The following is a 138,804-nucleotide window of genomic DNA, read 5'->3' as shown; positions in this document are numbered from 1 at the left end:
CGTCCTGCCGGCAAGGCCCAAACCCCAGCTCTGTCCCTTATGGCCACCCTACTTCTCAGGGCCTCGGTTTCCCTTCCTGTAATGATAATCCTTTTGCCTCCCGGGGTACTACAGAGTTTGACTGTAACAGGCAGTCAGAAATAATTTTACATTATAAGGCAGTACATTCACACATATTCACAGGCATACTCCCTGCTATTCTCTATTCTGTCATTAAAAAAAAAAAGTTGGCCAGGGATTTCCCTGATAGTCCAGTGGCTAAGACTCTGTGCTCCCAATGCAAGGGGCCCAGGTTCAATCCCTGGCCAGGGAACTAGATCTCACATGCTCCAACTAAGATCCTGTGTGCTGTAACTAAGACCCAGTGCAGCCAAATAAGTATTTTTTTAAATTGTTTTTAAAATTGGCCAGGACCCTTGAGGGTCAAGAAGGGAGAGGGACCTTCAGCATCCAGCTCAGAGCCCAACATCTAGTGAACAGGTGACCAAACAACCCACCAGGCAGCTGGGATGTGCCCACAAGGAGAGGGCAAACTATGAACCCTTTCAGACACGGGTAAACTGAGGCTGGCAGGAGGTGCAGTAAGTAACAAGCCAGTGATGGGTGTGGGGCCAACCAGTGGGCTTTGCCCAGGGCCTAGCCCTTGGACCCAGAATGCCTTTCAGGGTCTGTGAGGCCAGGGTGGGCACTCAAAAGTATCTGTTGTCTAGGGGGGTCGAGTAGGGATGGCCCTTACCTTCATGGGCAGGCTTGAGCCCAAGTAGACGGTGAAGATGGCCACAGCCTGCCACCAGTGATAGATGGTGAAGATGAAGTCTTGCCTCTCCTTGTCCTCATACAGGATTCCCAGGAGTGCTGCAGACAGGGCAGGGCAGAGAGGGGAGAGGGGCCAGGTGGGGCCCAGAGCTGCGGATCTCCCTCTGGGGACCCCCAGACGCCCTGCGCTGGTCCTAACCCTTGGCAAGAGCGCTTAGAAAGCTGTTGTAAACCGGTCCTGGCTTGCCCCCTAGTGGTTCGTTGTTGTTCAGTTGCTCAGTCGGCTCCAACGCTGCGATCCCATTGACTGCAGCACTCCAGGCTTCCCTGTCCTTCACTATCTCCCGGAGTTTGCTGAAACTCATGTCCATTGAGCCAGTGATGCTAACTAACCATTTCATCCTCTGTTGACCCCTTTTCCTTTTGCCTTCAATCTTTCCAAGCATCAGGGACTTTTCCGGTGAGCCCCCTAATGGACACATCCTGGTTATTTTTCTGGGATGCAATGGACCTGCTCTGGGGCACAGACCTTGATATGTTTCCAGTGTTTTGGATACTATGCCAAGGTGGACCCTGCCCCCTAGTATGAAATAAGGCCTCCCCCGTGTTTTTTTTACATGGTCTCTAAGAGGTGTCCAATACTTTGGCCACCTGATGCGAAGAACTGACTCATTGGAAAAGATCCTGATGCTGGGAAAGATTGAAGGTGGGAGGAGAAGGGGATGGCAGAGGATGAGATGGTTGGATGGCATCACCAACTCAACGGACATGAGTTTGAGTAAACTCCGGGAGTTGGTGATGGACAGGGAAGCCTGGCGTGCTGCAGTTCATGGAGTTACAGAGTCAGACACGACTGAGCAACTGAACTGAACTGAACTGAAGAGGTGTCCATAGAGCCCCATACTCAGCTCATGGAACCACACAATGTCACCCTGAATCCCATGCCTGCCCTGGAAATCGACAGGATGTCCATGCAGGTGACTCAGTACCTGCTTTGAGGGTGTCCACAGCCCCCATCTGTCCCTGCAGTGTCCATGGACTTCCCCCCCGCAACACAGGGATCCCCACCTGCCCTCAGCAAGTGCACAGGCCCCATGACAGCCCTCCAGGGTGTCCATCGCCCCTAAGTTTGTCCCTGGGATGTCTGTGCTTCCCACAACTGCCCCAAGGAGCCCCTGGATCCCCTGTCCAGCTACCCAGAGCCCACGGCTATACTCACTGCTGATCCCAGTCTTGTTGAGGGCACTGCCCACACCCCAGAGCACGGCTACTGTGTAGAGGATCCAGATGTGCTGCAGGGTCCGGGGCTTGGGAGCCCAGAAGAAGAGGCTGAGAGTGAGCAGCAGGTGCAGTCCAGCCCCGGCCACCAGGGGCACCGGGCGTGGCAGCCACAGCCCCAGCAGGCCCAGGGCCGAGGAGGCCGAGGCGCCCAGGCTATAAGCCACGAGGAGGTATGCCAGGCGTTCCAGCCCCACCGAGCACACGCCGTAGCCCTAGGGGGAAAGGGGTGAGGTTGGTGGTCAGCTGGCCCAGGCTCTTTGACTCACATCACGCCACATCCTACCCTCTCAACGGCCACCACAGGGCCAACTTCCTCCAAAGCTCTTGGGAAGATTCCTTAGTGACAGACCATGAGAAAATGCTTGGACAGTGGCCCCGGACACCAAGGTTGGAACCCACGTGGAACCAAACACTTTCTGAGCACGGTTCTGTCTCAACTGGAAGTGAGTCATTAGACACTTCACAAATGAGGAAGCAGGTTGGGAGAGGTGAAAGTAACTTTCCCAAGGTACAGGGGGATTGAGGGAGAGAGGCAAAAGGAGAGGGGGGGAAATATCTGGGCCTACAATTGTCCCTCGGTGTCTGCAGGGGGTTGGTCCAGGACTCTGCAGACACCCTCTGTGGATGCTTAAATCCCTTCTATAAAATGGGGCAGTGCTGTGGGCCCTCTGGATTTGTGAATGCGGAGGGCCAACTGTGTTTTTATTACACATACTTATAAATTCGAAATTTGAAAAGACCCTGATGCTGGGAAAGATTGAAGGCAGGAGGAGAAGGGGACGACAGCGGATGAAATGGTTGGATGGCATCACCGACTCAATGGACATGAGTTTGGGTAAACTCCAGGAGTTGGCGATGGACAGGGAGGCCTGGCGTGCTGCAGTCCATGGGGTCACAAAGAGCGGACACGGCTGAGCAACTGAACTGAACTGAACTGATAAATTCGAAACCTATTTGTTGTTGTTTATCCGAAACTCAAATTTAACGGGATGTCGTGGACTTTATCTGGCTTTACCCTCTGCAGGCTGCACTTACCAGCGCGAGACCAGTGCAGGCAAAGAGCACCTCGAAGCCGCTGTAGATGAAAAAGGGCACGAGGTGGCGCAGGCGGAAGTCGCGCACGTGCTTGAAGGGCAGCTGGAAGATGTTGCCCCAGCCCACGCTGCGCAGGTCGATCTCCTCCGTGGGCCGGTATGCGGCTCCGCACAGGCCCAGCACCTGCGGGCCAGGAGGTGAGGGAGGGGCGGGCCGCCGGGAGCCTTGGCTCCGCCCCTTGAACTCGGCCCCGCCCCTCAGCCCCGCCCCGCCCCCGGCAAATCCCAGGACGGGCCTTCTGGCCCCGCCCCCAGGTTGAAGCCACACCTCGGGCCCTCGCCCCGCCCCCCATTCCCCCCACCTCTGGTTCCGCCCGGTGTCACAACCAGTCCTCCAGGACCCTGTCTCCAGCTCGACCCCGGATCTGGCCTGGACCCTCTCTCACTGGCCTCTGGCATTCCAACTCCTCTCTCAGTCCACAGGCATCGGCCACGCCTCCGAGCCTCAAGCCCAGCGCATAGGCTCAGGTCCCCTCCCAAGGACTTAGCCCTGACTCCAGACCAGACGAAGCCGCCTCTCTCCCCGCCAAGGGCCCCAGACCTGACCCTGCCACACCCCCACCCCGGGCCGCACCAGCAGCATGGCCAGGAAGGCCACCGCCATGAGCACGCTCTCCACCACAATGAGGTTTCGGCTCCGCGGTAGCGTTCGCAGAACCGTCTTGTTGAAGCCGAGGAGGATGCCCTGGCTGTTAGTGCCTGAGAAAGGGGAAGGGGGCGGGGGGGGGGGGGGCGATGCATCGTGAGGCAGGGAGCAGGGCACACTGGCAACTCAGCCATAAAGAAATGAGACCAAGCAGATGGGTGAGGGGAGGATTAGAGGGGTGGCTGAGGATCCGTGCCTGCAAAGGCAGAGTTCCTCGGGAAAGCCCTTTGGAGGTGAGGGCCAAGGGGGCTGAAAGTACCTCTCCCCAGGTTGCCAGCCCACCTCCCACCTCCATACATCTCCCTGCATTGAGGGTATACTTGATCCTGAGATTCCACAGGCAGCCTCAGCCCAGATGGACCTCCTCTAGGCAGCCTTCCCGGATGCACCCTACCCTGACCCCAGGTTGAGTCAGATGTCCTAAGAACAAGGCCCTTTGCTTTTCCCAATCACCAGAGCTGTGATGGCAGGCTCTCAGCTCTGGTTCCTGTGAGCAAGGGCATCCTTTCTGCCCTTGAGGGCCCAGTGTCTGCCGGGTGACTCAGCAGGGGAGGCAAGCAGACCTTAGGGAACCCACCCCCCTGAGCACTAACCACAGTTCTGCACGTTGAACAGCGTGTGGTTCAGGTCATAAAGGTAGTGGTTCAGGAAGTAGATCATGGGCAGCTGGGCGCAGGCGAAGCTCAGCTGTGGGCAGGAGAGTGGTGTGGGTCAGGTGCGGGGCATGGAACCAGGGGGAGAGGACAGGCACCATCTGGGAGGGGTCTGGGCACAGTCTTGGGAGGACACGGGCCCTCCCATCTCTGGGGGGCAGTCCAATGGTGGGGGTGCCCGATGCAGGAGGACTTCCTCCTCGTCAGCACCATGGACAGTGAGGTGATGAGGTCTCTGTCACTAGAGGTAAGCAAGCAAGGGTTGGCCTAAGAAAGGCCAGTGGACTAGAGGGCTGGAAAGACTGGGATGGGCTGCAATATGTGATTCTGGGCCTGTAATAGCCTGCCTCCAGGGTCCCCATGCATGGCACTCACGTGGAAGAAGCTGTAGAAGATGGCTTGGAAGACCAGGAGGTAGGGTGCATGGGAGCCCCGTGGTGGGCGCTGCTGGGGGCCCTGCTCATCCTGCTCCTTGTAGTGGGAGTACTCGTAGTATTTCTGGGCCATCCTGGACCACAAAGGAGAGAAGGCTCTCCCCAGCCCTACGTCAGCCAGCCGGGTAGCACCCAGGCATATGTGCTACCCGGCCTGTGTCCCACCAATGGGGAAACTGAGGCCCAGAGGGCAAATAAGGCTGGCCTAAGGTCCCCCAGCTGAGGTGGACAATACAACTCTGTTGGGTCCCCGGTCTTTTACCCTGCTGTCCACCAGACTCACCTGGTGATGTAGTTGCCCATGGAGGCCCAAAGAGGCACAATGGCCATGCCCAGGGCCACAGCTGAGGGCACAAGCGTGTAGTAGCGCTCCCAGTAGTTGGTGGAGACGAAGAGGGCGTAGATGCCCACAGCCAGGAACATCATCCACTTGGTGCCAAAGAACCTGCAAGTGGGAGGAAGGATGCTGGCACCACAGGCTACCCAGAGGGCTTCAGCCCAAAACCACAGGGCCACAACTCTGGGTCTCAGCTCCTGAGGCTGGCTGAGGTGGGGAGAGACCCCTGGCCTTGGAATCGAGGGACCTGAACTAGAGTCTCAGAGATACGGACTTGCTGGTGGCCTCAGGTGAGCCACTGTAACCACACAGATGTAATGTGCGCCGTGCCCCAGCTGCAAGCTTCTCATGGCCACTGCAGGGATGGAGGAGATAAAGCGGGGAGAGGGTGTCAGGAGACAGTGGCCCTTGGACACAAGAAGCCCTCATCTGTGTTCTGGGCTGACTACCGAGGCCCCTCCTCTACCCACATGCAGGACCCAAGCGAATGTCCGAGGAACTTGTCCCAGGAAACTGGGTGGAGGAAACTGAGGACCACGGAGAGAGCCCTGGCGCCCCATCCCCTCTGCACTTTGCCCTTTCAGTCCAGCGTGGTCAGTTGGGAAGTTTCCTCTTCACTGGCTCCTAGAACATCAGCCTCACTGGCTCTTGGAAAATGTCACATCATATTAGGAAGGGGTTGACGAAGGACAGGACAAGGGCCCACTCAGGGCGCGGAGGCTGATCAGGTTAGAAACCACCCTTCTGATCCCGGGATTAGCTTTGTTTTGGTTTTTGTGTGTTTGTTTTGAGTATTTGTGCTCATTATTTCCTTTATCTGAGTTTCCAGCAAGCTCAAAGTTCAGTGACTCTGATTTTCTGATACAGTTGCTTTCTCTTCTACAACAGGGTCTTCCTGGCTCTTTTTTTTTTTTAATTGGAGTATACTTGCTTGTGAAGAGATTAAGAAGAGGTGGCAAGAATACACAGAACTATACAAAAAAGGTCTTAATGACCTAGATAACCATGATAGGGTGGTCACACACCTAGGATCAAACTAGTCCATCCTAAAGGAAATCCACCCTGAATATTCATTGAAAGGACTGATGCTGAAGCTGAAGCTCCAATACTTTTGGCCACCTGATGCGAAAAAGTCGACTCATTGGAAAAGATCCTGATCCTGGGAAACATTGAGGGCAGGAGGAGAAGGGGATGACAGAGGATGAGGTGGTTGGATGGCATCGCTGACCCAATGGACAGGAGTTTGAGTAAGCTTGGAGTTGGTGATGGTCAGGGAGGCCTGGCATGCTGCAGTCCACAGGGTCACAAAGAATCGGACACAACTGAGCGACTGCACTGAACTGAACTGCCATCTAATAAACAGGCAGGCTGCTGCTGCTCCTGCTAAGTCACTTCAGTCGTGTCAGACTCTATACGACCCCATAGATGGCAGCCCACAGGCTCCCCAGTCTCTGGGATTCTCCAGGCAAGAACACTGGAGTGGGTTGCCATTTCCTCTCTAATGCATGGAAGTGAAAAGTGAAAGTGAAGTCGCTCAGTCGTGTCCTACTCTTAGCGACCCCATGGACTGCAGCCCACCAGGCTCCTCTGTCTGTGGGATTTTCCAGGCAAGAGTACTGGAGTGGGGTGCCATTCTCCTCTAATCTATTTGGGGAAGGGCACCGAAACTGCACTATACATTCTGAAACTGAAAAAAAGTAAAAATACTAACACTCATTGCTGATGAGGCTGTGATTTTAAAAATGACAGTCAGTGCTCAGGCAGGTGGCACAGTCCTTTGGAAAGTCCACCTGGGAGTATGGGGGTAGGGAAAGCATGGGGGTTCCGAGTCACTCTGCCTGGGTTCAGACTTTCAGTCTGCACTTCTGCCCGTGGGAATGGGTTCAATCTCTTGGTCTCCCTGTGTCTAAGATTAGAGCATCCACCTTGGCTTGTAGGGAATGCGATATGCTTATAAAGTGCCCAGCACAAAGGAAATGAAAGGAGGTCCCTGTGAATAATAGCGATAGGTTTCAAGAGCCATAAAGCCTTTTATATGCTTCTGACCTAGTCAGGGCAGTTCTGAACGTTTATCCTAGGAGGTTTTCTTCCTTCCTTCCTTCCTTCCTTCCTTCCTTCCTTTCTTTCTCAGCCTCTCTCTCTCCCTCACCACCTCTCTCTTTTTAGTTTTAAGACAAGGAAACAGTCCAGGAGCTGGGGTGGGGCGAGGGTTGCTTTTGTTTTGGAAAGACAGGGGAACAGATCCAGTGTATGCACTGATCTCTGGGTCCCATCTGAACACAGACCTACCACTTGGTGGTTAGGTTCTGGTGGAGGGCCCGGAGACGGCCCTGGATGCCAGTAAGGCGCAGGTCTGGAGTAGATGCCCCCAGGGCACCTGCCCAACCATGCCCTTTGCAGTGAGCGATGTCCTTCAACACTGCCACCCTGATGGGTCCTGGGTTGCGTCCCTGGGCTTTGCTAGCTGATCAGATTCTTTCCAGAAACGCCACAGCCCTGACCTCATAAGGTCATTGTGGCCCCAGGCCACAAAGCAGGGCACAAGAATGATGCCACGTGGGGTACGGGCAAGCTGAGGGAAGGAGCCAGAGCGAATTCCTGTTGCTTGAGACCCACGGTGTCCCGGGGCAAAGCTCCTGTTTCTTCCCCAAACCTGGGTTTCACTCCTTCTCCAGGTCAGCAAGGCCTCTCCCCACCCCCCAGGAACACCAGGGCAGCTGGAGACCCCGGTGTCCAACAGCCCTTGCACCCCTTCAAGGTCGGAGTGGGGGCAGCCGGGCCCTGGCAGGGACGCCACGTTGCACCTGATGAGCACGGGCGTGTAGAGCAGGGCGGCGATGGGCGTCACGTTGATACCCATCAGCATCTTGCTGTCGATGTCGGGCAGCCCCATGTTGCCGTACTTCACCTCACGGTAGGTCTCATCATAGTGCAGGATCAGCTGCATCTGCAGGAGGCCTGGGGGGGCAGGGAGCGGGCATGGAGGGGGCCGCCTGGCTCTGGGGGAAACCAAGCAGAGGCGGGAACGCAAAGCCGGGCAGGGAGCTCCAGGCACCAAAGGGATCTCTAACTCCAATGCCCAGGACAGCGGGGCGGCCCAGACTGGTCGAGCGTGCCACTGCCAGTGGCAACGATGGCAACTTGAATCTAGATCCCCTCCCCTGCGTCGCTTTGCAGGACTTTCGGACCCCAGCGCCCCCATGCCCTGCCGCCCCCCCCACCCAGGATGGCAGCAGACCCGCCCAGGGCTCCCAGCCCGCCGCCCACACACTCTCTTGGGCCGAGGCTGTCCCCGCCCCCCCGCCCGGGGACGCACCCACTGAGGGGGCGCCGCAGCTGCATCTGCGAGGGCGCAGATTGAGAAGTGAAAGAGGAAGGGAGGCCGAGGTTTCTCTTTCCGTGAGAAACCTCAGGTCCGCAGACGGAGCCGGAGGAGGGGAGGTGGGGGGAGCCTTGGGTCCCTGCGCGGAGCCCGCGGGCCGTGCCTCCTCGCCGGGCCCGGGGCCCAGCACGCCGCAGCGGGGCGCACCGCCGGCCACCTACCCAGGTAGACGCCGTAGGTGAGCATGCCGCCCGCGCTGGCCGCCAGCACGTTCTTGAGTACGCCGAGCCGCTTGCGGCGGTAGTAGCGGCGCTCCTCCTCCTCCTCGTTGTAGTTGGGGTACGCGCCCACCAGCTCGTCCAGCTGCGGGGCACCACGGCCGCTCGCAAAGGCGCATCCCGGCCGCTCCCGCGTCCAGCCCCGCCGCCCCCGGCTCCCGGGGCTGCATCCCACTCCCGCCGGGGAGTCCCAGGTCCTCCCGGTGCCCGCGCCCCGACGCCATCCGCGTCCCCGCTCACCGGGGCCTCGGGCCCGTCGGGAACCCCGAGCCGGTCCTCATCGCCCTGCAGCCCCGCGGCCCCCGCCACCGGGTAGAGGGGCGGCTCCGCCTCCATGGCCCGACCCGCGGGAGGACTCGCCCGGGAGTCAGGCAAGGGGCCGGCAGGCACTTCCTCTCGGCGCCGGGACCTGCCGCGCCCCGCCCCCGGGCCACCTCCTGCCCTAGGGGAGGCCCTGCGAGGCTGGAGGCGTGCCCGGCAAGGGTGTGTGTGTGTGTGTGTGTGTGTGTGTGTGTGTGTGTGTGTGAATGTGTCTGTGTGTCTGCGTGTCCGTTGTGTCTATTTCTATGTTTCTGTGCGTGTCTGTGTGTGTAGGGGAGCACTCACGTGTCCCTCAGTGGCCTCAGGGATGGGAGGTGATAGTTCGAATCCCCACTCTGCCACTTCCCTGTGTTGTGACTCTGGAGATTAACTCCACTTCTCTGTGACTCTGTTTCCTCACCTGTAAACCAGGGATTAAAAAGCAGAGACATCACTTTGCTGACAAAGGTCTGTCTAGTCAAAGCTACTGTTTTTTCAGTAGTCCTGAATGGATGTGAGAGTTGGACGTAAAGAAGGCTGAGGAGGGAAGAACTGATGCTTTTGAGCTCTGGTGTTGGAGAAGACTGCTGAGAGTCCCTTGGATTACAAGGAGATCAAACCAGTCCATCCTAAAGGAAATCAGTCCTGAATATTCATTGGAAGGGCTGATGCTGAAGTTGAAACTCCAATACTTTGGCCACCTGATGTGAAAGACCCTGATGCTAGGAAAGATTGAAGGCAGGAGGAGAAGGGGATGACAGAGGATGAGATGGTTGGATGGCATCACCGATGCGATGGACATGAGTTTGAGCAAGTTCTGGGAGTTGGTGAAAGACCAGGAAACCTGGCATGCTGCAATCCATGTGGTTGCAAAGAGTTGGACATGACTGAGCGACAGAACAACAACAAACCAGGGGATACTCAGCTCAAAGGGTTCAAAGGGCTATTTCGGGATTCCTGGCTTAATGCAAAGCCTTAGGAAGGTGCAGGACCATAACAAGCTCCCCTCAGCCTTCCCACTGTCATCCCTATCCCATCTCCAGGCCCCATCTGATGTGTTTGCAGGTCACCAAAGAGCCCCCCAAGGATTCCCTGGTGGCTCAGTTGGTAAAGAATCTTCCTGCAATGCAGGAGACAAGGGTTCAATCCTTGGGTCAGGAAGATCCCCTGGAATCTTGGCAATGCCAAGGAAATGGCAACCCAATCCAGTATTCTTGCCTGGAAAATTCCATGGACAAAGGAGCCTGGTGGGCTACTGTCCATGGGGTCTCAAAGAGTCAGACATGACTGAGCGACTAACACTTCACTTCAAAGAGTCCCCACAGCACCCGGGAGAAGCTCCCAACAGAGGCCTTGGCAGCCCACACCCACCTCCCACTCACCCTGAGCTTCCTTTTGCAGGGTCATTGGGAGACAGAAGGTTGTGGGGGCTGCTGGACTGTAGTAGGGTGACCACCCCCAGCACCACACTGTAGCAGGGTTCAGAGCCTCCTGCCCACTTCTGACTGGACACTGGGTCCGGGGCTTCAGTGAGAGCCCAGGAAATTTCTGCTTTGCTGGAGGTGACACTCCACAGCTCTGGATATCTGCCTGGTTAGAAATATCTGGGAAGCTTTTAAAAATATTGGTTCCAGGATAGTCTCTTCAACAGATGGTGTTGGGAAAACTGGATAACTACATGCTCAAAATGAAATTGGACCTCCCTCTGAAGGTGCTCACAGAAATTAACTTGAAATGGATCAAACACATTATTGTTCAGTTGCTCAGTCACATCTGACTCTTTGCAACCCCATGGACTGCAGCACACCAGGCTTCCCTGTCCACCGCCATCTCCCAGAGTTTGCTCAAACTCATGTCCATTGAGTTGGTGATGCCGTCCGACCATCTCATCCTCTGTCATCCCCTTCTCCTCCTGCCTTCAATCTTGCCCAGGATCAGGGTCTTTTCCAATGAGCCGACTCTTCACATCAGGTGGTCAAAGTATTGGAGTTTCCACTTCAGCTCGGTCCTTCCAATGAATATTCAGGGTTGATTTCCTTTAGGATGGACTGGTTTGATTTCCTTGCTGTCCAAGGGACTCTCAAGAGTCTTCTCCAACACCAAAGTTCAAAGATATCAATTCTTTGGCTCTCAGCCTTTTTTGATTGTCCAGCTCTCACATCCATACACGACTACTAGAAAAAACATAGCTTTGACTATATGGGTGTTTGTAGGCAAAGACACAAAGTATCTAATAACCTAATACCTAATAAAACTCCTAGAAGAAAATGTAGTAGCTCCTGAGAGTCATGTACGCACTTCTATATTCAAAATAGATAACCAACAAGGACCTACTGCATAGCACATGCAACTCTACTTAATGTTATATGCCAGCCTGGATGGGAGTGAGGTTGGGAGAGAAAAGATACTGTGTACGTATGGCTGAGTTGCTTACTTGGTCGCCTGAAACTGCCACAGCATTGTTAATCGGCTATATCCCCAATACAAAACAAAAAGTTTAAAGCTTGAAAAAAAAAACAGTAGCTTCTCAATATGGGTCTTGCAATGATGTCTCAGTTAGGACATCAAAAGCACAAACAACAAAAGAAAAAAAATCAACAGTTTCTACACCTGATGCAAAGAACTGACTCATTAGAAAAGACCTTGATGCTGGGAAAGATTGAAGGCAGGAGGAGAAGGGGATAAGAGAGGATGAGATGGTTGGATGGCATCACCAACTCAATCGACAGGAGTTTTAGTAAGCTCTGGGAGTTGGTAATGGACAGGGAAGCTTGGCGTGCTGCAGTCCATGGGGTCACAAAGAGTCGGACACGACTGAGCGACTGAACTGAACTAAACACTGCAAAAGAAACCATTAAAATAAAAAGGCACCCAAAAGACTACCTTGGTGATCCAATGGTTAAGAATCCTCCTGCCACTGCAGGGGCACAGTCTTGATCTCCGGTCCAGGAAGATTCCATGTGCTGAGGGGGCAGCTAAGCCTGAGCGCCAGCACTACTGAAAACTGCTTGCGTGCTCCAGAGCCCATGCTCCGAAATAAGAGAAGCCACCACAAGGAGAGGGCTTCCCTGGGGGCTCAGCTGGTAAAGAATCTGCCTGCGATGCGGGAGACCTGCGTTCAATCCCTGGTCAGGAAGATCCCCTGGAGAAGGCAAAGGCTACCCACTCCAGTATTCTGGCCTGGAGAATTCCACGGACTGTATAGTCTGTGGGGTCGCAAAGAGTCAGACACGACTGAGCGACTTTCACCATAAGGAGAAGCCTGAGCACCATAACTCGAGAGTAACTCCCGCCCACAGCAACTAGAGAAACATGCACAGCAACAAAGACCCAGTGCAGCCAAAAAAATAAAATAATAAATTAACATGGCAGATAGATGGGGAAACAGCGGAAACAGTGGCTGACTTTATTTTTCTGAGCTCCAAAATCACTGGGGATGGTGATTGCGGCCATGAAATTAAAAGATGCTTGCTCCTTAGAAGGAAAGTTATGACCAACCTAGACAGCAGATTAAAAAGCAGAGACATCACTTTGCCAACAAAGGTCCGTCTAGTCAAGGCTGTGGTTTTTCCAGTAGTCATGTGTGGATGTGAGAGTTGGCCTATAAAGAAAGCTGAGCACCGAAGAATTGATGCTTTTGAACTGTGGTGTTGGAGAAGACTCTTGAGAGTCCCATGGACAGCAAGGAGATCCAACCAGTCCATCCTAAAGGAGATCAGTCCTGGGTGTTCATTGATAGGACTGATGTTGAAGCTGAAACTCCAATACTTTGGCCACCTGATGCGAAGAGCTGACTCATTTGAAAAGACCCTGATGCTGGGAAAGATCGAAGGCAGGAGGAGAAGGGGATGACAGAGGATGAGATGGTTGGATGGCATCACCGACGCAATGGACATGGATTTGGATGGACTCTGGGAGTTGATGATGGACAGGGAGGCCTGGTGTGCTGCAGTTCATGGGGTCGCAAAGAGTCGGACACGACTGAGCGACTGAACTGAACTGAACTGATGGAATGTGGGAGAATTATTTCAAATCGTGCATCTGATAAGGGGTTCATATCCATAATTCATAAAGAACTCATACAACTCAATAACAGCAACAACAAAAACCAATTTAAAAATGGGTAGGGGAGACTTCCCTGGCAGTGATTAAGACTCCGTGCTTCGAATGCAGATGGTGCAGGTCCAATCCGTGTCTGGGGAACTAAAATCCCATATGCTTTGAAGCGCCCCCCCCAAAAAAAAAAAAAACCCAGGAGCTAAATGGACTTTTTTTTTTTTTTTTCTAAAGAAGACATACAAATGGCCAACAGCACAAAAAGTGCTCTGTAGATGCAGAATGTCACCTGCCATATCAGTAAATAAAGGATGCTGCTGCCCTCAGTCACTGCAGCAGCCCCGGACTGTACTCCCCGAGGAGAGTCAGGATGGGGAAAAGAAGGATGCTGGCCCTGGATAGTTCAGGGGCGAATGAAAGGAATGATTTCACCAAGCTTGGATTCTCGCTTCCCATACCTAGAAAAGCACTAAACTCATCAACTTTGGCGTCTGATTTTCTTTCACTATTGTAACAGTAATATTCTGATGTTCCCGCTCCGTGGTTTTTGTCGCATAATCTCCTATATATCGTAGCTCCTCCCTGACCTCTTCAGAGCGTTCCCTCAGAGCTTATTTGAGAGGCTGCTTCCCAGGCTTAAGTCCGCAGCAGGTCTGTTGAATAAAACATACCTTTCAACTTTGAGGTTGTGCATCTTTTCATCAACAGCGTTGCGTCACCAGGGAAATGCAAATCAAAAGCGCAAGGTAAGATATCACCTCACACCTGTAAGAACGGCTATCATCAAGAGATGACTGGTGCTGGAGAGGATGCGGAGAAAAGAGAACCCTCTGGTTCTCTTTGTGCCCTCTTGGTGGCCTAGCCATTGTGGAAAACCATCTGGAGATTCCACAAAAAAATTAAAAACAGAACCACCGTGTGACCCAACAAATCCACTTCTGGATATTTATCCAAAGAAAACGAAACAGAACATCAGAGAGATATCTGCGCTCCCGTGTGATTGCAGCTTTATTCAGAACAGTCGAGATACGGAAGCCACCTGTGTCCATCCATGGATGAGTGTGGATAAAGATGCAATAGACACATACAATGGAATACTGTTCCGTCATGAGAAGAAAAAAGAGAATCTTGCCATTTGTGACAACATGGATGGATTCTGAGCTTATGCTAAGTGAGCTGAGTCAAAGAAGGATAACGTCTCTTCTACGTACAATCTTAAAAAAAAAAAGAAAGAATCTGAAAAAACAGAGTGGGATGGTGATTAGCAAGGGCAGGTGATGGGGTATGGGAGAAATGTTGAAGGAACGCACTCATGCCTAGTAGATAAATAAAGCCTGGGGACCTAATACACTGTACAAGGACTATACACAACAAAACTGTATTATAAATATTAAACCTACTGAGAGAATAGATCTGAGTTATCCCACCACTAGAAGAAATTTTGTTGTTGTTATTCAGTCGCTAAGTCGTGTCCAACTCTTTGCGACCCCATGGACTACAGTGCACCAGGCTTCCCTGTCCTTCACTGTCTCCCGGAGTTTGCTCAGATTCATGTCCATTGAGTCTGTGATGACATCTAACTATCTCATCATCTGTCATCCCCTTCTCCTCCTGCCTTCAATCTTGCCCAGCATCAGGGTCTTTTCCAATGAGTCAGCTCTTTGGATCAGATGGCCAAAATATTGGAGCTCCAGCTTCAGCATCAGTCCTTCTAATGAATATTCAGGGTTGATTTCCTTTAGATTGACTGATTTGATCTCCTTGTAGTCCAATGGACTCTCCAGCGTCTTTTCCAGCACTACAATTCTTCAGCACAGCCTTCTTTATGGTCCAGCTCTCACATCCACACACGACTACTGGAAAAACAATAGCTTTGACTACACGGACCTTTGTTAGCTCCTAGGAGCGCACCCTCCTAAACCCATATCAGAAGGAGGGCCCTTGGACTGGGTGGAGACTAGCATCTGTAGTCTGCTAATAACCTTCCTGTCTGCCACCTTCTGCACTTGAAGCAATTAAGGGAAGAAATCACTCAGCCAAGGGTACCAGACTCCTCCAGTTCCTTGGACAGAGAACTGAAAACCCCAGACGAGCCAGGGCGGAAGGGTGGGAGACAGGCCCTCTCACCATGCAGGGGGATCCCCAGGGTGCCCGGTCTTCTCTGGGTGTTAGTGCGGGAAGTCCCTTTGCCTCATTTCCACTCACCCCCAATATTTCCTCCCTTGGAAAACAGGCATAAGTGAAAAAGGCCTCCGACGACTGAAAACAGGATGGAGGGGGGCTAGCTGGTGGCTGGGGGAGGAGAGGAATTTTAGAGACTGAGCAGAATTTAGGGGTGAGAGCGGAGTGACAGCTGTGGATGAAAATAATCAGTAAACCACCCGCAATAGGAATAGAAAAGGGCTTTATTTGAGCCAAACTAAGGACTATAGCCCCAAAGACAGCCTCTCAGGTTACTCTGAGGAACTGCTTCAGAGAAACAGGGTTTTCAGCACAGTTTTATGTCTTATCAGAACACAGAATATCAAACAAGTCAGGGAGACGTTCCTTCAGGGTTCCTTCACAGAAAACAAATCAGGGTGAATACAGTAAGTCAGTATGGCCTTGGCGCCTGGAAACGGAGTCTTATCACTGAAGGGGTTACCAGCATGGACATCCCAGGAAGAGAGGCGTATCACCTTCATTTTTAACGTGGACGTTCTTCTGGTCAATGCGCCCTTTTGTTTAATGACTGAAGCGAATGCGCAGTGTTTGACAGGCCACGAGCAGGCTGTTCTAGTTAGCACCAAATTCAGGTTAACTCATGGATAAGGCAGAATGAATTCCCTCAACCTCAGTCTGTGAACATTTCTTCTATCACACCCATGGAAAGGGAAGGGCAGTGCCCCAGACCCAGGGGCTCTTAGAGAGAGGCTGGACAGGGGAGATATTTAGTTGTCACTGTGTTGGGAAAAGGACAAACCCAAAGAATTCCTATAAAGGGACAAAGGGAAGATGGGGTGACCTCTGAAGGGGCTGGGAAGCTCTGAGATGCAGTCTCTGGAAGCTCCCTCCGGCCAAGAGCTCACCATTCACATTTTGAGGTTCCAGGTGGCCCGGTATTTACCCAGAGCGGATGTGTGTCCTCTAAGAAAGGGTAAAGGTCACCTGGGTGGGCTTACATGCTCATGGGCAGACACCCCTGGGCTGTGTATCTCTCACCAGGAGGGACCCCCAAAATGTAATCAGATGGAGTGTATTTTACAAATCATCCAGAAAGCAAACAGAAGGTAGGAGGAGATCAAGGACATTGCTCTAGGAAGTGGGTGGTTTGCCTAAACAAGTGGGTCCCCCCGCCTCCTCGTGCTGAGCACCACTGGAAGCTACTTCTTCTTTTATTTATATATTTATTTTTTGGGCCTTGCCACACAGCACGTGGGGTCTCAGTTCCCCAACCAAGGATCACACCCACGCCCTCTGCGTTGGAAGCACAGTCTTAACCACTGGACTGCCAGGAAAGTCCCTGGCATCACTTCTTAGATGCTGGCTTTCGGCAATATTGCTTGTTTTATGTGGGATCTCAGTCCACACCTAAAATATAGGTTACTGTACAGTGTAGGGTCCCAGAAATATTTAATTAAGTCTTGGAGTTCTTGTTACATGTGGACTCCTTCTGTGATTTTGGTAGCTTTTACTTCTGAATTACTTTCTTAAGATCGATTCATTTCAGAACATTTTGGGGAGGGGGGGTCATGGTAGCTCATTTCCAAATCTGACTTTATAGCGCCCAGTGGTTAATGACACTATCCTAATCCTATCAGGCCTCCCTGGTGGCTCAGTGGTAGAGTATCTGCTTGCCAATAAGAGACGCTGGTTCAATCCCTGGTTAGGAAGATCCCCTGGAGAAGGAAATGGCAGCCCACTCCAGGATTCTTACCTGGGAAAACCCATGGACAGAGGAGCCTGGTGGGCTGAGTCCATGGAGTCACAAACAGTCAGACATGACTTAGTGACTGAACAACAACTTAATCCTATTAAAAGTGAAAAGAAAATATATTTACATCTAAATAACAAAACTTTTTTAAAAAACACAGACATAAAGAGTACAAATTCAAATGTCCCAAGTTGTGCATGCGTGCGTGCTAAGTCGCTCGGTCATGCCTGACTCTTTGTGACCCCATGGATTGTAGCCCACCAGTCTCCTCTGTCCATGGGATTCTCCAGGCAAGAATACTGGAGTGGGTTGGCATGCCCTCCTCCAGGGGATCTTCCCGACCCAGGGATTGAACCCTAGTCTCCTGCGGCTCCTGCACTGCAGGTGGATTCTTTACCGTTGAGACACTTGGGAAGGTCCAATTTTTTCTGTACTAGGATCTATTTTTGTTATCATTTGAAAATAATAGATGCTCCTCACAGAAAAGCAAACAGGAGGCATACACATTATTCCTGATTCGAACACCCTGAAACAGCTCCAGAGGTCGCGTGAAGCGTCACCCCTGCACTGAATTCAAAAGAGCACTCAGGGTCCACTGCTGATTCCCCTAACACTGCTTCTGTGGCCTTGAGGCAGATTTTTGCCATTTTTTAAAACTAAAAAGCATGGGAGGACTTCCCTAGGGGTTCAGTGATTAAGACTCCACACTTCCAGTGGAGGGGGGCCGGGTTGGATCCCTGATCAGGGGGCTAGCTCTTACACGCCTCGACAAAGATTGAAGATCTTCGCACGCTGCACCTAAGACCCTGTGCAGCCAACAAAATTGATTAAAATAATTATTTTAACAAATCATAAAAAACACTAAGAACCACGGGGATGACGATTGTCACAAGCTATTGGGAGGCCCCGAGCTGGGATGTGCTAAAGACCCTGCCCAGCGCCTGACACAGCAAGTGTCCAGGATAAACGCTGCTTTCGACTGAGACCCGAAGGCTCCTGGGAGTGGGGGTGACCCCGCTCGGCTCCTAGGCAAGACAGCGGGGCCCCTGGAGACGCCGAGGGCTGGGCACCCTGACCTGGCTGCGTTAGAATCCCTGCTTGTCCGTCTGTGTGGCCCTGGCCCAGCCACTGGCCGTCTCTGAGTCTGTTGTCTCGTCTGTGAAGTTCAGACCACACGTCTGAGAATTATATGAGAGTCTGTGTCATGTGTTAGTGAAGCTTTGCTAAGTGAGCACACAAATGAGCGCCGACTGTATGCTGGGCACTGCACCCCAGTGGCCTGTGACTGCCCCCCAGGGTCACACTGGCCTCCATGGAGGTGGCTGCCGGGGCGTAGACAGGTCCTGCCTTCAAAGCTGGGAGCAGGACCCCAGGGACAAGGCCTGGGGTGGCCACTCCCTTAGGAGTGTGGGGAAAGGGGCAGAAAATCCTTCATATCTACTGAGAACCTGCTGTCTACTGGGGGCTTTCCAGACGTGCTTGGATTTCACCCTCACAGCAGCCCCGTGAGGCAGAGAGCATCAACCCCGTTTTACGGGGAGGAAACAGAGGCCTGGAGAGGGGTTGAGACTTGCTTAAGATCACCTGGGGAGCCTGTATCCGTCAGCAGGCCAGGTGGTCAGATGCTTGGATCTGAGGCTCTGTGAGCCAGGCTCATCAGGTGAGGGACAGAATGAATGAATGAATGAATGAACGTGATGCCTTAGCCCATGACCTGCTCACCTTCCCCCATCTCTCTGCCCAGAGAGGGAGCCCAAAGGTGACGATCACAAGGGCCTTTTCATCCAGATCTGCAATCTGAAACCCAGAGGAGCTGCAGAAGGGCAGGGCCCGGCTGGTCAGATGTGCCCCCCACCGCCAGCCGCTGACCTCTGTGCTCCCCCAAAACCCACTCCACCGGCTGACCTGGGTCCTCAGAAGACCCTGGCACCACCAGACTGGCTCCAAGAATGGCTCCCAGTAGTACCTTGGCAATATCTCCCCATTTATCCCAAGCTCTCTGGGACAAGGGTGTAACCCCAGGTCCCACTGAGCCCCTGGAGCTTTAAGGATCAACACGAGGCATCCAACCCAGAGAGGGGAGGGGGTTGCCCCCATTCCTCCCCAGGGGGCAGTGCCCCTTAGGACTCAGGTAGCTTCACTCCCAGGCCAGGTAAGGACCCTTGTGCCAGGAGGACAGTCCTCTCTGGGGACTTCCCAGGCTGAATTCGTGACAAGTTCAGGGGTAACCCCTGCAGGAGGGATCCCCGGTCAGGGAGGGGCCCCTCAGGATCCTGCAATACCCCTGCCACCCACCAGTGTCTCCCCAGGTGGGTCCCTGATTTGCTGTGTGGCCTTAGATCAGTGACTGCCCCTCTCTGGGCCTGGTTCCAGGCTGACCACTGCCAGGCTCAGCTCCAGCCCTGCCCCGCCTGCCGCTGGCTCTGCCTCTGCCTGGCTCAGCTCCAGGCAGCAGGGCAGGGCTGTCACATGCTGAGCCACGTGACAGGCAGCGGCTGGGGGCTCCATCCCACGCAGAGGACGGGGGCTCCAGCAGCCCCTTACCCCATCCCAGTGGCTGAAGCCTCTGGGGGGCTACCAGATCCTGCAGGAGGGCCCGGAGGCCTCTTCTGCCCTCCCAGGTAGGCAGGGGCCGCGGGGAGGGTGGGGGCCGTGAGGAGCATCTCCCGGGGGCCCAGTTGGCCCAGAGGCCCTGGGCCACGATCCTGGGCAAGACCCAGGGTACCAAGGTGGAGGGGCAGCAGTGAGCCCGGGGCGACAAGCCTGGAGCGATGGTACGGAGGATACACCTGTCCCCACACCTGTAACCTAATCAGCCGCCTGTCTGACACCAGCACCTGTGGGGGGATCTTCCTCCTTTGTGCTGGCTCTGACAGGTGTGCGGGCATGGGGGCTGGGGTGACGCGGAGGAGCGGGCACACAGGAACCTCCACGGCCACACTTGTCACGACGGCGGCTGGAGGGCAGAGGGCGGCGCTCTTTCCCAGGAGGTTAGGAGGGGTTGGCTGGAGACCAGCCCGGGCCGGTACAGAGTGACAGCCTTCTCGTGTGGGTCCCAGCCCGCCGCTGTGCCCTGTAGGGTCAGATCCTCCCCCCGGGCCTCCATCTCCTCCTTGTAAAATGTCACGTTGCAGGGGTGACAGGCGCCGTGAATGGGGTGCTGGGGGAGGCGGTGCTGATGGACACAGACACGTGGCCATCAGGACGAAGCCTGTGGCCCTTCTGGGCCCTGAGGTTGTGTTTCTGGACTCCAGCTGTCTTTGGATCTGAACTCTTCACTTTGCAGATGGGAAACTGAGGCTTAGAGGGGCGGGGGTGGGGGGGTTGTGGGGAGCAGGCTTTCTCTGCCACTCCAGGCCGCAGCCCCCATCCACACCAGAATTCCACTGCCTGGACTCTCCTCCTCCTCCAGCCAGGCCTGGGACCCTTCCCCCTAAGGCCTCGGGATGGACCCTCAGCTCAGAGCTCCCTCGAGGCCTGCTGTGTGCGCTGGTCTGGTGCTGGCCCTCTCTGGGCCCTGGCCCTCTCTCGTGGTCCAGGGAAGGACCTAGAGGCCCCCCCACACCGAGGGAAATGCTGGTGAAATCTCAGCCTGCGGCCTCCAGCTAGCCTGGAGTCAAAGTCAGGCATGAGGCCAGGGTGGCCCCGCCCCAGGGGCCGGCCCAGCCCTGGACATTTCATAACGGCAGGGCGGGCAGCTGGGCAGAGTGCGGCCGACCAGGAAGACGGGCAGCTGGGCAGGGCCTCAGGTATGGTACTCCGTGGTGGCTGGGATGCAGTGGCCAGTGATCAGGGCCGGGGCCTGCTGGCAGGCTGGTGCGGGGACTCTGGGCTGTTGTTGAGACTCTGGGTCAGGGCAGGCCTGACTCCTCACGGTCGCAGGCAAAAGCTAGCTTTGTCTTCTCAGAGCTGCTCTGCCTACCTGGGGAGAAAGAAGAAGGAGGAAGGGACTTCCCTTTGCCCCAACCTCAGAGATGAAAGAGAGAAGCTGAGGGTCCCTGAGGCCAGCCAGCACCCGTACTGAGTCTGAGCTGGGCTGGGGTTACTGAGGGAGCCAGGAGCCCCAGCTCTGGACCAGCTGCCCCAGGAAGGAATACACCCCTGTCCCTGGGGTGAAGGGGGTGCGGTGTCAAGCATCCATCTGACAACACATTTCCTGGGCATTGGCCACACGTATCCGCTGCTGGGGCGGGGTTCACTGTGAGTGGTTTTGAGTGATCACATTCTTGGGAATGGACCCTGCCAACGTCCAGGAAGAAAGGTCAGCTGGGCCCCGCCCTCCCAGCCTCGCAGAGAAGCTGTTGTCAGACGGACCTCGCCAGGATCAGGGAGTCCAGCCTCCGGCACAGCCTCTCCGTGCGGCGGGGCTGGGGTTGGCTCAGCCCACAGCCAAGGGTTGGTCCGCAGCTCCCTACAGCCCCCACGGAAGGGAGGGGGCTGCTGCATAGAGTGCGGGAGACCTTGGGAAAATCCACGTTAAGGCTACACGGCTCCAGGCGTGAGGCCAGATTAGAGACTCTAGAGTACTGGGGCCTGTGGGGCTTTCAAGCCAGGCCTGTGACCTCCACTTATGGTCAAGGGGCTTCCCAGGCCCTCAGACCACCAAGGTCACCTCTGTTGCTCTTGCCAGCTCTGCTTCCCTGCCCCCATGGGGTCCCAAGTTGATGTCCTTGCCTCCCGGGTGTCCACACTGGGCCAAGGTCTCCTTGGTTTCCCACCCCAGGATCTTCTCCCCTCGGCCCCATCAGCACAGCCGTCCTTTGCGGTCTTGTCTGAATAACAATCATCAGGAACCATCCTCATGAGCACTCACGGGGCTCAGCCTAGCACCAACCACTTCCCAGCACCACAGGGTAGACAAAGGCATTGTGCCCATTTCACAGATGGGAAAAGTGAGCCACAGGGAGGCCAAGCCACCTGCCCGAGGCCCGAGCTGATAACTTGGGATTTGGACCCAGGTCCTTGGGCCTCCGACACGGCATACTGGGAGCATGCTTTTGGAGGGACTGTGGTGTAGACAGGGAAACCGAGGCAGAAAGTGCGAGAGGGTGAACAGGGGTGAGGGCTGGGAGGTAGCTCATCGGCAGGACCAGGCAGGGCGCAGGGGCGGGGCCCGGGCAGCAGCGGCTTCCTGATGCTGCTTTGGAGGCAGCAGACCTGAGTGCCCACCCTGCCTGTCAGTGTCTTGATGCCACGGGCCCGGGGCCTCAGCTTCCTTCAGGGACGCCATCTGAACACCGTGCTGTACCCACTGCTGGTGCCCCCGCTGCCGACACAGTACCTGCAGTGTCACCGCCTGGTCGTTCTTATTCTTACTAGTGCACCCCCAGGCCCCTGGCCTTGAGGGAAGGTCCCGGGGCCCCCGGGAAACAAGCCGTCCCTTGTCACATCGACTGACTTAACAGCTCCCAGGGAGGTGGGCCCAGGGCCCCCAGACCCCCTGGTGCAGGAACCCCTGCACGCATGTCCAGAGCAGCTGCTCAGCTCCCATGTGAGGTCGCAGGCCCAGGGTCCCCTCAGGCTCCAGGCCCCGCAGGTAGCCTTGGCTCACCTGCTCCTGTAGCTTGAGTCAAGCTCCCCGCTCCCCAGCAGGCACCCCCGGGGGGAACTCGGTCCTGACCAAATTGCAGGGGGTACTATTGTGTGAGTTGGCCTCAGTGTTGCCTGGAGAGGCTGCTGGAATGTTCCAACCAGACCTCCACCCCCGCAGAGCTCCCCGCCCCTCCCAGCACTGGGAGATGCTCCCTTCAAGCCAGATGCCTCACATTTTTGTGGGTTCTGCCGAGACTCTTAGGAAAGGAACCCTGCGGAGGAGGGAGGGGGCAGGTGTGGTTCGCACTCAGCATCCATCAGCAGGAATCTGAAGGTGAGAGGGGGCCGGGGGAGGGAACAGGGATAAATATTTGTCAAGCACTTGGTAACAATAACCACAGCTGACCATTAACTATGCGGGCAACGGCCACTGCTTCCCGGGGTGATATGTCATTCAATCCTCCGGATGGTAGCAAGTGTTACTGGTGGTGGTGGTTTAGTCGCTCAGTTGTGTCCAGCTCTGTGACTCCACGGACTGTAGCCCGCCAGGCTCCTCTGTCCATGGCATTTCCCAGACAAGAATACTAGAGTGTGTTGCCGTTTCCTTCTCCAGAGCAAGTGCTATCGACATCCCTATTTTACAGATGTGGAAACTGAGGCAGAGAGAAGAGTGACTTGCCCAAGGTCACACAGCCAGAAGAGGCTGGGTCAGGGTTTGAGCTCACAAGGTGGCCCGGGGGGTTCTCAAGGCTCTGGGCTCCTGGGCCTCTGTCCGGTATACCTTCTTCCCAGGAGGAGGGTCAGAGCGGAGGGTGAGCCTGGGCTTGAGGGTAGCCCTGACAATGTCCCCACTCTGGGGCACCGTCACCCTCTCTGGGGGACATGGAACCCGCCCTGTGCCCAGACCACTGCATGCTTTCTCCTGATCGCAGCAGGAGGCCTATGGGCTCAGTCTGGCCTCCATCACGCATGGGGACAGCGCAGGGCTCCCGTCGAGCTCTCGGCAGGGTGTCCATCGGGCCAGGCCATCCTGTCAGCTGGAGCAGCTTGGCCCTAGCGGTCATGGAGCCCTCCAGAAAGCTTAGGGCTGTGGCAGCAGTGGCCACTTAACAGTAGCTGGCAGGCCTGGGGGCACTGATGCCACTCCCTGGGCCCCGAACTGGCAGGCAGGGTCTCATCCTTGATAAAAAAAAAACCCTGTCAGCTGGTAGGTGGAAGGGAGACCCTAACAGATGGGGAGCACAAACCCAAATGACGGGCTAAGAAGGCAAAGCGGGGCCCTGGCTCCCAGTCCAGTGGGAGAGGAGAGGGATGGGGGTGGGGACAGGGAAGTGGACGGAAGGAAACCAGTATTTACCACAAAGTACTACACCGTGTGGGCTTCCCTGGTGGCTCAGACGGTGGAGAATCTGCCCGCAATGCAGGAGACCCGGCTTTGATCCCAGGGTCGGGAAGATCCCCTGGAGAAGGAAATGGCCACCCACTTCAGTTTCTTGCCTGCAACAGTCCATGGAAAGAGGAGTCTGGTGGGCTACAGTCCATGGGAATCACAAAGAGTCGGACATGACTGAGCAACTCACACACATGCAGTGTGGTGGGGAGCACGGTCACGGGCCCACTGTGAGAATGTATAAGGGAGTAATCATGGTGGGCTGCCTGAAGGAGGCATCAGCCAAGCAGAGACCCGAGGGAAGGGAGTCAGAAGAGAAGGAGGAAAGGGTCCCCACGGGTCCTTGGCACCAGGCCGAGGACCGAGTGCGTCAGAGCACTCCTCTTGTGAGCTTCAGGTAAACAGGCAGGGGCCCCGGGGAATGCCAGGGCCCCTACCCAGCCTGCTGGCCCAGGCTGATGCCAGCACGCGGGCCGGGCTGCCCCTCACTGCTTGCCACCCCCACTCCCTGTTCCTCCTGCACCGTGGCCGCGGAGTGGGGGTGGGCCGCGGCACCTGTAGGAGGCGAGCTCTTCCTTCCCCATCTTGCTGCAGAGCTGGGCCACGGGGCAGGGGGGGGTCCTGTCACCCGGCCTCTGAGCCACTGCCCACCAGCCCGGCCTCCCCGGGCAGGGCCCCCTGCCTGGGGACCGGGGGTGGCAGTGCATTCTGCGTCAGGAATGTCCCAACGAAGTGGCTGCAGCGGCCGTTGGTGGCCACACTCCCCCGGTTGCTCCACTCAGGCCTGCTGGGCTCAGGGCTGCCGTCTCTGGGAGGAGTGCGGAGCAGGGCGGGGGCTGTGGCTTAGGGGCTCGTTTCCCTGCGGCAGGAAGACGCGTGGTCCCCCGGCTGCCTGCTCGCCCTTAGGGGTTGTGGAGTAGCAGTTCCCCAGCCCAGGCCTGGGCCCGTGACTGCCCTGGGGTCCAGGGCCCTCCTGTCCACTGGCCGAGGGGCGTGATCTGTAGTTCTGTAGTGGGTGTCTAAGTGTGTCCTGTGTGTGATTGTGTGTGGTGTGTGTGTGTGTAGGTGGGGCAGCCCGGGTCCCTGGGATTACATATGAGTCCCCGAGGTGGTGTCCGTGGGCCCATCTGGGTGCGGGCAGGGGCCAGGGAGGGGGCCACGGAAGTGAGGGCACCCCGACCCACGCTGCCCCCCGCCCGACAGGATGGACCCCTTTGCAGACACCCTGCAGCGGCTGCGGGAGGCCTTCGTCTCGGGGCGCACGCGGCCGGCTGAGTTCCGGGCCGCCCAGCTGAAGGGCCTGAGCCGCTTCCTGCGAGAGAACAAGCAGCTTCTGCAGGAGGCGCTGGCTCAGGACCTGCACAAGGTGGGTGGGGGTGGGGTGGGGGGGAGGGCAGGGGTGTGGGGAGGAGGGCAGGGGTGAGGGGAAGAGGGCAGGGGTGAGGGGAGGGGAATTGCGGGGAGGGGGGCAGGGGTGGGCAGGTGGGCAGCGAAGGTGGAGACAGCTGCATCCTCCACGAAGGGGAACTAAAAGCTGTCACACCCACCTCCTTTCCTGCACCAGAACCCACTCTTCTGCATTCATCCAGTCGTTCATTTCCACCTCCACTCCACTGCTATCTGGGGCTTCCCGGGTGGTGCTAGTGGAAAAGAACCCACCTGCCAACGCAGGAGACTTAAGAGACACAGGTTTGGTCCCTGGGTCGGGAAGACCCCCTGGAGGAGGGTACGGCAACCCACTCCAGTGTATTCTTGCCTGAATAATTCCATAGACAGAGAAGTCTGGTGGGTTGCAAAGAGTTGGACCGCGATTTAGCATGCACGCGCGCACACACACACACACAAACACGCACACGAACAGCTTTTGGGATTTTAGTCCCCCGACGGGAATTCAACCTGCGCCCTCGGCAGTGAAAGCGCCGAGTCCTAACCACTGGACCGCCAGGGAATTCCCCCACTCCACTCTATTTATTGAACACTTACTATGTGCCAGGCCCTGTTCTAGGCTCTGGGGATACAACAAATAAAACCAAGTCCAGGGAGCTGGCCCCCCGGGGACAGACACAATTAGACAGTAAATAAATACAAAGCATGTTGGGTGGTGATAAATACCATGGAGAGACACTCCCAGTGTGAAGGGGTTGAGAGCGGGCCAGGGTCAGGGTGCTGTTTGGTATGTGGGGGTCAGGGAGGTTTCCTGGAGATGGTGATGTGTGAAGGGGGAGGGAGAAGGGTCCCAGGGACAAGGGGGGAAATGGCAGAGGGCCCAACACGCGCCAAGGCCCTGAGGCAGGAGGTGCTTGGTGTGTTTGTGCTGGAGGAGCGGCTCGGAGGCCGGCGTGGCTGGAGGGGAGGGCAAGAGGTGGAGACACACGAGGGGTGAGGTCCGGAGGGGAGGGTCGCACCCCTGAGGCCGCGTGTGTTGGGGGGACTCCGGCTTCACCAGGTACTGTGGGCATCATGGCCTCTGTCCAAATCCTGGACGCCTGGGGCTCAGTCCCTGCTGTTTCCAGCAGTAGCCTTGACGGGACCCCAAGAAATATCCTTCCTTGTAGTCAGTCTCCCACCTTCTCAGCCAGTAGGGCCCCCCCATGTGGCTGCCGCTGCCCCAAGACAGCTGTCCCCGAGTTTCTTCTCTGGACAAAACATCCCTGTGCTTGCCACAAAGCCACAGTGTCCAGACTCACCCTTGGACACTGGTGCCCCCTGCCCTTCACCACCAGTAACCCTCCAAGGCTGTGACTCTTTGCCAGCTGGTCAGGTGCTATTCTGACACTTCACACCAGGACAGGGCCAAGGTGCATGTCGGCCGCTGTCCCCAGGGGCTGCAGCAGTCCCACACTGGCTCATGCTGAGCACCGAGCTCTTCTTCACCCCTCCTGAGCCCACGAGCAGAACCCTCCAGGGAACCCTGGAGTCATCCCTTACTGCCCTCCAGCCATCTTTGCTGTTCTGCTGGGCCTGCTGGCTCCACCCAGTTTGTGGGAGAGATGTCAGCCCTGGCAGACCTGGGGGTGCCTCTGCAGCCTCCTTGGGACCCACCTGATCTGCAGACACCCAGCAGGGTGTCCACCCTGGCTCCAGAGCAGGCCTGGACTCAGAGACTATGGGGTTTCCTGGCATCTGAGGTCATGGGTCAGGGCACCCCCATTCCGTGGGGACAGCAAAAGCTGGGCACAAGGACTTGTCCTCAGGACGTGGCCTTCTGGTGATGCCTAGCCCCTTTCTTAGTGTCCTTGAACCTTCTATTTATCACCATGCTCCGGGACTACAGCTGGGCTCCCTCATCAGCTGTTTCTGGAATCATCTGTTGTCCCATTTATGAAACCATGGGGCCAGAGCATCCTCTCCTTAGCTCTCTGACATCCAAGGGGCCTGGCTCTGCCTCCCTGTGTGGAGTGTCCCTCACTGGACCTGATCCAGGACAGAGGGGACTCTCATCCCCTACCCTGGCTTATTGGGCTCCCCCCACGGAGCCTCTGCCCTGCATACCTGCTGGCCTGGCCTGTCCGCCTCTGTGACACCTGACCCGATGGTCTATCTGGTCCCTCTTCTCCCTACAGCTCAGATTTCACCTCCCGCCTCCAACCCTCAAGGTTTCAGGAACCAGGCCCCATAAAGGTAGCAGCAGCCCAGGAAATCCAATCTGTCCCTCCTTCTGGTCTCGGCCAGCCCTGTTCCCACCCTCCCAGCAGGCAGCAACTGCCCTGTCTGCCCTGCACGAATCCTCCCACTTAACTTCCAGCAGCCCTTCCCGGTACAGGTGGTCACACCCAGTAACCCTCAGAGGTGACTGAGAGAGGGCATGTTCTTGCCTGACGGCACACAGCCCCTGCTGAAAACAACCTACTCTTCCATGGCATTCAATGTGGTCCAGATCATCCCTTGAAAAGAGTGAAAATGTTAGTCGCTCAGTTGTGTCCATCTATTTGCAACCCTATGGACTGTAGCCCACCAGGTTCCTCTGTTTATAGGATTCTCCAGGCAAGAGTACTGAAGTGGGTTGCCATGCCCTCCTCTAGGGGATCTTCCCAACCCAGGGATCGAACCTGGGTCTCCTGCATTGCAGGTGGATTCTTTACCATCTGAGCCACCAGAGAAGCCCCTTAAACAGGCCCAAACCTCACACAGGTCACAGGAGATCTCACTGGGCAGGAGTGTGGCCTGTGAACTCAGACACAGTAGAAGGCATGCCTGAAGCAGGCCGGTGGACAGGGCTTTCTGCTCCAGGGTCCCCACATCCTTCCCACTCAAGACTCAGCTCTGCCACCCCTGGGCCCATTGTCCTCACCTCTGGCAGGAAGGCACTCTCACTGTAACAGCGGAGTCTCATTCATGAGGACAGCCTGGCTCTGGTGTCCCGGGCGATGGCCTCCAGTTTCCTGCAGCCCGCATGCTGGCTCCCTCCCGCCTCGTGGGGGTGGGGCAGGCATGCCAGCTGGCAGAGATCAGGACAGTGTCCCTATTGACTTTTGCCTCTTTCTGCCTCCTGCCCTCGAAATCTGCCCTTGGCCCCTGGGCTATGGGAACTGATGGCAATTATCCAGAGACACCTGTCCTCTGTGTCTGCTGCAGACTGACATCCACAAAGCAGGCCACAGGGACCACACGGACAGTCTTGTTCAAACTTGAGTTAGATCCTGTCCCTGCTCTGCTCAATAGTCCCCACCCCAGTGGCTAGGCCTCATCACCTCACCCACTCTCCTGCTTGCTAACCAGGAAGAGAGCAAAGCTGCACAGCGCCTTTGCACATGCCATACCCTCAGCTTGGAATATCCTGCCTCCAGGTATCCATCTGCTGCCTTCCTTTCTTTCTTCACTGCTCAAATGTCACGCCATCCCAGAGGCTGGTACTGACCATCTTGTGTAAAATAGAGCAAAGAGACATACACACACATGCACAGGCCCTCACACACACACCCTGAAACTCTGTTTCATCCTTCTATTGCACTTGTCACATCTTAATGGAGTAGTCAGTATTCTCATCATCACGTGGACTGTGCCCCCCACCACAGCGTCAGCTCTGTGGGGCAGGTCCTCTGTCTGCTTCATCACCGCTACATCCCCAGCACAGGAATGGGACCCGTACTCTGTAAGCATTCAGTGAACGTGGAGTGAATAAATGAATGAATGAATGAGTCAATAAGGCAGGCTTTGCCCTTCCCAGGGCTCCAGCTCTCTCCAGGGCTCCGGCCACCTGCGGATCCTGGGTCCCTGACCCCAGTCCCGACCCTGCCCTTTCTCCCCCACCCACCCTGCAGTCAGCCTTCGAGGCAGAGGTGTCTGAAATCAGCATCAGCCAGAACGAGATTAACTTGGCCCTTAGGAACCTGAGGGCCTGGATGAAGGATGAGAAAGTGTCCAAGAACCTGGTGAGTGACGCTGGGGTCAGGACACCTCTCTGGGTGGAGGATGGCTGAGGGGCTGGGGTTTCAGCTCCTCACTGTTCTCCATCACGCTGGCCCCGGCCCAGGCCACGCAGCTGGACTCGGCCTTCATCCGGAAGGAGCCCTTTGGCCTGGTGCTCATCCTGTCTCCCTGGAACTATCCTCTGAACCTGAGCCTGGGGCCCCTGGTGGGTGCCCTCGCAGCAGGTGAGAGGGATCCTCTGCCTTCCTGCTCCCTGCCCATCCCCTCCCAGCCTCATGGCTTCACAGCCATCCCCAGAGCCAGGGAGGAGTTGGGGGGGCCTGGCACCAGGTGGCTAAGACAGCCTGGTTTCCATGTGTGTGGCCTTGGGGCTGGCACCGCACCTCTCCTAGCCCAGCTGTATTCTTCACCTGGAGGGGGAGTGAGGTGGGCTCCTGCCCTGCAGGTGTGTGAGGACCAAATAGAGATGGGGCGTGGCTACACACGGCCCCGCCCTCTCCCCGCCCCACCCCGCCCCGCCCCACAGGGAACTGCGTGGTGCTGAAACCCTCGGAGATCAGCAAGAACACTGAGAAGGTCCTGGCCGAGGTGCTGCCCCGATACCTGGACCAGGTGAGCCAGGCCCGGTGCAGACCAGGCAGCCACACTGGGGCCGAGCAGGGCCAGGCCGGCCCTCTGGGCCCGGGGCAGGACCTGAGTTCCGACCTCCTCTGGGTTGTGTGGCCTTGGCCAGGTCACCAGCTTCTCTGTTCCCCTCTGCGTGAAACAGAGGGGTGGGGCCTGTCCCCAGGGGCTCCCTGTCTGTCTCTGGTCATCCTGACCTCAGTCCCCACCCCAACTCTGCCAGACCCCAACCTCACACGTGCTGAGCTGGTACTGCCCCTGTCCAGTGCCCCTGGGGGGCTCCCTGCTCCCCACCCAGCCCAGCTGGAGCCCTGGCATAACTGGGTCAGGCCAGGCAAGGGGGGAGTGGCCCCAGGCAGGCAGGCAGCCCGTTGGGCTCTCAGGCTGGGACCCCAGAGGGAGCCTCCGTTTGTCCATCCCCCTTCACAGAGCTGCTTTGCCGTGGTGCTGGGTGGGCCCCAGGAGACAGGGCGGCTGCTGGAGCACAAGTTTGACTACATATTCTTCACAGGTGAGGGGCCAGCTGCCGGGGGCAGGTTGGGGGGGACCGCGCGGGATGGGAGGAGCGAGAGGCCTGAGGCCAGCTCGGGGCCTTGTCCCCAGCTGCTGGAGAGAGGCTCAGAGGACAGAGGTAGACAGCCAGCCAGGGAGGACACGGGGGTGAGCTCTGGAGGGTGCGCTCGGCTCCAAGACAAGCAGCCTGGAGAGTGGCCCTGGACCCCTGGGACCCTTGGGGAGCTGGGCCCCATCCCAAGGAACAGGCCTCTCCACCAATCACAGTTTCACACGTCACAGCATCCGCCCTTGCTGAGTGAGCTCCGGCTATGCCAGGCACTCCCTCACCACCCCACAGCCCTTCTGGAAGGTTGGACGGATGAGGGTCCGGAGACTTGGGTGACAAAGAGATGCAGTGCCCACCTCACTAGCCAGGGTTGGGGCAGGCTGGATTTTGCCCCCAGAGGTCACCTGCCATCATCCTGGCATGTGCCCATGGGGCCCAGACACCACCTAGCTTCAGGTGACCAGGGCAGAGTTCCCAGAAGAGAAGAAAGGATGGAGGAGGCAGACAGCCATGTCAGTGGGCCAGGCCCTGGAGGAGGGAGGCCAGACCTGCCTCCCCCACAGCACACCTCGTCCCTGGCCGGGGAGGCTGTCTCGGCCTCTCTCCTCCCCAGACCCTGCCGCGAGCCTGGGACAAGGCCTGCCAACCGCCACTGTAACAGACAGGGAAGGAGATGGGGGGAGCGCAGAGGCAGGGTCCTCAGCTGTTCCTCCAGATTCCCAGGGCAGGGGGAATACCAGGAGGAGGCAGCTGGAGGGGCCCACCACCCACCCTCCACTCACCTTCCACTGCCACACCCCGAAGCTCAATGGGCTTTGGGCCCTGGTCCCTTAGGACCGAGGGTGCAGAGGCGAGGCAGGCAGACCCCAGAGGCCAGTGTCCAGGTCAGGCCCCTGAGGCAGTCTGTGCAGGGGCCGACGGACCATCAGAAGGCACTCTGCCACATCTCCTGACTTGCCCAGGCCTCAGTTTCCTTACCAGTGGGACAGGGGCCATCCCCAAGTCACAGGCCTGTCCTAAGGATAAGTGGATGAATGAAAGCCTTTGTCACAGCACGTGGCCTGGGCAGCATCTACTCACTCACTCACTTGCTCGCTCACTGAACGTTTACTAGAGCGCAGACCGTGCCCGGCACAGCCAGGCCTTGGGATGAAGCAGGGTAGGAAGGCAAGGTCTCCTGCGTTGTCATGGGGCCCATTCCAAGTTGATCAGGGCAGAGGTGGGAAGGCACATGGCGGAGTTGGTCAGGATGGCCTCATAGTCGGGGAGGTGTTTGACAAAGACAGGAGGCCCTGAGGGAGGACCGGTGGTCAGGGGAGGGCACCCGGGGGGTGAGGGGGCCTGGATAGAGGGGACCAAGGACAGGGAAGCAGGAGGAAGTGAGACCAGAGAGGTGACTGGGCCTCGGGCTCCCTCGGGCCGTGGTGGCTGGGAGAAAGACCAGGGTCATGGCGACACAAATGGCAGCGTGGGACCCTGGGTCAGGCGTGGGCAGGAGGGTCTCAAGGCCCGGGGGCATCAGGAGTGGTTGGGGTGGCTGAGCGGAGGAGGGGACTGTGAGACCAGGGAGACCAACACAGAGAAGAGGCCGGGACCTGGGCGGGGAGGGTGCCAGGGCTGCCACATCAGGTCAGAGGGAGGGGAGACCCAGATGTTGACCAGCTGGAGTGGGATGCTGACCTTGGGCCACAGGGGTCATTTTCAGAGGCCAGTGGAAAGAAGGGAGGGTGCAGAGGGGCGGGTTAGAAAGAGTCCCTGCAGGTCCCAGCCTGGGGTCAGGAGCCGGGAGACATTGTAGGGGGTGTAGAGGGGGGCGCTGTTCCTGGACGTCTAAGTGGGCAAGTCAGGTGAGGGAGCCGGGACCTTCCACTGTATGGGGCTGGTCAGGGGGTAGGGGGAAGATGATGGGAGGAAGGCCCCAGTGTAGCAGCAACTGACAAGGAAAGGCCAGGTGAGACCCCATTCAAAGGCCTCTCCAGGGAAGTGCAGGGCAGGGAGTGACCCCCCTTGAGAGTGCCCAGCCCTGGGCTGGGGCCGCCCGCCTAGTCAAGTGATGGAGAGCCACTCGGTTTCCTTCCTTGCCCAGGGAACCCTCAAGTTGGCAAGATTGTCATGACTGCCGCCGCCAAGCACCTGACGCCCGTCACGCTGGAGCTGGGAGGCAAGAACCCCTGCTACGTGGACGACAACTGCGACCCCCAGACCGTGGCCAACCGGGTGGCCTTCTTCCGCTGTTTCAACGCGGGCCAGACCTGCGTGGCCCCCGACTATGTCCTGTGCAGTCCCGAGATGCAGGCGCAGCTGGTGCCCGCCCTGCAGAGCGCCATCACCCGTTTCTATGGCGACGACCCCCAGAGCTCCCCAAACCTGGGCCGCATCATCAGCCAGAAGCATTTCCAGCGGCTCCGGGGCCTGCTGAGCTGTGGCCGCGTGGTCATCGGCGGCCAGAGTGACGAATGCGATCTCTACATCGGTGAGCCCCGCCCTCCCTGCCACTGTGCCCCACTCCCACCCCCACCCCAGCGAAGACCCCTACTCGCTGGGGGTCACAGCTGGGCCCCGAGTCTGGGCTCTGAGGCTCCCCCAGCCTGGTGCCATGACTTCGTGACACCGGTGTTTCCTGTTCCTGGGGTCTGAGCCCGCGACCCCACGACTCCACACTCTGGCCAAAGTTCTCCAAGCTCAGACCCCAGAGTTGTAGGCTCAGGTTCCCAACTTCAGCCCCAAGATCAGCTTCTCCACGGGCCACACGACCCCCAGTGCTACACGCCCACGATTCCGGTTCTCAGCTCCCACTGCCCGTCCTGAGCGTCTGCTCTGCTGTCAACAAAGAACCCTGGTCTCCTGGGCTGAAAGACTCGGAGGGTCTAACAGGCTGGGACCTGGAGCCTCAGGCTCTGGGATCTAAGATCGGATCACCCTCTGACTGTGAGACTAAGGCTGAGTGGTTCTCTGAGCCCCACGGGCCCGGTCAGGCTGGGGAGCCCCTCGTGGTCACTTCCCAGGGGCTGCGGGGAGAGTACCGTCCCTGGGACATCCGGGTCCCTGAGCCCTGACAGCCCGCGGCCCCGCCCACCATAGGCCCCGCCCACCACAGGCCCCGCCCGCCACAGGCCCCGCCCGCCAGAGGCCCCGCCCCTGGGCTGAGCCGGCCCCTGTCCCGGGCAGCCCCCACGGTGCTGGTGGACGTGCAGGAGACCGATCCGGTGATGCAGGAGGAAATCTTCGGGCCCATCCTACCTATCGTGAACGTGAGGAGCCTGGGCCAGGCCATCGACTTCATCAACCGTCGGGAGAAGCCCCTGGCCCTGTACGCCTTCTCCAACAGCAGCCAGGTAGGGCTGGACGCAGGTGGGGGCAGGTGGCCGCAGTGGAGACTGGAGTAGGGTCAGCAGAGGGCGATGGCTACAGGACCAGAGTGGACCAATGGGCCTGGCAGGAGGGCAGGGGTTCTTGGTCCCTCGGGGTCACTGACAGGTGGCACGCTTGGCTCTGTCTCTCTCCTTTCTCCTGGGGGCAGCAGGGCCTCCCTTTTGCCTTTCAGTCTAGGCCACGTTCTCCTGGGCCTTTAGTGGGCAGCTCCCCAGGGTCTCCTCTAGGGTCCAGCATCCTCTCTAGGTCAGGCCTGGCCTCTCTTGTTCTGCATCATCTCGGCCTGGTGACCACAGTGTCCCCTTCAGTGCTTGGCTCGTGGAAGGCACACACAACACGGGATGGGATGACTGAGGGGGGATGGATGACCAGAACACGCAGACCCAAGAGTGAGCCCTGGTCCCCTGCCCCTCCCTGGGGGCCCTTTGGGAGGCTCACATGCATGTGGCCAGCCATCTCCAGCTCAGGACACACGTCCCCCACCCCCAGCCCTCCTGAGATGCCTCATAGACTGGGCAATGCTTCCCCCCCCTCACCGGAGTGCCGTGCAGCATGCAGTGTCTTAGTTCCCAATCAGGGCTCAAACTCATGCCCTCTGCAGTGGAAGCGCAGAGTCCTAACCACTGACCCTCCAGGGGATTCCCCTGGACAATGCTTTTCTAAATTTTACTTTTTATTTATATTTATTTATTTAGGCTGTGTCAGGTCTCAGTTGTGGCATGCAAGTTCTTAGTTGCAGCAGGCATGTGGGATCTAGTTCTCTGATCAGGGATGGAACACAGATCTCCTGCACTGGGAGCATGGAGTCTTACGCAGTAGACCACCAGGGAAGTCCTAGAAAGGCTTTTCTAAAACAAACTTCTAATTTTGGAATAATTTTAGATTTACAGAAAAGTTGCAGAGAGTCCAGGGAAGGCCCCTATACTCCAGTTTCTCCCCTTACGTTGGTCAAAACTAAGAAACTGACATTGGCACGTTGCTGTCAACCACACTCTAGACAGATTTTGCCAGTTTTTCTTTCCACCCCAGGATCCAGGCCAGGGTCCCGAGCTGCATTTAGTTGCCATGGCTCCTCTGGTCCCCTTGTGGCCATCTCTCAGCTTAACGGGGTGCTGGCCATCTGTCCTGCAGAATGTCCCCCATCTCAGTGGCCAGCTGTTTCTCTCATGAAAGAAGCCCACAGGGTCAAGGGCCCGTCTCTGCTCATCCTCAGGGGACCATGAGATCCATGCATCACTGGTGAGGTTAACCTTCATCCCTGGCCAAGGTTAGGTCTGGCACAAGGTCTATTCTTCCCTTTCCTTATTCTGTTCTGTGAGAGCAAGTCACTAAGTCTAGCCTACCTTCAATGGAAGGGGGTGAGAGTAAGCTCTACCTGCTGGAGGGGGAACATCTGCATATCCTACCTGGAATCTTGGCTTGGTTCTTTATATCAGTGCCTTTTTTCTGTTTGGCCGCGCCACGTGGCACGTGCAATCTCAGTTCTCTGACCAGGAACTGAACCTGTGCTTCCTGCAGTGGAAGCGCGGAGTCTTAACCACTGGTCCACCAGGGAAGCCTGGTTCTGTGTATCAGCATGGACTCCAGTGCATCTGCTTTATTTTCCGGGTTACAACCCAATACCACCTGTTTCCTTGTTCAACCTGTCCCCAATACCACCTGATTTTCGTTCGACCTGTCCGGCCTTTGGGCACTGGGAGCTGCTCTGTCCCAGACACCTGCCCATCCTTTGGTTTTCCCACCACTTCCTTCCTTTCTGGGTCTACAAGCTGCCTGGCTCTAGAATCAGCTGTTCCTTCAAGGAGCCCTTGTTTATCTGTGTAATGTTAACTTTAGAAAACGCTACACAGGAACTTCCCTGGGTGTCCAGTAGTTAGGGCTCTGTTAAACCTGCTCCCAATGCAGGGGGCACAGGTTTCACTCCCTGGTCGGGGAACCAAGATTCCACATGCTGCACACAGCAGTCAAAAAAGAAAGTGCTGCACAGGTGTTTGGAAGCAGGGAGGCGGGTCATCTGGCCAATCGGCTTTCAAGCTTTTCTGACTGCCTGGCACTGTTCCAGGACACACGGTGACACAAACCCTCATCCCACCCCACGCGGTGACACAAACCCTCATCCCACCCTGCGTGCCCTGCCCTGGGTCCTCACTGAGCACTGGTGGTCCCGGCTCCGCCTTCTGCTGTCCTTACTGCTGGTCTCAACGGGATTTTCTGATCCTGAGGATGGGGTTCCACTCTGCAGGAGGCCCTGATCTAGCTGTGACCTGAGGGTCACACATTGTAACTACAGCCAAGTTTTTATGCAACAACTCTTTAGTGTCTACTCATCTTGGTGATGGACAGGGAAGCTGGGTGGGCTGCAGTCCATGGGGTTGCAAAGAGTTGGACACGACTGAGTGACTAAACTGAATCTTTCTTTATTGTCCATAGACCTAAGAAGGGCCTTCATTAAGTCAAGCAGGGGTCAAGTTCATATTTCCAAAGTACAAATCTCAGTGTCCTCCCGGTGGTGCAGTCCGCAAGGCCTTCCACAGCTTCCCTGCCCCTCGGCCTCCCCACTTGGCCTTCACCCTGGGTGGGTGGGGGTCCCTCCTACTCACCTCTGCCCTCCTGGACACCCAGCAGGCACCTCACATCCCTCCCGGGGTATCTCCCTGATCACCCGCCCCTCCACGTCCCCAGGAGGAAGCTGGGTTTCCCGCCTCCCCTGCCAGCCTGAGTCTGTGTCCGCAGCCGCCTGCGTGGACCACACTCAAGGGAGGCTCAAGACACACGTCTCCAGTGGGGACGTGGGGGTGGCAGGCTACTCTTCAGATCACATGGTGGCCTCAGACCCTGCCATGGGCCCTGGGACCCCGAGGGGGCCAGGTAGAGCCCCGGCAGCTCTCTTACCAGCCTCACCGCTGCTTCCCCGCCAGGTGGTCAAGCGGGTCCTGGCCCAGACCAGCAGCGGGGGCTTCTGCGGGAACGACGGCTTCATGCACTTGACCCTGGCCAGCCTGCCTTTCGGAGGAGTGGGTAGGTGCCGGCTCTCACCTCCCCCCACTCCCCTCCACAGAGCCTGGAGTGGAACCTTCCACGCCGGTCCTGGCACTTCCCTCCGCAGGCAGACCCGCAGACACACAGCTTACGTTGTTTTCAGCATCACCGTGAGGTCCGTCCGCGGTGCTTGCTGCAGCTTTTCTCCCCGGCCGGCCTGGTGGCACACACAGGGCAGCCCAGGTGTGCTCTCTATGCCACATGCGGCTACACGCGGCTCCTTCAAGCCCTCCCGCACCCCCTCGGGTCCATGATGGAGACAGGGGGCTGCTGTCAGCTCCCCACTCCACCAGGCCCTAGCAGCCCCCAGGCCGGCTGCAAGGTCCTGGCCTCTGAGGCTGGCCCCAGCAAGCCCGACGGCTGTATGATGTGGGGCCACCACGGCCCCTCTCTGAGAGACCTCCTCCTCAGGGGAGGAGAGGGCCCACTGGGCACCGGAGTAAATGACCAGCAGGGCCTGGCAGGCTGCCCTGGTCGTCCCAGGCCCTCCCAGGGCTGGGCACAGGCCGGCCCCCTTCTGGAAGCCCCACCCCCAGCCTGCCTGGCTCCCCACCTCCAGTCCCAGTCGCTCCTCTTCAGGGAAGTGAGTGGATCTGTCAGTGGGGGAACCCGGTCCTCTTACTCCCCTGATGAAGCCCCCCATAACTCCCAGCCCCTGATGGAGCCACAGGACCCTGACTCGGCTTCCAGAGGCCTGCCCTGCCTGGCCTGGCCGTGAAATCCTGCTCCAGCCTCCTCTCCTGTTTCCCTAGCTGCTGCCCCAGCCACACGGAGCTTGACCTGAGTCCCAGCACATCCAGGTCACCCACCTCCAACGCTCTCTCGAGTTGTCCCTCAGTCTGGGGCCTTCCTGCCCCCACACTCCCACTTTATCTGGTCAATGCCATATCCCTCAGGCCTCACCCACTCCAGGAAGCCCTCTCAGACTGCCCCTGCTTCCACCAGGCTGCATCCCCGGGACTTCCTACTGCCTGGTCCTTGACTGTCTCCCTACCTAGACACTGTGGACTCAACACAGCACTTGCTGTATCTATGGGGCTGAACACTTGTCCCTGCGACTCTAGAAGGTGGTGCCACTGTTCCCCCATGTCACGAGGATACCAAGGCAAAGTCACTTGCCAGTTCAAAGCTGGGATTCAAACCTAGGGAGTCACCCCAGAATCCACTGCGGGGTTGCTTTCTTTACTTTCCATCTTGTCTCCCTCTTTTTTAACTGAAGTATATTTGATTTACAATAATGTGTTGGTTTCAGCAATTCAGTTTTACACACACACACACACACACACACACACACACACACAGGACTTCCCTGTAGCTCAAATGGTAAAGAATCTGCCTGCAATGCAGGAGACCAGGGTTCCATCCCTGGGTTGGGAAGATCTTCTGGAGAAGGGAATGGCAATCCACTCCAGTATTCTTGTCTGGAGGATTCCATGAACAGAGAAGCCTGGTGGGCTACAGTTCGTGGGGTCTCAAAGAGTTGAACATGACTAAGCAACTAACACATACACACACACACGTTTTCAGATTCTTTTCCATTATAGGTTATTATAAGTATTGTATATAGTTCCCTGTGCTACACAGTAGGTCCCTGTTGTCTAGTTTCTATAGTGTGCAGTTAACCCCAAACCCCCAATCCATCCCTCCCCCCACCCCTGGAACCCACTCACCCACTGTCCACCCATCTTGCCCCAGACCTGGAGTCCTCAACATTTATTTGACTGGGTGCTGATGCCAGGGTGGGGCTAAGCCCTTTACCCATAGCATCTCATGATTAGCCCACTTTACATGTGGGGAAACCAAGGCTCGGGGGATGAAGCGGCCCACTCAGGTCATACCCTGTGACCGGCAGAGCCCAGGTGTGTCTGACGCCCCTTGGCCGGCCACTGGGGGCCTGACTGCCGTGCCCCCTATCCCTCTGCAGGCAGCAGTGGGATGGGCAATTACCACGGCAAGTTCTCCTTCGACACCTTCTCCCACCACCGCGCCTGCCTGCTGCGCCGCCCCGGGCTGGAGAAGATCTACGCCATCCGCTACCCGCCCCACACTCCGCGCAACCTGAGGGTGCTGCTGATGGCCATGGAGACCCGCAGCTGCAGCTGCACCCTGCTGTGAGCCCACCCCAGGCGCGGGGCACTGAGCGTCCCTCCCACCCCACGCCCATGAGTCCTCCGCTGCCGTGGCCACCTGAGGCTGGTGGAGACACGACCTGGGATCCACGATGCAGGGGGAAAGGACCTGCCAAGGCCACAGTCCAGACCAGTGCTTGCCCTCCTCTCACCCAGGGCTTCTCTTTTCAGGCCCTCAGCTGCCCCGCAACCAGGATGGGCCAAGGTGTGGGCACGTGGGAGACTGTGTAACCTGCTCTCTGGCTCCCAGGGTGGCCACCTATGTCCCAGGAGAGTCGGGCAGCTGTGGGCACTTCTCGGGACCTCTCTTTCTGTGGAGGGGTGCAGAAGGGGTCCTTGCATCTGGTCCATGCCCTGCTGTAGACCTGCTGTGACCTGGGTTGTTCCTGCCCTCTCTGAGCTTGTCCCCCTCTCTGGTGTAGAGAGGAGGTGACAAACAATATCTCCTGAGATCACTGTGAGGATTAAAATTTGGAACATAATTGCTGACTCTAAGCTCCAGCGTCCTGTCTCCTCATTCGGGCGGGGGAAGGCTGCCTCCCTTGTCTCTCTCCCCACCTCTCCCTCCAGGCAAGATTGATGAGATGCCCGCAGTAGATTCTCCTTCCCTTCAGCTCGAGCCCTGAGGAGCTCTGAACATGCTCCTGTCCCCCAAGTGGTTGGCCCTGGGCACCTTCCCTTCTCCATGTCCCACCCTGAGCTCATCCTCTTCCTTGTCCTGCTCATCCTCCTGGACTTCAATGCTATGGAGCGGTCCCCAGTCATTCAGCTGCCGAACTCCCAGGCCTCCAGCTGGACCCTCCCTTCTACCTCCCAAGTCCCATCTCTGGGCAATTCCTGATGATTCGATGACGCCACAGGCCTCCCCAATCCACACACTAAAATAAAGGCTGTGCCCAGGGCCATCCATCACCTACCCTCTTCCCCCAGGCCCAGCCCTTCTCAGTGCACCCACGGATCTTCCCAAAGCCCACTGGACCATGCCAGCCCTCAGCCTGAACCCCTTCACGGGCTCCCTCTGGCCCACAAGTCTGGACGGGAAACCTTCCTTGGGAGGCTCTGCCACAGCCCTGCGCAGGCCCCGTGCCGCCATCCTTGTCCTCTTCTGATGCCCTTGATGTGTCCTCCTCCAGGGACCTCCCCACACGCGCTGGGCGCGCCCTCTGGCCCTTCTTGTTCTGCCCAACTCCTCTGTGCTCTCTGCTTGGATGTCAGCTCTTCCAGGAAGACCTCCTTGTCCACCTTCTACTCCCTGCCCCCCCAACCCCCCACCAAGACACGGGCGGCCTTCAAGGGTTTTCTCAGTGTCTGCAGTCTCCCAGTTCCCTCTGCCACACAGTTCACCGGGAGGAAACATGGGTTTATTTGGTGGCTGTTTGGGTTACGGGGCTCCCGAGTCGCATACATCCAGGAGCGGTTGAGGCGGCCGCACTGCGCAGCTCTCAAGGATTGGACCAAGTTCCTGCACAAGCCCGGGTCTCAGTTTGTAAATCGTTCCTCCACACAGGGTTGCAGTGAGGATTAAGTGAAGCTGCCCGTGTGGAGGTTTGGCATAGAGCAAGCACAGCTAGAGCAAGCACAGCTATGATGGCAAAGCGTCTGCCTGCAGTGCGGGAGACCCAGGTTCGATCGCTGGGTCGGGAAGATCCCCTGGAGAAGGCAATGGCAACCCACTCCAGTATTCTTGCCTGGAGAATACCATGGACGGAGGAGCCTGGAGGGCTCCAAAGTGAAAGCGAAAGTCGCTCAGTCGTGTCCGACTCTTTGTGACCCCATGGACTATACAGTCCATGGAATTCTCCAGGCCAGAATACCAGAGTGGGTAGCCTTTTCCTTCTCCAGATCTTTCCAACCCAGGGATTGAACACAGGTCTCCCGCATTGCAGGCGGATTCTGTACTAGCTGAGCCACAAGAGAAGCCCAAAACCCTACCAAAGCCCAGCAATGGTGCGGAATCACCGTTATCGCCGGAACCCCGCTGGGGCGCAGCGTGTCTCCCTCTACCCGGAGGGCCCGGTCAGATGGGAGATGCACCCTGAAACCACGCCTCGGATGTCCCGCCCCTAAGGGTTCGGGAGTCCCGGCTCCTTCGCCCTTTCAGCGCCTGCTCCTTCCTAGCCAATCGGGAAGAAGATTTTTTTTTATCCCGCCTCCTTCGGCTGCATCGCCAGCCAATCAGACCACGCCATGGAGAGTCAGCAAGGAAATGGCGAAGCCAGCCGGCCCAATGGCAGCTTCCCGGGAGGCAGGCCCCGCCTCTCGGCGGACGGGCTGCGCTGCACCGGACGGAGCGGCCGCGCTTCAAGGTGGGTGATGCGCTCTCAGCCCTTAAGGCCGCGTCTAGGCAGCGCGGCGTCTGGGGGCGCGGGTGCGGCCCCCGTGGGCCCTGCCGGCTCCGCGCCCAGGTTTCACCTCAGCCTGCTCAGCACGCGCGGCCGCCGTGTCCTTGGGCGTGCAGCCGGGGGCGGGGGTGACCGATACGCCGGCGGCCTCCAGGGCGCATGCGCTGCCGGCTCCGTGGGGTCAGAGGTCGGGAGGAAAGTCAAGGAAGGAGCCGGGTTGGGCACCTGGCCCTGAAGTCAGCGGTCGAAAGAAATGGGCCCACCAGAGGTCGCAGGTCACGGGAAGGGCACTTTGTGGCTCTGGCCAAGTGCCGGGCTCTGGGCTAAACATGTGGCCTCTTCGAGCCCCCCTCCATCCCCGTGACCCCTTATCACAGATGAGAAAACCCAAGGTCATTCGGCAGGCAGGGAGGCAGTTCCAGAAGGACCTTGATGCGGGGGGCGGGGGAGAGGAATTTGATCTTGAGGGTTATTTAAGCCTTTAAGGGGTTCCAGCAGGGAAAGGCTGGGGGGTGTAAAGGGTGAGGTTTGGCCTGGGTTCACATCAGGAACCCCCCCTTCAGTGTGCGACTTTGGGCAAGTCACTTAACATGACTGAGCATCTCATCTGTGACCCCTAGCACTGTGCCTGGCACGGCGAGCTCTCAATAAATGCTGGTGGCGGTTGGCAGTGTTACCTGGGTCAGGTTGGAGGTTGAGAGGGGTAGCTCCTGGGAACAGGAAGGCCATCTGCGCCTCTGACAGGGATGAGGGTGAGCAGGGGACAAGATGCCACAGTGGCACTGGGGTCAAAGGTCAGGGCACCTGCCGTGCTGGAGTTTCATGTGGGGAGGACCACACCTGTCTGGGACCCACCTGTGCCTGCCTCTTTTCACACCCCACAGATGCGCTGCCTGACCATGCCCATGCTGCTTCGGGCCCTGGCCCAGGCCCAGGCCGCACGTGCAGGTAGGACCAAGGGCACCTTTCCTGGGTGTGGGGGCCCAGCCTCCCGGCATGAGGTCACATTTGCACGGCATAACCCTTCTTGCAGGGCATGCAAGTGTCCGCGGCCTCCACAGCAGCGCAGTGGCAGCCACCTACAGTGAGTCCCGGGATTTCTGAGCCTCAGGCTTGGTGATCATGGTCCTGCCGGGGGCAGGGGAGAAGGCCTGGGTTCTCATCCTGGCTTTGCTGGGGGCTCCCCCTCTTGGAGCCTGAGTTTCCCCTCTGTAAAATGAAGCGGGTGATCAGATGATTCATGGGGGTGGGGTCTGTTATTGCAGGGCGTAGGTTGGGGGTGGTCCTTCCCTGTGGCTATACATGTGATCTCAGACCCTCCCTGCGTGGGACAAGGAGGGGGCTGCCAGGTGTGAGCCCTGGGAGCCTGTACCTCCTCCTCAGGACCCAAGCACCCAAGCCTCACCTGCGTTCCCTCCGGGCCTGGATGGCCTCACAGGGTTAGGGAGAAGCAGGCCAGGACTGCCCCTGGCCGGAGGCCAGCCTCGAGGGTTGCTTGCTGAGGCAAGGGGCATTTGGTGAATGAACAAGCCCCCCGGGGTCCCAGCTCTTACATCTAGGAGGCCAGGCCTCGTCTCCTGAGCTGGAGTCCTTGAAGAGGGCCTGTGCGTGGCCCCTGCCATGGCCTCTCTGCCCGCCTCCCCTGCAGAATATGTGAACCTGCGGGAGCCCTCGATGGACATGAAGTCGGTGACTGACCGGGCAGCACAGACCCTGCTGTGGACCGAGCTCATCCGAGGTGGGCCCGGGGGATGGGAGGCTTGAGGCAGGCTCAGGGGGGATAGAGATGTGTGAGGGAGGAGGGGCCCCCCCCACCGTGCCTGTGCCGCCCCCAGGCCTGGGCATGACCCTGAGCTACCTGTTCCGTGAGCCCGCCACCATCAACTACCCGTTTGAGAAGGGCCCGCTGAGTCCGCGCTTCCGCGGGGAGCACGCACTGCGCCGTTACCCGTCCGGGGAGGAGCGCTGCATCGCCTGCAAGCTCTGTGAGGCTGTCTGCCCGGCCCAGGTACGCGCGGACCCCGGCTGACTGCCACCCTGACCCCGGCTGCTGGGAGGGGGAGGCCGCAGTCTGCTGCAGAGAGAGTAGTGGGCAGCCCTGGGTCCCGATTCTCAACCCCCTGCTGGATGTGTGTCCCCAGGGAAGTCCCCTCCCACTCTGAGCCACTTGCCCCGTGATAGGAACTGTGAGGCCTTGTTGCCGGAGCCAACTCAGAGGTGGTGAGTCAACGGAGGGAAGCTTCCAGTCCTGAGCAGACCATGGACACACTTGGGTACTGCCCTTGGGGGTCTGGTCGTGAGTGTGAGAGCCAGGCCGGAGCCACGAGGCGCCACTTGAAGGTCTCCACTTTGACGTGGGCGGCAGCAGTGTCAGAAGCCCTGCCTACACATGTGCCCTTCACAGGGCCAGACCCGGGGACACTCGGACCACAGCAGGGCACTCTCTGCCCCTGGCTGCAGCTCCTTTGAGCCCCTGGCATTTGGTTCTGTCAGAGGGTCCCGCATGGACTGCCGAGAGTCACGGCCTGTGGGTGCAGAAACAGACAAAGTGGGGGCACTCAGGTGGTGGATGTGCCCGGCAGGTACCCAGCAGGCACAGGGGTTCTGACTGTCCACACAGCGTCCCCCTCCCAGCGGTTGCTCCAGCCACGTCTCTGTGACTCAGGACGGCTCCCGTCTGAGTCCTGGCTCGTCTCCTTCACCACTCCCAGGTTCTGCAGCCCATGGGCTGTGGCCTTGCGGTCCCCAGTCTCTGGAACATGTAGGAGCCCCCCCCCCCCAAAATAACAGTGGCATCCAGGCAGTGAGTGCCAACCATAGACCAGCACTGTGCCAAACTCATGACCTCTCTGCAACAACTCTAGGTTGGACAAGGTTATTATCCCCATTTTTGTAGAGGAGGAAACTGAGGCACAAAGAGAGAGGCTACTAGCCAAAGGTCCCACCGTGAGCGGTGGGCCTTACACTCCTGGGGATGTCTCAGGGCCGTGGCTACATCCCTTTGAAGGTCCTCGCCTCTGGGGAAGCCCTGGGCCACCCCTTCCTTCGGCTGGTGCCAGGCTGCCCCCCGGGAACTGAGAGTTAAGGACCTGTGTTTGAGTCTGGGCTCTGCCCCTCGTTTACTCGGTGGCTTTGGGAAGGCTCTCCACCTTTCTGAGCTCCAGTTTTTTCATCCATTAAATGGAGATAACTAGGTGTAGTTGGGAGGGTTGTTCAACATATGGTCCGCAGAGAGTGGGCATTATTTACAGGGTGAGACCCCCCAGACTGCAGGTGCCCTGGTGTGCCAGGCAGGCAGCAGCCCTCTCCTCGTGGGACTCCCATTCTCAGGCAGGAGGGGCTGGCAGATAGCAAATGAGAGTGTCAGCTCGGGCAGGCACACAGAGGCTGAAGTCATGGCTGTGCCAGGTGGCCTCTTAGGAGGGGAGTCAGGAAAGGCCCACGAGGTGGAGAGTGGACGACAGAGGGGCCTCTCTGTAGGCCCATGTGGGGCTGGATCCTGTGCCAGGGCCCAGGGCGGCTGGCAGGTGACAGTCCCCTGTGCCACTGCCCAGGCCATCACCATCGAGGCTGAGCCGCGGGCCGATGGCAGCCGCCGGACCACGCGCTATGACATCGACATGACCAAGTGCATCTACTGCGGCTTCTGCCAGGAGGCCTGCCCCGTGGACGCCATCGTGGAGGTGAGCGGGGCCCCGCGGTGGGGGAGGCGGGGGCGGGGGCTCCTGGGCGGGGCCTGACAACTGCGCCTGCGCCCCGCCCGCAGGGCCCCAACTTCGAGTTCTCCACCGAGACGCACGAGGAGCTGCTGTACAACAAGGAGAAGCTGCTCAACAACGGGGACAAGTGGGAGGCTGAGATCGCTGCCAACATCCAGGCCGACTACCTTTACCGATGACCGGCCGACCCGCGGCCCCTCCTGCCCAATAAAAAGCTCTGACTTCCCCCACCACCTCTGTCATGCATCTGCTGTCTGAGCCGGGACCATCTGCAGCCTGTGGATTCTTCCGGTGGATCAGATTCTTGGACCGAGTTGCCTTACCTGTGCGACCCGCTGGGCCCCGCCCACAGCAGCCTGCGGCCCATAGGTCTTCCTGGGCATGTTTCGCAAAGGCTTAGCTGAAGGTCAACTCAGGCCACTGTTTGCATAATCCTGAGTGATCAGTTGGGGAGGCCCGGGCCTGTCCTCTCCTGAGGACCACCCACAGCTGAGACTCTCGAGAACCTAGAGCCTGCTGAGAAAGGGGGCTCTCCAGGAATAAGTTGGGCAAAGTCTCCTTTGCCCAAGTGCAGACAGAAGTACATCAAGAAGCAGGAACTTGGATAGGCCAGGGCATCCTTGCCAGGGGCAGGGTGGGGGAAGCCTGCTGTGGGGTAACAGTCACGAGGGAATGACACAAGCACTGCTGCCCGTGAGCTGGCTTTGCCTGTCCTCCAGCCACATCCCTTTTCCTCCCCAAGTTCCGCAGGGCAGACTGCTGGCGTGGCCTGTGCTGCTCCGACTTCCTGCTTTGTAGCCCCAGCAAAGCGATGTGGTTCCTTCTGGGGCCACACGCAAGCCCAGTGGCAGTAGAATAGCCCCAACAACCCCTTCTGACTCCGTGCTGAGCGGTGTGAGAGCATTTCAGTTCATTCTCAGCAGTGAGGAAGCTGGCTTAGAGAGGTGAAGTGACTTGCTCAGGGTCACACAGCATGCACCTTGAGGGAAAAACTGAGGTCTGAGAGATCTCAAGAATTCCCTTCATCATTTCCAAAAGTGCTTTTTTACAAAACACTAATCTCCCCAGATGCTTCTTAGAAGGGGGAGGGTGTTCTTTGGATCGGTAAATGTAGGAAGTGCCCCAAGGGGCCTCTCCCTTCTGGGACAGGCTCTGCCCAGCGTATTCAAGGCTCTGAGAAGGCCTGCAGCAGAGAAGCCCAGACTTTGCCTAACTCACTCCTGGAGAGCCCCCTTTCTCAGATCACCTGCTGACATCTGGGCCTGCTTACCAGGCCCTGCTGGGCCATCTCCCAGGACCTGTGTGGTCCATTGGCCAAGGTTTTGGGGCCCTTATAATCCATAAAGTGGCTCAGAAGTAAGAAGTACAGGACCGGAAAGGAATACTTGAGCCCTGGGAGTGTCCGTGAGTCCAGCACTGCTAGTGCTGGCGGCTGCTGGGAGCAGGAACTCCAAAAAACAGGCCAGCTGTCAGAGGCAGGCTTGAATATCCTAAAGCACTTCTAGTTTTGCTTTTATCAGACATACTCAGTGTTAGACGCTTGACATGGAGTCTATCTGTACACAGGAAAATTGTTCAGTCACTGTCGTGTCCAACTCTGACTCCATGCACTCCAGCACACCAGGCTTCCCTGTCTTTCACCATCTCCCGGAGTCTGCTTAAACTCGTGTCCATTCAGTTGATGATGCCATCCAACCATTTTGCCCTCTGTTGCCCCCTTCACCCGCCCTCAATCTTTTCCAGCATTGGGGTCTTTTCTAATGAGTTGGCTCTTTGCATCAGGTGGCCAAAGTACTGGAGCTTCAGCATCAGTGCTTCCGATGAATATTCAGGGTTGATTTCCTTTAGGATTGAATGGTTTGATCTTACTGTCCAAGGGACTCTCAAGAGTCTTCTCTAGCACCACAGATGAGCCTGTCCAGCTCCTGACTTAATTCCTTCCCTTACTGCTGGGTCAGCTCTAAGGCCATTTTGAAACATGTTAAGAGTTCCAGTTTGCCCTGCATGGGAAGCACTGACCTGAGGCCCCCAGTGGTACTCAGTTCAGTTGTGTTGAAGTTTCTCCTTGAAAGTAGCCCTACCAGAAGTGTCCCCATTCTTCTGAAGACACCCTGGCTGTGACTCAGTTTCCAGCCCCCAGCTCTGGGGCTCCATTTGCCCACCCCTCAGAGGCCCCTGGGCTTCCCTTGTAGCTCAGTTGGGAAAGAATCTACCTGCAATGCAGGAGACCCAGATTCGATTCCTAGGTTGGGAAGATCCCCTGGAGAAGGGAATGGCAACCCACTCCAGTATTCTTGCCTGGAGAAGCTCATGGACAGAGGAGCCTGGCGGGCTACAGTCCATGGGGTCACAGGAGTTGGACACCACTAAACCACCACCACCACCACCACCACCAGAGGCCCTTCCTCTGCCGTGGGGGTTCAAGGATCACCAGAGCTGACCCACTGGGTAGTCTTGGCCAGTCCAAAGTGCAGGCAGCTGGACAGTGGTGACCCACAGGCTGGGACCGGATATGCTGCATGAAGCTAATAGGAGTAAGGACCCAGGGACAAGTCCAGCCACCGGAGGAGCGAGAGTGAGGGCAGAGCACTGCCCAGTGTCTGCGGCTGCAGTCTGCTGCCTGGCCCTCGGCGTCCTGCTGCTACTGAGGGAAGAGGCCCAGAGAAGGGCAGCTGCCCACCCAAGGGCCCAGAGCACTGGGCTTGGAGTCCAGGCGGGTGCTCAGAAACAGGAAGAGAGCAGCACCTGTGTGACTACAACCTCACTCGAGGGGAGGGGTCCCAGAGGTGGGGACACGTGGGTCTCGGGCCCCAGGTCTGAGCCTATTGAGGGTCCCGTCAGCCACAGGCCCAGGTGGTGGAAGTCCCGCCAGGTAGCCCCTGGGCCTGGGCTGAGCACGTCCCCACATCCCAGCCTTGTAGACGTGCACGGTGGGCGCCAGTGTCTGCCCTGGGGTCTGGGCCTCCTCGCCCGGGTTAGGCGGCTCAAGGCTCCGAACGGTTTCCCACCCGCGGGGCGAGGAAGCGAGGGCCCAGCCGGAGGCCTGCCTCCCACCCGCCCTCCTGCCAGGGCTCCTGCACCGGCTCCAGGACTCCGGGGGCAGGTCCAGGGCGGCCCGGGGGCGGGGCTTCCCTGGCTCCGCCCCTCCCGGCCCCGCCCGTCGGGAAAAGTGAGTTGCGTGGGCGCCGCGGAGGCAGCGAGAAGTTGAGCCAGGAGATCCGAGCGTAGCCGAGCAGTGCCGCGTGAGGCCGACCCGGGGTGAGTGCCCCAGCGGGGGCTACAGGGCCCCCCGTTCTGCCTGCCGCCCTCGCTTCCCTCCGCCCCGGAAGGGAGTCTTGGCGCCCCGACCCGTGTGGATCAGTAGAGGCAGCTCAGTCCGCAGGCCCGCGGGTGTCAGCCCTTGTTGGGGGTTCGGGGCTGGGGGTGCACGGACGCGACTCAGAGGAGGAAGGGGAGGAGAATGGGGGGTGTTAACAGCCTGTGACCCCCCTGTGGCCTGGCTGCCGGGCCAGGCTGTGCTCAGAGCTTTCTCTGCTGCATCTTCCTGGGAGGGAGGGACCCATTCTACAGGTGCGGAAACTGAGGCCCAACCCAACTAGGAAGAGGCAGAACTAGAAGAGAGCGCAGACCCTCGCCTGCAGCGCGGCTCATCGCGGCGAGCCAGGGGCTCAGAGGAGAGGTGTCCGGAGGAGCTGGCCTTAGCCTCCAGCCTCCCAAGGGAGAAAGAGGCGAGGGGCACAAAGTGACTAGTCTGGACCCTGAAGGACCTGGGCCCCTTCATTTGCTCTGTAAATGTCGCGGGGTGTGGGTCCTGGCTCAGGCAGCGGCCAGGGTAGAGGAGGGGGAGGGGATGAGCCGGTGGAGGGCTGAAACGCCAGGGGAGGGGTCTGACCAGGTCTCTGGACTCCTGTGCTTGACCACCCAAGGGAAGGGCCATGCCCCGGGGCCCTGAGAGACAGGTACCAGGCAGGACTGGTCACAGCAGCTGTCCAGGACTGCTGCCCGCCAGGATCCCGGATCTAGCTCCCTGCAACCCCTCATTTGGCCAGCCCCACCTTTCAGGGTGCCTGGGGCAAGGAACAACCCTCCCCCTGAGAACACACGTTGGGCCAGAACTTCCAAACCTGCAGCCGGGGCTCCTGCCTGGCTTGGCCACCTGCTGACCCGTCTATAAAACAGGGGTGCAGTGCCCCCTCCCCCAAGGCCTGCTGTTAGTTTTAAATGAGGTAGTGGAGGTGAGGAGGTACATGTGGACCCTGGTTATTTTTATCTCCCCACCAGGTTCTGCCTCTGCTTGGTGGCCAAGTCCCGTTCACCCAAAGAGGAAGTGGAGGCCCAGAGAGGGTGGGAGAGTCCCCCAAGGACACACAGCTAACCCCAGCTTGGGCAGGGCTCAGACCCTCTGTCCCTGGGCCGCCCACCCACTCTCCCCTATTCAGGGCCCCCAGCTAATTCTCGCCATTCTCTCCAGCTGGGGAAGGGGCTGCCTTTCCTATTTACTCTTAAGTTAATCAGACCCAGGGGAGGAAGTGACCTGCTAGGTGGCTCCAGCCCAGGCAGCGGGCGGGGCGCTCTGGCGCCAAACGTTCACCCTCAGCGGGGCCCTCACCCAGCGGTGCCCCTTCCCCCCATCAATGGGAGAGCTAAGGAAATGGAGTCCCACAGAGGGGCTGGGGGCCAGCCCCGGGCCCCCAGGGCAGTGGCCATGGAGCCCTGGCCTGTGAGCTGGGCGTCCACAGGGCCCATCGGAGGCCAGGGGAGCCTCCGCCGCGCTGACGTTGGAGCAGAACCCCCGCCAGGCCCTTCCTGCCCTTCGGTTTCCATAGTTTCACTTTTGGTGGTTTCGACACCTGGAGGACTCCTCCCGGGGCTGCGGCGGGACTGCCCAGGCCCCAGGGGAAGGTCCTCCTCGCTCAGAGGCCCTGCCCGTCCCCTGTGTCCTCCCCGAGGCCCAGGGGTGGCCCCCACCCCCTCAGCACACAGATGCCACAGGGAAGAGGCAGGCTCCGACTGCCCGAGGGGCCAGGCCAGACCTCAGCCCCGTGTCCTTGTCATGAGTGCTCCCTGGGCTGGAAAGGCGAGGGCTCCAGCTCGCCTCGGCAGGTCAGGAGGCCAGCACTGGAGGTGGCCTTTGACCTGGGGCCCTGAAGAGGTGAGGGCAGGTCACGGAGAGGGGACGACAGGAGGTGGGGCCAGGTGTGAGAAGAGCCAGTGTTGCTAGGAGCCGCCAGGGCAGGGGGTGCAAGGGTCTCAGACAACTCAGACCCAGCTGGGAAGGAGCTTGTTGTTGGACTCTGGGTCCGGCCGAGGGGTCAGCTGCGCTGCCTACTTCCAGTGTGACCTCAGCACCCCGCCGAGCTGCCCTGGGCCTCAGTTTTCCCATCTGTCAGATGGGGTGGTGACAGACCTTGCGGGACCATAGGAGCACGGAGTCCCTAGCTGGTGGGCAGCTGCCTGTTTCCTGCCTCCTGGCCTGAGCCCCCATGCCTGCCCGCCCCGCAGGACCATGGGCTCCATGTTCCGGAGCGAGGAGGTGGCACTGGTCCAGCTCTTCCTGCCCACAGCTGCCGCCTACACCTGCGTGAGCCAGCTCGGGGAGCTGGGCCTGGTGGAGTTCAGGGATGTGAGTGGGGCCGGGATGCGGGTGGGGGGAGGCCTCGTCCCTGGGCGTCCCAGAGGGTGGACCATCGCCCTCTATTGATCCCCGGCCCAGCTTGCGTCCCGGGGGCCTCTGCCACTGGGTGCTCTGTTCTCAGGAAGGCTGTCTTTACTCATGCCTGCCCCAGCCTGGGTTTAGCCAGGCCTCAGCCCTGGTCCACACAGCGTCTAGTTGTCTTCACTTGGGCATAGGAGGGTCATGGTGTGGTCAGCACCTTTTGGAAGAGGCAAAGGCCTCCCCCAAATGGCCTAAGGAGAGCCAGCCTGGCCCTTGTGGGGGAACTCCTTGGCCCCCCGGCCTGGAATCCTGACCCTTCCATGCACAACCACAGCTCAACGCCTCAGTGAGTGCCTTCCAGAGACGCTTCGTGGTGGATGTTCGGCGCTGTGAAGAGTTGGAGAAGACCTTCAGTGAGTTGGCCCTAGGCCCACGCACCCCAGGCAAACTTCCTAGAGGAGGTGCCAGCAGAGCTTGGTCTGAAAGGAAGAGTCCCAGGCACCTAGTTGGAAGGCAGAGAAGGGAGAGCCAGGCCAGGGCAGCTGGGATCTGTGGGGTGTTCTTGAGTGAGCTGAGCTGATGCCCAGGCCAAGGTTTGGATGAGCCCTTAGTGCCGAGTGAGGACTTGGAACATCATTCTGCACGTGCTGAGAGCCACCCGTAGGTCTCTAAGCAGGAGAGAAACATGGACAGAACTTTCTCCGCTGTAGGTGGACTGGGGTGAGCAGAGGCCACCAATCTTGGCTTGGTGCCCCAAGGAGTAGCTTCTACTTGGACCTGGGCAAGAAGGACCCCTGCCCTGGGTTGTGTTCCAGAAACCCCTCCCAGGAGGACCCGGCACTGTGGGAGGATAGAGCATGTCTGGTTAACGGTTAGCTTGCCTGATGGGTTTTAAGTAGTCAGGCAGGTCCTCCGTGGGCCTGCATGCAAGCTGCCGTCCGAGGCCCTGCAGCGCTAGGCCGCCTGCTGGAAGCCACTGTGGGACCCAGGCCAGGGGCTGGGGATGGACGGAGGGCAGCCCAGAAGAGCCTCGGACGGGGAAGCAGAGTAAGCACACAGGGGTGGAGGTTTATCCTGAGGTTTTTCTGGGGTCTTGGACTCAGTGAGTCAGTTGGCTGGTGGCTAGGGGAATTTGAGGTGACATTTAGAATCCCCTAGATGTTAGCCAGCCCTTGGCTGTGTGTGTGTGCTCGGTGGCTCTGTTGTGTCTGACTCTTTGTGACCCCATGGACTGCAGCCCACCAGGCTCCTCTGTCCGTGGAATTCTCCAGGAAAGATTACTGGAGTGGGTTGCCATTTCCTTCTCCAGGGGATCTTTCCAACCCAGGGATCGAACCCGGGTGTCCTGTGTCTGTTGAACTGGCAGGCAGAATTCTTTGCCTGATGAACCGCTGGGGAAGCCCTCCAGCCCTTGGCTAGTGGTGGCCATTAGCTGGTGGCGGCCCCTGAGCGGCGCCCCCTGACACCCTTCCCCTCCGCACCCAGCCTTCCTGCAGGAGGAGGTGCGGCGGGCTGGGCTGATGCTGCCTCTGCCCGAGGCGGGGCTGCCGGCGCCCCCGCCCCGCGACCTTCTGCGCATCCAGGAGGAGACTGACCGCCTGGCTCAGGAGCTCCGGGACGTGCGGGGCAACCAGCAGGCCCTGCGGGCCCAGTGGCACCAGCTGCAGCTCCACTCTGCCGTGCTGGGCCAGGGCCACAGTCCCCCGGTGAGTGTAGCTCCCTGGGCAGGGGCACGGGGCGGGGGTGCGGGGCCCCCCCTGGGCTGGGTCTCACGGGGCCTCTTGGCTCCTAGTCGGTGGCCACTCACACCGATGGGCCCTCGGAAAGGACCCCCCTGCTCCAGGCCCCCGGAGGGCCGCACCAGGACCTGAGGGTCAAGTAAGTGAGGGGCAGCTTGGCGCTCTTTCCAGCCCAGTGCGGACTCCTTGTTCAGTACTCCCTCAGACTGCCCCTTGCTGCCTCCTCCCTTGGGCCTGGGATTCCCCTCTGCCCGACAGGTTTCTCCCCTCCTGGAGTGTGCCGGGTGGGCTCCTGCCCTCCCCGTGGGGGTGAGGGGTGGTGTGCCTGGCCGGGATGGGGAGGCAGGGTGGAGGGGAGGGGAGGTCGGCGCAGCCCCTGCCCAGCCCCGCCTGGTCCCGCAGCTTCGTGGCCGGTGCGGTGGAACCCCACAAGGCCGCGGCCCTGGAGCGCCTGCTCTGGAGGGCCTGCCGCGGCTTCCTCATCGCCAGCTTCCGGGAGACGGAACAGCAGCTGGAGGACCCAGTGACGGTGCGCGGGTGCGGGCCGGGGGCGGCTTGGGTGGGAGTGCGGCCCTCCGGGCGCAGGGACTGCAGGGTGACCTGGGCGCCCCTCCGCAGGGTGAGCCTGCCACGTGGATGACCTTCCTCATCTCCTACTGGGGCGGGCAGATAGGGCAGAAGATCCGCAAGATCACTGACTGGTGAGCCCCCCAGGGCCCTGGATGTCCCCTCCACCCCACACCAAGCCTGCGCCGTCCTCCACACTCCCGCGCACGTGGCCTGGACCCCAGGCACCTGCTCACCGCCCCGCTCCCTGCCAGCTTCCACTGCCATGTCTTCCCGTTTGCGGAGGAGGAGGCAGCCCGGCATGCAGCCCTGCAGCAGCTGCAACAGCAGAGCCAGGAGCTGCAGGAGGTGGGTGCCCGCAGCCAGGGTGGACCTCCGGCCGCCACCCCCGCGGCCCACTGCCGCCCTGATCACCTGCTCCGGCCGCAGGTCCTGGGGGAGACGGAGCGCTTCCTGAGCCAGGTGCTGGGCCGCGTGCAGAGGCTGCTGCCGCCCTGGCAAGTGCAGATCCGCAAGATGAAGGCCGTGTACCTGGCCCTCAACCAGTGCAGCGTGAGCTCCACGCACAGGTGCCTCATCGCCGAGGCCTGGTGTGCCACGCGTGACCTGCCCACCCTGCAGCAGGCCCTGCAGGACAGCTCGGTGAGCGGGGCCCTCCCGCCCACCCACGCTGCCAGGCAGGGGCTCCTCCTCACAACACACTGCCCATTCCCAGTGCCACAGGTGCCCTGCCTTTGCTGGGGCTCACCCTCCTCCAGGGAGTCCTCCATGATGGCTCTGGCTCAGCAAGCCCTCTCCCCACCCCCACTTCCCCCAAGGCCCTGGGATGGGCCGTTGTACCCTGCGGGCCATGCTGGGTGTTGTTAGAACCACGTTCAGATCCGGGTTCTGCAGGCCCCAGCCCTGCGACCTTGGGCTGACTGGAGGGAGCCTTGGGCTCATCTGTGAAATGGGTGTGCCGACCCTGCCTCCCGGGGGTGGCCACTGTAGGCAAGGTCACTGGTGGCAACCAGGGGCTCCTTCTCCCCAGCCACCTGGATGGGGAGAAGCATGCTTGTTTCCCAAGTGACTTCTGGGCCAGTCTCTGGCTGTCTCTAAAGCCCCCTGAACAGGGGGCAGGTGGGGCTGGTCGTCTGGTTTCACAGGGAGAGAAGGGGCTGCCCCGGGTCCCTGGGCTGCCACCCAGTGAATCCCCACAGTGCTCTGCCTCTCCAGCTCTGCCTGGCTTGGGGTGGGGTGGGGTGGTCCGAGGCCCCTGGAGGCCCCTGCAATCAGCCTTCTCTGTTTGTCTGTCTGCCTCCCGGGTGCCCCAGAGCGAGGCAGGTGTGAGCGCCGTGGTTCACTGCATCCCCTGCCGGGACATGCCCCCCACGCTCATCCGTACCAACCGCTTCACGGCCAGCTTCCAGGGCATTGTGGACGCCTATGGTGTGGGCCGCTACCAGGAGGTCAACCCGGGTGAGAGTCGCCACCTCCCGCAGCCCCGGCCTTCAGGAGGGTCAGCTGCTGCCCTGGGTGGAAGGCTGGCAGGGCTGCATCTCCACGCTGGGGCTGCCCCAGCCTCCTGGGATGAGAGACGCCCTGCTTCTCATGCTCTCGGGGGGAGCCCGGGGTCTTCGAGTTTACCCCCAACAAACCCCACCTTGTTACACATACAAGGGAGCCAGCCAAGTTGTGCAAAGAACAACAGCTTTGCAGTAGGAGTGGCCTGGGTTTGAGATCCTACTTGCTTACCTTGAGTTTTTTAGCTTCTCTGAGCCTCAGTTTCCTCATCTGTAAAATGGAGATAACGGTTCAGCTCTGAGCAGTCTTGGGAAGATGAATGATCACCAAAGGTTGCAAACCAGTGGCCCACGAGGCCAGAATCAGTCTGCTGTTTATGTTTTGTTTGGCCACGTTGTCCAGACACGTTGAAAGGTTTGAGTTGGGTCAGGTTTTCCCAAAAGCAGACCCTGAGGTGGGGTCTCTGGTGCAAGTGGTCTCTTAAGAGAGGTGTTCCTGGGAGAAACCAGTAAGGGACCTCAGGGGATGGGGAGGCGTGTGGGGAAGGGAGGGCTGAGCAGGACCAGTCCTGGGTGAAGTCCGGCCACACTGGAGTGTGTCTGTCTCAAGGCTGACAAGCAGGGCTTCCACACCCGGCGCCCTCAGCTGTCAGCCAGCCCTGACGGGTGGGCAGTGAGGCCATCAGCTCCTGGCACATCCTGGGTGCTCACCAGCCTGGAGACGCTGCTGCTCAGAGAGTGGTGCATCTGGCAGGGGCCCACACACAGCTGTCGAGGGCCCCGTGCCACCCGGGCAGAGCGTCTGCTGCAGGCACCAGGGCTTAAAGTGGGAGTTTTGGCAAAAGTCTGTCTTTTCCCAAGACTTTGGCAAAAAGTAAGAGATTTGGCAGCATGGTGCCCACCCCCAGGAGACTGGAGCTGGGTGCGGCCGCCCCTCCCGTTTGGGTCCATCCTGGGGCCAGCGGGCACTGGCTCCCTCCCTCCCTGGCCCCAGCCACCTTCCTGAGCCCCGTGGGACCTGGCCTGTCACCTGCCCTGTCGCTCTCCTTCCAGACAGCACTCCCCCTGAGGCAGGCTGGCTTCCATGTGCCCAGGGGCCCAGGGGCCCCGGTGTCGCTGGGTGAGGGCTGCAGGGCGTCTCCATGTGATCCTGGAGGAGGGGTCTGGGCGTGAAGCGTGAGGAGGGCCCTTTCACGAGGGGGACTTAGTCCGAGGCCGGGGAGGGGTCCTGCTTCACCCGGTGGGCAAGAGAAAGGGTTAGGGGCCCCCAAGGTGGTACGAGCAGGACCTGAGGGCAGAGTCTGGGGCTATGTGGACCGAGGCCCGGATCTCGTGTCCTCTGGGGCCTGCTGGCCCTCCAGGATAGCACCTGGGAGCTTGATGTGCGCTCTCCCCGACACACACTTCGCCTGCCCGTAGTTCCTCTGCGTTGGCAGGTGGCAGTCTGCTTGGAGCAGCCTGATCCCCAGATATCCACAGCTGCTGATGTGCCCCCAGCTCTCAGCAATAGCTCCGCAGGGTATTCATTTGCTCGGGCTGCCGTAACAGAGCATCCCCGATGGGGTGGCTTCAACACTGGGTATTTATCGTATCTCCGTTCCCGAGGCTGGGAACCTGAGGTCAGGGTGTTAGGGCTGGTTCCTCCTGAGAGCTTGAGGGGTCTTCTGTTCAGGCCTCTCTCCTTGGCTGGGAGGCAGCCGTCTTCACGTTCGCATGGCCTTCTCCAGTGTCTGTGTCTAAGGTCCAAATTCACCCATTTTATAAGGACAGCAGTCATATTCAATTAGGACCCACGCAAATGACCTCATTTTCACTTGGTTACATCTGTAAAGATTGTATCTCCAAATGAGGTCACTTTCTAAGGACCTGGGGGGTTAGGACTCCAACCTACCTTTGAGGGGGCGAGGGGCACAATTTGACCCATAACTGGGATGTGCATTAGGATCCTAACATCTATGAGAAATTTTCCCCACTTGCTAAAGGGAAGCTGAGGCCCCAAAGACTGAGTGACCAAGTTGGCCTTCTGGAACTTGCTATGGGCCAGCCAGGACTTCACTGGACTCTCTGTGCTTCTCCTTAAAGCTCTTCTCATAAATAATAGCTAGAACTAATGAGTTTATATTGCTTATTTATGGCCTGCTGTCTCATTTTTAATAGCCCCAGAAAGTAGTAGTAGTATTATCTCCATTTTGCCCATGGGGAGCTGGAGGTTCAGAGAGGTTAAGAGGCTAGCCAAAGGTTGCACAGCTAGTAGACGGCTGGCTCTTGCATGCAGGCAAGCGGTATGGCATCCCTGCCTGGCAAACACCACCTTTGTGTCTCCTGTGGCCCTGGGCCCTGGCTCGGGGGCCCCTCTGCGGGGCCGGGGTCATGGCTGACTGCGTGGCCCTCTCTGCCCACAGCACCCTACACCATCATCACCTTCCCCTTCCTCTTTGCTGTCATGTTCGGTGACGTGGGCCACGGGCTGCTCATGTTCCTCTTCGCCCTGGCCATGGTGCTGGCCGAGAACCAGCCGGCTGTGAAGTCAGCGCAGAACGAGGTGAGGAGTGGCGGGGGGCTGGGGGTGGGGGTGGGGGGAGAAGCGGGGGTGCAGGCACAGCCGGGGCCCGGGGCCAGCTCTCACTACACCCACACCCCCAGATCTGGAGGACCTTCTTCGGGGGCCGCTACCTGCTGCTGCTCATGGGCCTGTTCTCCGTCTACACTGGCTTCATTTACAATGAGTGCTTCAGCCGTGCCACGGCCATCTTCCCCTCGGGCTGGAGCGTGGCGGCCATGGCCAACCAGTCCGGCTGGAGGTGAGGCCCGGCTGCTCCCCTACTCCAGCCCCGAGGCCCCTGGGCCCCTGACCACCCCCTCCCCACTCTTGTCACAGCGATGCCTTCCTGGCCCAGCACCAGCTGCTTGCCCTGGACCCCAACGTCACTGGCGTCTTCCTGGGACCCTACCCCTTTGGCATTGACCCTGTGAGTCCTGGCCATCCGTCTGGGTGGTGCGGGCGGGAGGGTGGGTTTGGGCTCCCCGCTCAGGGCCCCTAAGACCAGGGCCTGCCTGGCAGGGCCCACACTGCAGCCATTTGAAAAGCAGAGACGTGAGTCCTGCTAAGGGCAGTGTTCTGTAGCCCTCTCTGCGCCGCCAGGCAGGCACCGTTCTGAGGCCTTGTTGAAATGATTTTGTGTCCAGTCCTTGTGACAACTCAACCGAGTGCATGTCAGTGCAGTCTCCCCATTTCACAGATGAGGAAGCTGAGGGTACATGCCCAGAGTTGCCTGGCCAGAAAGAACTGGGGTAGGGGCCCAGGCTGTGCTCTTAACCATGCCACTGTGCTGCTCCTCATCTGGTGGGTGACGGATTGTGCAGGGGGCCCTGGAGGGGCACACACGGGCCGATGAGAGTGACTCGGGTGGGGCGGCCCCTTCGTGACCCCCCCGGCCCTTCTGCTTCCCCAGGTCTGGAGCCTGGCCGTCAACCACCTGAGCTTCCTCAACTCCTTCAAGATGAAGATGTCCATCATCCTGGGGGTCACCCACATGACCTTTGGGGTGGTCCTGGGAGTCTTCAACCACGTGTGAGGGCCGGGGTCCTGGGGTTGAGGGGCTGAGCAGGGCCAGAGTGGCCTGGTGACCCGGCTCCCCACTACTTCGCCCCCGTCCCTGCCCTAGGCACTTCGGCCAGTGGCACCGGCTGCTGCTGGAGACCCTCCCCGAGCTGGTCTTCCTGCTGGGGCTGTTCGGCTACCTGGTCTTCCTGGTCGTCTACAAGTGGCTGAGCTTCACGGCCGCCAGCGCTGCCACGGCCCCCAGCATCCTGATCCACTTCATCAACATGTTCCTCTTCTCGCGCAGCCGCACCAACAAGCCGCTCTTCCAGGGGCAGGTGGGCGGGGCCGGAGCCGGTGGGTGGGATGTGGAAGGGTTGGTGGGCGGGGCCTTGGGCAGGGCCAGGTGGGCCCACTCCCACCACGGGGCCCCGCCCCTTGGCTTCAGGATCCTGATCTGGAAAGCGGGATGCAGACCTGAGGCCGTGAGACGAGGAGGGAGGTCCAAGGACCAGCAGAGATGGTCCAGCAGAAGGGGGCTGGAAGCCTAGGGTGCCACCCTCCCGGAACTCCGTGTGGGGTGGCGTCCCTGCTCCGTGAGGGGCCCCGGCGGAGAAGTGGGGGGCAGGCTCCCTGGGCCCCGGGAGCCGCGTGGCGCCCTGACTCCCGCCCCTCCCTCGCAGGAGGTGGTGCAGTCCACCCTGGTGGTCCTGGCCCTGGCCACGGTGCCTGTGCTGCTGCTGGGCACTCCCCTGTTCCTGCGCCGGAGGCACCAGCGTCGCCAGTCTTCCCGGAGGCGGCAACCGCTGGTAGGGGCAGGGGAGGCGTGCGGGGTGGGTGCGGAGGGTCCCGTCCGGGCTGTGAGAGCCCACCCTGGCCCGTGGGTCTGCTAATGCTCCCACCTCCAGGATGAGGACAAGGCCGGGCTCCTGGGCCAGCCCAACGTGTCTGTGGCCAGTCAGAACTGTGATGAGGAGAAGGCCGGATGCCTCGGGGACCAAGAGGAGGAAGAGGTGGGTGTGGGGACTCCCTGGGTGGCGGGAGGCTGGCGGCCTGGCTTGCCCCTCACTGCTGCTCGTTCCCCTAGTTTGTCCTGTCCGAGGTGTTCATGCACCAGGCCATCCACACCATCGAGTTCTGCCTCGGCTGCATCTCCAACACGGCCTCCTACCTGCGCCTCTGGGCCCTAAGCCTGGCCCACGCCCGTGAGTCCCAGCGCCTGCCCCCACACATCTCCCATTGCTTCCCAGTGTCCCTGTCTGGAAAGAGGGGGTGGTGGGGAGGTCCCCTGCTGACCTTTGTGGAGGATGGGCTTAGGGACGCCCGGGCGGTTCCCACCGCTCCCTCCCTCACCTGCAGAACTGTCGGAGGTCCTGTGGGCCATGGTGATGCGAGTTGGCTTGGGCCTGGGCGGCGAGATGGGCGTGGAGGCCGTGGTGCTGGTCCCCGTCTTTGCCGCCTTCGCCGTGATGACCGTGGCCATCCTGCTGGTGATGGAGGGGCTCTCGGCCTTCCTGCACGCGCTGCGGCTGCACTGGTGAGAGGCCGCGGGCTGGTGTGGGCAGCACGGGGGGCGGGTCGTGGGCAGGGGTCCTCTCACCAGCTCTCCTCGTCCCCCAGGGTGGAGTTCCAGAACAAGTTCTACTCGGGCTCCGGCTACAAGCTGAGCCCCTTCACCTTTGCCGTGGAGGATGAGTAATGCCCACGACCTGCCCTTACCGTGCCAAGCAGGAAACAAATTCTGAGGCGGCGGACTTCCTGGTGGTTCAGCAGTTATGACCTCATGCTTCCAGTACAGGGATGGTGCTTCCGATACAGTTTGATCCCTGGTCAGGGAACTAAGATCCCACATGACACACGGTGCGACTGAGTTCAAAAAACAATAAAGATGAAGAAGGCCTAGGACCCGTGCCTTGGTCTTGTGTGAGAGGCAGGGCCTGGGAGGCTGGTGTGCAGGAGCCTGGGCTCTCGCTGGGCTGGTCTTTCCTGGGGAGCCTCTCCTGGTTTGAGGGACACCATCCCAGCCTGTGTCTCTCTGAGGTCTGTCTGTGCAGCTGAAGCTGGTGTGGGGTGTGGAGGTGGGAGGCACTGATCTAGGATCTGGGGCCTTAAGATGTCAGCAGAGGCCCGAGAAGCGCATCTGCAGGACCCCCAGACTCGGGAGCGGGGAAGAGGGCAGAACTAGGACAGAGGACCTATGTGTCCAGCGCATTTTAGCTCAGGATGACTGTTGTCCCAGGCTGGACCAGGGGCAGTGAGTGAGCTCTCCAGCCTTGGAGTTATACAAACTGTAGGAGGATGTCTGGAATACTTGGGGTGTGGAGGGAGGTGCTTGGCATGAACTGGCCAGATTCTCATGTCCTTGTGCTGGCACTGGCCACTGGCCCTCACGATGCCCTGGAGCAGAGAGCAGCCTGGGGCGTTGAGTGTGACCCGCATCACACAGGGGGCAGTGTGTCGCTCCATGGGGGATGGCAGGCCACACCCGAGGCCACCTTCCTGCAGACGTGGGCAGAGGCTGTCCAGGGTACCCCGAGCGTTGCCCAAGGCTCTGAGGGTCAAAACAGGGCTGAACCAGACCCCACGCCCTGCCTCCCTTCCTGTCCCCAGAGGCCACCATCTTCCCCATCCCTCCCCTGGTGGGCAGTCCTGCCGCCTGGCCATCCAGCTGCTAGGGGGAAGGTGGCACCCTGTGGGTGTCTCTGACCTGGGTCCCACCACCGGCTGGGGGGCAGAGCCAGTGCTTGCCAGCGGCCTCACACTCTCCTGCCCAGGAGCTGCCAAGCAGTTCTTCCGGCTGCAGGCCCCAGGAACAAAGGCTGCCTTGAAGGCAGAGATGCCCTGGGCACAGCGAGTTGGGAGGAGGCCCCACCACTGTGGCTCCATCTGGCCAGCTGCTGGGAGGAGGAGCCTGTCCCTCCAGAGTCCAGGGCTGCCCCAGCTCTGGGCCCCCTGACACTGGGCTGCAGCCCACAGGCCTGGCAGAGAGTTGGATCCAAGAAAGAGCAGCTTCTGGTTAGGAACAGAGGGCAGCGGGTATCTCAGGACCTGGACCAAGCCCAGGACTCCGAGCCTCACCTTCCTGGGGAGCAGAGCTGAGTGCTCACAGGTGGGGCAGGTGCTCAGCGCCGAGAGCTGGCATGTTTGTGGGGAGGGAGATGTGAGCTCGGGGAGAGGCTGGCTGCACGGACAGCTGGCAGCTTGGCTGAGAGCACTGGGCACTGTGGGACTAGCACGCACAGGGCTGTGGGGGCGGGCACCCTGGGGCTGGAGATCACCCTTAGGAGACACGTAGGGATGGGGCGGAGGGGCACCCGGGGCTGGAGGTCACCCTCAGGAGACGCAGGGATGGGGCAGGGGGGCGAGTGTGTGGTCTGCCCAGGACACTGAGGACATGGGAAGACAGGAATGCTACCCGGGATGACAGGGCGAGGGTGGGGCTGGAAGGAGAGCTGCCACCCTGGCCGTGACTTCGGAGCTGACCTGACCCTGCAGGGCACCGCCCAGCAGAGCCCTGGGGTCTAAGGCAGACAGCCTCGTGGGCACAGGCAGCAGCTGGGGGCTGTGTTCCGAGACCTCGCACAGAGGGCACGGCATCGAGACCCCCTCCTGGCTGTGCTCCAGACGTCTGGAAGGACGGGCGGTGGTCTCCCTCCACCGGCCCAGCCACTCTTCCCCTCCTGGTCACCCCGCCGTCCCGCCCATCCTGCCGCATCGGGAGCAGCCGCGCCCCCAGAGACTCAGGACACATCCCAGGGAGACAGCGGAGATAGGCTTTTATACTTTTTATTGTTTGTATGGTACAGTCTTTGTGGTAGCAGGAATGTATGCACAAAAAAACAATTCAAATAAGAGTTCAGAGTAAAAAACAAAAGGATTTATCCCAAAGGACATTTAATATACATGGACTTCACAGCTATACTCTATCCACACCCCCAGACTCCACGCACGGGCTGAGGTCTCCCACTGGGATGGCCGCGCGATGACCACACGAGTGGGCAGCGGGCGTGGGCACGCTGAGGCCCCAGCACCAGGGGCGGCAGGAGGCTTCTGAGGGCACGGGGCAGGACCAGGCCTGGGAGCGGGGAACCGGCCCTGCCGGAGCAGCCCCAACTCCAGGCTGAGCAGGGGGGCAGGAGCGGGGGCAGAGAGCAGGTGGGGGGGCAGGTGTGTCCAAGTGGCCCTCGGTGGCCATGGCCTGCTGCCTGCCCCGAAGCCAGGGTTAATAAAGCACTTTGTTAGAGGGCACGGGGCGGGGCACATCCCGTTGGCGTGAGATTCACCGGCGGAGGGAAGTTCGGACGACAGGAAGCAGGTAGCTGTGTTCCTCCCGGGCCCCGCGCCGTCGGGGGCGGTCAAGCCAAGGAGCATGGTCACAGTGTCACCGCCCCCTCGGGAGCGGGCAGCGTCTGCACGCCTGTCACAGAGCCCGCTCAGCGCTGTCCGCCAGCGTGGCCGTTCACATCACGTAAAGATCAACATTCACCACAAAAGGCACCTGGAGTGACGCTGCGGGCGCCACGTCCGACTGCGACAGAAACGTCTTCTCTAGATGAGAGGGTCTGAGATACTGCAATATTGCACTAGTGTACTATGATTCTGCTTCCCAATCTCAGGTCAGTCCTAGTGAGGTCGTAAACGAGATAAGAAATAAATGTTACTCAATTTTAATACAGTCTTTCGTATCATACACGTCTGTGTTGGGCGGCGAGACGTCTGAGCCTTCCGGCCGTGGGTACAGTAGTCGGAGCACAGAGGGGACGTGGACTCGGCCGCCCCCACGCCATCCAGGGATGCAGGCAGGAAGGCCGCACATGGTCACACCCCGAGCTTCCTCTTCTGGTCGAAGTAGGCATCAAACCTGGCTTGGGCGTACTCCTAGGAGACACAAGCAAGAGCGGCCTCACCAAGGGTCCCGCCTGCCCCGGGCACAGAGCGGAGCCGCTCCGTCCAGCGCTGCCCCTGGGCCGTCCTCCCCGCTGGCAGCCCTGCTGCCCGGCCCTGCCGACCCGGACAGGATGCGGGACGTCCGTCTATGGACCGGGCGCTGCCATGGTGCACCGACTCATTCACCTCGAATGCTACAGACAGGCTGACAGCCGCAACAGGCTCCTCTTTCCAAGCCCAAGGCCCTTGGGCGTCAGCAAGTGTGGCACCAAGGTGGAAGATGGGTGTGTGTGTGTGTGTGTGCGCGCCAGCTGTGTGCTGGGGTCACTGCTGCACACTTAGTAAAAGGACACCGGGAGGGAGTGAGCACGCCTGGCCAGCCCCCTGCCCCGGGTCTGCGCCCCCGTCCATCCATCAGTGTGGGCAGTTTCTGAAGGACCACTCCAAATTGAGAAGTCTGCCGTGCCAGCCGCCAAGACTATAGCGTCACCTTAAGAAAACCGAACACTGAGGGAGAATTTACAAACCAACACAAACTAACTCATCTGAAATGTGCAGTGTTGGCTGAAGCACGCAGTCTGCCTACCACCAGCACCGCCGTCACCCTCCGAGCTCTCCGGGGCCTCCGAGGTCAAGCCCTCCAGACCGCGACAGAACGCTTCCCCGTGAACAGAATCATCGGATCGGGCCCCTCTGGGGTCAGGGACACTTGTGCGCGGCCAGGGAGGGCGGTGTTCGTCCGTTTGGTGTGGAGTAGTTCTCTGTGACACGGCCCCAGTGCAGTGTGGTCACACTCGTCTGATGTTGGGCACGTGGGATGCTTCCAGTCTGGGGCTATCGGAGCATGAGAGTTCAGGTCTTGGTGTGGAAACAGGCTTTCATTTCTCTTGGATCAACACCAAAGAGAGGGACTGCTGGGCTGTATGGTTAAGTGTGTATGTTACTTTATATGAGAGGCAACTGTTTTCTATGCTGGTCACCCCCTCTTGCAGTACCCCCTGCAGTGCATGTGACATCACCTTCTCGCCAACATTCAACATTGTTGGTTTAAGTTCTACCCACTGACATGGGTGTGCAGGGCATCTCTCTGGGCTTTAACTGGCATTTCTTTCATGACTACATCGGCAGATGAACAGATGCTTACTGGTCATTTATCTTCTGCATTGTGTTCAAATCTATCCTTTCATAAAGTAAGTTGTTTGGTTTCTTGCTGAGTTATGAGTTCTTTAGACATTCTAAACACAAGTCTTTGTCAGATATAAATTTGCAGTATTTTCTCCCAGTCTGCGGCTTGGCTTTTCATTTTAATGGTGTCTTTCAAAAAACAAAAAGTTGTATATTTTTATTCAGTCCAATCTGTTGTTATCTTTTTTCTTTGATGGTGAGTGCTGTATGTAACCTCAGAAAATCTTTGCCACAGTCATGAAGCTTTTCTCCCATTTCAGCTTTTCCATTTAGGTTTATTATCTGTTTCAAGTCAATTTTTGTGTATGGTACAAGTTTGAAGTTCATTATCTTTTTTCCGTATGGCTTATTCAGTTGTTGCCATGTCATATTTGGAAAATCTAACCCTTCCTGCAATGACCTATCATGGCCTTTCTGGGGAATACCCGTTGCCTATATGTGTAGGAGTCCATTTCTGGGAACTCGATTCTGTTCCATCTGATTTATGAATGTCTTTACACCAACTGGGCTTCCCTGGTGGCTCAGGGGTTAAAGCATCTGCCTCCAATGCGGGAGACCCGGGTTTGATCCTGGGTCGGGAAGATCCCCTGGAGAAGGAAATGGTAGCCCACTCCAGTATTCTCGCCTAGAGAATCCCATGGACGGAGAAGCCTGGTAGGCTACAGTCCATGGGGTCGCAAAGAGTCGGACAGAGTCAGTTGCAAAGACTGAGCGACCTCACTTCACCTATGCCAACACCACATGGTCTTAATTACTGCGCTTGGTAAACTCTGAAATCAGGTAGCATGTCTTCCAACTCTGTTCTATAATTTTGGTGTTTTAGTTATTCCAGGGCCTTTGCACTTTCAAGTAAGTTTTAGAATCAGCTTGTCAATGTCTATGAAAAGCCTGTGGGGTTTCGATGGTGTCATGGAGACATAGATTGGTTTGGAGAGAATGAACATTTTAAGTCTTCTAAATCCATACCTGTGGTATCTCTCTATAATTGTCAGTGTACAGATCATGCATGTAATTTTAAGTATTTCACATTTTTTACGCCAAACTATGAAATTTTTTTACAAACTGTTTCCAGCACATCAGAATGCAGTTGGCTTTTGTATATTGACCTTGTGTCCTATGACCTTGATAAACTCAGTAAACAGTTTTTCTCTTGACTCTTCTATTTTTCCATGTACACAATCATGTCACCTATAAAATAAAGGCAGTTTTCTTTTTTCACCTTCCTGTACTGGCGAGAACTCAGCACACACACCCTGGCTGTGTTTTCCACTTGGGGCACGTGTGGGAGGAATGCCTGGTCCTTTACCGTCGATTATCACGGCCCCCTGTGGGCTCCCATAAAGCCCTTTACCTGGCTGAGGAAGTTCTCCGTTACTAGTTTGCTGAGACTTTCTGTTGTGAACAGGTGTTCCAAATGATTGAATTCTGTCAAACACTTTTCCCGCATTCACTGAGATGACTGCATGGTTTTTCTCCTTTATTCTGTTAATATGGTGAATTACACTAATGGGTTTTTCAAATGTCGATGTTAGTCTTGCATTTCAGGGATAAATGCCACTTGGTCATAAAATAATTATCCTTTTATATGTATTGCATTTACTTTTGCCAGTACTTTGGAAACGGCTTTTGTGTGATGTCCATGAAGGGCACTGACGTGCAGTCTTCTTGAAATGTCTAGTTTTGGTGTCAGGATCACGCCAGCCTCGTCAAATGAGCTGAGAAATGATCCCTCCCCCTTGATTTTCTAAACGTTTCTGTGAGACTGTTATTTCTTCCTTAAATGTTTGATAATATTCCCCAGGACCTGAAGTTTAGTCTACAGGTTTTGACCATCAGTTTGATGTCAGTTTGGGCCATGTGCGTCTTCCGAGAAACTGGCATGTTCAAGCGAGTTGTCGGACCCGGAGAGTCGCTTCTCGCTCTCCCACTTTAACACCCACCGACTTTGTGACGGTGGCCTCTCTCTGTACTCGGTTTTGGTAACGTCTGCCTTATCTTTCTTGCTCAGTATAGCCAGATATTCATAAGTACTTTTGTGGTATCATTGATTTTTTCCCTATTTTTAGTATTTTACATTTCAATGATTTCTGCTCTTACCTTTACTCTACTTCTATTTACTCTGGGTTTACTTGGTTTTTCACTTTCTAGCTTCTCAAGGTAGAAGCTTATGTTACTAGTTTGAGAACTTTCTTCTTACCCAGTACAAATGTTTAGGCTACAAAACCAAAAGATTCCAAACATTGTTTTAGCTGCATCCCACAAATTCTAGGATGTTGTGTTTCCACTCTTGTTCAGTTGCTAAGCCATGTCCTCTGCAACTCCATGGACTGCAGCACTGCCAGGCTTCCCTGTCCTTCGCTACCTCCCAGAGTTTGCTCAGATTCATGTCCATTGAGTTGGTGATGCCATCCAACCATCTCATCCTCTGCTGCCTAATGGCGTTTCCATTATAACTCAAAATGTTTTCTAATTGTCCTTTTAATTTCTCCTTTGACCCAGGGTTTATTTAGAAGTATACAGTTAATTTCCAAATTGAGAATTTTCCAGATATTTTTGTGGTGGTTGGTGATTTCCAATTAAATTGCACTGTGTTCAGAGAACTTACTCTGCAGCAAATCTGAGGGCTGTCTCACAGCCCAGCCCCTGGCCTATCCTGATGAAGGCTCCCTACTCTCTGAAAAGGATGTACATCCCGCAGCTGCTGGGGCCCCGCACACGTTCGTCAGGTCGAGCTGGCAGGGTGACGTTCAGGTGACAGACTCCCCTGTGGCAGGGCTTCCTGGCTCCACCTGCTACTGCCGGGTGTGCAGTCTACCAGGCTACCAGGTGAAGGCGCCCCTCTCTCAGCTTTGTCAGTTTCTGCTCTATGTCTTTCGTTTTGGCCATGCTGTGAGGCACTGAGATCCTAGTTCCCTGACCAGGGACCGAACCCACGCCCCCTGTGGTGGAAGCGTGGAGTCCTAACCACTGCACCGGCAGGAAAGCCCCTGCCCTGTGTCTCTTGAAGAATACAGGGGCACACACACTCAGGACCTCTGTGTCCCGTGGGTGATCTGATGCCTGTTCTAGGATGTGACCCCTTTCTCTGTCTTCGGTAGTCCTGATCTAAAGTCCACTCGGTCTTACAGTAACATCTGGTCATGATTCCAAATCCACTTTAAAAAACCTGAATGTTCTCTTGTCTACGAGTGTCTGTGCTTTACCAAAGCTTCTGCCCAGCAGCAGAAACCATCCTCACGGTGGACTAAGGACAAAGGGACCCAGCTGTTTCCCACCACAAGTCCCAAAGCCAGGTGCTCGCTGCACTTGGGAGCACCTGTGCCCAGGACGCCCCCCACCACGCACTATGGAGCGGAGTTAACGCAGAGTCTGTGCCAAGGACAGTTCTCAGGTTAGAATAAAAAGACAGCCTAGTATGGTACAAACTTGCTGCAAAAAGGGGTCTCATTCGTTCAGCACCAGCTTCCAGCTCTTAGGCCGGGCCCTGCAGGCTGGAGGATGGGGTGGGGACAGACGAATAAACTACGGCGTGGGGGGTGCAGGCCCCTCCCCGATGGCTTAGTGTCCTGTGTGTCAGGGGGACTGAGATCGGGGATGGGTCTTAAGGGTCCGGATTTCTACATGTGATGTCAGTCACAGGGCCACACGGCACTCCCCTGAAGCGGGCAGGGGGCAGCTCCCAGTGGCAGACTCAGCACCCACGACAGTGACTTCCACTGTGCGGCGGGGGGAGCCCACCGTCCCGGTGCTGGTCACCTGGCGCAGGAACGCGGAGGGGGACAGTGACCCTCTGGAAGGAAGAGCCATTTACTGCCAGGCGCTCGGGTTCAAGGAGGCGTTTCCCCTGGGAGTAGAAGAGAAAACCCGCCGCAGCACATACCATGTACCCAAATTCAATGGAGGAAATCTTGGCCTGAACGATTGACCAGAGTCCCCAGAAGAAATGGGACGCGAGGGCAAACCTGTAAAGACAGCAGCAGGATGCGCAGTGAGACGGCGCCCAGGACGGGATGCCACTCGCTGCCCAGCGGCTCTCTGACTCGCCGGTGCAGGGGACAACGTGCCCCAGAGACGGCGGCCCCGCCCCCAGCCGGCGGGCCCCGCGGGGGTGAAGACCCGACAGCCTATCCCGGGTACACAAGCTGACACTCACGGGACTCAAGCAGCGGCCCTGGCAGCCGTGCTGGTGAAACAGGGGTCACATGGGGAATGAAACCTCTGCACATGGGAAGCGGACTGGGGGGAGGTGCGGCCAAGTCCCACCTCTAGGCTGTGCCCTGCCTCCCGCCACTGCAAACCCATACTCTCCTCCAACAATGAAAACGAGCTCTCACTGGGGAACGAGGACTTCGGGGCTTCTGCTGCTCTTCGCCCCTGACCCGCTAGATCCCCTGGCACCACCATTCTGTCTGGGCCTCTCCTCCATGCCCCTTTCCTATTTCCATCCGTTCAGGAACCAGAGAGGGAAGCTCTCTGCCGCTGGAGGAGCTGAGGGGCCGCCAGCGTGGCCGCAGCTCAGAGAGAGGAGTGTGGACACTTCTGAGGCCCGCGAGGACGGGGCTCTGTGCCGAGGGAGGGGGGTCACAGGGACTCCAGACGTCCCTGGTACCCCGGAATCTCACTAGAGAGCCCAGAGGCGAGGGGTAACTCGGGCCTCTCCACTAAAGAGATGAGAGAGGGTGAACACACTGTACTCTACACCTCTGTGGAATCTGGGGGTTTCTCAGCCTTGCTTCGAGAGCTGCCGGGGACACAGACATTCAGGTATTTCCTCGTATTACCTGATGGAATCCCCACTCCAGGAGCACGAGTGACAGGAGGGCATGGGCCCCGGTGGCAGGGGCTGGGCAGCGGAGTCTGCGGCGGGGATGACGGTCGGAAATGCCACCTCCATGTGCTGACCCTGTGCACAGACCCCTCTCCTAACTTGCTGTGTGCTGAGAGCTGAAGGATCCTAACACACTCAGCCATGATGGCCATAACCAAATGTTCTCGTTTCTTTTCTTTTGCAAACTACAAGACCCAGAGATGTAGGGTTATGAGGAAGCTCCTGAAATACTCTTATTTGCAAGGAAGCATCCCAAGTGCACACCTTGAAGAAGGAAGCTATCATAACAGATCAACAAAGGAAAAGTTACCTATTGACTTCAAGCAGCATTTCTTCTTCTATAACAGACTTTTCTTCGTTACTGAGGTTTTCAAATTCATTTTGGAATGCAGCCAAGTAATTGGAAATAAAATGGAGCTTTAAAAAAAGTAATTAGGTTAGGATCAATGATTGTTAAAAATAGATGATATCAAAGTTGTCACTAAGCGCACACCTCACGTGACTCTTCCAGATGTCAGAGAAGCCCACACACTCCTCTGCTCAGGGGCAGGGATCTGGGGAGTTTGCCCACCCTGCCAGGGTGCCAGGGCGACAGAGAACGAAAGGACTCTCCAGGCCACACTGTCACCGAGACTGCTACTACTTCTGCAGAGGGTTGTTCAGGCAGAGTCACACTTCTCCTCTCACCCACACTCCTGTCTCCCACTGTCTGCCCACAAAGCAGGGCCAGCTTTCTGGATGGCACAGCATGTGGCATGGGCTTGAGGTGCCAGGGCACCCTGACCTTCACCAGTAAATACTCCCTCAGGGCAGGAGCTGGCCCGGGCGTTGAGAAGGGGCCTTTTCCCACCTCTCAGATGCCTTGACTGTACACTCCTGTCCATGCACTAGCAGCATCTCATTCCAGTCCAGAAAAGACACGGTTTACCCTGACGTTCTGCCAGGCGCCACCATGAGTCTGCGTGTGAATTAGGATCTCTGAGAGTCCCTGTGCCTCACTATTTCATACTGTATCAAAAGGCAACAGAACATGGCCAACCACTGCATGTTTGCTTTTGTGAAGAAGGAAACAGCCATCAGTGTTTCTTCCAGGTAGGAACCCCTGCTAACTGGTTACCTGGCTGGAAGTAACCAGTACCTCTCCCTCCCCAACCTGCCCCTCTTTCATCCTGCTGCTCTGAGATTGGCTTCCCACACTCTGCCCCTCCTCTACCGGAAAGCATCCTTCACGTTCTAGCACGCTCCAGGCAGGGGGCCGTGGACTCTGCAGTAAGCTTGGTACAAGAGACACCTATTAAACTCTGTGTGGCAGGCACCAAGCTGAGCATCGTTCCTGCACAGTAACTCACTCCCATGACACAGTGATTTCCACAGATGAGGAAACTGAAGCATGGAAACAGTAGGTTACAACCAGCAGAGGCAGACCTGGGATTCAAATCCAGGCCTATTAGTTTTTAAAACCCATGCTAGAACCACCACCCTAGGTGGTTAATTTCTGGGAGACTCTAAATGCTGAAGGTAGCAAATGAAGATAGAAAATCTGAAGAGACTGAAACCCTAACAAAGTGTTAATTAGCGGCACTCCCTCCCAAAAAAGTTCTAGGCCCAGATGGTTTTACGGGCAAAGTTTGCCAAACTTTCAAACAGCACCATCTTATAAAAATTTGCTCCAGAAAATAAAAAGGGGACACTCATTTTGTAAACTAGCATAATTTTTTATTCCAAAAGCAGGTATGAATAATTTTTTAAATGAACATTAAAGTCCTGTTCCATATATGAAAAACTGCAAAAATAAACTGCCTAACTAGATCCAACCGTCACAAAATAATGTAATTCACTGAAATAATTTATTTTAGGAATTCCAGTAACGTTTAACATTTTAAAACACCTCAATGCATTAAAGAGAGAAAAGCATGAGATGACCTCAGGAGATGGCGACAGGGTAGGTGATCAAGACAGACACTGTATGGGATTGTTAAAACCTCTCAAAAAACAGAAATGGCACTTCCTTATATTTCCACTGCTGTGCAGTGAGGGTAGTCACACAGCTCTGCCTCCACTAGAATGAAATCCTTCTTACTGAAAATCTCCCCTTACTGGTTGGAGAGCCCCCTCTCTGGAGATGCCTGCCCAGTGTCGCAGCAGCAACCTGAAGCCTGCTGTGTGCTCTCCTCCCCGGGCTCACCAGCCTTCCTGCCCACATAGCATGACCCTGAGGTTCCAAACCATCCCAGTCACTTTGGACATATGCAAGGTCATGAGGTCGGCCTGAAATGTGGCCAGAGCGGAGCAGGCAGCTCTGGCTGCACAGCAGGTCTGCGTTTCAACGGCTGCCCCGAGCATGGGCACCTGCTGGATACACTGCCTGTGCCCAGCTCAGGCGGGCACTCAAGAGACCTCTCCTGAGTGAGCTACCACAGCGACTGACCAGCTGTGTCTTCACCCCCAGCCCCTGGGCAATGCTCTGATCAGGCAGAGCTCCTGGGAGAAGGCTGACCTAAAGCAGGGCTGCCCAGCACAGACACAGCTAAGGCCCTGCAAGGCTGGGAGAGTCGGGGGTGGTGTCCCTTCTGCCCAGCCTGCTTGCTTCCACATTGCAACCTACTCATCCTCAACCCAAGGCTTGGGCCATGGCTGACAAATGGAACAGAGAGCCTCCCCGGAGGAGTCCCACAGGACTGACTCTAGTCAGTGGACTCCTCTCCTCCAGGACAGGAAAGGGGGCTGTGGGTGCTGCAACAGCTGCTGAGCCAGTGCCCCCAAGACCACCACTGTCTGCACAAAGTGAAACACAGAGGAAAGTCAGTGACCCAAAAGGCCAGAGGGCAGGGCAGGAAAACTGGAAGGAGTTACCAAGGAGGCTGTGATCGTCTCTGACTAGCTACAGGCCACCTTTGGCAAAGGACTTTAAAGGCTGGATTCCAATACTGTCTGTATCTTGACACAACATTTTAAAGCAAAAGAACCTGCTTAACCAAAACAAGCATCTTTAGAAGTGGAGCTGTAGTCAACTCTAACTGGGCAAACCAATGTATGTAGGAGTCACTCACTTCTCAGCAAGTGTGCACGCATGAGGCTCCTACCTGTTGTTTCCTGGTGGGGTACTTCAGGATGTTTGCTCTGAAAAAAGGGTACTTTTCATAATTATAATCATACATCCATTCACAGAAATGATTCCCAATGTCGAATCCCCTGAAAAAGAGAGAGAGGCAGACAGTGAGGCAGCAGGCCTGCCACGAGCGCTCCCCAGACCCGGGGGTCCCAAGAACACGACTGTGTCAGTGATAGGACCGCCAACTGGGCAGCACCAGCGACCACGGCGTCCGGGCTCACCATCCGAAGCGACTGCTCGGAGCCCTCCTGCAGTCAGCGCTCTGAGGAGCCCATGTCAGGCCAAGCTCTGGACTCTGAGGAGCCCGGGGCTGCTCCTCACTAGCTCGACTGAGAACAGGGTAGGTGCCCATCTCACCCGCTGGGACAGAAAGCGCCAGCCCCCACCGAGGAAACTTGCAGCTCAGGGTGGTACCGTGACCCAAGGTCTCCTTCAACTGTTTCATACACGTATTAAAATGCTCACAGAAATAAAAACATTTGACATTACCTATAGTTGTAACTGCTGTATTCAAAGTCGATGAGCATGAGTTTCTGTTTTTCCGAATTCTCCCTGCCATCCAGCAGTAAGATGTTACCTGCAAAAGGGTTTGGATGACATGACCTTTACTCTGGGCATGTTCCGTCACTGAAGACACAGGTCCTCCAAGAGCTGGGCCAAGAGTGGTTCTGATTCGCTCAAGGCATCCTACACGTGAGGCTGCCTTGCCCACACCCTACTTGATCTGACTTGTCCAGCAATCATCAGCTAATTAGTAAAAGGTATTCTGGCTCAAATTGACATCTTATTGATTACAAGTCTTCACCAGGGGCTGTTCTCAAAATTAAAAACAACTTGAAGAGCCTGGAAAGGGCCCAAGAGTGGACCTCAGCCAGCTGTCCTGCGAGGATCAGGATGAGGACAGCATGGCAAAGCCAGGTGCCACGGCAGTGTTGGGGAGGGAAGCCCACCAGATGGGGCCTCAGAGGAAACTGTCTCAGTTTGAAATGACATTGAGTGAAGTTTGGTTACAGTCAGCTGTACCTGGCATTGCAATTTTTAAAAAAATGTAATATTTTTTAAAAATAAATTTATTTCTTTGACTATATTGTGTCTCAGTTGCAGCACCTGGATCTGGCTCTCTGACCAGGGACCGAACCTGGGCCCCCTGCATCGGGGGTGTGGAGCCTTAGCCACTGGACCACCAGATAAGTCCCTGCAGTTTTTTAAAGCGGAGAAACCCAAGGTCATTAGAAGCACCTGAACCGGCGCTGAGAGAGCAGGGGCTCTGGCCAGCGCAGTGCACGCAAGGTGCAGAGGCCAGGGCCCCCGGGCTGGTTGAGGAGGCCACCTTGCTCTTTAACGCTTCTTCAGATCAACAAGGTCACACGTTGACCAAAAGGAGTTAAACACTGCACAAATATGTAGCTTTGTCGATCCCAGATCTCGGTTTAGTGGATCTTCTCAGAATTTTTTCCTTACGGAAATAGGATCATCTTACACATCTTTCTAAAACTTGCTCTTCCTGCTAAATGTATCCCAGAGATTTCTCTGTTGGTCTGTATAGAACTCAACCTCATTATTTTAATGGTCGCACAACACACGTGCATGGCTGGGCCATACATCCATGTATCTCACCCCCACCTCAGGGGCCCCTGGTGGTTACCACACACACACTGGAGGGACCCTTCTAAGCAGACACACAGGGCCCAGGTTCTGCATCACGGGCAGCGTTCCTTACCTTCCTGACAGTCATTGTGACAGAACACGACGGGAGATGGAGTGGATTCAAGCAATGACCTGAGAGAGGAAGGTTCTGCGGTTACTTCTCAGACCTGCAGCTCCCTCTCCTGGCAGGGTCTCTGAGCACACATCCCCAGCCTGGGGTGGGGTGGGGTGGGGGCCTCCCCCTTGGAGCTCTCTGACCACGGAGCCCGAGCAGAGCCCTGTGTTGGGTCTGTTTGGACCTCTGGTTTCCTTCAAGCTCTCATCACATCCTGACATTATTTTATTTACTTGTCTCCTCTCTCTCCTAACAAAAGAGAAGCTCCCTGCAGGATGTCTTGGTCATAATAGCTCAGAGCCATTCCTGATGTTGGTACAGCAGATGCTCAAACTCGTGAGAAATGAGAGGTGGCAATGCCGATACTCGGCTATGGGTGAGAGCCTAGAACCCTGCACGCCCAGCAGCCTAGGGATACCCCTGTAGTCTCTACTCAGAAACCTGGTTAAGCTTCCTGTTCCGTGCCCTCCTGCCCGCCCAAGCTTGGGCTCAACTGTATCCCTCATCTGCTGACACTCTCCCGCCTGTCCCAAGGGTCCCTGCTTTTTGTTTTTGTTTCAGGAAAAACCTACTGCCATAGTCAGTGACCAGGCCTGGAATTCTGGCGTTTTACTTCCTCCGTGAAGCCTTCATGGATCATCAGGGGAAGGTGACGCCGCTCGTGTAAAACTGAGACGGCAGAATTAACCTGTTTAAACTCATCCCACCAACCCAACGTAAGACACCAGGCCTGAGACGATGCTTGCAATGTTCACTGGCAGCAGACGCAGTGACTCGGAGCGCTGACGTGTCTGGGCAGATGCACTCGCCAGGGCAGGATACAGAGGCACTCACTCACCTCAGGTTTTCTAGCTCCAAAGGCAGGTTGTAACTGAGGAACCTGTGCAGCTGCTTCACTTTGGACTCCCCGGTAAACCTAATTCTCAGCACTTGATTCAGGTATCTTGGAAGAGAGGGGAGCAAAAGATCAGGGCTCAGTTCACCATGGCCTTAGCTTGGGGCTCCCACTAAAGGGACCATGCAGAATCCTCAGGGCCCCCGACCCCAGAGTCTAGGAAGTTGATTTTCTGCCCGCCCAGCCTGTTCAGGAGCATTTCTGCAAACACTCTTCTTTCTTGGTTCAGGAATTGATTTTTACATGCTAGAATGATTTATTCATGAGACAATAAGTACCAGCAGACAGTGTGTGCGCCAGTGGACTGAGAAAGGCCTCTGACCCTCAGGGCCTTTCTGAGAACCGCTCCGGAGACTCTAGGAGTCCCGGGGAGAGCCACGCGAGAGCCAAGCAGCTGAGCACTTACTTTTCCATTGTTCCAAAGAGCCATTTTGGTTCCTTATTGAATGGCATTTTCATACCATGAAATCTGGCCATTTTCTCAGCTATTTCTGCAGAAATATCTGGCAAACTTAATTCTTCAGTGTCTAATCGCCGGCTCTGAGATAAAAGAGGAGTGAAAAGATGGCATTTATCCAGGTAAACTTGACATGTGAGGTCACATGACCCTAGATCTAGAGTGTCTTTGGGGGCATCACAGTCTTGTCCAGAGAACAATTCCTCCTGAAAGGGCACTGTGCCCACAGACAGCACTGCTCAGGGAGGGGCAGCCACCTGCAAAGGTCCACTTTCTGGAGACAAAGTCCTTCCCGCGTACAATCGTAGCACCCCTGGGCTTGCCTTCCGGTCACCCCACCCCATGCTGAAGGGGGCCTCTTCCCCGGGCTCAACACGCCGGGTCTCCAGCAGTTTACGATGGGACCGTATCCAGCTCCACCACCAGCTCGGCCCTTCTGCCTGCGCAGCTGGCCCCGTGAGGTGCGGCGCTCAAGGCAGCTGCTCACCAGAAGTGTTTCCCACTCCTGCCCTCGGGCAGCCTGGCACCCAGCCGATGCGGGTGGGGACTATGCACACATGACTCTAAGTGAGGCACACTGGCAGATGTTAAGGCAACACTAACAACGGGCCAGCACAGGGAGAACGGGAGCACAGCCCTGACTCTCGGAAACAGGATCTGAGCCAGGCCTGGCAACGTGAAGGAATCTGACGGGCACACGGGGGCAGGGGAGGCTCTACAGTGAAGCAGGCAGCGGGAGACAACGAGGACAACGGTAGTGGCCCCGCCCCTGCAGGGCAAAGACACGTGGCGGTGTGGTCAGGACCGCTTCCTGCAGTGGTTCTATGACCAGGGCCAGGGAGATGAGACCAGGGTGGCCGGGCTTGGCTCCAAGGCAAGCAGCTTCAGAGGGTGATGCAGTGCCAGGTTCCACAAACAGCTGTACCTGGAGAAACTGGGGTCGGTCCCAGACCACCGCGGCCATACTGATGCCACAGCAAAGCGAGTCCTGTGGACGTTTTCGCCTCCCAGCACACACAAAAGCTACGCTCACGCTACACTACAGCGCATAGGTGGCAATGACATTATGTCGAAGAGCCCCACAGTGACTTAATTAAAAAATACTTTATTGCTCAAAAATGCTAACCATTGTCTGACAGTGCACAGCCACCCCAAACCTTCAATTCGTAAAATACGCAGTATCTGTGGAGCTCAGTTAAACAAGGTCTGCCTGTGTGTTTTGATCTGGATGAATGTACCTTTGCAGGAAAGACGGAGGTTTTGATGCAAATTCAATACAAAGTCTGTTTTTGTTTCCTTCTGTGGTAAGGCCACTCTTACTATTTCAGATCACGGTGCCCGGGCTGTGATGACATAGCCCGCTTCCTCTGTGGGCCTGCCCCCAGCCCCGACCAGTGCCCCCACACTCCTTACCGGGATGAACTGCTCCAGGCGGCCTTGGGGGAAGATGCCAAAGAGCTTCGGCCCCAGCGACCTCTCGGCGAGAATGGCAAACATGACGCTCTCCAGGACCATGGCCTCGGCGCCCTGAAACACATGGTGGCACGCCAGCCGGTCACCAGGCCAGCCACGTGTACCATTCGCCCACTCCCACAGCGACTCTATGATTGGGCGCTGCGGCTACTACTGTTGGTATGGTTATTAATACTGTACTTGTTATGATCCTCATTGCCCCCACTTTAAACATGAAGAAACAGATTGGTAAACCGCAGGATCCGTGCTGGCAAGGGCTTCCCAGGTGGCTCAGTGATAAAGAACCCCCCTTGCCAGTGTAGGACACACAAGAGACGCAGGTTCAATGCCTGGGTTGGGAAGATCCTCTGGAGTAAGAACTGGTAACCCACTCCAGCATTCTTGCCTGGAGAATTCCATGGACTAAGTAGCCTGGCGGGCTCTAGCCCATGGGGTCATAAAGAGCCGGACACGTATGAACGAATAACACAAGGACACTGGTGAGCATCATGCTCTATTGATGAGAGTCGAAATTCCAGTTGAATTTAGGTCACTGGTCCCCAAAACAGAACAGTATCAATAGTTTACCACTTCAGTTTAGTCTCACCCTTGACATCTCATCAAAGGCCACACAGTTCCACCCGTCCTGGCGAAGGTTGATTTGCTTTTCGGTTGAGAGCACCCAGTGAGAGTCAATGGGCAAAGGGCCCTCTGCCCAGGAAGCCCTGTCTGGGGTTACACCAAGCATAAAGCAATCAAGCTTTCTGGTTTCTGCTTTTACCCCCAATCCTGTCATTTAACGTTTGTCTGAAAATGAAAGAACACACCAAGTCACAGATGCTGCTACATTCTGCCATTAGTCCTAATAACTAAGTGGGATCTAGAGTCATTCTGCCTTCAAAATCCATCTTTTGTTCTCAATTCAAATCCATTCCTTAGTCCTCTTCCCTTCAGCAGCAAACCATAGCTAAAGCATGTCCATCTGTGGGGGTGGACGGGTGGGAAGGAGCCCTACAACGGGTTCTCCAAAGGTGCTTCTGCAGGTGGAGCTTCCAGGTCGATGTGTCAGGAGGGGCGGCAGGTGTGGTCTGGAAACACTCTCTGGTGACACCAGGTCATCCCTTGTTCAGAAAAGGGCTGTGGGGACAGGATCTCAGAGAAACACTGTTCACATAAAACACAGTTCTTTAAAATATACTCATTTAAATAAAGTATACACAGGACAAACTCACCAGGCAGGGACATGATTCTGAAGCTGGCGAGAAGAAAATAAAAAGGAAAAACTGCCTTCAAAGGATATGGGACACATTAAGGTAAAAGGTAACTCGGTCACTTTTCATCTGGGGGACTGGGTAATCCATCCACCACCTCGTGTAATCCCCACGACTACGGTCTGACCATCATCACCTTGAGAGGCCCCATCTCACTAACTCGAGCTCTGACTGCAACGAACCAAACTGTGTCCTCCCCTAACTCCTAGGTTCAGGCCTTCACCCCTAGTGAGACGCTATTTGGAGATGCCTTTGGGAGGTGCTGAGTTTAGATGAGGCCATGAGGGTGGAGCCCTAATGGGTCAACATCCTTGTTAAGAGGGGGCTCCAGAGAGCTTGCAGCCTTTCCCTGCCCTGTGAGGACACAGGCAGAAGATGGCATCTGCAAGCCAGGAAAGGACCGTCACCAGAGCCCAGCTGTGTGTTGGCGCCCTGACCCTGGCCCGCCAACCTCCGGAACCATGAACAATAACCCTGGGTAGTTTTCCCTGGCAGTCCAAGCAAATGAAGACATCACCATCCAGACACAGCATCCATCTGTCGGGTTCACGGATGTGGGCAGGATCTCTACCAGGCGGGACCCCGCGGGGCATCCCCCCAGCAGGCAGAATCTGCGGGGCGTCCCCCGGAAGGCGGACTCTGCGGGGCGTCCCCCAGCAGGTGGGATTCTCTACGGGACATCCCCTGGCAGGCAGGACCCCGAGGGGTGTCCACCGGCAGGCAGGACCCTACGGGACGTCCACTGGTAGGCGGGATTCTATGGGACGTCTACTGGTAGACAGGATTTCTACCAGTTCTACTCCTTAAACCTTTAGAGAATGACAACAAATCCCTAATAGCTCTACTGAACTGGCAGAATGTTTTCTTTCTCTCATCTGACCTCACAGCAAACATCGGCAGGAGGTACAGTCAGCGTGGGCCTGTTTACCTCAAGTCCAGCCTCAGAGACACCCTGCAAGCGAATGGAGGCTCGCATCATGGAAAGGGGGTGCTGGGCTCAGGCCCGGAGCGGGCCGTCCACAGGCAGTGGCTCCTGGCAGCCCCCTGCCCTCTGTACAACCTCCCGCCTCAAAGATCCAACCCACTCCCAACTGTTTCCAAGAGCAGGATCAAGGAGGGTATCCTCTGTCCTAGGTAGCCAGAATTCTGTCAGATTTAAAGTTTGGTTTTTCAACTTTTTGTGTGTAGAGTGACTAAGCTGGAGGGTACTGGGGACACGTGCATGCAATCGGAAGTGGCCCTTTTTGTCTGAAAGTTCTGGACACGAATTTAACCCACGCCATGACTTTAGGAAGTTCGGCGCTTTGCTCGTGGCACGCAGGCAGTGCAGAGAGCGGGAGCTGCCTTCACCCTTGTCGCCGGTGCCCCTGCCCCGGGCTGAGCCCACACCATCAGGACCCTCCTGAGCACAGTCAACCAGAGCCAGGACGGCAGAGAGAAGAGCGAAGAGACTTTGGAGTGTCTCAGTTCTCCTTGACATTGCTCTGCACACTGTGAATAAGAAATACCTCTGTTTTTCTGTTATGTCATAGGTCAATATTTATTCACAGCATGGAGAAGCGGAGGGAAGAATTTGGAGAGGGAGTAAATGAAAGAACACCCCAAGCCCCGGAACGAAAAGTGGGTAGGTCACGAAGGACAGTGGTAACCTCAGGTCTCCAAACCTTCAAGGAAAGCGCGCCCGGTGAAACACGGGTGCGGGCCCGTGAGCCGGCCTGCTGCCCGTCACCTGGGCGGGACTCTGAGTGTCCACCCACAGCCAGTCCTGCTTTCTCAGCAGAGAAGGCAATACCTCCACTGGAAACGATTCAAGCTGGCTTCAGAAATATACATTTATATACTCCACCCCCAGGGAAACAAGAACTAGACACACGTGGCCACTGCCTGGACGGCGCCTGCCTTCCAGGGACAGAAGCCGCCACAACTGAGCAGGGCCGTCGGCAGACTGGGGCACACGCAGGGAAGGAGCAGAGGGCATCCTGACGGGGTGTGAGGGCGGCGGCCACCCCCACGTAGAGACACGGACCCTGGGAGGGGCCGATGCGCGGAGCAGAGGAACCGAGGAGGAGGAGGATGGAACCAGCCCGGAGGGGCCCCCAGGGCTGCCCAGGGGTCTGGGCCAGATAGCCCTCAGCATCCGGACAGCGTTAAATGAACTGGCCCAAGAGGAGGAGGCAGCGCGGAGCCTGAGGACGCCCCATGCTCAGAGCGACGCTTTCACACTGTACACGGCAACCCAGCGCTCGCGCACACACGTACACACATTCGAGACAAACCATACACGCTCACAGCTGTGCAATGCTTTCTAATATTTTCTACTCTGGTTCACTTAAGGAAGCAACAGAAGGCTGACATCTGACGCCCCAGCGGAGGTTTACAGCCCACCCCGGAACAGCTGATGGAGACGGGGCGGTGGGGGGAGGGGAGATGCCTGCTGTCAGGACGGGGCAGAGTGTTTGACGGTGAACAGAGGGCAGAGGAAAGTGGGCACTGGATCTGGCCACACGAGTTGCTGGTAACAAAACCAAGAGTGGTTCAGAAAGCCACGGGGACAGGGCTCAGAATGCAGCTGGGGCAGAGCGAGCAGAAGAGGCCGCAGGGGCCCCAGGGGGTGGGAGGAAGTGTGAGACTGCCTTTCCACTTTATCCGTATGGCTTTATCTCTGAAAAAAATTAAATCCAGCAATAATACCCAGATTGTAACAACAATATGACCCTCCTGAGAAGATATAATAGTACTTCCCGGGTGGGGAGGGGGAGTCTGAAGAGGAAAGAAGGTGGGACACACCGCCACTGCAGGCCAGGGAGGTGAGCCCACCCGAGACTCGCAGGCCCCTAAGCAGGAATGGAGTCAGGCCTCCTGCTAGTTTGGTGGAGAGGAGACGAAGATCAGCCATTCAAAGAGGCTCAAAGACCAACCACCTCCCTGTTCTAACCACCGGCTGCCTACCTTCTGACCCAAGGGGATCGTAAACAAACAGCACGGACTGGCCCCGAGTAGAAATATGGCCAGGGAGCTCCGTGGGGTCAGGCCGCTGGGACCTGGTAGGATAAAGCTCACCTAACTTGGATCAGGGGAGAAAGCAATCACCAAAGGACTGTCATCGAGAGGCTGACACGATCAGATGAGCAGTTCAAAAAGATGGCTCTGGTGATGACGAAGGGAATGGTCTGTGGGCAGCAAGAATCGCAGTGGGAGCCCCGAGGGGAGCTGGGGCAGCTTGGACTAGCCAGGTTCACAGGCCGGGTAGAGAGACACTCACAGATCCAAGGTCTGGTCCAAAGGAAAACCACCAACGGACTTGAGGGTGGGACACAGGGTTGGGGAGGAGTAGCGGAGGTGGCTCCCTGCTTCCGGCCTGGCCAGGAAGGACGGACTGAAGGAGAATGTGGGCTCAGTCTTGGACCCGGTGAGACACCCCGGGAGACAGGGAGCAGCTGGGGTTGGTTCCATGGGCTGGAGGAGCCGCAGATCCCTGGCCTCCAGGAGAAACAAAGGACCAGGTTTGGATCAGGTGGGCTGGGAAGAGTGGGGAGGGACAGGGCATCAGGCCTAGTACTTAAGACAAGAAGAGAGGGACTTCCCTGGTGGTCCAGTGGCTAAGACCCTACATTCTCCATGCAGAGGGCCCAGGTTTAATCCCTGGTCAGGGAACTAGATCCCATGTCTCACAACTAAAGATCCTGTGCGCCCCAAGTAAGACCCGGTGCAGCCAAAGAAATAAATATTAGGGAAAGATAAAAAGACAATAGGAGAACGAGCCCAGAAGGAAAACAAGGAAGGGATGAAGTAAGGAAGGTCCTTTGCTTGGTGCCCGAGTCCTGGCCCCTTGGCTGCTAAGAAATCAAGGGGAAACAAGAACTGAAAATACAACTTAGGTTCAGCGTCATGGAGGTCCTAGAAACCCAACAGTTTCAATCCCAGTATAGACAGAAGTCTGTACACAAAGGCCCAGGAGACTGAAGACAGAACATCAGCTACCTCCCCCTGACAGCGGCTCACTCAGGGTCTCCCCTGAGAGCACACAGTCCAGACCCTCCAGACCACAGTCTTTGGAGCTCGGCCCCGGTGGAAGATCCATGGAAACTCGAGAAAGAACATCAGTACTTTTATTCCATTATAATCTCAGCTCTCTTAAATTCCTGTTTCTTGGTAATTTTAGTAATTCGTATTGCTGCTGCTGTTCAGTCGCTAAGCTGTGTCCGACTCTTTGCGACCCCATGGACTGCAGCATGACAGGCTTCCCTGTCCTTCGCTATCTCCCGGGGTTTGCTCAAACTCGTGTCCATTGAGTCAGTGATGCCATCCAACCATCTCATCCTCTGTCTTCCCCTTCTCTCCTGTCATCAATCTTTCCCAGCATCAGGGTCTTTTTCCAGTGAGTTGGCCCCTCACATCAGGTGGCCAAAGGATTGGAGCTTCAGCATCAGTCCTTCCAATGACTATTCAGGACTGACTTCCTTTAGGACTGACTGGTTTGATCTCCTTACTGTCCAACGGACTCTCAAGAGTCTTCTCCAACACCACAGGTCAAGAGCATCAATTCTTTGGTGCTCAGTCTTCTTCATGGTCCAACTCTCACATTCATATACAACTACTGGAAAAACCATAGCTTGACTAGACGGACCTTTGTTGGCAAAGTGATGTCTCTGCTTTTTAATACACTGTCTAGGTTGGTCATAGCTTTTCTTCCAAAGAACAAGCGTCTTTTAATTTCATGGCTGCAGTCACCATCGATAGTGATTTTGGAGCCCAAGAAAATGAAATCTGATACCTGCTACTTTCCCCCCAACTATTTGCCATAAAGTAATGGGATTGGATGCCATGATCTTTGTTTTTTGAATACTGAGTTTTAAGTCACTTTTTTTTTACAATAAGAGACAATAAGAGAGGGATTTCCCTGGTGGTCCAGTGGCTAAGACTACACTCCCAATGCAGAGGTCCCAGGTTTGATCTCTGGTCAGGGAACTAGATTCCACATGCCATAACGAAAGATCCTGCATGCCACAAGTAAGTGTACAATGAACAAAACTAGTTTATTCACTGCGTGCAGGTATTTCTTTCATCTGCAGCGTGTGTACACACTGCACACACACCTCCGCACACTGGGAGAGTGGACTCCACAGCAGTAGCTCCCTGCGGTGTGGAGGTCACGACACCGGACGCCCCGCTTCTGTCTAGGGCCAGGTGCTCTTGACCTGAAGCTCCTCTGAGCATATGCACTGCTGAGAGTGAGACCTCGCGGTTCAGGAGCACCCTCTGGACCTGGGCACCACACCGAGAGGGCTTCCCTGGTGGCTCAGACAGTAAAGGGCCCACCTGCGGTGCAGAGGGAAAAACACTCCTGCCTGCCCGGGAACGGGTGGCCCTTGAGATCCCTAGGCAACGGCAGAGTCAGGGCAGCGCGGACGCCAGGCTGCCTCCATGTTAGGACATCACACACGCCGGCCACCCAAGCTGCCATCTCCTCGCAGCCCAAGTGCTGTTCAGCTCCCTACAGCCCTCCCTACACCCTCGGCAGGAGCCGGGAACATGAGCTGTTCACCGCCTCTTCCGGAGGTGGCTCCCAGTACCTGGAGCCCTTCCTTTGGGACACAACCAGGACTCAGGGACAGGAAGGGGCACAGCCGGAGCGGGGGGCAAGGCCCGGAGACCCTGTGCCCACTTCCTGACAGCACAGGGACCCTGTCCACCCAGCACTGCCCTGCCCACCACCAGCTCACACCTCACACCGGATGCAGGGCGGGCTGAATTACTTACTTGAAATTCACTGTCTTTCTGAGCTTGTTCGGATCCCTCCTTATTACAGGACCGCTACGAACGAGAAAAAGCAAACACTTCCGGTGAAATGGGGAACGCTGAGCAGGCACTCACTCAGCAACCATCAGAACAGTCAGGGTGTACAAGACATCACAGATCTTTAAACGAGGGTTTCTCGCACAGTCTAAATGCACCACCAGAGTCCCACACTCGGACCAACACCTGAGGAAGCACCTCGCTGCTTTACGAGAAAAGGGAGGTGCTGTGGGTGCACACAGCCGTCACCTCACCACCACCCTGGTACCTTTTTACAATTTCATCATTGGAGGAAAGTCAGCGGAGAGAGCTTTCCTGTGGGCGCTGGGCCGGCTCACCAGTTTAGCCAGGTGGGTCTTTCGAGGCAGTGCCAGCCCAGGAAGACACTTTCCCACAAGGCCAGGGGCACAAGGCCCGTGGCCGCCGAGGTCAGCACTGGGTGGACGAAGGTGCCCTGTGCAGGCAGGAGGCCTGTTGGTCGGGCAGCCACTAGCTCAGCGTGGAGTCCCTCCACCCAAGAGAGGCCCGAGCCAATTTAATACAGGCCCTAAACTTACTTCATCTGTTAACGTATTGAGAGAGGCTTCTACACCCCTTTCCTCAATGAAATTGCAAGTTAGCGGTAACCAGGAGTTTATCAGCGACACACTCGGACTGTGACCTTCCACAAGCCACTGTCTGCCCACATCGTCCACTCACGGCAGATCTGAGCTCTTAAAAGCAACCCCCACCCCAAGTGCTTTACAAACCTTCACACGGTGTTTAATAGGGAGACAGGGGAAAGCAAGTGAGAAACTTACGCGTCCTGTCAAATTTTATACTCAAATATTGCCCCTAGAAAAACGTTATTTGTTTAATTTACTAAACTAAGTCTGCTTAAGTCAGACACGGAGGCCCATAAAGGAAGCTCTTACAGAAATTTAAGGTAAAAGATTGTTGAACAATCCCGTGAAAAACATACCTTTCCATTCCACAGCTTTATCAAAAATACCTGTACCAAGGGTAGAAAGTGTGGACAGGGAAAAAAAAATGCCACGTTAAGCACCACCAGCTACTCTAGCACCATTCAAAACACCTAGCCATACAGAGCAACCACTCCCATCATCAACACGGAAATAATAACCCACACACATTTTAATGTATGTTCTGTATAAATAGTACATGTTCCAGTTTACTCAATATAAAAAGTAAACAAAATGTTCATATGAAGGTATCTGCAAAAGACTTGCACTTATACATACTTGGTAATGTCTTTAGCACACAGTGAAGTACATTTTGTATAAAGTACAGAAACTACAAATGGGGGATATATGCTATTTTCTTTTGTGTAATCTGCATTTCTCTGATGGGAAGATGTTACAGGTTAAATCCCGTTACAATGAAAACCACAAAATGAAAATACTGCAGAGACAGTTTTTGACTCTTGCTGATGGCTTGACACGGGGTGGGACAAACCCTAGGGAGGAGTATTAGGTACGTTCACTCCTTCTCTAACTGCAAAACGCCCTCCTGACCGCCCCATGGCCTTAGCCCTACACTCCAGCTGTCCCCTCTCCCCAGTGGCCCACAAATTCCTAATGAACAGGGACTCCACCTTTTCTTTATTGTTGGTCTTTCCCAACAAATCCTGGTGCTCACGATACTTTGTGGATGGCAGGACTAAATAAGCACTCCTGCACCATGAAGCTCAAGGAGGGAACCAGGGTGAAGGAGCCTGCTGAGTCCAGACCCAGGTCTGTGACTCCAGAAGTGGGGGGCGGGCTATGTCCTTAGGCAGGGTGCCCGGTGGGCCACAGTGCCCCCCAAAGGTTAAATTCTTGTGCTTTTTCCCCCAAAGGACACTAAGAACAGAACAAGTTCTATGATCTGATATTCTGCATATTGATACTTCATAGGAAGAGACAAATAAGGAATCTGGAGACCCCACTGAAGTCTGCAGTAACGGGATTTGACCTGTACACACTTCTAGACAACTGTGGTTATTTCTATGCTGTTATTACTTGAACTGTATCTTCTTAGGGAGATACAGTTAAGGGGTTATTGAGCCAACACAAGTCCCCCTCCCTTGCCTAACGGTGCTCTCATAACAGCAAGTCACCTCGCCTGACTCACCAATTGCCTTAGTTCCCAGGGCCATTTCTTTTTAACAAAGGAGCATCATTAGGTAGAAATAAGTTCTACGAATAACTTGCCCACCCTGCCCACTGCATTCTGCCCCCAGTGAATCATTACTCCTCCCGTCAGAGCACCATCAGGAAGGCGAGATGGACTTGCGCCACGCCCAGCCCTCTGTTCTGTTTCCTCAGTAGAGAATGTTCAGGGTCCCTCGATCCTGCAGGTAAAAAGAGCAGGAAATCAAAAACCAAGCAGGCTGAATATTCACGGAAAGGTGAGGGAAGCGGCTGCCCACAGAGAGAGCCACCGAAAAAGAGGTCTTTCTTTCCAGGGAGAGGGGAGGTAAGACTTAACTTGGGATCTCTGGGATTTTATTTCAGAGGCACAGACTTATTCAAAGCAGATATTAAAATACAACATAGAAATATTTAACATGACTCTGAGTTCTTCACCAACTAGCTTCTACATTAATAAAAATTAGCTTTCAATAAGTTATAAAATAAAGGTAAGTTTTAACATTTATTAGAAATTTGGATACTAACATTATTTAATATTAAATAATTGTTTTAAAAGTTTCATTTTCAACACTATTGTGGTCATGTATTTTTAAAATCAGCTTACGTGAGTACAGACTGAAACCTGCATGGAAGAAATACTGTGAAATCTGGAAGAACCCTAGAGAACAAACAAGGGTAAAGACGAAAGCAAGCTGGGCAGAGACACAGACGAATGTCGGGCCCCTGGGGTGCGCTACGCTCTTCTGGTCTACTTCTACATGCGTCTGAAATTCTCCATAATAAAATGTTGTTTTAAATAAACACTGAAACTTCAAGACCTAAGAAGTCAGAATGCACCAGATTTGCTAAAGAAGACGCCCAATGCTAGGAATAAACTAAAAGCTCCTGAGTTGCATACTTAAACTACAGAGAGAGAAGATATCCAATAAGAAGAAAAATACACTGCCACTGGTTTCCTGCCATCTTTCTTGTTCTTTTCTTCCTAGTTTGGGCTTGGTTTTCAAGAGAATCTATAAGTATTCATTATAATCTAAGTACTCATCAGCTCTGCTGTAGGAAACAGGCTAAAGTCATAGTAATAAAAAAGGGGGTGTGGTTTATATTTTGTTTTAAAGTCATGGAAGAATTTAAAAGCTGAAACAGATTTTTGATTGGCCAAGTACCTCTAAATTTAAAACCTAAATTCCTAAAAGCCTGTACACTATTGGCTAGATTTAAAGGTATGCTATTTCTACAGTAAATATATTTGCTACAAGGTTTCAAATGTTACTTTTCTGACAAAATCACATTTAAAGGATTTCTTACTTTAAAGACTATGAAGAAAGTAAGTTACCTAATATTCCACAATATAACAGGGTTATTTCTTGACATTTGTTTAAGCCAAATAAACTCTCATCGCTCGGGCAGCTGTTAATAAAAGATTCTGCTAATGATGAGGGAACTAGTTTAATGATTAAACTACTTTAATAAAGCCACATTTGCTGGATGAAACAAAAGCAGCACCTGGATTTTCCCTGCTCTGTGTATTTGCGGCTGTGTGTGTACATAAATGAGAGTGGCATACAGCTACTTCAATATCCTGTGTAAAACCTGAAACATTTATCTTCACAGTGCATTAAAGACCCGCTATTGCATGAGCTGCTTGTGGGGCAGGTGAGGGCAAAGTGATGAACCCACTGAGAAGGGAGAGTGACACGTCATCACTGGTATACTAAGTTGGAAATGCTGTTTAAAATCAAATCATCAATTACAGATAATGTCAGAAAGAGGAAGGCATACCATGTTAACATGATGGTGGCTACAGAGATAAAAAGATACAGACGGGAATCTACACACAATAAGGGCCAGCATCATTCAGCTACTGTCTCTTTTAAAGGCTCTTATAAAACAAAAGATTAAGTTGGCTGCAGCCTTTAATAAAAGAGCTTTGGGATCCATCAATTAGTAATTAAGAAAGAATAAGCCAAATGTTAGCTAGACTAAGCTTCTAGGGCATCTAAGATTCGGTCTAGGAAAACCCTCTCTCCACTAACCAGAGGGTCTCCTGCTGAACTGAGCCCCAAGGGACTCTGGGCCACCAGGGTTCAACCTGAGTCACAGGATGGCTGCACCACCCTGAATTCAGTCACCACGAGGCTTGTCAGGTCCTGAAGGGTCATGGGCTTCCCGACTGTACTGCCCGTGGTTCTGAAGACGACTAAGACGAGAGAAGAGGTTCTCAACATGGGGGCTACACCTGTTGCCATCCCTGTTAACCAAGGTGGCAGGAATGCACGGCAGGAATGTGGCTCTTCAGTAACCTTTTGCAGTATGTGTTCTCCTCAATATCATGGACCCTAACCTTCCCGCTTCCTGATTTCTATGAAAACATTCTGTATTTATTGCTCTTACGGCTTCTTCCACCATTTCCTGAAAATATATTATAGAACACATTAAAATGTGAGATGACAATGCAATGATCTAAAGTATAGCTTGTGTGATTATTTAGTGAACACATAGGGATAGCGAGAATTGAAACGAACAATGATTTCTAACATTTCACTGGAGTCTCTAGAGTGTGTTCCATCTACTCAAGGACCAGTCTAAGACAGTCTGATCCTGCCGATCTCTGCAAAACCAGATGGTGTGACGAATATCAAGAGGAGATTAGAACTTCTAAAAGGCTCCAGGCAGACCTAAACTAGGAGGAAGACAGGTGAGTGCAAGGCCAGGTAAAGAAGGTGGCTTTCTGAAGGTGACTTTCTCAAAACTGAGGTCTGATCCCAGGTGACCTGCCGCCCCAGGACTCTGACGGCTTCGGGTTCCTCCGGCACGAGCACCCCAAGGCTGACTTGCAGGCAGCATGTTTCCAGGGACAGATCCTGTGCGTCCTCCCACGTCAGAGCAGCACTGCTGAGCTTCATAAAGGCCCGGGGTGGGGAGAAGGACCCTACGTGAGAAGGGCAGAGAAGGGAGTTTCCAACTCCAACCACAATATCAATATATACGTGGCATTTCCTGAAGGCTGAAATGGCATGAGAGAAGCAGCAGCTGAATACTGGACATGAATTTTCAAGCTGAGGCCCATAAACGTCTATAATTACTAAATGTTTGTCATTTTCTACTGAGGAAACAGAAGAAAGGGGTCTGATTTGCCTGGGACTTGAAATAAAAACAACCACCCCAAAGTGATATATTCAATACATAACATTCTGAAATCTTAATTACTGTAGCTTTTTAAGCAAGCACAAACTGTAGCTGGTGCTACTTAACAAAAGCATTACAACTTTGTTGTTTTAAAAAACATTTCTTGAAACCAAGAACTAAAAGACAGAAATTAAAGCTGTAGAGAATGCTCCAACTTCAGAGGACTCATACTATACCGTGAATCGTGTCTGTCACCTGGAAACCAGAGTGCTCCAGGCACGATCGCATGGACAAGCCTGCAGCAGAGAACACATGCACAGCTAAAGTCGTACATTACCCCACACCCCTCATGCCACCCGACACGAAGACGTTCCTTCCCGAGGGCGGGCTGCAGTCACACCAGCGTTCGAGGGCCGGACACCTGTCCTGGCTTCATGCTATAAACCCCAAACATTTAAGACCAGCAAGACAAAAGACACTTTGCATATGTCAAAATTAGACACAGCAGCCTGTAGTTTATTTCGTTATCAAAAGAAGGCACCAAAGCAGGTATGGAAGGTGGTACCACGGTAGGGGGTAATTTGGCAACTGCCTTTGGAGGGGATTCATGGAAGAAATGCTAGGTGAGACCAAATGGGAACGCGCAATACTAGAAAGATGCTTCACTTCCGGGAGGAAGGTTTTGACTGCTTTACAATAGATATAATTACATCATGCTCAACATAGATGGGGAGTTTTTAAAAGTAGGGTAAATTAGGTCACAATGACCTAATACAATGAGAAAAAAAATTCAATGCATCTTGTTCATCTGGCGGGAACGTGTGCCCAGCCACTGGGGACTGAGCTGGGCTCTGCATGAAGCAGGGCGGCCACCCCATCTCGGCTCCAGAGCCAAGTGCTGCTAGCAGGCGGCTTCTCAGGGGGCCAGCAGTTTACTGCTGACTATCTGTGGGCTGCTCCGGACTTTATCATGCCTGAATTTTCAATTAACCTGGGGTTAAGAGAAGACAGGGACGGTGACTTTTGGTTTTCTGAATTCAAAAAAGACTGTGCCCCAGACAGTGCTCTTCGAGTCCCCGAGACATATCTGCATTGTGCCTTGATGCCTTTCATTTTATTATGGTTAGTACTCCAACAAGCACTAATATTAGCCTTCTATTACTCAGAGAACAAAACAAAAGTTCCCCAGACAACACTCGAGAGATCTAGGGTGTGTTACAGACGTTCAGGCCTATGAGGCCGTTGGAAAGGCCAGGCAGAATCTCTCCATTCATGCGGAGAAGGGACCGGCTCCACACAGTCACTGTTCTGACAGAGGCGGGGACAAAGCCTCCTGAGACTTCCGCCCACTGGCACAGGTCACATTGAAGGAACAATACGTACTGACATTTGTGTCTTCCACAATTCATGATAAATAAGCAAACAGGTTATTTGTAATCAGCCAAACTCGCTTCTGGGAAAAGGCTGCTGCTGGGCGGTGCAGAGCGCATGTTCCTTCCCAGAAACCAGAAAGGAAAAAAAATCACGTTACGTTGGCAGCTGACGTCATCAGTTCAAGCTCTCTTCTAGCAATAATACCTCTTCCCACAATGGCAAAGACTGAACCAGGACTTCTCAAGGCTTCTACTCAGCTGTTCTACCTGCTTTAGTTACAGTCGATTTTATGGTTAATTTCAATTTCTGTCATCTATCCAGCTAAGGAGGATAACCTCCTTCTCATTAAAGTTAGAGCTGGCCCGTGGGAAATAGACACTAAATTCTACTGACGTACACTGTTTGAAGGTCAGACCAATATTTTTATGTTTAATAATCTCCTACAAACAATATTGTGTGGTGTGGCAGTTTTTCAAGCTGTGTGTCTGATCTTATTTCATTCTCAAAAGGGCCCATTTTCCTCTTGTCCAATTCAGGACTTCTCATGTGCCCCTAAAATTAACCCGAATTCTGAATAGAACCTCCAGGGTTCAGCTGGGAAGTCTGCTTCTGATTCATCTCGTGGAGAAATGGGGGCTGGCAGAGACAGCTGTGTGGGGACAGAACTGTCGGCTTTAAACCTGCCGGGAGGCTTCACCTTGGCCGTCTATTGTTTAGCCTGTGGTGAGCTGCACCAGAGAGCATCTCAGGGCTGCTATGGAAACAAGGTCAGACATCGCAATACCAAGATGAAGAATGAGACAGTCAAGAAGCATCTTATTATTTTAAACCAAGTTACTTGTGAATGATTGTAAATGCAAATTTAAAAAGTACTATTGAATATTCGATTCTCACAGAGGTAAAAAGTCCCAGAGCTGAAAACGAGGAGGAGAAAGGGAAAGAAGGGATGTGTGAAACTCAACCAGGCTCTCATGTTATTAAGCCAAACAGCTAAACACTGAGAAAGTATTACATAAGCTGATCATCACATGCTGTCGTGATTTGTCACGCTTCAAGGAAGGAGCTTATTCTAACCCACCTTGAAGGATGTGAGAACTGCATTTATACGACCAATGCAGGAAATACCATGAATGCACACACATGTATAGGGACGTGTGTGTGCTTTCCTCTAAGGCAGAGCAAAAAATAAGGCAAGCATGACATACATGTTGTATGATATTTCTGTCTTTAATCCATGCATTCATGAAAGTAATGTGACTTATTTGGGTTCCATATTTGCTCAGCTACATCTCTTAATGAATGCAAATCCTGACAAGTTACTATCAATTCTGGCCATTTTTTTGGTTATGATGGGAATATAACCTGTAGACTATAAATACCCCTCCTCCCATTAGAGGCCAGATTCACTGTAAAGAGTTGATCAGCAATATGACCCAGCAACAAAATAAGTAATAGACATTTTAAAATCTGATTTGAAAATATGAGAAGAGTAAGAACTCACATCTGTGGTAAAATCCTGGCCGCATGCCACGAAAGCCCAGCTTTTAAAGCACAGGGCACTGCACTTAGGTCCAGTCTTGCTGGCCACTGAGACTCCGCCCCTGACTCCCCACTCCTCCTCTCTTAAACAGAAGTCCCTGCTCAGAGATCCTGAGTTTCTCCTCCTCCTCATGCTGCCTAAGTGTTCAACGGCCAGCAGTTGACAAGGGCCATTAACATCTGAAACTCTTAACTGGCAGCAAGGGCCCCTGCCAAGCCCGGAAGAACATGGGAACCAAAAATATTCGAGGCTGTAGGTTTCACAGTTTTTACTAAGTTTATACGTCAACAAAAAAAGTGTACTTGAACTAGGGCCTCAATCAAAAGTGTACTTGAACTTGAGTAATTATGTGAAAACACTGAGTCCCACCTAGAGAGCAAAGGAACAGCTCCTTTTCTAACAAAAGCAAGTCTGTTGTCTACTGAGTCAACTGTGAGGCCAGCCGACGTTTGATCAGTGCCCATCTCGTGAGCAACCTGTTTCCCTCTCCACCCGTGTGCTTTCAAGCACGGCTTCTGCACTTCCTCAGCAGGTGCAGTTTTAGGACTGGAAACTGACAGCCTAGTAAAAATAGAATTGAGAAGCTAAATGCAGAGTGCTTCCCCCACCTCCCCCGTTAGAACTGTGTGTAGAACATGCTCTGATCCATTAGCTCAGTAAAAAGTTAAATGCATTTTAAGTGGCGTCCATTATTCTCTATTTTTCTATTGAGTTACCCAATGATCTTTCTTTCCCTTTAAAAATAAATAGGGAGAGAGAATTCTGTTAAATTCTATTTCCAGACATATCTATTGCACTTAAGTACTGTAAAGTAATAATTCTAGACTGCTAAGATTTCAAAAAAGGCAGAATATTAACTACAGATGGTGAATCTTTATTTGGGGAAAAGAAAATTTCAGGGTGCATGGGCTATGTTGCAGCTGGCTTTCTCTAAGTTGCCCATCCTTAACATGGCACGCTCTAGAGCCATGCTGGCCAACATAGCAGCCACCAGCTACACAGGACTGTGTCCATTTAAATGAATTAAAATTAAATAAAGTTTAAAACTCCATTCCGTGGCTGCCCTTGCTACATTTCAAGCGTGCCTACGGCCACAGGTGGCTGGTGACCGGCGTCCTGGACAGCACGGATCAGCGTCTCATCCCCTCTGGACAGGGCCCCGGGACCCCATCTGGCCCAGGGGGAGCATACAGTGCGCGCTGAACACGCTCCTGTGTAAGTTAAAACAGCAGCCTCAGGAATCAGAGGTAAATACTAGTCTTACTGCCTGCGATTCCAGGAGGTGGCTACTAAGGCATTTTAAAGGTGTTGCTTAAATGAACGCATACAAAACAAATGAGCCGAAATGGGACTTCACCATTAGAGAGAGTCCTTAGGGGGGGAAATGGCTGAAAGTTATTTCATTAAAAGACCCAAAAGGACGTAAATTGAGTATTTCAAGAACTTCTCTGAGACTGCAATTTGATTAAATAAAAAAACTGAACCGCAGGGTCAGCGGGCAGGGCCAGGTGTCAGTCAGTGTGAGAACCCAACTCCACGGCAGCTCAGGTTTCCTCAGACGTGCGGGCTTGTTTCCAACCTCAGACCCTCACCCTCTACGGGGAAGCTACCCAGTGGGAAGGTTTGGTCACATCATGACAATTTTTTAAGTGAGTTAACACTCAGAACACCAACTTTATTATTTCTAAACATATAATTGATTATCACAGATAATGGACATGACCTGCTTTTTAGACTGAGCTGAGAGAGACTAGTCTTAGGAAAAAAAAAAAAAAGTGAGAAAACGAATTTTCCATTTCATGAGGATCAAAACGGGCCCTTCCAAGGGAGATTTAAATGGATATAAAAATTCTGCCATTGCAATATACACGCATTTATATGTGTGTTCAGTAAAATGATAAATTCATGTATAGGTTTTTTTTTTTTAATCCAGACGTTTGGGAAATAGTTGGTTAAGACAATTCAACAAATAAGGCACTTAAACTGAAAGTTAGATTCAATTACTTACGTCATATAAAAATTCAGAAAGATTAAGAATCTAACAAACTCAAAGTTTTAAAAGAAATCTCACAGGGAGGCACTTACTGCATTCAGCTGCACTGAGCTTGTCCCTCTGCACTGGGGTTATCCTGCAGCCCCTTTCTGATGATGACAGACAAACCATACCTTCCCCACGCTGGAAGCTTACAACCTAAGTCTGAGCTGAAAATTTCAGTGAGGGGAAAATCTAGGCGTCATCAAAGCACTATTACAGATTTGACCAACACTGTACTTTTTCTGGACATAAAAGTGGTACTTGTACTAGTTTGCTAACAAATAGTAAGACAGAATTCACTTGGAATAATAAAGAAAAAAACCCAGGGGTGCAGCCCGATTACAGTAAAAGCAGTGTCTTTAAATAGTTCCCACAACACCACTAACACGTCTTAAATCTCCTCCCAGGTAATCAGGCCAAGAGGATGAGAACCGCGGCCAGGCCCCCCGCCCCGAGCAGCCGAGGGACTCACCATCTTCAGGATCGCCCCGTACAGCCGCAGGAGCACCTTCCGAGGCTCGTCTCCGACGGTGGCCAGGGTGTCGGGCAAGGAGCACTGGAACAGCATGTTGCTGAGGCCACCTCTGCTGGAAACAAGAGCACCGTAAGGAGCGGGACCTGAGGGCGAGCCGCGTCACTCTTCTGGGGTAACTGGGCGAGAAGTCGGCTCCCGCCCACGATACCTGCCCTCACCTGAGTCTCCATTCAGTCCCTCAGGGCACCTGCAACACAGATGAGCTCCACAGTTCTCAGATCAATTCCACAGGCAAACTCCCCATCGGTCCTTCTAGGACAGCCACGAGGGAGGTGTCTTGCTTTTAATTTAATTGGAGGGCAATTACTTTATAACACTGTGCTAGCTTTTGACATAATCGACATGAGTTGGCCGTCGGTATACCTGGCCCCTCCCCCTCCGCCGCCGCATTCGGAACCCCATCCCATCCCTCTAGACTGTTCCAGAGCACCCCGCCCCCGACTGTTCCAGAGCACTGGCTTTAGGCGCCCTACTTCACGCATGGAACTTGCACTGGTCATCGATTTTATATGTGGTAATGTATGTGTTTCAATGCTATTTTCTCAAATCATCCCACCCTCACCTTCTCCCACTGAAGCCAAAAGTCTGTTATTTACAGCTGTGTCTCCTTCACTGCCCTGCATGTAGGACCATCAGTTCCATCTTTCGAAACTCCATATATATGCGTTAATATACAGTATTTGTCTTTGTCTTCCTGACTTATTTCACTCTGTATAATAGGCTGCAGGTTCATCTACCTCATTAGAACAGCTTTTAATTGCATGTAGCATCTGCCTCACAGAGGGACACGGGGCAAAGAGACCCACCTCAGCCATGGGAACTGGGGGTGGGGGTATCTCAGATGTATCCCTTCCAGTCCATGTTCATCTGTGACCCCAAATTCCCATCCTGTTCCCGTCACTGCTGAGTTAAAATCTTGGAGCAATACCTAAATCATCCCCCCAGGACTTTCCACTTGAAGTTGCAAGATCCACCCCTTCTCAACCAGATTTGACTAACAGCTGTTTCAAACAATTTGCAACATTAAGAATTATTGGAGCTCTCAGAGGAAAGGGGAGACTTCAACACCCAAAACCTTTCACATGACTACTGAAGACGAGGAACACGTTACAGGGGACACTTAACAGTAAAGTGTAGCCTTGGGGACAAATCACCTGCCCGGGTTGGAAATGATTAGTGCAGATACTGGAGACTTAAATGAAGGAACATTAAACACTGTGCAGTTCGGAACTCAAGACCCAAGGCGCCTCGACTGTGTAGGCTTCAGATCGTGAAGAGCTATCACCCAAGCGAAGCACGATACTAGAAGCTCAGGTAACACAAAACTGAAACCGACTCTGGTCCTGCCTCGAGAGACTTCGGCTCCAGGGAAGAATGCAGGCATAAAACTCTAAGAGAGACTGCAAAATTGCAGGACAGTGTCTAAAGCAGGTGCTCAGCAAACCCTGACCTACGCCTGCCCGTCAGGTGCAGTGTATCACACAGCAATGCTGTGCCTGTACAACTTCTGGAGACAAAGTCATGAGCCAGCTGGAGCACGGCTTTCTAGAACAACAGTCCCCAGTCTCCAGAGCCAGCTGCCTCTCTCCCTGTTCTATCCACCAACAGTCCAGTGAAACTACACTCCCCAAGGGAGGCTAAAATACAAACCACAACGGAACCATCACACACCCAGACAGGGCTCATGGCACACGGTGAGAGGTCCCGCCAAGAACCGGTCCAAGAGACAGAGTTCAGTTTGTGTGCTGAAGAGAGATAACCGGGAGAACTCTTTATCTGGAGGTGTTAACGCTCCGCACTAACGGTGGCAGAGAGTCGTGGCCAGTTCCACTCCTGTGGCGGACGTTCTCTGCCCTTCCTGCGTTAGAGAAGCTGGGCTGTGCCCAGGGGGCAGCCTGCCTCACATCAGGAGTGTACTTAGCAGCCACCTCTACAGCCGTCCAGGCTTGTGTGACCAAGTGCCAGCACAGAGAGTGTAAAGGAAGGGTCTGAAGCCAGAGACGGACCTGCTCACATGCTGGGCCCCTCCCCCCATCCATCCTGAGGTGTGGACCGACTTCCAGGTCGGTTCTGCGATGACGCTGGTGTCTTCGGGGACACCCCTCCGTAAGCAGCGGCTCCTGTGTCACCGGGTTCTGGCAGCGGGCAGACCTGCCCACGTGCTGTGGTACCAACCCGCCCACTCCCGTCCTCACTTCTGTGGGCAACGCCAGCACCAGCCTCATGGTCCCTCCTCAGGGTACCAGCCCAGAGGTCAGAGCCCCACCACAGCCTAGCAGTGCCCTCGGAGGTGGGCCCACAGAGTTAGGCCCTCCTCTCCGCTTCCAGGATCTCATCCCTCTCCCCTCGCTTCCCCAGCCCCAGGAGTCTGCCCCTGCACACTCAGTGCTCCTTATCCTACTCACTTGTGTTCCCTTTTCTGCTTTTCTGGTTCTCCTCTGCCTGTTCACCCAATTTCCTATAAAATTCTCTAGGTCTGCTGAAATACCCAGTGTCGTTTCCATTTTCTTGCCAGGATCCTGACTAGCACACATGGCCAGAACTGTAGAGGCGTCTTAGACCATGACATTAAGGGCCACATCCCAGGAATGGCGCAGCCACTCAGCTGCGAGGAGTGCGCATCCCCACCAAGCCCGGGAAGCTGCTGCAACGGCTCAGCCTGGCTACTCCCGGGCCTCTTCAATGCACGAGGGAAACGAATTTCTAGGTGGTTTAAGCCAATGTGACTCTGGGGTCCTGTGTCACAAGCAGCTAAGCCCAGCACTAACTGATACCACTCGCCACCTCACCCACTGACTCCTGTTCTTCCAGTCAAAACTCCTCACTCTTCTCTGCTATTCTAACTACCTACTATTTAAAACCAGGTTGAAGCCCAACATCCTCAGGAAGCTTTTGCTATCTTCTGCTAGCTCCCTGAAGGCAGGGGTCACGTCTAGCTTCAATTCTCCAGGCCCACGCCCCCAAGGGAAGGTGCTCAGCAGACACCTTCTGAAATCGGCAAGGCCCGCGGCACTCTCCCTTCACTGGGCTCCTCCCTGCCACGCATCGTAACTGACCATCCTACACTGTCCTCACCAGGCTGGCGGGTTAGGCCCGGCTCTCTAATGAGGTTAAAAGCTCCCCCAGGGACAGGCCCTTTCTCCTGAGGGAGGGCCTCACTGAAGAGAAAAACCACAGGCTTCAGAGCCAGGGAGCCAGGGATTCAAATCCCAGTTCTGCACTCACTGTGAGACCTTGGGCACAGCGCTAAAGCTCTCCTACTCGCAAAAATCCACTGCTTGGTCAAGAGCAGCACCTCACATAGTCACTGCAGGAGGCAGGGTCACGGAGCCCGGGGACTGCGACGCTCTGAGTATCTGACCCGGCAGGACCATCTCAACCTCCCGACAATCTCAGGGCGGACCTGGGCTGCCTCCATCGCACACAGGAGGAAATGGAGGCGCAAAGCAAGGAGGTGGCCGAGCCAGGAGCGAAGGCAGGTGTCGGGCTCCAGAGGCCCTGGGTTTACCTCTGATGCTGAGAGAGATGGGAGACAGAGCTGGAGGGTGCCACATGCCACATCGGACACACAGCAGGTCTGGGCACCCCCGTGGGTCACAGGAGCATGATGTCAGAATGAGTCTGCAGAAGTCTTGCAAAAGACAAATGACTGTTTCTGTGGTCACATACGACCACAAACTTAGTGGCTTTGAACAACACACATTCATTGTCTTACAGTTCTGGAGGTCAGATGCCTGGACATAGGTCTCACAGGGCTAAAATCAAGGAGTCAGCAGGGCTAGACATCAACAGGACATACCACCTTCCAGGAAACACAAAACATAGCTGAACAGAGCTGCAGGGAGCAGCAGGAGTCACGGGTTCAATCCCTGGGTGGGGAAGATCCCCTGAAGAAGAAATGGCAACCCACTCCAGCATTCTTGCCTGGAGAATTCCACGGACAGAGGAGCCTGGCTCCTCTCCATGGCAGAGAAGCCTACAGTCCACAGGGTTAGCAAAAGAGTCGGACAAGACTTAGCAACTGAACAACAACAAATGAATCTCAAACAGGGGTCACAGGCTGGGATGAGGAGTCCGTGTTTAATGGGCACAAGGGTTCAGTTTAGGAAGATGAAAACATTCATGTGATGAATGGTGGTGATGGTTGAACAACAACTGACTGACTTAATGCCACTGAACTGTAGATGTAAAAATGGCTAAAACTGTAAATGTTAGCGACAGACGACAAGATGGTTGGATGGCATCACTGACTCAATGGACATAAGTCTGAGCAAAGCCCCGGAGATGGTGAAAGACAGGGAAGCCAGGTGTGCCACAGTCCATGGGGTTGTAAAGAGTCACACATGACTGAATGACTGAACAACAACGCCATGTATATTTTACCATAATTTTTTAAAAAGGAATGGAGTCCTGATGCATGCTACAACTCATATGAACCTTAAAAACATGCTCCATGAAAGAAGCTAGCACAAAAGACCACATCCTATGATTCCATTCATACGAATGTCCAGAACAGGAAACCTACAGTGTGGGCGCCTAGGGCGAGGGGAGAAGGGGTCTGAAGGGGCCTGGCTTTCCTTCTGAGGTGAGGAAATGTTCTAAAATTGATTGTGGTGATGGCTGCGTACAGCTGTGGATATATTCAAAACCATACACTAAAAACCACCGAATCTATCATTTAAGTGGGTGGATTATATGATATGTGAACTGTATCTCAATAAAGGTGTTTTTAGGGGGAAAAACAAACTTTGTTCCTACGTAATGATTTTTTCTGAACCAAGTAAACTGGATTGTGCTTCCACATAAACATTTCACAGATGTAAATAAGTCATTTTTAAGAATATTTTCAACAGCTTATTTAAAGAAAAGCAATCACGCAGCATCTGGGAGCCTCTATAAAAATAAGGGACTATTTTCCCAGGAGTCTGATATTCAGAATATCAGTCCTAAATATTCATTGGAAGGACTGATGCTGAAGCTGAAGCTCCAATACTCTGGCCACCTGATGTGATGAACTGACTGACTGGAAAATCTTTCCCACCTGATGCTGGGAAAGATTGAGGGCAGAAGAGAAGAGGACGACAGAGGATGAGATGGTTGGATGGCATCACCAACTCAATGGACATGAGTCTGAGCAGACTCCAGGCGTTGGTGATGGACAGGGAGGCCTGGCGTGCTGCAGTCCATGGGGTCAAAAACAGTCAGACGCGACTGAGCAACTGAACTGAACTGAACTTTCCAGGAGGCAAGCTAGCTGTGCACCTCAGTTCAGGAAGCCCAGAAAGACAGGAGAGAAGGCAGACCCAGAGACAGGCTGGCCCAGCAGCCTCCACCTTCCATCACAAGGGCCCGCCACGTCCAGTCCTGGCCACCATGGGCATGTGGCTGCCAAGCAACAGGGCCGGCATGACATCAGCTAAAAGCCCTAGTTTTCCTTCCTGTCACATACTCTCCAAGCTCAGTCCACAGCGAGAGCAAACAGATGAGCTACTGTTCTAAGCTGTGTAACTCGATTCAGAGTTTATCCCTGGACTCCTGAAAAAGACAGGCGGGCTGGCTTGGCCAGAAACAGGCCCACAACCTGGAAATCCTGCATCTCTTGTATTTTCTGTAGCCTCTTGCTCAATATGCTCTAGTGGGAGGAAGTAAACCATTGATGATTTTTCTTTTTGGGGTGACAATCAAATGAAACCCTGACAGGCCACAGAAACGGCAGCAGAAATACAACAGTCAATTTACCCTGTGACTTGTCAGGAATATCCTCTGGCATAAAACCCCAGGAAAGCTGGAGGACTCCAGAGAAGTCTGAAACGCCACACTTTTTATCAAGTGGCAGAAGCGCTTTATAATAAACGTATCTGCCATAATTCAACTTAGGAGATAGTAGAGATACTCACATAAGCAAAATATCAAATAAAATGAAAATAACACCTTTATTTCATGTTCAACACATGTAAGTAAGCAAGCCATGGCAGGTAGGATGCTGAAAAGAGAGGTCCCTGTGGTGGCAATTCTAACCAGCGCCTGGGGATCCAGCTGAGTGTGGCCTCTAATCTCCACCCCACGGTCCCTCAAACAGCACCAACGGGACCACAAGCGAGAACAGACCTGCTTTTACAGACTGTTGATCACATAGGAAAATCATCTCAATTTCTCTTGAAATTGATATTCAATTTCAATTGAAATATACAATTTCTCTAGATATTTTTAAGAATTAACTTACAGGCTTCCCTGGTGGCTCAGTGGTAAGAGTCTGCCTGCCAATGTAGGAGACATGGGTTTGGTCCCTGATCTGAAAAGATCCCACAGGCCGCAGAGCAAATAAACGCACACACCACAACCGCTGAGCCTGTCTGTGCTCTAGCGCTGCAGCCACTGAGCCTGCGCGCTGCAACTCCTGAAGCTCACGCACCTGGAGCCCGCGCCCCAAGGCAAGGGAAGCCCCTGCGGTGAGAAAGCCTGCGCACCTCAACTAGAGAGCAGCCCAGCAGGGCCAAAAATAAACAAATAGAAGAAACATCAACAAAGAAAAAAGGATAAGAGCCAATCGACAATTTTAAAAAAAGAATTAACTTACACTAACCGGATGACATGCCAAAGAAAATGAGTTTGTGATCACAGAGCCACAAAGCAGTCACTTGGTAGGGCTCCGATGCTTCTGGCACATTCAACGTCACCTACACACAAGTGACAAAGAACCCCGGTGACCCAGGCATAACTTTTAAAACTCAGATAAGACCTAGATGTCCATCAGCAGATGAATGGATAAGAAAGCTGTGGTACATACACACTATGGAGTATTACTCAGCCATTAAAAAGAATACATTTGAATCAGTTCTAATGAGGTGGATGAAACTGGAGCCTATTATACAGAGTGAAGTAAGCCAGAAGGAAAAACACCAATACAGTATACTAACGCATATATATGGAATTTAGAAAGATGGTAACAATAACCCGGTGTACGAGACAGCAAAAGAGACACTGATGTATAGAACAGTCTTATGGACTCTGTGGGAGAGGGAGAGGGTGGGAGGATTTGGGAGAATGGCATTGAAACATGTAAAATATCATGTAAGAAACGAGTTGCCAGTCCAGGTTCGATGCACGATACTGGATGCTTGGGGCTAGTGCACTGGGACGACCCAGAGGGATGGTATGGGGAGGGAGGAGGGAGGAGGGTTCAGGATGGGGAACACATGTACACCTATGGCGGATTCATTTTGATATTTGGCAAAACTAATACAATTATGTAAAGTTTAAAAATAAAATAAAATTTAAAAAAATTAAGGAAAAAAAAAAAACTCAGATAAGTTTATCAGTTTATTAGTTGTTGAAGCAACTAAAGTAGGCTATTTTAACATGTATTAAATTTTTTTTTTACTTTCAGACTTTAAAATCTACGTTCCAAAAATTTGTGTGTACAAGGAGCTGAAAGACCTCCTCAAAATAAAAAAGATAACTTCCTGCCCAAATTCTACTATTCAAATATAACCACTTTGAATACTGTGGTGTATATTTTTCTTGTCGTTTTCCCAGGCTCCTTTCCCCGTTTCTCCCTTTTGATTAAAGGTGGCGTCATGGTGAATGTCCTGCTCTGTTAAGTTGCTTTTCCACTTCTATTACGAGCATTTCCCATCAATTCAGTATTAAAAACGTCACTTTTAATCATGCACAGAATTTCACCTTAAAGACACAGCATGGTTTAACCAACTGCCTACTGCTAAAGATAAAGGTTTTCCCATTATTTTTCACTTCTATACACAACCCTATAAAATGCATACCTACATGTCAACCTTTATGTACAATCTGAGGAGATCCTTTAAGGCTGGGTTTTCTGGGCCAAAGGGCACTACCATTTTAAACGTTCCTGATGGCTGCTGTCAAAGTGTCCCACAAAACAGCCACCACCAGGCCACTCTTCACCCATCAGTGGTGTCAGAACTCCTGTCTCATATCTAAATGGACCTGTTTTTTTAATCAATTAAAACCTGATATAGCAGAATATAACTTTTTTAAACAGTAAATTACTAGTGAAGATAATGAAATTTTTTAATGCTTCAAGATATATATAAAGTTAACACATGGCATGAAATACTTTAAAGTTAAAAAAATACTGCAAAGGGAATATTTGAAAGTACATCAATATGGGTAAAATCATTAATCCAAAAAAATTATGAAACATACTGAAAGTTAGCCAATTTAAAGGGATTTCTTGAAACATCTTAGTGATCTATGCTAAATAACTTCCCCCTAAACTGATAAACATCAATTCATTACTCCCCTCAACCAAAGTCATACAATTAATTGTGAAATCATTGTGAAAAGAAAACTGGAAAATGTAAAACAGCAGATAATCTAAAAATGTAGTTGATCCAAAAATGGGTCAAAGAAACAGTGTCTCAATAGGCATCACATTGATTAGAATTGACTTTAAAAGAACCAAACCAATTCCACAAAATCAGTGCAAAACAAAAGCCACTCCACGAAACTAAGATCTGGCATCTGATGATACTTACTCTCAAGGTTTCTCATAGCAGGAAATATCATTATGCTTTCCTGATATGAAAGGTCTTCTAAAACAGAAGACTAGATCAACCGGTTCCATTCGGTCAAATTGGAACCAAGATGTTTCAAAACATACATTGTTAACCTCCCTATGACAAACCACCCTATTACAAGTACACCTGTCACACAAAATGCTCTAACACTTCAGCACTTACACCAAATACACAGGTTATGAAAGATTTCAAAAGTCTGCTCTAAAGATCAGACTCATTTCAGAATGAAACAAGCAAATTTTAACATCAATGTAAAATGGCCGTTACCTCTGGACAAAGGAAAGGAACCCGAGGCCAATTTGGCAAAATGTTCAGATTTTATAAAGCTACTTTATTCTTTACTACTTTACAAATGTAATTTTTAATAAAGAGAACTTATTTTGCATAAAACTGCACGGCATCTAAAACACAACCGCCAGCATATGCTATAACCAACTCTTCTCAAAAGTCAGCCGGAAACTTAGCATACGCATAAAACCAAGATCGCCGGCAGTAAGGTGAGAAAAAGATTCTGGTGAAGGACCACAATGGTCAAAGCAATGACCTCTCGATCTCAACAGGGGTGTGTGCAGGGGTCCACAGGGATCCTCTGACACAGGCCTCAAAAAATCAGTGCGTGCTGTTGTGAGTGCTAGGTCACTTCAGTTGCGTCTGACTCTTTGTGACCCTATGGACTGTAGCCTGCCAGGCTCCTCTGTCCAAGGGATTTCCCAAGCAAGAATACTGGAGTGGGCTGCTGAGCCCACCTCCAGGGGATTTTCCCGACCCAGGGATTGAACTTGTATGTCTTCCGTCTACTGCATTGGCAGGGGAGTTCTTTACCACTAGTGCCAGCTGGGAACATCTTCAAAAAGTTAAACTCTGAGTTACTCAATGATCCAGCAATCCCACTCCTACACATATACCTAGGAGAAATGAAAACATATGTTCTCACCAACACTGTACACAGAATTTTGTAACAGCCCCCAAAAGAGAAAGAACCCTAATGCCCATCAGTTACTGAATGAATAAACCAACTGTGGTATATCATGTAACGGAATATTACTCAGCCATAAAAAGGAATGGAGTACCAATACACGCTACAAGGATAAACCTAGAAAACATCATACTAAGTGAAAGAAACTGGTCACAGGAGGCCATACATACTGTACGATTCCATCTATATGAAATGTCAGAAGAGGCAAATCGATAAAAATCAGTCAGTGGTTGTCAAGCTAGGGAGAGGGGAGGATGGGAGGAGATTGCTAACACAGTATAGGGTCTCATTTTGAGATGATGAAAATGTCCTGGAAAAATCGCAGTGAATGCTGGCTAACTGTAAAAATACTAAAAAGCACTGAACTGTACCATTTAAGAGGATGAATTTCTTACTATGTGAATTACATATCTCAATAAAGCTGTTATATTTTCCTTTTCTAAATCTGTGATAACTTGCCTTCAGCAGTTTGTTAAGATAAACCATTCACTGATTTATCTGAATCTATGAATGACCACCCTCTTTAATATTAAGCTCCCTGTGTAGGATCCAGGGCAATCACTATTTGATTAAAATCTGCTCCCAAGTACTGAACACTTTGAATGAAACTGCCAGAGCTTAGGAGAAATCAAGCCCATAAGTGCTACGAAGGGCTTTGGAATGAGAAAAGCTACCAAGTTTCGGGAAACCTCTGAGGTTACGCTCGGTTTCCAGCTTCCCACACCTACCTACAAATCTGTCTGGAGGTGGCACCTGTCCCCCACCAGTACCACCAGAGGTCCTTTCCTGCAGTCCTGCCATACCTTCTTGCTTTCCTCCCCACGTATCTTTTCAAGGGCTTTCCCTCCCCACCCCTGCCCAGTTTGAGGCCTGGCAGGGAGCCCCTCACACAGAGCCTTCTCTGCCACAACCCAGTCCCCAGTCACCTTTCACAAGCCAGATATCCAGGCCATGGTAAAACCTGTCAGGAGAAAACATTTCAGAATCAAGCCCAGGGAGGGAAGGTTTGCCAACACCTGCCTCCTCTGCCCTTTGCCTTCCTCCTGCTGACTGGCACACTTCCATGTGTTCGTATCTCTGGACTTCTCAAAGTTTTAAAAGTATGCTTTAGCAGCTGTGACCACCTCTGCCCTGGGGGCAGTACTTCTACAGTACTCTTTGATGCAGCGTCCTGAATTCCACCCCTGCGCTGCCAGGACAAATGCAGTGCGGGAAAACTGAGAGAGGAAGGCTCGGAAGAAATGACATTTCCAACAGCCTATGTGCGGGGGAAAACAATCAAACGCCACCACCATCGCTTCTGATATTAATTATCCACCATCGTATGTGCACCCAACAGAACCCTTAGCATCCTTATCCACAATCCACAAACAGACAAAAGCGACTCACAAACCCGGTCTGTCTGCAGTTCTCATTGGTAAAACAGGGTCCCCTGGCAAGGTCAGACACCCTCGCCTCCTCCACGTGACGCGTCCCTCCGAACGTGACGTGTCCCTGGACTGTGACAGCAGGCCTGGCCAGAGGTTTCTAACCCATGGGAGCACTGACTGGGCCTGAGGGTAGACCTGCCCCTTGACTGGATTTCTCACCTAAAAGACAGGACTCTTCAGCACACTCAAGTTCATTTGAAGTTCTTGCCAGACATCACATTCTCAGCATACTTTTGTACATATTTCACAAGCAGTAGGTACTGTTGTAGAGAACTGCCTGTCACAAAAAAAGTGGGCAAAAAATAGAGACAGGTGTATGTAATCTCCACCAAAATTGAAGTGCATGCCTGAGGGAACAGCTGAAATAACCATCATACTGTGTTACAACTGGCAAGGAATCACCACCTGTTAACACTTTAATTTCTGGCAAGTTCCTTAACCTCTCTGGGCCCCTGGGGTAAAGAATACCTCCTCGAGGGACTTTTCTGGCAGTCCAGTGGTTTGGGCTCTGTGTTTCCACTGCAGGGGGCACAGGTTTGATCCCTGGTCCAAGAAGGAGGATCCCGCCTGCCACGCAGCTTGGCCAAGAAAGAAAAAAAGAATAATACTTCTCCTGGAGGCCTGGTGCCCAGGTTAACTGAGATAAGCACAACTGCCATAGTACCTGGAACAAGTAGGCACTTAACAAATGGAATCTTTTATTACCATGATTAACTTAAGAAAGCAGAAGCTCTAGTCTTTAACTGTCCTGAAAAACATCAAAATGATATTTCAATTAAAATATAATACTATATGGCTATTCAAGAGAATAAGACAACTCAATAAATACCAACACAAAACAATCTCTAAGATACAGTGCTGCTTTTAGTGCAAAAAAAGTGACCTACTGTGAGTATCAACATTAAAGTAGGAGGGGGAGCCAGGCATTCCCAGCCCCGGGCACACTGCAGCTCTCAGGTTTGCTGGAGAAACAGGTATACCCACACATGCTATATTGCCTGACGTCTCTCAGAAGAACAGATAACGAAGGAAGGACAATGCTTGCTTCTAGGGAGAGGTGCTGGGGCCAGAGGGGGGAAAGACACCCTTCCGTAAAAATTTCTGAATTTTAACCAGTACACCGATTACCTACTCACAAAGTTTTTTTTTAATATAATGAACAAAAATAATCTTTATTTTCTTTTTCCAACTGTCTTCTCTAATCACTGCACAAACAAAAAGAAGGGAGCTATCCCACTCAACTGAATTTCCTGGTTAATCACCAAGTCATATGAAGTACCATGCTAACCACAAGATAATCAGAGGTTAACAAGTGAAATATTCTCGTGTAAAATCTAAAAACTCTTCATGCCTTCCCTCCATTCCTGCCTTAAATCTAGGGTGGCAAATACGAGGTGCCTGTTCGCGTTTCGAGCCCCTCACTGGTCTGCGGCCCTTATCGCGAACATGAAACATCACTGAAGACCCTAGGAGGTAGCACACACAGAGGAGCTCAGACGCGAACAGCTCCCAAGGCAGGCCAGGAAATGTTCTGAATTCTTAGTCTTGCTTTTCCTTATTTTCACACATTTTCTTTAGAAAATTAAGGGAAATGTTTAGTAACTTTGGCTCCAGTTAACTGACCCTTTCCTGCTGATTTCCTTCCTCTACTCACATAACAGATAAGACCCTGGGTACGTTTCAGGATTTTTAGACCCAGGCCTTGTTTTCAGCCCTGAATTTCATGGCAGAGTCCTTAAAAAAACCAAAGTATTTTTCACTGATGGCACTCTATAATAATGATAAATCTGCTTCTTGGTCACTAGTTCTAGATTCAGCCAACTTGATTTTTCTCTGACTCATCTTTTTCTGCTTCAGCCCCGCTGTCCCAGAACCTACAGCATAACCCTTTCCAACGGCAGTCGACTATGTTACACAAGGACAGGGCTCGGGGGGATTTACATGTTACCTACACGCAGGGCAAAGCCCCCAACCCTGGTAAGACACAAAAGTAATCACGCCCCCCTAATTTGCTAATTGTTGTTGTTGCTGTTGTTCAGGCGCTCAGTCATGTCCGACTCTTTGCGGCCCCACGGACTGCAGCAGTCAGGCTTCCCTGTCCTTCACTAACTCCCGGCGTTTGCTCACACTCATGTCCACTGAGTCGGTGACGTCACCCAACCGCCTCGTCCTGTCGCCTCCTTAGGTCACTACATTTCAAACAGGTTACTGTCACATTTGGGATGACATACAATTAATTTCCAGATTTAACAGCAGTGGAGATTTTCAAGGAGGGAGAAGAAGATGAGCACTTCCCGCCATATGGCAAATGAGGAAAAAACACTGCTGGCTTTATCAGCGCACCACCTACGGCACCGCGGCACTTTACCGGGCGGCCAGAGGTGGCAGAAGCGCTCCCCACTTCAACACGGAGAGCCAGGAAGCCTGACTGAACACCTACTGGAACACCGGGAAGCAAAGGAAGGCGGCTGCAGCCCCAGCAACGGGAAATACCAGCCCCCCAGCCCCCCGGGCCCTCTAAGGCTCAGTTCTCGAGGTGGACGCCTGACCCAGCCCTGCCCTCCTCACTCCCTCTCCAGCCAGGAAGCTGCAGGCAAGATGGCATCTTGCTTGCACAGCTGCTTCACAAATCCTTCCCGACTCTTCACCCACCTTGTGGAAAAACACTGAATGGAGAAGGAAATGGCAACCCACTCCAGTATTCTTGCCTGGAAACTCCCATGGATGGTGGAACCTGGTAGACTACAGTCCATGGGGTCGCAAAGAGTCGCACACGACTGAGCAACTTCACTTTCACTATAGCCGATTCACTTTGCTGTACAGCAGAAACTAACAGAACATTGTAAAACAACTATAGTCCAATAAAAACTAAAAAAAAAAAAACACACACACTGAAATTTTTTTGGGGTGTTTTTCATACCATCAGGTATTGGCTGTTAAGACTGTCAGTCAACTTTGGTTGCTCTGGGAAGTTCTCATAGATTGAAAATATCCCCCACATGTAGAAAGGAGGTCAAGTTTGAGTCCACGCTAAGCCCGTTAAGGCTGAACAGCCCAGCAGATGTGACTCATACGCGCTGTGCTGTGTGAGTCACGCTGACGCGGCGGCAGGAAGCTGGTCTACGCCGGGCAGGCGCTGGGCACCTGAGAATGTCGTGCCCGGAGGGGCGAGTACTCACTGGCGACAGGAAGTGGCTGGTACTGTTAACTACAGTGATAAAGAGAACGCGGGGGAGAGCTTGCATCCAGCATGTAGACTCTGTCCCAGAGAAACAATCTCTGAAAGTTTTGGAGTAAAATCACCTCATTAGACTGAGGTTCACTGTGGAACAGCTTTTATTCTAGCAACACGTGTTCAAGTAGCTTTACAAATGGCTTGTATCCTTAATCTGTAGACTTAACCAAGTCTTAATGAGGTTACTTGTTTGATTCTACAGCATTCTACCTGGGGAAAACCCACGCTGTGGGGATACTACACTTTGCTGCAGTGCCCAAGGTCAGCAATACGCCATTCCTAATGTCAAACATCCAGAAGGTATTCCTTTCCAATTTGTAAGTTTGAGGTAGAATACCCACAACACAGTTTGCCATCGGAAGCGCTTGTGACTGTCCATTAGGTACATTCAACTGCTGTGAATCACCACCTTCCACCTCCAGAGCGCTTCATCTCATAAAGCTGACCCCCTTTAAACACGAACTCCCCAGTCCCCACCCCCCAGTCCCTGGCACCCACCAGGATACTGTGTCCCCATGAACTTGACTCCTCTCGGGAACTCACAGCAGTGGTGTCAGGCAATATTTGTCTTTTGGGGACTGGTTTATTTCACTTAGCATAACGTCCTCCAGGTTCACCATGCTGTAACATTTCAGCATCTCCTTTTTATCAAAGCTGGATAATATCTGATTGTATGCATATGCCACACTCTGCTCATCCATTCATCCATCAAAAACATCTATATATTTTTAAACACTTGTAAAAAGAGTCAGCTTAAATAATGAGAAACCCAAGATACTGCCTGCTCCAGGGAAGCCTTTAATACAAAGGCTTTCATCTGCTAAACTGCAGTGGTTAGTTTCTGGCCTGCATCAAACCGACTGCACTCTGTTGAAAACCAAAAAGTGACTGAAACCTCTGCAAACTGTCCACAAGTAACCTGGTGCAAAACCCAACACGCACAGGACTTGGCCTCCCTAAGGCTCAGAGCCTGCACCCAGGAGCTGCAAGAGCACCATCTAAAAGTCAAGAGGCCCTCACTCATGGTCCAATAGTTAAGACTCCATGCTTCCACTGCAGAGGGCACAAGTTCGATCCCTGGTTGGGGAACTAAGATCCCACATGCTGCACGGTGTGGCCAAAAGAAAAAAATGAAATAAAATTATAAAGAATAAAATAAATAAAAGTCAAGATGACTAGAAAAAAGTTAACATCATAACCAATACCTAAGCAGAAAAAAGCATCCTTAAGTCCATAGGGCTGTAAGCAGGTTAGATGGAAGACAGGATAATATGGAAACATATTTAGATAATATCTAAGTTTCTGAACATCTAAATATCTAAATTCCTAAATACCTGAATTTAGAACACAAACAAGGGGGAAAAGAGTGCATTTTTGAAAAATTTCTTCTAACCATCTAAAATTCAACGTGAACCAACCACAGCTCAGGGGGAAAAAACCACTTCAGCTCAGTGACAGCACAGCTGTGCCGTCATCGGGTGCAGGCATCTGAGCGCCCAGCCTTCTCGGCACCGAGTCTGCGGGCACAATTAAGGCAGAGTCTTGGTCCCAGGTGGGCCGCTGGCTCTGCAGATGGCTGCGGGGCCTTCAGCACGTTGCTCGGGAGAACAGTGTAACGGTGTCTAGTGTGGGATGAAGTCACGTTGTTCGGGAGAACAGTGTGATGGTGTCTAGCATGGGATGACGTCACGTTGCTCGGGAGAACAGCGTGACGCTGTCTAGCGCGGGATGACGTCACGTTGCTCGGGAGAACAGCGTGACGCTATCTAGCGCGGGATGACGTCACGTTGCTCGGGAGAACAGCGTGACGCTGTCTAGGGCGGGATGACGTCACGTTGCTCGGGAGAACAGCGTGACGGTGTCTAGTGCGGGATGATGTCACATTGCTGGGGAGAACAGTGTAACGGTTTCTAGTGTGGGATGACATCACGCTGCTCGGGAGAACAGTGTAACGATGTCTAGGGCCGAATGACGTCGGTTGGTTACCATCACCACCAACTGCAAAGCAAAAAAAAAATTTTTTTTTTTTTTTGCCACACTGCATGGCATGCGGGATCTTGGTTCACTGGCCAGGGATAGAACCCGTGTCCCCTGCAGCGGAAGTGCCAAAAGTTCATTTATTAAGGGTGTGCCAGGTGGAGAAAGCTCTGTCTTCAGTCCTCTACTCGAGGCTGCACAATCCTCAGCCCCATCGCTATTGGGGGCACGAGAGGAGAGGGCTGCGCTGTGCATTGCAGGGCGTTCAGCAGTGTCCCTGCCCTCTACCAGGATCACCATCAGGTGCCAGGGTCACCAACACCACCACCACGAAACCATGACAATCAAAAGGTGTCCAGACATGACTCGGTGTCCCTCAGAAAGTATTTTGAAGATACCCATTTCAAGCCGCCAACCCGAGCATCCTTGGGACACAACCCGCTTCTGCCCTCTCTTCCCACCTGCAAGGTCCTTCCACCTTTCAGAGTGAATTCAAGGATGGATTCACTTGAATTCACTCTCACTTTCTCCACAAAGAACCCACATCCCTTCCAGCCCACCCAGACCTCCCAGGCCTTACATATTATTGTTTCATCACCAGCCCCTGGACTGCTGTGACACAGCTGCTGCTGCTGCTAAGTTGCTTCAGTCATGTCTGACTCTGTGCGACCCCATAGATGGCAGCCCACCAGGCTCCCTCGTCCTGGGATTCTCCAGGCAAGAACACTGGAGTGGGTTGCCATTTCCTTCTCCACTGCATGAAAGTGAAAAGTGAAAGTGAAGTCGCTCAGTTGTGTCCGACCCTCAGCGACCCCATGGACCGCAGCCCACCAGGCTCCTCCGTCCATGGGATTCTCCAGACAAGAGTACTGGAGTGGGGTGCCATAAGGGCTAGGCCCAGTGAGACAACTGAGTGTTGATGTACAGGGAGATGGCAGTCCGGCTACAGATGCACAATAGGCTGATGGAAAGCTGAAGACAATGCTGTCCTAGGGCAGTACAAGACTCCCTGCCAGTGGGCAGAGGATGCTGAGATCGGGGGGCGGTGGCCAGTCTAGGCTTGATGGCCAGGGCTCCACTGGAGAAGAAAACTGGAAAGGAGAGCATGGGCATCAGGGTCAGAGCTGAGCAAGCCAGAGACTAGGCAGAAAAAAAAAAAAAAAAAACAACTAAGCGATTACAACAAGGTTATATGAGACAAGGTTAATACACAAAAGTCAGTCTCCTTCCTATATATGAGTAATGAACAAGTAGAAACTGAAATTTAAAACATATTATTTACATTCAGCTCAGTTCAGTCACTCAGTCGTGTCCGACTCTTTGCGACCCCATGAATCGCAACACGCCAGGCCTCCCTGTCCATCACCAACTCCCGGAGTTCACCCAGACTTACGTCCATCGAGTCAGTGATGCCATCCAGCCATCTCATCCTCTCTCATCCCCTTGTCCTCCTGCCCCCAATCCCTCCTAGCATCAGTCTTTTCCAATGAGTCAACTCTTCGCATTAAGTGGCCAAAGTACTGGAGTTTCAGCTTTAGCATCATTCCTTCCAAAGAAATCCCAGGGCTGATCTCCTTCAGGATGGACTGGTTGGATCTCCCTGCAGACCAGGGGACTCTCAAGAGTCTTCTCCAACACCACAGTTCAAAAGCATCAACTCTTCGGCGCTCAGCTTTCTTCACAGTTCAACTCTCATATCCATACATGACCACTGGAAAAACCATAGCCTTGACTAGACAGACCTTTGTTGGCAAAGTAATGTCTCTGCTTTTCAATATGCTATCTAAGTTGGTCATAACTTTTCTTCCAAGGAGTAAGCATCTTTTAATTTCATGGCTGCATTCACCATCTGCAGTGATTTTGGAGCCCCTAAAAATAAAGTCTGACACTGTTTGCACTGTTTCCCCATCTATTTCCCATGAAGTGATAGGACCAGATGCCATGATCTTGGTTTTCTGAATGTTGAGCTTTAAGCCAACTTTTTCACTCTCCACTTTCACTTTCATCAAGAGGCTTTTTAGTTCCTCTTCACTTTCTGCCATAAGGGTGGTGTCATCTGCATATCTGAGGTTATTGATATTTCTCCTGGCAATCTTGATTCCAGCTTGTGCTTCTTCCAGCCCAGCGTTTCTCATGATGTACTCTGCATATAAGTTAAATAAGCAGGGTGACAATATACAGCCTTGACGTACTCCTTTTCCTATTTGGAACCAGTCTGTTGTTCTGTGTCCAGTTCTAACTGTTGCTTCCTGACCTGCATATAGGTTTCTCAAGAGGCAGGTCAGGTGGTCTGGTATTCCCATTTCTTTCAGAATTTTCCACAGTTTATTGTGCTCCACACAGTCAAAGGCTTTGGCATAGTCAATAAAGCAGAAATAGATGTTTTTCTGGAACTCTCTTGCTTTTTCCATGATCCAGAGGATGTTGGCAATTTGATCTCTGGTTCCTCGCCTTTTCTAAAACCAGCTTGAACATCTGGAAGTTCACGGTTCACGTATTGCTGAAGCCTGGCTTGGAGAATTTTGAGCATTATTTTACTAGCGTGTGAGATGAGTGCAACTGTGCAGTAGTTTGAGCATTCTTTGGCATTGGCTTTCTTTGGGATTGGAATGAAAACTGACCTTTTCCAGTCCTGTGGCCACTGCTGAGTTTTCCAAATTGGCTGGCATATTGAGTGCAGCATTTTCACAGCATCATCTTTCAGGATTTGAAATAGCTCAACTGGAATTCCATCACCTCCACTAGCTTTGTTCGTAGTGATGCTTTCTAAGGCCCACTTGACTTCACATTCCAGGATGTCTGGCTCTAGGTCAGTGATCACACCATCGTGATTTTCTTGGTCGTGAAGATCTTTTTTGTACAGTTCTTCTGTGTATTCCTGCCACCTCTTCTTAATATCTTCTGCTTCTGTTAGGTCCATACCATTTCTGTCCTTTATCGAGTCCATCTTTGCATGAAATGTTCCCTTGGTATCTCTAATTTTCTTAAAGAGACCTCTACTCTTTCCCATTCTGTTGTTTTCCTCTATTTCTTTACATTAGCACTCCCCAAAATTAAATACTGAGGTACAGACCTAATAAAATATGTACAAGATCTATATGAGGAAAACTAAAAAATTCTAAAGAAAGACATCAAAGAAGAACTAAATACATGGAGACATGACCCATGTGAAGAGTAAGACTCAATACTGTCAAGATGTCCGTTCTTCCCTACTGGGTCTATATATTCAAGTGATCCCAATAAAAATCCCATTAAGTTATATTGTGGATGTTAGTAAACTGATTCTAAAGCTATATGGAGAAGGAAAAGACCTACAATAGTCAACTCGATATTGAAAAAGAACAAAGTCTGAGGACTAATCCTATCAGATTTCAAGACTTACTACAAAGCTACAGTAATCAAGACACTGTGATACTGGCAAAAAAGACATACAGACCGATGGAACAGCATGCAGAGCCTCGGAACAGACCCACGTGGTCAACTGATCTCGACAGAGCGCAAAGACAAAACTGTAGAGAAAGGACAGTCCTTTCAAAAGCGGCGCTGGAACAACTGGACATCCACAAACAAAAAAAACGAAACCTAGGGAATTCCCTGGCGATCCAGTGGTTAGGACTCTGTGCTTTTATTGCAGGGGGCATGGGTTCGATGCCTGGCTGGGGAAGTAAGATCCCCCAAACCTTGCAGCCCAGCCAAAAGAAAAATGAACTGTAGATACAGACCTTATATCGTCACAAAAATGAACTCAAAATAGAGTTCCCTGGTGGTCTAGTGGTTAGGATTTGACACTTTCACTGTCATGGGCCTGGGTTCAATCTCTGGTTGGGGATCTGAGATCCTGCAAGGTGTGCAGTGAGAAAAAAAAAAAAAAAAAAGAACCTCAAAAAAACTGACTGACCTAAACAGAAAATGCAAAACTATAAAACTAGAAAATCACACTGAAGAAAATCTAGAAGACCTTGGGTATGGTGATGAGGTTTTAGATACAACTCCAAAGGCAGGATCCATAAAAGAAATAACTCATAAGCTGGACTTCATTCAGATTAAACAATTCTGCTCTGCAAAAGGCACTATCCAGAGAATGTGAAGACACAGCCACAAACTGCAAGAAAATATCTGCAAATGACAAATCTGATAAAGGTGTACTCAGTCATTCAGTCGTGTCCGACTCTTTACGACCCCATGGACTGTGGCCCGCCAGGCTCCTCTGTCCATGGATTTCCCAGGCAAGAATACTGGAGTGGGTTGCCATTCCCTCCTCCAGGGGATCTTCCCAACTCAGGGATTGAACCCACATCCCTTGTGTCTCCTGCACTGGCAGGCGGATTCTTTACCACTAGTGCCACCAGGGAAGTCCTCTGATAAAGGACTATTATCTAAAATATTCAAAGAACTCTCAAAATTCAACAAGAAAACAAACAACCTGACTGAAACTGGGCTAACCAAAGGAGATACACAAATGGTAAGTAAGCATATGAAAAGATGCTTCACATCACTTGTCATCAGAGAACCACAAATTAAAACCAGATCCCATCACACACCTTCTCAATGGCTCAAATCCAGAACACTGACATCAAATGCTGATGAGGCTGTGGAGCAATTCACTGCCCCACATGCCCCTCACTCACTGCTGATGGGAATGAGAAGCGGTACAGCCACTTTGGCAGTTTCTTACATAAACATACTCTTACCATATAATCCAGCAACTGTGCTTGCTATTTACCCAAATAAACTGAAAAGTTATGTCCACACAAAAACCTGTACAAGGATGTTCCTAAGAGCTGTATTCATAACTGTCAAAACTTGGAAGCAATCAAAAATATCCTTCAGTAGGCCAATGGATAAAACTGTGGTACACCCAGACCATGGGCAATGATTCAGCGCTAAGACTATCAAGCCATGAAAAGATATGGAGTAAATGTAAATGTTTATCAAGTGAAAGAAGGCAATCTGAGAAGGCCATACTGCATGGTTCCAACCATACGATGTTCTAGAAAAGGCAAACCTATGGAGACACTGAAAAGATGAGGGGTTGAGGGGAGGGTGGGATAAACAGACAGAGGACACAGGACTTTGGGGGTCATGAGGCTCTTCTGTTGGCGAAGGCAACAGCACCCCACTCCAGTACTCTTGCCTGGAAAATCCCATGGATAGAGGAGCCTGGTGGGCTGCAGTCCGTGGGGTCGCCAAGAGTCGGACACGACTGAGCGACTTCACTGTTTTCACTTTCATGCACTTGAGAAGGAAATGGCAACCCACTCCAGTGGTCTTGCCTGGAGAATCCCAGGGACGGGGGAGCCTGATGGGCTGCCGTCCATGGGGTCACACAGAGTCGGACACGACTGAAGCGACTTAGCAGCAGCAGCAGGCTCTTCTGTAGAATCCTACAGTGGTGGATACAATACACCATCACGCGTCTGGCCAAACCTACAGAATGTACACCGCCAAGAGTGGACCCTAGTGTCAACTGTGGAGCGTGGTAACGCCATGCCAGTGCAGGTGCACGGGCGCGCTGGGGGAGGAGAGTGACCGACAGCCACGGGGGCTGCGGGGGACGGGGAGGTAAAAAGCCAACTCTGTACTTTCTGCCCGATTCGGCTGTCAATCTAAAACGGCTCTAAAGTTGATTCTTTTTTTGTTTTTTGGAAAGAAGTAAAGCCAATTAAGAGACCAAATTTTCAGTGTGTAGTAAAAACAAAGTGCAAATGAAACTTTATCTTGAAAAATGAAACAGAACCATTTATGTTTTTACATGTAACATAACGTAGGTTATAAATGGAACTATGACATAAAAAGGAAACCAAGTAGGGAATTTTGGCTTAATTTTTCCAAAAACATTTATGATGGCACCACAAAGCACAACTCACTCTTTCTTTAACTCCTGCTGTAGAATTTTGCAAATACAGCTGAGGATTTTGCCAGTCTTTTTCAAGGGCCTCTCTGTCTTGATACTCAAACGATTCAATTTTGAGGCGCTCGTGATATCATCTACCCCATCGTTTCTTAACTAGTGGGCTGTGGAGGGACATGTGTGAAACTTTCAGTCCTCAAACATTTCTTTCCTCAAACTTAAAAGACATTGTGCATCTTTTGCAAGATTAACAATTATATTTCACAACTGTGACCGCTTTACCAACCAGCACTGAGTGTGACAATAACACTGATTTCATGGGCAGAGGTACAAGCTGATGTTCAGCTATGATGTCCGGGCATGGAGAAAACTCCCAAGTCGTCAACTCATTACAGACAATTTTCATGTTCCGATAATTTTTATCCTTCCCTATACCACTCTTAGCTGGAGGGACTTGGGCAACCAGCAGTCTGATGACAAAGACCCCTGTAATCACATTAGAAGGACAGAAAAGAAGCCAATTTAAGCTAAAATCCAGGGGCTAAAGTCAAGCGCTTTTCTATTGCTGAAGATGTAAAGATGAACATGACCTCCCTCTAAAAATTCAATCTAACGCAGTTGAACGAATAAACACACAATACGGTAAGTGCTGTGACACAAAGGTGTCTATGCAGAAAGTGCTATAGAAGAAACCTAAGCGAGGAAGAAATTAATTCTTCTGGCTCTCTAACTTAGGCCTTGAAGGAGGTATTTTAAAAGCAGACACCGGGCTGCCAAGTAGAGTGTAGGAGCGAAGAAAGGCCTGGAGACGGAAAACACAAAGCTCATTCAAGAAACACAAGGTCAAGTGTAACTAGCTCAGTTAGTTGTTGCTGGTTAGGGGAAAGGAGAGATTTATAAAACAATAACAAAAAAAGAACCACTCTGAAAAAGTAAGGCTGGGGCCCAAGTGTAACACATGCAAACAAGTTTGGATTTTATTCTCCAGCTACAGAAGCCACCGTAAACTTTCAAACAAAGGAGTCGGGATATTTGAGAAATCCCTGGCAATGGTGTATCGAACCGGGGCTGAGGCAACCCACAGCACAAGCGACTCCTGTTACAGGGTCTAAGCCAGGACAGCAGAGCAGGAGCAGACGGGAGGTGTGGGCGCAGAAGCAGGTCACCAGGGTTTAGCTGCTATTGCGTGTTGACAAAGGCTTCCAGAGAGAATGAGAAATCTGAGAAATAACCCTGGGGCACCAGCCGGCTGCTGTTAATATTAATAGTTCAAAGAAAAAGAAAAAAAAAAAAAAAGCAGGAGAAGCATATTCCAGGGTGGGGAGGAGCAAAAGGGTTAAACGTGGGACGGACTGGCTGGACTAAGCTGAGCGAGCTCGCATAAACCGAAGGCGGACCAGCACCCAGCAGAAAGCCGGGGCTGGAGATGTGGGCCAGGAAGACGTGGTCGCCAGAACCCGTAAGGGAACTGGCTGTGGAGGGCCACTGAATTTCAGCCAGGTGTATCCCTCTCCCCACTCTGAACTGTCTCTTTTGTCTATCTTTTTTTTTTTAAACTAGGCATCACCCACTTTCTATACTCTAAAACACCTCTTTCTCCTCATCCAACTCATTCCGTAACTACACTCTTCCAGAAAACAGGACTGACACACACCACACAGCATTATTCTAAAAGGCCCACCAAGCCAACGGGAAAGCTGTGTCTTTCAAGACTATCGATTCCTGGAGAGGAGAAACAAAACATTCTTGATGAAATAAAAATTTGTATTTTAAGGCAAGACAAGAAAAATTTAAACATAAAACTCTTCTCTGCCCATTTCGGCCTCCTCCCTCCCCCTTGGAGTGGTACGTTGTTAACCAGCCCTCCCCAGTGGCAGAAATACCCACGCAACCATTAAGATCAATTTTCCTTCTTCTGGAGCCAGCCACAAAACTCCTCTCTCAATCCTTCCTCTCTCTCAGTCCTCTCAGGAGTCACTCACCTTGCATGTGCACACACCTTCAGTGAACTTTTTAGTGCCGATATATCATTTCCCTTCAAGCATCTCATACACACATATGTCACGTTTACAATGCCAATACATCATTTCCCTTCAGGACAGCAATTGGCCCAGAAGAGATGGGGCTACACCTAATGCGAGTTCTTAGTTTAGTCACTCGTGACCTTGTTAATGTCACTAGCTACATTACTTGCATTCTGCCTATTTTATAAGATTACTGTTTCCTACGTTACCAAATGTGTGACTAAGCCTCCAATAAAATTAATGGCCACTAGATAACTTGAAATGATTGACTAAGTATATAGCTCTGTAAAACCAATGACTATAGTAGTATAGCTCTACATGTGGGAAGAAGCAACAACAGGGAACTGTTTCTTGGAGCATAACAGACTACTAAGATACGTGGTCCAGAGGCTTTTGGTTGCTGTTCACAGGACCTAGTCCCCTAACAGCACATCAAGGGGCCTATCAAGGAAATCCTCCCCTGACCTGGGAGTGAGCATGGCTAGCACCATTGAATTGCTCACCAAATGCCTCCTAAACCTTGGTCAAATTAAGACTGAAAGGGAAAGGACTGTAGAGAATCTTGCCCACCGTCCAGTTCTATAAGCATCAAATCATTAGCCACTGTGATCACTGACTCACATTCATCCCCAAAGGAATTCAGGGCAAAGATTAGGATGAGGTACTTCTTGCTCTAGGAAAAATGACCAAATTGGCCCTCAGATTGTTTCCAGGAGAAATATTTCACAAAGCTGGATTCCTGCACCTTCCCACACTGAGATCATTAACACAGATGTCTGTTCCTCCTGATTAGCAGCAACCTTCTGCTGAGACATGTACTTGTCAGCAAGGTCGCTCTCGGCCACGTACACACAGCTCCCCACACCCCCAACAGTTCTCAGAGTTTTCAGAGGCTGTCACTGGGTTATGAGGCTCAGCCTGGATCGAATAAAACTTCCCATTTCTTTCTTAGATTGAAGACTGATTAGTTTTTTCATCGACATCCTCTAAGCTTTTAAGATTGTCAAATTTGCGCAAAACACAAAAGGTTTTGCTAATGAGTGACACTCCCCAGAAAGGGGCCACAAAAACACCTACAGCTGGATCCAGGGTGTCCACATGTTTTCAGAGGCAACAGGAGAGAGCACTGGAGTAGGCAGTGGGTTCAAGAGGCTGGGCAGCTCGCTCTAAGGTCAGCTCAGAGCCACTGACCTCAGGCAAGCCGCTGCCCCTTACACCTTCCATTTTACAGCTGGATGATCTGAGCGTCACAAGGGACAAGCCTCTCATAGAGAATTTTCAGGCCTAACTAAATGTGATAGCTTGGAAGAAAGTTCATTTGGGGAGAAAAAACAAAAAAACAGAACATTTAATTAGGCAATTCTTGGGCTTTCCTTTCTCTTCGACTCTCACTGCTCCTAAGCGTATCTGTAAGAAAGGCCACTGGCACAAAAATAAAGTGAAGGTCAGTTAATTCTGCTGCATTTGCGGCTCTGGTAAAACACTGGGCACAGAAAAGGAATCAAATGACGAAAACTGGATTTCAGGATTATTGGTGCCAGCCAGCCAGTTTCTAGACACTGCACTCAACCTGGTCAAACAGTTAAAAGAAAATTAGCAGTAAAAGACCACACATTTTTAAATGTCTCAACAGTAGGAAGCCTACTAAATGGTAAGTGGTCATCTCAAAGGCACAGTATTGACAAAAACCAAATTTATGTTTTCTGGTTAAGCCTGAATACATACGTACACACACAGACACACACACACATTTCTTGTAATTTAAACTTATGATTAAGTTTTCTAAGCTTAACAAAGGGGGCAAAATCTTTTTACCTTTAATAGTTATTTTTAGAGCCACACATCCTAATTTTGGCTTGTCACCCACCTACATGTCTGCAAAGTTAGTGAGGAATGAACAGAAGCCACCACTTCACCGCATACAAATGTCTCTTTCAACAGGAAAGAGATCTAATCTTGGACTAGAGAAACTAAAAGCAAAAGTCACCAGGTGATTTTTTTTTAAGCGGGCCACAATATCCCTCCTTCATTCAAGTCCCTAAACCCAAAGGGACTTGCTAGACATATTTCCGGCTTCCCGGGTGGCTCAGTGGGTAAAGAATCCGCCTGACAATGCAGGAGACCCAGGTTCAATCCCTGGGTTGGGAAGATCCCCTGGAGGAGGGCATGGCAACCCACTCCAGTATCCTTGCCTGGAGAATCCCCATGGACTGAGGAGCCTGGGGGGCTATGGCCCATGGAGTCACAAAGGGTCGGACATGACTGAGCGATCAACACTTTCAGTTCTTTCAGACGCATTTTAATCTTCTGTACAAAGTGTACTTTGTGACTGAACAATATTGTTCTCCTTAGAAGAGACCTGTTTTCCCACGACACCGGTATGTTTTCAACAGCCTGCCTTCAGGCGGGGGGTGGGGGGGTGCCCTTGAGGGGCCGCGGGGTCCGTTTTTCTGGATCTGGCCCCTAGCCGGCCGCAGGCCCCCCGGTCGGGCTCTCGCCCCCTTCATCGGGCCCCGCCCCCGGCCGGCGTCACCTGACCGCCCGCCCCCTCTGCCACCGACCTGATGACACTGATGTGGAACTGGTCCTCGCGAAGGCCCCGCCAGGCGCCGGGCAGGAACTCCTTGCACCACAGATAGGCCCTGCGCCGCGTCCGGAGCTCGGGCTGGTCGTCCGCCGGCGGCGGCGGCGGCGGGGGCGGCGGGGGTAGGGGCAGCGGCGGCGGCGGCGGCGGGGGCAGTGCGAGCGGCGGCTGCCGCCCGCCCAGCTGCTTGGGCTCGCGGTCACTGGCGCCGTCGCGCTGCTGCCCCACGCCGGGCGCCGGGGCCGCGCTGCCGCTGCCGCAGCTCAGCAGCAGCCCGAGCGGCGAGGGCTCCGCCTCGCCCCCGTTGCAGAACTTGGTCTTCATGCCGGGCAGGCGGCCGAGGAGGCGCGGTCGGCCGCAGCGCGTGAAGGCGAGGCTCAGGGTCCGTCCGGACGCCCCCCTCACGGAGGCCGGGCACCGAGGCCGCTTGCCCCCTCGCTGACGGGCAGGCCCGGGGCGCGGGCGACTCGGGGCGCGGCGGACGGGTGCGGGGCGGCGGCGCGGAGGTAGCGGGCGGCGGGCGGCGGCGGCGGCCGCGGCAGCACTCGGCTGGTCCCGCTCGCCGTGGCGCTCGCTCCTATACCGCCGCCGCACGAGGAGCGCCGGCCGCGTCACAGCCCGCCCTCGAGCTCGCCGCTGATTGGCCGCCACCCGCCGGCCCCGGCGCATCACAACCGCCTCCGCCCTCTCCACGCCGCCTTTCCATTGGCTGCGGGAGCACACCGGCCCCGCCCCGCCTCCTTGCCAGTCTCGGGTGCTGCGGGAGAGGGAGGCGGTGCCTCGAAGGGGCGGTGCCTCAAGGGGGCGGAGCGTCGAGCGGGCTCCTGGGGTCACGAGGATGGAGAAAGCTAGTAAGCCTGCTGGGAGCTCCCCGAGAGCGGTCGGGGGCCGGGCGGCCCTTGAACTTCGGGAGAGCCAGACCTCTTCTTTGGGGGCTGAAACTTTGCTTGGATCTCCCTCGAAACCTGCAGGACAGCAGAGGCTGGAGCCTGGCAGGGGGCGGGCAGGCAGGAAACGGGTGCCCGGGGGCCGACTTCTCTTTCCCCACGACCTTGGAGCGAGGCACCTCCTTCTGCAGCTCCGTACGTGTGTTTTTAGAACGTTTCCCGGCGCCGGCTGCGCTCTCCGCGAGGCGTGGCCACGCCCCGTCCAAGCTGGAGCGTGAGAAATTATTGTCCCCGGGTCAGAAGCCGAGGCCCCAAAGGGGGAAGACAGGTTCAAGGCCGCGCCGCCGGCCCAACCCTCTGCAGCCTCAGTTTCCCTGTCCGTGGTGCTGAGGATGCCTGGGCCTACGGGCGCGGGGCGGGCGGGGCGGCGTCCCCGCGACCTCCCCGAACACTGGCCAAAGGTGAGTGTCGCGGGGGCTCCTGTCTTTGTGGAGGCCGCCCCGCCCGCCCCCGCACAGGAGGCAGCCCCGTGACTGTGACTAACGCACCTTTGCCCGCGGAGGTGGGGGGGCAGCCCCCCCCCCCCCATTTACCCCATGTTACTGCCCCGTGTCCCTCTCTCCTCTCTCACCCCGGCGCCCCAGTCCTTTCCAAAAGTAGAGTACGGATACATTTAAAAATTACGGATCCTCTTTTTATCCGGCGTGAGCTGGGACAAGAGTTTTCCCTGGTTGCTTAGGAAATTCAGCGCCTGGCATACAGGAAATGGCTTCTGTGTAGGGATTTCACAGTCTTCGGGAAGAAAACATCTCTTCTTAGCAGTGTGTGCTTGGCTGCACTTGCTCCAAGAGGGGGGTTGGGGGGGAGGGCTCATTGAACAAAGGATTATGATGAAAGGGGGCTTTTGTCAAGATAGCTGTGGAGGTGGGCCTGGACACTGAACTGGAGGGAGCTGGGAGCCGGCCCAGCACTTTAGGGAGAGGAGGAGCTGAATGTTGGGAAAGCTGAGAAGTCAAGGTCTCCAGTCAGGCCATTTAGATAAGAGGGCCAAGGACTTTTCTAAAAATACCAGCCCTGAGAAGGTGAGGCTGTGTCTATGGTCTGCCCAGGTGACAGGCCTTTATGCCACTATCCGGTGGCAGCAGCCTGGTAATCTCACAGGAATGCTTGAAACGTGGCAGGGAGGAAGGGATACAGGAAGTGAAGATTGGGCCTCTGTCCTTTGAGGGAACTCTAATGTCTGCTGGTTTGGGCTGTTAGAACCCACAGCTTCCTTATGGGATCACAGTTCATTGTAGGAATAAGAAATTGCCTCAATAAAGGTGTTGGAAAGTTATGTCCATTACTGCTCCCATTTAATGGATGTGGAGACTGAGTCCTGTGGAGGCTGAACGACTCAGGTAAGGACCCTTGGCCCACGGTGAAGAAGATGAGGAGCAAGGCAGGTGTCCTGGTTCCTTCATGTGAAGAGCATCATGCCTGTATGGATACAAAACTTGCCACCCACTACAGTCTAACTATAGTCCTGGACTTGCTCTCAATGGCCAGTCAGGGCCCACTCTTAGCCCTGGAGTTGTCAACTCCATGCAAAACCTCCAGGGCAGAGACGAGGTAGCTTGGCATGGTAATGCTAAAATATTAAATTTTACATTAGGGGGTGTTTGAGCTGGGCTTTGAAAGGTTGAGAAGACATCTCTCCTAGGCAGTCAGAAGCCTCAGGCTGCTTTTACCTCTGCAATGAGTATAATAATAGGAGCAACTTTCCTGAATCATCTGTGATGATGTATCCAACACACAGTGGGTGTTCAGGAAAAATATCAGACACATCACTACCCAAAGGAGAAATCCAGAAGGATAAATATGCCCATGACCCTTGAGGTAGCACCCATCCCCAAGACTTCCTCCTCAAATAAGAAGTCATCAGCAGCAAAAAGCCCCGAATACATGTACAAAACTGGCCATCACCACGTTATTTCTCGCTGAAGAAAGCTGGAAATAACCTAAATGTTTTTCTGTCTTCCTAGTCTGAGCTGTAAAGGATATCGATGCATCAGTCAGGAGTGAAGTTAGTAGGAAGGGTTCATTTTTCCCTTGAGTGCCTTCAGTGTGCCAGAAATATTTGCTGAAAAGTTCTTCCCTGGTGGCTCAGTGGTGAAGAATCCAGCTGGCAATGCAGGAAACACAGGTTCAATCCCTGGTCTGGGAAGATCCTACGTGCTGTGGAGCAACCAAGCCCACGCACCACAACTGCTGAGCCTGTGCTCTAGAGTCCCGGTTGCTCCTAGCTCTAGGAGCCGCAACCATTGAGCCCACGCGCCACAACTCCTGAAGCCTGCACGCCCTAGATCCTGTGATCTGCAGCAAGAGAAGCTGCCATGATGAGAAGCCCGTGCGCTGCAAAGAAGAGTAGCCCCGACTTGCTGCAACTAGAGAAAAGCCCAACAATAAAGATGCAGCACAGCCAAAAAGAAAAAGTTTTTAAAAGGAAATATTTGCTGCTCAGCACTTGCTAACTTTATGACTTTGGGTTGAGCCTCAGTTTCCTCAGCTGTAAAATGGGTTATCATTCGCAGGGCACAGAGTTGTTGTGAAGGGTGAACAGGCGGATGTACAGTATGTGCGCAGCGAGCAAGACACCCCCACCCTCCTGTTATATGCAGTCTCTGCTTGGTGTGGCTTCTTATCCAGCAGCTGGCATTGAGTAATGAATAATGCACACCCCTTGTAGCAAACCAGCCTTGGAAGACAATACTGTGTAAGATGAGAATGCAGTGTACATTCTGATCACCAAAATGTGATCGTTTGTGCACACGTGTACAAGGCTTGGAGAGAAATTTGCTATGGCAGGTGCTGGTGCTGGGAGGAGTGTGTTCCAAGCATAAAATCTTTTCTTCTAGGACATCAGAAAAAATTTTCCGAAAGCTCCTTGATGCTAAATTCTGTCTGAGAGCACACACATGGCATGGGTGATGGGCCTCAGGATAGACCAGGGAGCAGGGCATGGGGGAGACTGCGAGGCCCTGCCCAGTCTCTGGCCTTCCTGGAGACTGGTTCCTGTGGTCTGGCCTGAGAGGCCTGGCCGGGGAGTCTTTGGGCAGACCGTGGGCAAGCTCCTTACTTGTATCCAGCATCTTTGAACGTTCAAAGCCAACAGTATGTTAAGTATAATTAGCACTTCGTCTCTCAGGTGAGAAGGTTGAGCTTCACCCCAGAGGTAAAACCGTTTCTCCAAGGCAGGCAGCTAGTAAGGTCAGGACCCAGGGACCTACCCAGGACTCCTCCCCCTGAATATAGGGGAACTCCATCCTTCTGCACCAAAAGCACCTTTGACCCAGAAAGTCCTAGGCACTTGGCACAGTGGGGATTTCCTAGAGGACTGCAGAAGGAGAGCCCTGGTTGGGCTCTGCTTACCACCCCCTCCCAGGCTGTACTCAACCCAGTCACCCTAGTTTCAGTTCTGAGCCTTAAAATATTAATGTGGGTGGAGAGAGGCCATTGGACTGAAATCCTAACTGCTCAAGATTGAATTACAGCCCCTGCCAGCAGTGTGACATGGAACTGGGCTCTTCACTAAGTGCTTGGGTTTGACCCCAGCCCAGGATGTGCTGTTAGCCTGAGGCTGAGCAGGCCCAGCAGCTTCCAGAGGTCTCTGAGCCTTTCTGAGACACGATGCTACCTTACACCTAGCCTCAGTGCTTCAAGGCCAAGGCCACAGGCAGGACCAAGGGCCCAGAGAGTTTAATGAAAGCAGGGGACTTGTACACCCATGTGTCCAGTGGTTGGGATAGGCTCTCACCGCCCCCCCCCCATATGCAGGTATCTTGAGTATAGCATTAGAGGTAAAAAGCTGTCTGCAGCATTTGCCTCCACCGGCTGTGTGACCTAGGACACGTTACCTACCCCTTTAAACCAGATGGAGATGACTGTTCCTACCCTACTCGTTTGTTGGAGGTGGGGAGAGTCATGGAAGGAGCAGGGAAAGGGCTGGGCTCAAGGTCAGGGCCACACAAAGGGTAGCTGTGCACTTGTACTGATTGCTCTCTGGATCCCCAGCACCTGGTGTTATTAATAGTAAGGGTGGCCCTGCAGCAACTCATCCCATTAGCCAGGGGCTGGGGCAGGGGGAGGGGGGTGCAGGGGAGATGAGAGCAAAGAACTCTGTTAATAGCAATACAGAGCCTCCCAGAAGTCTACCAGGGCCTGGGGCCTTTTCCATTCTTTGAGGCACCTAGCACTTTTCAAAAACGAAGAAATACAGGCAAAACGTGTTTTATTGCTCCTCAAAAATACCACATTTTTTTCCCCCAAATTTGTGGCAACCCTGTATGGAGCAAAGCCTCTTGGTAGAATTTTTCCAACAGCATTTGCTCACTTCATGTCTGTGTCACATTTTGGTAATTTGGGGAAACACTATTATTATTATATTTTTTATTGTGATCTGAGATCTTGTTTTTGTGAACAAAAATTACTGCCCACCATTTCGATAAACGACGAATGCTGTGGCCATCGGAGCCATCAATCACTGTGGCAGTCCCCTTGCTGTGCACCCTGAGGGGAATTCAGGATGGAGAAAAACAATACTGGCTCTAGATAGCTGAGATGCCTATCGAAGGAATAATTGCACTGAGCCCAGATTCTTGCATCTTGCCATCCAGAGAAAACACTGAAACCATTAACTCAAGATGTCTGGTTTTTGTGATTAGCAGTAAATCTTTTGATGTTTGACTCTAAGTTTCATTTATTTGTTTGGTATTTTTTTTTTTTCCCCCCAGCAAAAATCCTGTATATCCCAGCTTCTCCCTTTGCCTCTTTGGAACGTTTCCTCAGAGCTATCTGAAAGTCTATTTCCCAGACTACATTCCTCAGGAAGGTCCCCAAATAAACATACCTCTCAGCTTTTAGGTTGTGCATTTTTTTCCCAGCTGATATTGATAGATTTGCAAAAAGATTACCGCTCAGTGAAGGCTCAGATGATGGTTAGCATTTTTTAGCAATAAGGTATTTTTTAAAGTATTTGGATAAAGAATGTTCCCTGCCATATCAGTGAACAAGGATGCGGTGGCCATGCAGCCGTCAGCCACTGCAGCCGCACCCAGCGGTGTGCCCCGAGGAACGGGGATGGGGGAGAAGAGGATGCAGGCCCCAGATGGCTCAGGTGCCGAGCAGAGGAATTATTTCAGTGACCCTAGACTCTGGCATCTTTCCATACATAGAAAAGTGCTAAATTCATTAACTCGACATGTCTAGTTTCCTTTAGTTAACAGTAATCTTTGAATGATCCCACTACCTGGTTTTTATTGCAAAGACTCCTCTGTCCCCTGGGTCATCCCTTACCTCTTTGGAGCTGTCCCTCCAAGCTATCTCAGAATGTTCACCCAATAAAACATAATTCTCAGGCTTCCCTGGTGGTCTAGTGGTTAAGAAGCCACCTGCCAATGCAGAGGACACAGGTTTGATCCCTGGTCTGGGAAGATGCCACATGACCCAGAGCAACTAAGCCCATGCACCTCAGCTACTGAAGCCTGCAGGCCCTAGAACCTGTGCTGTGAAATGAGAGAAGCCCCAAACTGCAGCTAGAGCGTAGCCCAAACTCACCACAAGTGAGAAGGCCCGCGGGCGCAGCAAAAACGCAGCGCAGCCAAAAATTTCTTTTAAAAACTGTAATTTGCAACTTTTAGGTTGCGGATTTTTTTCAGTTGACAGGATGTACGCTGGTTTTTAGACACAGTTATTGCATACTTAATAGACTGTGGTACACTAGGAGTATGTGGCATGTGCACTAGGAAACATACAACAATCGTGTGACTTGCTTTATGTCGATACCCGCTTTATTAGGTAGTCTGGAACTCAACCCGCAGTATCTCCAAGGCATGCTGGTACCTCAACATAATTATCCAAACTGGGGCATAGGGCTTCCCTGATGGCTCGTTGGTAAAGAATCCACCTGCCAATACAGATGACATGGGTTCAATCCCTGATCCAGGTAGATCCCGCAGGCCCCAGAGCAACTAAGCGTGAGCACCGCAACTACTGCGTCTGCTGTGTTCTAGGGCCTGGGAACCGCAGCTCCTGAAGCCCGCTTGCCCTACAGCCTGTGCTCCACAATAAGAGAAGCCACGGCACTGAGAAGCCTGCGTTCTGCCAAGAAGAGTAGCCCACACTCACCCCAGCTGGAGAAAAGCCTCTCAACAACAAAGACTCAGCACAGTCAAAATAAATAGAATTATTTGTCTTATCTAAAAATATTTATTTTTTAAAAAATGGGGGCATATTTGAAACACGTAAATTGAACAAATCAGTGCCTTTTGTTTTTTCGGCCGTGCTGCGTGGCATGGGGGATCTTAGTTCCCAGAACAGGGATTGAATCCGCGCCCCCCGCAGTGGAAACATGGAGCCTTAACCGCTGGACCACCAGGGAAGTCCCACATCAGTATTCTTAACACACATGCCAAAGCTGCGCAAGATGATGTTACTGTTCCCAAGCTAATAGCAGGATTCATTAAAAATAATTACGGTTTGTGGCACACTGAAAAGCATTTTCAAGCCTGACCACGTCTCTCTGATTACTTAGAAATGACACCAAAAATCTAACTCTGAGTCCCTAGAGCACAGGAAGCCCTCCTGGGACCCCCGAGGTAGACCCTGGCAGTGACCACCCACCTACCAGCAGTGATCCCTGGGGTCCCCTGAGTGCGTTTCCTGTGTCCCCACTGGAGAGCCTTCCAAACCCACCTTCTGATTTTGGTGAAAACCTGTCCCCTGGTTTTGTACCCCAGATGCCTTATTTTTGTGACACAAGAAACGCAGTTGTTTAGAAGATCCCTGTTCTGACGGAAGTCACCCTGTGGGGAACCAGACCTCTGGGCAGGCGTCAGGAAACCCTGGTTCAGGAACTGCCCCACTGGACTCCTTCCTGCTCAGTCAGGCCTGGGCCCTGAGGACCGGACTTGTGTCAAGTGGCCTTGGAGTGGCTTTCCTTCCTGTGGAGAAAACCCAGCAGGACCCGAGGGCCCCTTGAACAGATGGGTAAGCTGAGGCTGGGGCGCAGGCGGGAGTCAGTGGTTCTGTCTACCCGGTATCCCATGGCCAGCGCTGGGCCCGCCCCGCACTCCCCACTCTGCAGGCTCAGGACCTGGCCTCTCTCTCCTGGAAGGGTCTCTCCCCTGGGAGGGTCTCTCCCCCAGGAGCACTTCCGGTCCCTAGCCTGGATGCCCCTAGCTCTGTCCCTGGTGACCCCCACTCCCATCTCAGTCTGAAGGAGCCTCCCGGAGGTGGAGCTCCCCTGGCGACCCTCTGTGTGACCTTGGCCGGTGCCCAGCTTCTGAGCCATCTAACAGGGCAGAGGGGCGTTTGGCGGCAGCCTTGGAATCCACTGGGTCCTAGAGACCAGCCACCGTACCCAGCACCCCCCAGCAGCTGCCAGGCCAAATTCCAAGGTCAGGGGCTGTGGGGAGGAGGGCGGCGGAGGATTCCTGCGCCAGGCCACCGCTGTCGGTGAGAGGGCGGGTGGCTGCGGGCACAGGCCTCCCCTGCTTTACAAGCCCCCTCCCCGCGCTTGGGACCCAGTAGGAGCCGCTCCCGTGTTCATCAGGAGCAGCTAAAGGCTTTTCTGGTTTTTTCCGACTGGCTTGATGAAGTCGCTTTTGCAATTAGAGCTTATAATTTACCAGATAACAGCTAGGCAGCGCCCGAGGCTGAGGCGCCAGACTGGCCGGGGGAGGGTGCGGGGGTGGCCGAGGGCAGCTCCTGGAGCCTTGGGGCAAAGGTTTCCCTCCCAGAAGGCAAGTGGAATCTGCCAGTAGATTCTCCCAGGAAGCCAGGCCTCCAGACTGGGGCTAAGGCCCCGCAGCGACCCCTCCCCCAAAGGCCCGAAGCCTTGGTCCTCCTGCCCGTGAGACCACCCCCCTCCCTTCTCACCTGTGCTGGCCGCTGCCTCTACCGACCCCTTAGTCCCCGTCCTCCTCCATGGGCTGCTCCTCGGTGAAAGCATGTGCTGGGATACCGGCGGTGGTGGGAACAATTTGAGCCCCTAACTCATACAGTTGTTAGAGGATTAAATAAGTGAATAGTTACCAAGAGCTTCAAACAGAGCCTGGCCCACAGCTGGAGGGTGAAAGGAGAAAGAACTCTGTACTCCTGGCCTCTTGTCCACACGTTCACCTGCACTGAGTCATATGCAGGGGGCCCTGTGCTATTTCATTATTTAATATGAGACATTATTTAATATGTCTCATATTAAAAGGCAGAAACATTACTTTGTCAACAAAGGTCCATATAGTCAAAGCTATGGTTTTTCCAGTAGTCATGTATGGATGTGACAGTTGGACCATAAAGAAAGCTGAGCACCAAAAAATTGATGTTTTTCAACTGTGGTGTTGGAGAAGACTCTTGAGAGTCCCTTGGACTGCAAGGAGATCAAACTAATCAGTCTTAAAGGAAATCAGTCCTGGGTGTTCATTGGAAGGACTGATGCTGAAGCTGAAGCTCCAACTGGAAAAGACCCTGATGTTGGGAAAGATTGAAGGCAGGAGGAGAAGGGGACGAGAGAGGATGAGATGGTTGGATGGCATCACCAACTCAATGGACACGAGTTTGAACAAGTTCTGGGAGCTGGTGATGGACGACTGAGTGACTGAACTGAACTGTGCTGTTTCACCACCAGAAATAGCCCTTTACAGCATCCTACTTTGGATCCACCAGCTCCTATTGTTTGATCTTAGTGTGCTCCACTGGGACCTTCCCTGGCTACCACTTCTATTCTTTTCTTTCTTCCTATTTTTTAAAGTATTTATTTATTTGGCTATGCTGGGTCTTGGTTGCCCCACACAGGATCTTCAAACTTCATTGTGACATGTGGGATCTAGTTCTCTGACCAGAGATGGAACCCAGGCCTCCTGCATTGGGAGTGCAGAGTCTTAGCCACTGGACCCCCAAGGAAGCACTCTGGCTACCATTTCTGATCTTTTTCAACCCTTGGATCAAGCTGCAATTATCACACTCTCTTAAACCCACCCTCCTGGCAGAGACTCCATGAGAACTCCCACTACCTGGGATCCCTTCTCCTTCCTGGGAACATGGGAAGATGACATTTCCTGGAACCCCTCCCCTTGTGGTGGGCTAGGACCACGAGACTCCTTGTGTCCTGGGGGAGGCTCTCTGCCCTCCTGCTTCCCTGGATCCAGGGGGAGAAGCCAGGGCAGGGGCACTCCTGCCAAAGCGCCTGCTTCAGGACTTCCCTGGTGGCCCAGTGATTAAGACTCTGCTCCCAAGGCAGGGGGCCCTGGGTTCAACCTCTGGTCTGGGAACTAGATCCTGCTTGCCACGATGAAGATCCCATGAGCCGCAACTGAGACCCAGCGCAGCTGAAGACAACAGCAACACAGAAACCCCAAAGTGCCTGTTCTCCTGGATCTCCACGTGGAAGAAAGGCTGCCTGCCCACCACATGAATGGACTGTGACACACACAGAGGCCAAACGTGCCCCTCCAGGGCCAAGGAGGTTAAATGTTTGATATGCCTTCACACCTTCTCCCCCTTTCCTGGTGATCTAGGGAGCTGCAGAGAGAAGGCAACAGCATCACGAGAAGGGGGGAACTGGAGGAGAGACCCCTGACTAGGAACAAAGAAGGCTTTTAACATGAGCTTGAAGCAAAGTTTTGTGGTACTTCCCAGGGTGATCTGGGGGCTCTTTGTTACAGCAGCTGGCCTCTCCTAATACATCATTCTCTTCCTCCGTTACATCCACCTGGCAAACCCCCACCCGAGGCAAACCCAACTGGCTCCTCCTCACCTGCCCTTCTCAGCTGCCCCTGGAAAGCTGAACGTTCTGCATTAACATCCTGAGACTGGTTCAACTGGTTTTCTTTCAAATTCATGACCATGGGCCCAGTGGGGTCCTCACGCTGTTCTTCTGCCTGTCCTAGGAACCTGGACCTTCTCATCTGAGACAACCAGCCTTACCGTCTTAAACATCCTTAAGTGTACTGCTCAGTAGCACTAAGTAAATTCACATTGTTGTCCACTGAGTCTCTGGAACTCTTTTCATTTTGCAGAACTGAGAACTCTGTACACCTTAAACAGCTTCCTATTCCTCCTTCCATTTGGCCCTGGTGACCACCATTCTATTCTCTGTCTCTGTGAATGTGTGTATTCTAGGGACTTCATATAAGTGGAACCATGCAATATGCGTCTGACCTATTTTAATTTTTTTAAAAATTGTTTATTTGGCTTTGCAGGGTCTTCGTTGCAGCATATAGGATCTTTAGTTGTGGCACATGGGATCTAGTTCCCCAACCAGGGATTGAACCCAGGCCCCTGAGCTGGGAGCGCAGAGTCTTAGCCACAGGACCCCCAGGGAAATCCGTGACCTGTTTTATTTAGCACAATGTCTCTGAGGTTCATCCATGTTATGGCATATATCAGAATTTTAATCCTTTTTAGACCAAAAAAATATTCTACTATATGGTTAGATCACGGTTTAAAAATCCGTCTGTCCGTTGACGGACACTGGTTGTTACCACCTTTTGTGTGTGTTCAGTCGCTCAGTCCTGCCCAACTCTTTGCGACCCCTTGGACTGGGGCCCACCTCTGTCCATGGAATTCTCCAGGCAAGAATACTGGAGTGGATGGCCATTCCCTTCTCCAAGGGTTCTTTCCAACCCAGGGATCGAATCCAGGTCTCTTACAAAGTCTCCTGCATTGGCAGGGAGATTTTTTTACTGTTGCGCCACCTGGGAAGTCCCCAAAATAGTGGATGCTAATACATACTGTAGACATTTTAAGAAATCTTCAAAAGGTAAATACATTTATAAAAATACATGTGCCTTGCCATTCATTCAATAAATATGATTTGTTTTAAAATAGGTCACAAAAGTTCAATTTACCAAAATTCTATACCTGTTTCCTGCCTTTTTATTTCAGTCTCAAATCTGACTTTAAATCAAAAGCAGTAGTTTAAGAATTGATTCATAAGATTAATCCCAAGAGTTATGTGGGTAGCTTTCAAATTACTTCATTCCTTATAAATCACTGGAAAGTCTTGACCAGTGGTTTCTTGGATCAGACATATCTGGGGGCTTCTTAAAATGTGCATAGGCCCTACCTAAGAACTAATGAGTAAAAATCTTCCAGAAACATTTTTTTTTTAAGTTTTCAGGTAATAATATGCAGCCTAGTGTGGAAGCCTCTGACCTGGATCACCAGATCAGTGGTTCTCAACTTATAAGGTACATCAGAATCACTTGACAAAATTTTTTAAAACATGGAAAAAGAGAAAAACAAATTGATTTGCTTCAGTAGATTGTGAGTGGTGTCCAAGAACCAGGATTTCAAATATTCGTTGCAGCTGGACTGCAAACCACTCTAAGAAACAAGGCACAGCTTTTGTCAGGTTATGAATTCACATTTCAGCTACTGTGAATAACGCTTCCAGGAACACTGGTGCCCAAATACTTGTCCCTGTGCTTGCTTTCAGTTCTTTGGAGGATATGCCGCGAAGTGGAACTTCTGGATCAAATGGGAGCTCTGTGCTTAGTGTTTTGAGGAACGGCACCCAATTTTCCACAACTGTACCACGTGACATTCCCACAATGCACCGGGGTTGTGCTTTTCCCACAATTCACCAACACTTTTCTCTCTCGCTTCCATTTTTAAAATAGGAGTCCTAGGGACTTAGCTGGTGGTTCAGTGGCTAAGACTTCGCACTCTCAAGGCAGGGGATCCAGGTTGGATCCCTCGTCAGGGAACTAGATCCCACACGCTGCAACTGAGAATTCATACGCCGCAATTCAAGATTCTACATGCAGCAACTAAAGTAAGACCTGGTGCAGCCAAAGTAGAAAAAGAAGGGCATCCTATTGGGTGTAAAGTGGTATCTCCTGGTATTTTTTTTTTTTCTTTTTGACCATGCCACGTGTATTGTGTGGGGCTTCCCTGGTGGCGGCTCAGATGATAAAGAATCTGCCTGCAATGTGGGAGACCTGGGTTCGACCCCTGAGTTGGGAAGATCCCCTGGAGAAGAGAATGGCTGCCCACTCCAGTATTCTTGCCTGGGAAATCCCATAGACAAAGGAGCCTGGTGGCCTACGGTCCTTGGGGTCGTCAAGAGTCGGACATGACTGAGCGACTAACACATTCACTCTCACGTGTCTTGTGGGATCTTAGTTCCCCATCCCGGGATTGGACCTGGGCCCTTGTCAGAGGAAATGCCGAGTCCTAACGCCTGGACCGCCAGGGAAGTCCCTCTCCCGGTAGTTTTGATCTACATCTCCCTGATGATCAGTGATGTTGAGCATTTTTTTATGAACTCATTGATCATTTCATATCTGTTAAAGCTTTTTGTAGAAATACACGTGCAAGCATAACACAGTGCCCAGGCTCTTCCTCTATTTCCTGCGTGCTAAGTTGCTCAGTCGTGTCCAACTCTTTGCGACCCCATGGACTGTAGCCTGCCAGGCTCTTCTGTTGATGGGATTCTCCAGGCAAGAATACTGGAGTATGTCCTCCTCCAAGGGATCTTACCAACCCAGGGATCGAACCCAGGTCTCCTGTGCTCCTGCATTGGCAAGAGGGTTCTTTGCCACTAGTGCCACCTGGGAAGCCCCTTTCTCTGTTATCTTCTTCCCACATTTCATCTTGGACACTGCTTGTGGTCACCTTCTCCACCTTGGGGTGGAGCCCCCAGAGCCCTTCCCTTATACCTCTCAGGGTCAGGAGGCTTGGGGGGCACTTTGTTCTACTTCCTCCAGTCACTCACTCTCTTCTTCCCCCAGGGGTCTCAAGCAACATTTACAGGACTCAGTTTTGGTCCCCACATTCTGAAAGCCCCTGCTGGACTCAGAGACCGCCCAGGGTCTGAATTGCTCCTGGACAGTGGCATCAGCTTGGGTGCCATTCTTTCTGCTGCCGGAGGTCCTGGGTAACCACATCTCTGTCTTATGGAGAGGCAGGCGCGGACTTTGCCCCAGACTGATGGTCTGCCCTGCAACTCCTCCTCCTTTGCTTTCTCCAGGAGACGGATCTGACGCTTGCTCAGGGACTTCTGAGAGTTCCAGAAAAACATCTACTTCTGCTTCATTGTTTACGCTAAAGGCTTTGACTGCGTGAATCACAATAAACTGAGAATTATTAAAGAGATGGGAATCCCAGCCCACCTTACCTGCTTTCTGAGAAACCTGTATGCAGGTCGACAAGCATCAGTTAGAGCCAGATGGAACAATGGACTGGTTCAAAATTGGGAAAGGAGTATGTCAAGGCTGTATATTATCGTCCTGCTTATTTAACTTATATGTAGAAAACATCATGTGAAATGTCAGGCTGGGTGCATCACAAGATGGAAACAAGATTGCCAGGAGAAATATCAACAGCCACAGATATGCAGACGATACCACTCTAATGGCAGAAAGAGAAGAGGAACTAAAGAGCTTCTTGATGAGGATAAAAGAGAAAAGTGAAAAAACTGGCTTAAAACTCAACATTAAAAAGCTAAGATCATGGCATCCAGTCCCAAATAGATGGGGAAAAAGTGGAAATAGTGACGGACTTTATTTTCTTGGGTTCCAAAATCACTGCAGATGCTGACTGCAGCCATGACATTAAAAAAATGCATTTTCCTTGGAAGAAAAGCTATGACAAACTTAGAGTATTAAAAAGCAGAGACATTACTTTGCCAACGAAGATCCATCTTGTCAAAGCTATGATTTTTCCAGTAGTCATGTATGGATGTGAGAGTTGGACCTAAAGAAGGCTGAGCACCAAAGAACATATGCTTTCGAACTGTGGTGTTGGAGAAGACTCTTGAGAGTCCCTTGGATAGTAAGGAGATCAAACCAGTCAGTCCGAAAGGACATCAACGCTGAATATTCATTGGAAAGACTGATGCAGAAGCTGAAGTTCCAGTACTTTGACCACCTGATGCCAAGAGCTGACTCATTTGAAAAGACCCTGATGCTGGGAAAGACTGAAAGCAGGAGGAGAAGGGGAAAACAGAGGATGAGATGGTTGGATGGCATCACTGACTTAATGAACATGAGTTTGAGCAAACTCTGAAGGACAGGGAAGCCTGGCATGCTGCGATCAAAAAGAGGCAGACACGACTGAGCGACAGAATAGCAAGTGACTTGTGGGCTCTTCCTGGGGCTCACCCTCCCTTGTGGTGCAATTCCCACACCTGCCAATTTCCAAAGGCTAGGGTGGGGGTAGAGCCCGCCCTTTACTCCCCCAGCTCTTCCCATGGTTTCGCAGCCCCTGAGGGCTTGAGTTCAGTCCCTCTCTGCTTGAAATCTTACTTTCTTGGTTGAAACTTACCTAAAACAGAACCTGGTAAGGAAGGTGTTAAAGGAAATAGTTGGGTGAAACGAACACAATCTACTTCAATTAAAAAGAAAGGAAGTAGTTGGCGACACACTTGCTTTAGAACAAAAAAATCAGGGTTCAAAAACCAGCTCTGTCAGTTCTGTGGGTCTGTGGTATTTTGTGCATATGTGTAATTTGACCCAATCACTAAAGGCATCTTCCTCATTCAGAACATACCAGTGGGGAGGTCCACTGTACAGGGGTGTGGGAGAAACCAAGATAAGATAACAAATGGAAAATGCAAGCCCAGCGCCAACATTTAAGTGACAGCAGACAATTAGTTGTGATGATGATGATGATGATTGCCATTTGGCAGATGAAACAAGTGAGGCTCAGAGAAGTGACATCATGTATCCCAAACCACACAACCAGGAGATGGCAGGGTGTGGATTCAAACCCAGGAGTGGCAAAAGCCCTTCCTGCTGCTGTGCGTGCCCAGGCCTGCTGGGGGCAGCGTCCCATGGGAGGTGCAGCAGCTGCCAGCTGTCCTCTGTTCTACCCTGGGGCCACCGAGTGGAGCCGGGCAGCCCTGGCCCAGGCCTGTGAGCTTCACAAGGCAGGGGAGGGAGTTGGCCATTGGCAGAAGCTTGGAGCGGTCACTGAAGGAAGTAGTTGGGGACACTGGCTTCAGAATGGAAAAGCCAGGGTTCAAACCCCGGCTCTGTTTGTCTTGTGGGTCTGTGGGTTTGGGGCCCAGTGCTTGGCCCTGGGTCACTCAGCAGTTCAGTGACCTGACCTCCAACCCCATCACCAAGCCTGGCTTGCCCAGCACGGTAGTGAGGTGTTGAAGGGCTGGAGGACCTGGGCCCAGGTCCCTGGGGTTGCAAAGCCGGCTGAATCCAACCTCCCCCCCACCCCCCACCATGGTGACAAGAACGTGGGCGGCAGCTCCCGCTCCCCTCCTGCTGATGAAGCAACCCCAGTGGAGAGAAAGTGCCCCTTGCCTCAGGGTCCCGGCCAAAGTCCCACAGTTGTGTCTCCTTGCCCTAACTTGGTCATAGTTCCCGGGGACAGGTGCTCTGATTGGCCAGCCCCGGAGTCAGACGGGGATGTGTGGTCCACCCCGAGTCACATGAACTCAGAATGTTCCAAAGAAGGGGAATGGCCTCACAAAGGGGCAGGTAGCAAGTGACCCTGACAAGGGAACCAGGGCCCCTGCCGGTCCTGTCCCAGCCCTGCTGACAGTGGCTTCTTTACCCCCTGGGCAGCAGGGGCTGGTGGACTTTGGAGGAGGCGGCCGAGACGTGCCGGAGCAGCTGACTGTCAGCTCAGGTCCAGGAAGCCGTGAGCGAAGGCACGTCCTCTCGGGGGAGGGGAGCGTTTGGTCCTCTCCCTGCACACAAGCACTGAGTGCCCCGGCCAGCCTTCATTGCAGGGCCCTCCATCTCGGGGGAGGGGGACCTCTTCTAACAGCCAAGATCTGGGGCTTATCAAGAGCTGAGCAAATGCCAGGCACCAGGCTAAGTGCGAGTCCCTCGTGGCTCTGACGGTAAAGAAACTGCCTGCAATGCAGGAGATGCAAGTTCAATCCCTTAGTCGGGAAGATCCCCTGGAGAAGGGAATGGCAACCCACTCCAGTATTCTAGAGGAGCCTGGCCGGCTACAGTCATGGGGTCGCATAGAGTCAGACACGACTGAGCGACTAACACTTTCACCTTCATGCCAAGTGCATGAAGCCAGTCCTCTTATTTAACCGTCCCCCAAGCTCCGCAAGCATCCGTTTTACAGATAAGGAAACTGAGGCTCAGAAAGATGAAGGTTGCAGCTGGCACGTGACTGAGCCCAGGCTCAGAGCCAGGTCTCTCTGACCCCAGAGCCTGGCTCTATGACCCCCTCCCTCAGGGCCTCCCCTCTTAATATTTTTGAACATATCATCCATATGTCATGAAAGCAGAGGTCGGGGGCCGTGCCTGAGGCCTCCGCTCTTCACCCCGAGAGGGGGCTGCTGTGGGGGTGCTGTGAGACAGTGGGAGGGGTCTTTCCTCCTGGGACAGCTGAGAACCTTCCCAGCGCCTCCCCTAAAGGACACTTCCTCTGAGAAGCCTTCCCTGCTGCATTCTCCACTGTCCCGTGTGTATCTTGGCCCCTGGGCTGCCCTCATCAGAGCCCTAACCACAGAGTGTCCGTGTGTGTGTGTCTGTCTCTCTGTCTGTCTGTCTGTGGACGAGGACTTCTCTGGGAAAGGGTGGGGACCAGTGATTCCCAGGTGCCCAGGGTGGCTCAGCAAACACCCCACGAATGTAGGAATGTCGGTGGGAGGAGGCATCGCATCACGGAGCGAGGGCCTGGCTGGTGGTCCAGGGGTGGCCAGGGCTGGTCCTCCGCCGCTTCCCTTGGCCAGAGTCCAAGATGAGGCCCTTCTCAACCCAGCTGACGCCAAGGCCTTTGG

General features: G+C 53.6%; 5 protein-coding genes across 23 annotated transcripts in view; 3 read left to right on the top strand and 2 right to left on the bottom strand.

Moving 5' to 3' along the window:
* UNC93B1 (unc-93B1 regulator of TLR signaling) overlaps positions 1-9,174 on the bottom strand; it is a 10,078-nt gene extending 904 nt beyond the window's left edge. The window contains exons 1-10 of the mRNA XM_086384153.1: positions 9,042-9,174; positions 8,745-8,886; positions 8,006-8,159; positions 5,148-5,309; positions 4,806-4,938; positions 4,371-4,464; positions 3,706-3,830; positions 3,073-3,255; positions 1,976-2,249; positions 737-855 (exon numbers count right to left, since the gene is read on the bottom strand). Coding sequence (XP_086240279.1) covers positions 737-855; positions 1,976-2,249; positions 3,073-3,255; positions 3,706-3,830; positions 4,371-4,464; positions 4,806-4,938; positions 5,148-5,309; positions 8,006-8,159; positions 8,745-8,886; positions 9,042-9,137 — 1,482 coding nt within the window. The 5' untranslated portion in view covers positions 9,138-9,174. The remainder of the gene's footprint in view (positions 1-736; positions 856-1,975; positions 2,250-3,072; positions 3,256-3,705; positions 3,831-4,370; positions 4,465-4,805; positions 4,939-5,147; positions 5,310-8,005; positions 8,160-8,744; positions 8,887-9,041) is intronic.
* Positions 9,175-19,516: 10,342 nt separating this feature from the next.
* Positions 19,517-39,583, top strand: ALDH3B1 (aldehyde dehydrogenase 3 family member B1). Of its 4 annotated transcripts, none has more exons than XM_086385341.1 (10): positions 19,517-19,691; positions 25,196-25,358; positions 29,254-29,364; positions 29,466-29,586; positions 29,889-29,974; positions 30,416-30,497; positions 32,635-33,021; positions 33,717-33,883; positions 36,839-36,938; positions 38,884-39,583. In XM_086385341.1, exons 1-10 carry the CDS (start codon positions 19,540-19,542, stop codon positions 39,072-39,074), a joined length of 1,560 nt encoding a protein of 519 aa, XP_086241467.1. In that variant the 5' UTR covers positions 19,517-19,539; the 3' UTR covers positions 39,075-39,583. The 4 variants fall into 4 exon arrangements, with proteins under 4 accessions (XP_086241467.1, XP_086241468.1, XP_086241469.1 ...); XM_086385342.1 differs by lacking the exon at positions 19,517-19,691 and adding an exon at positions 20,775-20,819 and having other exon boundaries at positions 25,213-25,358; XM_086385343.1 differs by lacking the exon at positions 19,517-19,691 and adding an exon at positions 20,775-20,819.
* A 1,759-nt stretch (positions 39,584-41,342) lies between these two features.
* On the top strand, positions 41,343-45,382 carry NDUFS8 (NADH:ubiquinone oxidoreductase core subunit S8). 3 transcript variants are annotated; one of them, XM_086385346.1, is made up of 7 exons: positions 41,343-41,394; positions 42,315-42,378; positions 42,464-42,514; positions 43,079-43,168; positions 43,266-43,438; positions 44,985-45,113; positions 45,197-45,382. In XM_086385346.1, the coding sequence occupies exons 2-7, from the start codon at positions 42,315-42,317 to the stop codon at positions 45,326-45,328; spliced, it is 639 nt and encodes a 212-aa protein (XP_086241472.1). In that variant the 5' UTR covers positions 41,343-41,394; the 3' UTR covers positions 45,329-45,382. The 3 variants fall into 3 exon arrangements, with proteins under 3 accessions (XP_086241472.1, XP_086241473.1, XP_086241471.1); XM_086385347.1 differs by having other exon boundaries at positions 41,343-41,493; XM_086385345.1 differs by having other exon boundaries at positions 41,343-41,822.
* A 2,938-nt stretch (positions 45,383-48,320) lies between these two features.
* TCIRG1 (T cell immune regulator 1, ATPase H+ transporting V0 subunit a3) lies at positions 48,321-60,059 on the top strand. Its single transcript, XM_086385340.1, has 20 exons — positions 48,321-48,407; positions 50,652-50,772; positions 51,140-51,218; positions 52,291-52,511; positions 52,598-52,683; positions 52,947-53,073; positions 53,163-53,245; positions 53,366-53,459; positions 53,541-53,753; positions 54,425-54,569; positions 57,016-57,155; positions 57,257-57,414; positions 57,492-57,582; positions 58,066-58,184; positions 58,279-58,492; positions 58,838-58,963; positions 59,063-59,167; positions 59,242-59,359; positions 59,514-59,691; positions 59,775-60,059. The coding sequence occupies exons 2-20, from the start codon at positions 50,656-50,658 to the stop codon at positions 59,851-59,853; spliced, it is 2,493 nt and encodes an 830-aa protein (XP_086241466.1). The 5' UTR covers positions 48,321-48,407; positions 50,652-50,655; the 3' UTR covers positions 59,854-60,059.
* Positions 60,060-61,924: 1,865 nt separating this feature from the next.
* On the bottom strand, positions 61,925-121,745 carry CHKA (choline kinase alpha). 14 transcript variants are annotated; one of them, XM_086385327.1, is made up of 13 exons: positions 121,154-121,745; positions 94,479-94,590; positions 84,761-84,790; positions 83,764-83,817; positions 76,694-76,807; positions 75,230-75,363; positions 74,767-74,871; positions 73,887-73,945; positions 72,656-72,743; positions 72,138-72,246; positions 69,365-69,471; positions 68,107-68,188; positions 61,925-63,032 (listed from the first exon to the last, which is right to left on the bottom strand). In XM_086385327.1, the coding sequence occupies exons 1-13, from the start codon at positions 121,498-121,500 to the stop codon at positions 62,973-62,975; spliced, it is 1,401 nt and encodes a 466-aa protein (XP_086241453.1). In that variant the 5' UTR covers positions 121,501-121,745; the 3' UTR covers positions 61,925-62,972. The 14 variants fall into 14 exon arrangements, with proteins under 14 accessions (XP_086241453.1, XP_086241454.1, XP_086241459.1 ...); XM_086385328.1 differs by lacking the exon at positions 84,761-84,790; XM_086385333.1 differs by lacking the exons at positions 84,761-84,790; positions 121,154-121,745 and adding an exon at positions 108,158-110,061.
* Positions 121,746-138,804: the final 17,059 nt, after the last annotated feature.

The sequence above is a fragment of the Bos grunniens genome, chromosome 29 (genome assembly GCF_055505025.1).
Source record: "Bos grunniens cultivar Pamir isolate PY7600 chromosome 29, Bosgru_T2T1.0, whole genome shotgun sequence".
NCBI lineage: Eukaryota > Metazoa > Chordata > Mammalia > Artiodactyla > Bovidae > Bos > Bos grunniens.
Note: the sequence above shows the minus strand (reverse complement) of the source record. Positions and strands in the feature narration are given on the sequence as shown.

Excerpts from the sequence above, each read along its gene's own strand:
- NDUFS8 (XM_086385345.1), top strand. The coding sequence starts at position 41,760 with ATGTGGCCTCTTCGAGCCCCCCTCCATCCCCGTGACCCCTTATCACAG. Across the intron at positions 43,169-43,265 it reads GTGGACCGAGCTCATCCGAG|GCCTGGGCATGACCCTGAGC; the intron begins GTGGGCCCGGGG and ends TGCCGCCCCCAG. Across the intron at positions 43,439-44,984 it reads AGGCTGTCTGCCCGGCCCAG|GCCATCACCATCGAGGCTGA; the intron begins GTACGCGCGGAC and ends GCCACTGCCCAG.
- TCIRG1 (XM_086385340.1), top strand. The coding sequence starts at position 50,656 with ATGGGCTCCATGTTCCGGAGCGAGGAGGTGGCACTGGTCCAGCTCTTC. Across the intron at positions 50,773-51,139 it reads GCCTGGTGGAGTTCAGGGAT|CTCAACGCCTCAGTGAGTGC; the intron begins GTGAGTGGGGCC and ends GCACAACCACAG. Across the intron at positions 53,460-53,540 it reads AGAGCCAGGAGCTGCAGGAG|GTCCTGGGGGAGACGGAGCG; the intron begins GTGGGTGCCCGC and ends CTCCGGCCGCAG.
- CHKA (XM_086385326.1), bottom strand. The coding sequence starts at position 121,500 with ATGAAGACCAAGTTCTGCAACGGGGGCGAGGCGGAGCCCTCGCCGCTC. Across the intron at positions 72,744-73,886 it reads TCACAATGACTGTCAGGAAG|GTAACATCTTACTGCTGGAT; the intron begins GTAAGGAACGCT and ends ACCCTTTTGCAG. Across the intron at positions 63,033-69,364 it reads ATGCTGCTTGAAGTCAATAG|GAGTACGCCCAAGCCAGGTT; the intron begins GTAACTTTTCCT and ends TGTGTCTCCTAG.
- ALDH3B1 (XM_086385341.1), top strand. The coding sequence starts at position 19,540 with ATGCTGAGCCACGTGACAGGCAGCGGCTGGGGGCTCCATCCCACGCAG. Across the intron at positions 29,365-29,465 it reads AGAAAGTGTCCAAGAACCTG|GCCACGCAGCTGGACTCGGC; the intron begins GTGAGTGACGCT and ends GCCCCGGCCCAG. Across the intron at positions 29,587-29,888 it reads GGTGGGTGCCCTCGCAGCAG|GGAACTGCGTGGTGCTGAAA; the intron begins GTGAGAGGGATC and ends CCCGCCCCACAG.